Source organism: Scyliorhinus torazame, chromosome 12 (genome assembly GCF_047496885.1).
Source record: "Scyliorhinus torazame isolate Kashiwa2021f chromosome 12, sScyTor2.1, whole genome shotgun sequence".
Taxonomy (NCBI): domain Eukaryota; kingdom Metazoa; phylum Chordata; class Chondrichthyes; order Carcharhiniformes; family Scyliorhinidae; genus Scyliorhinus; species Scyliorhinus torazame.
Genome location: NC_092718.1, coordinates 86,353,677 through 86,497,855, shown reverse-complemented (window position 1 = coordinate 86,497,855; position 144,179 = coordinate 86,353,677). Strand labels below are relative to the sequence as shown.

At 50.5% G+C, this 144,179-nt stretch overlaps 2 protein-coding genes across 2 annotated transcripts; both read right to left on the bottom strand.

Annotated features, from left to right (window-relative positions):
• Positions 1-78,109: 78,109 nt before the first annotated feature.
• LOC140387073 (interferon-inducible GTPase 5-like) lies at positions 78,110-79,279 on the bottom strand. Its single transcript, XM_072470083.1, has one exon. The coding sequence runs from the start codon at positions 79,277-79,279 to the stop codon at positions 78,110-78,112; it is 1,170 nt and encodes a 389-aa protein (XP_072326184.1).
• Positions 79,280-95,470: 16,191 nt separating this feature from the next.
• Positions 95,471-143,000, bottom strand: LOC140387072 (D(2) dopamine receptor-like). Its single transcript, XM_072470082.1, has 9 exons — positions 142,722-143,000; positions 135,866-135,975; positions 132,228-132,368; positions 129,652-129,844; positions 111,314-111,400; positions 105,294-105,502; positions 104,765-105,158; positions 98,136-98,466; positions 95,471-95,751 (listed from the first exon to the last, which is right to left on the bottom strand). The coding sequence occupies exons 1-9, from the start codon at positions 142,998-143,000 to the stop codon at positions 95,555-95,557; spliced, it is 1,941 nt and encodes a 646-aa protein (XP_072326183.1). The 3' UTR covers positions 95,471-95,554.
• Positions 143,001-144,179: the final 1,179 nt, after the last annotated feature.

Sequence of the window (144,179 nt, the reverse complement as noted above, 5' to 3'; positions counted from 1 at the left end):
GCATCAGTGTCAAAAGTTTTCCTCAGCTCATTCAGGCCCTTTTGCAATGCTTTCTCCAGTCTCCAAATCTGGGGCGTCATTCTCCACTGGCGGGAGTCTCCGTTTTGCCGGCGCCGGGGGGGTTTCCCAACGGCGATGGGCTGCCCCACAATGGGAAACCCCATTGACCGGCCGGTGTTACGGAGACTCCCGCCGGCCGGTCGGTGCAGAAATGTGGTGGGACGGGTAGGAGAATTTCGCCCCTTGTTTGGAAACAGGGGGCTGGATTCTCCACCCCGCCGCACCACATTTCTGCCCCGACCCGCCGACGGGATTCTCCGTTACGGTCAATGGGGTTTCCCATTGTGGGGCGGCCCCATGCCGTCGGGAAACCCCCGGGCGCCAGCAAAACTGAGAATCACGCCGGCAGAGAATCTAGGCAGGGTCCCTATTGGTGTACCACAAAGCTAAGATCATTTGAATATGTACAGCCAGCTCCTGGTGTGAGGGGACACCCTTTGGATGCTCGCTGCGTTAGGACAGCTTTGTGGAGGTAGTGGCGCAGCGGTATTACCGCTGGGATAGTAATCCAGAGACTCGGCTTCAAATTCCACCGTGGCAGCTGGTGAAACTTGAATTCAATAAAAATCTGGAATTAATTCATGGACGACCTTGTCGCTAAAAACCCATCTGCTCATTCACAGAAGGAAATGTGGCATCCTTACATGGTCTCATGGACTTATGTCTCCAGAAACACTTCCAAATATGGTTAACTCTTATACGCTCCCAATGAGGGACGAGTAATAAATGCTGGCCTTGCCAGCAATGCCCACATCACATACACGAAGGAAAGCAAAGTGTACCGGGATGTTGCTGCAGCAATGTAAAGGGTGCTGCGGCGGTGGAAGATAGCAGTGATGCGGAATACTATGCAATGGCATTTATTATTGAGATGAGCGACCATCGGCACCCAAGAGACATCTGTGCAGATGGCGTGGGAGCATGACATGCTGCTGCATTTTAGCATCATCTTAGCCGGTGCAGGCAAGGGTAGAGGTCAGAGGTCATGCCTACCTGACCGCCAAGCATGGGGAGGCAGGAGCCGGTCAAGCATGCCTGCCTGGTAGCATTCAGCGGGTGCTGGTGTGCGCATGGAGTGAAGCACTGATCTCAGTGTCTACAGGAGGAGGCCATTCAACCCCTCATGCAGAGAGAAGCTGGCTCTTTGAAAGAGCTCAAACACCGGCATGGCCCTGAGTGGCCTGTTTCTCCACAGGGATGAATTTGTGACAAATGTCCCCTCCCAAACCTTACCTTCATCTGCTTTTGACAAGACTGACACGCAGACATCAGGGCTTTCGCAGTCGACATCCTCACATCTGGGGTTAGCCAGGGACAGACACTTCTTGCATTTGAATGCAAACACTAGAATAGGAGGAGAAGCGAGGAGCAGTTAGGATGAAGTGGGTCAGAAAAGACCATTCAGAAACAGCCCAGTAAGCCAGCTCACAGAGCACCGAATCGCCCCAGTCATCTCATCGACCAAATGTATGACCCAACATCGTCTTGATCTGCAGGGGCTGGATTATCCGGTCCTCCCGGCTGCGTGTTTCCCGGCAGCGCACCATTCGCTGGCGGCGTGATTCTCTGCTCCCGCCGCTTGTCAATGGGATTTCCCATTGAAGCCATCCCACACTGCCGGAAATCTGCGGGGCAGGGGTGCACTACCAACGGGAACAGAGAATCCCATTGCAAGCGAACACGGGAGAATTCCGTCCCGAATCACTTTTCCTGTCAAACGTTCATAATTAAAGGAAAGTCATGCATTTCTACTGCACTTTCAGAAGGCTGGGATTTCCAAAGGCGCTTCACAGCAACTGATTACATAGATTACATAGATTACATAGAACATACAGTGCAGAAGGAGGCCATTCGGCCCATCGAGTCTGCACCGACCCACATTAATCCCTCACTTCCACCTTATCCCCGCAACCCAATAACCCCTCCCAACCCTTATGGACACTACGGGTAATTTAGCATGGCCAATCCACCTAACCTGCACGTCTTTGGACTGTGGGAGGAAACCGGAGCACCCGGAGGAAACCCACGCGGACACGGGGAGAACGTGCAAACTCCGCACAGACAGTGACCCAGCGGGGAATCGAACCTGGGACCCTGGCGCTGTGAAGCCACAGTGCTAATCACTTGTGCTACCGCGCTGCCCTTTTGATGTACCTTTTGAGGCTTAATTATGAAAAATACTACAGCCAATTTGCTTACACGAAGCTCCTACAAACAGCGGTATGCTAAGAATCTGGGAGGTTTGCTAGAGTCACTCGGGAGGATTAAAACTAGGATGGCAGGGGGGTGGGAACCAGAATGTTAGCTTAAAAGGTGTCATAATTGAAGGGAAAATAGAGAACAAAAATAAGAGAACAATATCACCCACAGGCAGAGCAAAAAAGGTGACAAGTGTGAGAAGGGAAGTGTTCAATGCAGGACTGAGGGTGTTGTACCTAAATGCGTGCAGTATACGGAACAAGGTAAATGAGCTTGTTGCGCACATTGAAATTGGCTGGTACGATGTTGTGGGAATCACAGAGACGTGGCTGCAAGGAGATCAGGGCTGGAATCTAGTATACAAGGATATGTGTCCTATCGAAAGGACAGGCAGATGGGCAAAGGGGGCGGGGTTGCATTGTTAGTAAGGAATGAAGTTAAATCGATAGCAAGGAGTGATATAGGATCAGAAGGCATAGAATCTCTGTGGGTAGAGTTGAGGAATCACAAAGGTAAAAAGACCCTGGTGGGAGTGTGGTGAACGTATTATAGTAACTATTCACCACTGTACTACATTGTATCACGCTGTTGCCCATGTGGGCTCCACCTATGGACCATTGTACTGCACCACACTGATTGTATCATGTTGGTGCCCTGGTGGGCTCCGCCCCCTTGAGGGGAGGTATAAAGAGCAGCTGCCCTGTAGGCGGCTCTCATTGCAGAGCAGTCGCAGGCAGGCACTGTTCTAGTTGATTAAAGCCACAGTTCACTTCAACTCTGTCTCGTGTGAATTAATGGTCGCATCAATTTAATCAACTACAACATCGCGATGGAAGAAGCCCTCAAACCTGACCGACTGGAACTCAACCCACAGGCCGCGGAAGCCAAAGGGATTTTTTCACACTGGCTCCGATGTTTCGAGGCCTACCTCGCCGCCTCTTCCTCGCCCTCCGTCATGAAGAACAGAAGCTGAGCCTCCTCCATCGGGTCAGCCATCGAATCTCCGTACAACTCGAGGAAGCGACCACATACGCAGACGCCCTCGCGATGCTGAAGCGCCTATACATGAGGCCGGTGAACGAAGTGTACGCGCGGCATCTCCTCACCACTCGCCGCCAACGCTGGAGGAGTACCTACGCAACCTCAAGGTCCTCGCACAAAGCTGCATCTACAAGGCCGTCACGGCCTCCGAAAACAGGGAACTCGCCGTCCGGGACATCTATGTGGCTGGGGTCCAGTCCAACTACATCAGACAGCGCCTGCTCGAGAAGGGCGCCCTCAACCTAGAAGAAACAGTACAACTAGCCACCTCCCTAGAAGTAGCGTTTCAAAGCCTAAACGCTTTCCCTTCTGATCACGCGACCCCCTCGTGGACTCCCGACCAGAGTACCCCAGGCCTGTGCCGCGCGGCTGCCCGCCCAACCCGGGGGACTACCCTGCTATTTCTGCGGCCAGCACCAAAGCGTTGCCCGGCTCAAAACGCGAACTGTAGCGACTGCGGCAAGCAAGGACACTATGCCAAAGTTTGCCTGGCCAGGTCCAAGTCCTCCAAACCACAGGCCCGACTCTCAGACTCACGGGCCCACAGACCCTGCAGTGTGGCTGCGTGCCTGCCGGCTCCGCCCCCTCCGGTCGCGTCACCCGCCTCGTGTTGTCTGTGGGGGCAGCCATCTTCGACTCCGCACAACACATGCGACTCACGGGGGCCGCCATCTTGGCCACCGTCTCCCACGTGGTCCGCCATGTGCAACTCATGGGGGCCGCCATCTTCGCCGCCATCTTCCTCGCCGCCCGACAGGTGCGACCGACGGGGGCCGCCATCTGCAACACCGCCCGACACGTGCGACCGACGGGGGCCGCCATCTTGGGACCACACCACCACCTCTGATCACGCCGGCTACCCGCAACTCGGCGCGGTCACCCTCGACCAGTCACGCCCAAAGCACCTCCGGAACTCCATGATGACCGTCCAGGTCAATGGACACAAAAAGCCTTGCCTGTTTGACTCCGGGAGCACAGAGAGCTTCATTCACCCAGACAGGGCAAGGCGCTGTTCGCTCCTAATCTCCCCCACACTTCAAACAATCTCCCTCGCTTCTGGATCGCATTCAGTGCAGATCCAGGCGTCGAATACGCAAACTTTAAGCTACATGTGCTCCCCGATCTGTGCGCTCCTCTTCTGTTGGGACTGGACTTCCAGTGCAACCTCAGGAGCCTGACCCTGAAGTTCGGCGGGCCCCTGCCCCCTCTCACCGTATGGAGCCTCGCGACCCTGAAGGTCGACCCTCCTCCACTCTTCGCAAATCTCACCGCCGACTATAAACCGACTGTCGGTAGCCTTCATGTTTGACAATACACAGTGGGGCAAGATCAAGAACGATAAGATCTTGAGGTGGAGGATCAAACTCTCCACCTATAATTATGATATAGTGTATCGTCCTGGGAACTCAATGAGCTCCCAGATGCCCTGTCCCGTGGCACATGCGCCAGCGCGCAAGATGACCGACTCCAGGCCATCCACGATGACCTCTGCCACCGGGAGTCACCCGGCTTCTCCACTACATCAAGGCCCGCAACCTGTCCTACTCCACCGAGGAGGTCAGGACCATGACCAGGGACTGCCAAATCTGCACGGAGTGTAAGCCGCACTTCTATCGACCGGATAAGGCCCACCTGGTGAAGGCATCCCGGCCCTTTGAGCGCCTCAGTATCGACTTCAAAGGGCCCCTCCCCTCTGCCAACCGCAACACGTATTTCCTCAACATCGTTGACGAGTTCTCCCGCTTCCCCTTTGCAATCCCTTGCCCCGACATGACCGCAGCCACGTCATTAAGGCCCTAGATAGTATCTTCACCTTGTTCGGTTTCCCCACTTACGTCCAGTGACCGGGGCTCCTCGTTTATGAGCGACGAACTGCATCAGCACCTGCTCGGGAAGGGCATCGCCTCGAGCAGGACTACCAGTTACAACTCCCGGGGAAACGGATAGGTGGAGAGGGAGAACACGACGGTATGGAAGGCCATCCTCCTGGCCCTACGGTCTAGGAATCTCCCAATTTCCCACTGGCAGGAAGTCCTCCCCGACGCGCTCCACTCCCATTAGGCCACTCCTTTGCACAGCCACGAACGAGACCCCTCATGACCGCCTGTTTGTTTTCCCTAGGAAATCCTCCTCCGGGGTGTCGCTTCCGTCCTGGCTGACGGCACCGGGGCCCATCCTACTCCGCAAACACGCAAGGAGCCATAAATCCGACCCCCTGGTCGAGAGGGTCCAGCTCCTTCACACCAACCCCCAGTACGCATACATAGAGCACCCCAACAGCCGAAAGGATACGGTCTCCCTCCGGGGCCTGGCACCCGCAGGACCCCCCACAACCTACACCGAACAGCGCCCCGCCCCTACATGGCCTCCACACCCCCTCCTATACCCCATCCCCCCTTCGCCGCCCTACAGGAATGAAGCTCCTGAAGACACGCTCCCAGAGTCCACACCTGTGCCCGCATCGACGAGTTCACCACCCATGCCCGCACTGCCGAGTTCGACACCCGTGCCCGCTGCGAAACCAGAGCTCCAGCGATCGCAGCGCACGATCAGGGCGCCGGACAGACTGAACCTGTGAGCCCCTCACCCCCGCCGGCCTTCAATTTTTTTAACAGGGGATGAATGTGGTGAACGTATTATTGTAACCATTCACCACTGCACTACATTGTACCACGCTGTTGCCCATGCGGGCTCCACCTCTGGACCATTGTACTGTACTACATTGATTGTATCATGTTGGTGCCCTTGTGGGCTCCGCCCCGGCTCTGCCCCCTTGAGTGGAGGTATAAAGAGCAGCTGGCCTGTAGGCAGCTCTCATTGCAGAGCAGTCGCAGGCAGGCACTGTTCTAGTTGATGAAAGCCACTGTTCACTTCAACTCTCTGTCTCGTGTGAATTGATGGTTGCATCAGGGAGTTACGTTTAGGCCCCCTAGCAGTAGCCAGAATGTGGGGCAGAAAATAAATCAGGAGATAGAAACGGCATGTTAAAAAGGCAACATTACAATAATCACGGGAGACTTCAATATGCAGTTAGACTAGGAAAAGCAGGTTGGTAGTGGATCCCAAGAAAAGGAATTTGTGGAATGTCCAAGAGATTTTTTTTGGAGCAGTTTGTGACAGAGGGGACAGGCAATTCTGGATTTGGTGGTGTGTCAGGCAGACTTGATTAGGGAACTTAAGGTGAAGGAACCCTTAGGGAGCAGTGACCACAATATGATAGAATTTACACTGCAGTTTGAGAGGGAGAAGATGGAATAAGATGTAACGGTATTACAATTAAATAAAGGTAACTACAAAGACATGAGGGAGGAGCTGGCCAGAGTTGATTGGAAAAGGATCCTAGCAGGGAAAACAGTGGAGCAGTAATGGTACGAGTGTTTGGCGGTTATTCGGGAGGCTCAACAGAAATTCATCCCAAGGAGGAGGAAACATGCTAAGGGGAGGACAAGGCATCCATGGCTAATGAGGGAAATCAGGGACAACATAAATGCAGAACAAAAAGCATACAAAGTGGCGAGGATTAGTGGGAAGCCAGAGGATTGGGAAGGCAGAGGATTGGGAAGCCTTTAAAAGTGAGCAGAGGACAATTAAAAAAACAATAAATGGGGAGAAGATGAAATATGAGTTCAAGCTAGCTAGATAGGAAGAGTTTTTTTTCAATATATAAAAGGTAAGAGAGAGACAAAAATAGATATTGGACCACTGGAAAATGTGGCTAGAGATGCAATAATAGGAAACAAATAAATGGCAGAGGAACTGAATAGTTACTTCGCATCAGTCTTCACCGTGGAAGACACCAGTGGGGTTTCACAGCTCCAGGAGAATCAGGGGGCAGAGGTGAGTGTCGTGGCCATCACTAAAGAGAAGGTTCTGGGAAACGGAAAGGTCTGAAGGTGAATATATCACCTGGACTGGATGGACTACAGCCCAGATTTTAAAAGAGATAGCTAAGGAGATTGTGGAGGCATTGGTAGTGATCTTTGAGGAATCACTGTAGGCAGGGAGGGTCCAGAGGGCTGGAAAGTGGCTAATGTACACTGCTGTTTAAGGGAGGGAGGCAGAAAAAGGGAAATTATAGGCCGGTTAGCCTGACTTTGTTCATTGGTAAGATTTTAGAGTCCATTATTAAAGATGAGATCGCAGAGTACTTGCAAGTGCATGATAAAATAGGACTGAGTCAGCACAGCTTCGTCAAGATGAGGTCATGTCTGACAAATCCATTAAGAGTTTCTAGAGGAGATAACAAGGAAGTTAGACAAAGGAGAACCAGTGGATGTGATTTGTTTAGATTTTGAAAAGGCCTTTGACAAGGTGCGGCTAAGGAGACATTTAAATAGATTAAGAGTCCAAGGTGTTAAGGGTAAGATCCTGGCATAGATAGAGGATTGGCTGACTGGCAGAAGGCAGAGAGTGGAGAAAAAGGAGCCTTTTTCAGGATGGCAGCCGGTGACTAATTGTGTGCCTCCAGGGTATGTGCTGGGACCACAACTTTTCACAATTTGCATTAATGATCTGGAAGAAGGAACTGAAGGCACTGTTGCTAAGTTTGCAGATGATACAAAGATCTGTAGAGGGACAGGTAGTATTAAGGAAGCAGGGGAGCTGCAGAAGGACTTGGACAGGCTAGGAGAGTGGGCAAAGAAGTGGCAGATGGAATACAATGTGGAAAAGTGTGAGGCTGTGCACTTTGGAAGGAGGAATGGTGGCATAGACTAGAAATCAGAAGCACAAACGAACTTAGAAGTCCTTGTTCAAGATTCTCTTAAGGTTAACGTGCAGGTTCAGTCGGCAGTTAGGAAGGCAAATGCAATGTTAGCATTCATGTCAAGAAGGCTTGAATACAAGACCAGGGATGTACTTCTGAGGCTATATATGGCTCTGGTCAGGCCCCATTTGGAGTATTGTGAGCAATTTTGGGCCCCGTATCTAAGGAAGGATGTGCTGGCCTTGGAAAGGGTCCAGAGGAGTTTCACAAGAATGATCCCTGGAATGAAGAGCTTGTCGCATGAGGAACGGTTGAGGACTCTGGGTTTAGAAGAATGAGGGGGGGTCTTATTGAAACTTACAGGATACTGAGAGGCCTAGATAGAGTGGACATGGAGAGGATGTTTCCACTTGTAGGAAAAACTACAACCAGAGGACACAATCTCAGACAAAAAGGCCAATCCTTCAAAACAGAGATGAGGAGGAATTTCTTCAGCCAGAGGCTGGTGAATCTGTGGAACTCTTTGCCGCAAGGCTGTGGAGGCCAAATCACTGGGTATCTTTAAAACAGAGATAGATAGGTTCTTGGTTAATAAGGGGATCAGGGGTTCTGGGCAGAAGGCAGGAGAATGGGGATGAGGAAAATATCAGCCATGATTGAATGGCGGAGCAGACTTAATGGGCCGAGTGGCCCAATTTTGCTCTATGTCTTATGGTCTTAAAAATCCGATCATCGCTTTTTCTAAGTGATGCTGTTGCAGGCTAAATGCTGGCTTCAGGGATTCTGACACCACTCCTGCTCTTCTTTCAAGTAAAAGCCAGGTAGAAACTTCAACCCCCCAGCCCAGAGGGCAGGCAGAGGCCTCAATGCAATTACCTCATCCGAAAGACAAAACCACTGACAGAAATAGGAAGAGGCCCTTCAGCCCCCTCGAGCCTGTTACACAAGAACAGGGGACCTCATTCAGCCTCCGCGAGCCTGTTGCACAGAACAGGAGAAGGCCCCATTCAGCCCCCTCGTGTCTGTTACACAGGATCAGAAGGCCCCATTCAATCCTCTCGAGCCTGTTACACAGAACAGGTGATCTCATTCAGCCCCCTCGAGACTGGTACACAGGAACAGGAGACCTCACTCAGCCTCCTCGACCCTGTGACACAAACAGGAGGAGGTCCATTCAGCCTCTCGAGACTGTTACACAGGAACAGGAGGAGGCCCCATTCAGTCCCTCGTGCCTGTTACACAGAAGCAGGAGGGAAAACCCAGGGGGGTGCACGGTAGGGAGATTACTCCTTCTTCTCACAAGTGTATACACTGTACCCGTGAATTGATTTCTTTGTGGTAAGCCAAGTGGTGCTGTTGAGGTGGTGGGGGCGGAGTTTGCGGGAATTGTGATATCCGATGACTCAATGCATTGGCTGAGGCGAGGTTCAGTGAGGGGCAGATCCAGAGGCCGGGGTGGAGGCTAGATTCGGGTTTGTTGGCAGACAAGGGGTTCTGTGAAAAGGTGAGGTCGGCGATTGGGGAGTATGTGGAAATAAATCAGAACAGTGAGATGTCGGCAGCCACATTCTGGAAGGCATTGAAGGTGGTGGTCCGAGGGAAAATTATCTCATGAAAAGCACACAGGAACAGGAGGCAGTGGGAGGAGTATGGACGGCTGTTGGATGAGATAGTTTTTTTTTCTTTTCTTTTATAAATTTAGAGTACCCAATTCATTTTTTCCAATTAAGGGGCAATTTTAGCGCGGCCAATCCACCTACCCTGCACATCTTTGTGTGCAGCACGGTAGCACAAGTGGGTAGCACTGTGGCTTCACAGCGCCAGGGTCCCAGGTTCAATTCCCCGCTGGGTCACTGTCTGTGCGGATTCTGCACATTCTCCCCGTGTCTGCGTGGGTTTCCACCGGGTGCTCCGGTTTCCTCCCACAGTCCAAAGACTTGCAGGTTAGATGGATTGGCCATGCTAAATTTCTCTTAGTGTCCAAAAGGGTTAGGATGGGGTTACTGAGTTACTGGGATAGGGTGGAAGTGAGGGCTTAAGTGGGTCGGTGCAGACTCAATGGACCAAATGGCCTCCTTCTGCACTGTATGTTCTATGTTCTGACAGTGACCCAGAGCCGGGATCGAACCTGGGACCTTGGTGCCGTGAGGCAGCAATGCTAACCACTGCGCCACCATGCTGCCCGTTGGATGAGATAGTTGAGGTGGACAGGAGATACATGGGGGCCCCCATTAAAGAGTTGTTGGCAGAGAGGAAGAGGTTGCAGGGTTGTTTGATAGGTTGACTGCGGGGAAGGCAATGGGGCAGTTGAGAGAGCTAGGGGGCTCAATACGAATATGGGGAGAAACGAGCCGCATGTTGGCCCATCAGCCGAGAAGGCAGGCTGCGTCCAGGGAAATTTTAACGGTGAGGACGGAGAGGGGGGAAATAGTGCCAGACTCGGAAGAGATAAAAGAGATGTTCCGGGAGTACAATGAGAAGTTATATAGGGTGTTGGAGGGCATTTTCTGATACTGGACTATGATATACATTATAGGTGGCCCTGTAACTACATTTGTGCTCCTATATTACTTTTGAATAGTTCTGATGAAACAAAAGGTACTCATTGGCTTAGATGTCTGTTTAGAAGAGGCAATTTGTAGAAATAGATAGTGTATACACAATGCTGTTAATATCAGAAAAGACACAAAATGGCTGTTAGCTATTTTGTGATATAAAATGGCTGATCAAGCCACATTCCCTGTAAACGGTCTCATGAAACCCAACCGTGGGTATGTATAGGGAGTATCCCAACAGCCGCTGATAACAGCTTCACAGAACACGACATGCAATGTATCCTTGATAAAGCTCAAGGTCTACAGCTGTAGACAGGACACATCATTATGTTAGTTTTGAATGACGTCTGTATGAAGTTAGGGGCGGGTAAGACAACATCCACTTTAACCATATATGTGATAACTGGGATGCTAGGAAAATTGATTGACTGCATGTAATAAGTGTGACGCGAATATAGTTGATTGATTGTATGTAAATGAGAATACAACTAATTCCGCCCCTTGAATCTGTATATTAACCTGTGTGAGCCTTAGCTCAAATGAGAAAAAGTGCTGTCAAAGGCTGCGGAGTCTCAGACCTTGTCTCCCAGAATTCTGACATAATAAACTGTTTTTTTTAAATTATACTCAGGCCTTCGTGTGAATATTAGAGTCACACGGCGAGACGGACGGCGAAGCAACATCCAACGAATCTGGTATCAAGGCCAAGTGAGTAAAAGACTCAGTTTAAAATTTATTTTCTTTGGTTTTGTTTTGTTGGTCCGCTATACCATTTTCTTCAGTACCAATTGGCTGCTCGAGGACCCATGCTGAGCCTGAATTAAGGGGGCATTTGAGCTTTCACATGACGGCCAGAGTTAGTTGGAGATCCGAGACGCACAGACTGTTGAGTGAATAATGGGTTGCAAAATTTATCGTGACACAGTGCCAAGCGACAGGACCTCCACTCTACGGGAGTGGACAATAGGTAAAGCCTCTGAGCACAGTCGCCTAGTCACACCGGATACGCAGGTGATAGAGGTGACACGGTTAACACATCATGGAAAAGAGAGGCACGAGGCTGCTTTTCTGGGGTCCCCGGGGACCCATGAGTCTGGCATTCGGATAAGAGCAAAATACTCTGGTACAAAAAAAAACAATTAACAAAGATGGGTGGGATCCTGACGCAGCCCCCTGTGGAACAGAGAAAATGGTGAGATACACAGAAGTGAGATAAGACAAATAAAGCAGGAGTCATCTTAGTTCACCAGTTAGAAGAACAAATGACGACTTCCGGGTGCGGCTATGCAGAGCTAGGTCGCATATTCGGTAGCTCCTGCTTGGAACGGACTTTTGGGCTCTTTTACAGGGCCCCCACGGCATTTGTTTGACATTTCCCGGTGTGGGAAGAAGACTGCAGAATTCCCCTGACCGTGTCCCCCAGGAATGTTATGTCTTTTGGCTACCAGACCCGGCAGAAACAGTAAAAGATTTGGCTGCAACAGGATAAACAGGGCCTCTTCCAGCATGCAGGCGGGGGAAGGGCAAGCTTAAAGCTGCAATCTGACTTGACTCTATCAAAGGTGAATTCTAGCAGCAGAGGGAACAACTGTGAAAAGATCTACCAAGGCCATTGAAGAAGCAGGGACGAGGCTTCCGGTGGCGGCCATGGAGGAGTAGGTCGCAAATTCGGCAGCTCCCGTCTGGAACGGACTCCCAGACCTTTTTCAGGAGTTTCCATAGACTTTTTGGGGCAGACTGGTGAAGCGAACACTGCCAAAAGGATTCCCCCTCGACTTCCGGTTGCGGCTATGCGGAGCTAAGCCGCACGATTGGCAGCTCCCGCATCCACGGACTTTCGGGCTCGTTAAGAGGAGCCCCAACGGAACTTTTTGACGCAGCACATGGGGAAGGGAAGAGAGAGGTCCCCCTCCAACTTCTATGAAACGGACCAGAAGTGTAACGGCCAAAGGAGCGGCACTGGAGCAACGGGAGAAGCGAGAGGAAGAAAACAAAATGGCGGCGGCCAGGGACAAAGGGGAGCTGCAGGAGTTCAGCAAGCGCTGCTTCGAGGAGCAGCGCGAGGAGATGCTGGCGCCTATGCTTTCGGCAATTGAAGGACTCGGGATAACCCAGAAGGCCCACGAAGTTAAGATCCAGGAGGTACAGAAAAGAGTCAGTCAGAACGAGGACGGGTTTGTGGGCCTGGCGGTGAGAGTGGAGCAGAACGAGGCGCTACACAAGAGGTGGGCGGGAAGACTCGAAGACCTGGAGAACAGGTCGAGGAGAAAGAATCTGCGAATCCTGGGTCTCCTTGAGGGAGTGGAGGGGGCTGATGCCGGGGCATACGCGAGCACGATGCTCGAGGCGATGATGGGCACGAAGGCCCCTTTGAGGTCGCTGGAGTTGGACGGGGCACATCGGGTGCTGGCGAAGAAGCCCCAGGCAAATGAGCCGCCAAGGGCGATGGTGGTGAGGTTCCACCGGTTCACGGACAGAGAGTGGGTCCTGAGATGGGCCAAGAAGGAGCGGAGCAGTAAGTGGGACAATGCAGAGATCCGAATATACCCGGACTGGAGCACGGAGGTTGCAAAGCGGAGAGCGGGTTTCAACCGGGCCAAAGCGGCGTTGTACCGGAAAGAAGTGAAATTCGGAATGCTGCAGCCAGCGCGACTGTGGGTCACATACAAGGGCCAACACTATTACTTCAAAACGCCTGAAGAGGCGTGGACCTTTGTACAAGCTGAAAAGTTGGACTCTAACTGAGGGTTTGATGTGTGATGGTTGTTGTATATAGGGGGTCAATCACGCGCAGGAAATGTTACATGGGCTGGGGGAGAGAGACAAGCCCGCGACAGGAGCTGCGCCAGAGGGGGCAGAGCGGGCTTTGGAAAGGCGGGAAGGGGAACGAAGGAATGCATATGGATTGGGAGACTCCCACGCGGGGAGGTCAATGGGACGGCGGGGGAAGCCGGGGTCAGCAGGCATCAGCTGACTTACGGGAGTGACATGGGGGGAGCAAAAAAGCTAGACAGGGGTCTAGCGGGGGGGAGGGGGGGGGGAAGGGGGGGGAAAAGGGTTGCTGCTGCACTGGCCGAAAGGGTATGGGACACAGAAGAGGTGGTCGGGACAGGGGTCCCCCCTCTGGAGGACTGGAGGGTGAGGGAGCCGTGGACACGGGACTGGCCTAGAAAAGGAGATGGCTAGTCGGCGGGGCGTGGGGGGGGTGAGAGCCCCTCCAATCCGGCTGATAACGTGCAATGTGAGGGGCCTGAATGGGCCGGTGAAGAGGGCTCGAGTGTTCGCGCACTTAAAGGGACTGAAGGCGGACGTGGCCATGCTCCAAGAGACACACCTGAAGGTGGCGGACCAGGTCAGGTTAAGAAAGGGATGAGTTGGGCAGGTATTCCACTCGGGACTGGACGCGAAGAATAGAGGGGTGGCAATATTGGTGGGAAAGCGGGTGTCATTTGAGGCCAAGACTATTGTAGCGGACAATGGAGGGCGATATGTAATGGTGAGCGGTAGGCTGCAAGGGACGTGGGTGGTGTTGGTAAACGTATACGCCCCGAACTGGGATGATGCAGGATTCATGAAGCGCATGTTGGGGTGCATTCCGGACCTGGAGATAGGAGGCCTGATAATGGGAGGGGACTTCAATACAGTGTTGGATCCAGCATTGGACCGCTCCAAATCAAGGACTGGAAAGAGGCCGGCGGCGGCCAAGGTAATTAGGGGGTTTATGGATCAGATGGGGGGAGTGGACCCATGGCGGTTTGCAAGGCCGCAGGCCAGGGAATTTTCTTTCTTCTCCCATGTACACAAAGCCTACTCCCGGATAGATTTCTTTGTTCTGGGTAGGGCGCTCATCCCGAGGGTGGAGGGGACGGAGTATTCGGCTATAGCCGTTTCGGACCATGCCCCGCACTGGGTGGAACTGGAGCTGGGAGAGGAGAGGGACCAACGCCCGTTGTGGCGGCTGGATGTGGGACTGCTGGCGGACGAGGTGGTGTGTGGGAAGGTGAGGGGGTGTATCGAAAGGTACTTGGAGGCCAACGACAACGGGGAGGTGCGAGTGGGGGTGGTATGGGAGGCGTTGAAGGCGGTGATCAGGGGAGAGCTCATTTCCATTAGGGCTCATAGGGAGAAGACAGAGGATATGGAAAGGGAGAGGTTAGTGGGGGAGATTTTGAGAGTGGACAGGAGATACGCAGAGGCCCCGGAGGAAAGATTACTTGGGGAAAGACGACGGCTCCAGACGGAGTTTGACCTGTTGACCACAGGGAAGGCGGAGGCACAGTGGAGGAAAGTGCAGGGGGCGACCTACGAGTATGGGGAAAAGGCTAGTCGGATGCTGGCACACCAGCTCCGTAAGAGGATGGCAGCGAGGGAAATAGAGGGAGTCAAAGATGGAAGGGGAGCCACGGTTCGGAGTGCGACGAAAATAAACGAGGTATTCAAGACTTTTTATGAAGAGCTGTACAGATCCCAGCCCCCAGTAGGTTTGGGTTCGGGGTAGGGTTTATCGATTGGGTTAAGCTCCTTTACAGAGCTCCGATGGCGAGTGTAGTGACGAACCGGCGGAGGTCGGAGTACTTTCGACTGTACCGAGGGACGAGGCAGGGGTGCCACCTGTCCCCCCTGTTGTTCGCATTGGCGATCGAACCATTGGCCATGTCATTGAGGGAGTCTAATAAATGGAGGGGGGTGGTCCGAGGGGGAGAAGAGCATCGGGTGTCGCTATATGCGGATGACCTGTTGCTGTACGTGGCGGATCCAATGGAGGGGATGGTGGAGGTCATGCAGACTCTAAGGGAGTTTGGGGAGTTTTCGGGCTATAAGCTCAATGTAGGGAAGAGTGAGCTCTTTGTATTACAGGCGGGGGACCAAGAAAGAGGGATTGGGGACCTACCGCTGAGGAGGGCGGAGGGGAGCTTTCGGTATCTGGGGATCCAGATAGCCAGGAGTTGGGGGACCCTACATAAACTGAATCTGACGAGGTTGGTGGAGCAAATGGAGGAGGATTTCAAAAGATGGGACATGTTATCGCTCTCGCTGGCGGGTAGAGTGCAGTCGGTCCAAATGGTGGTCCTTCCGAGGTTTCTGTTTGTGTTTCAGTGCCTTCCCATCGTGATCACTAAGGCCTTTTTTAAGAGGGTAGGCAGGTGTATTATGGGGTTTGTGTGGGCGAATAAGACCCCGAGAGTAAGGAGAGGGTTCCTGGAACACAGTAGGGACCGAGGAGGGTTGGCGCTGCCAAACATGGGGAGCTACTACTGGGCAGCAAATGTGGCGATGATCCGCAAGTGGGTTATGGAGGAAGAGGGGGCAGCATGGAAGAGGATGGAGATGGCGTCCTGTAAAGGAACGAGCCTGGGGGCGTTGGTGACTGCACCGCTGCCGCTCTCGCCGACAAAGTATACCACGAGCCCGGTGGTGGCGGCAACACTAAGGATCTGGTGCCAGTGGAGACGACACCGGGGTGCAATGGGAGCATCCACAGCTGGTATCGGGCGGGGATTGGAAGAATGGGGGACCTGTTCATCGACGGGACTTTTGCGAGCCGAGGGGCACTGGAGGAGAAGTTCGAGTTACCCCCGGGAAATGCCTTTAGATATATGCAGGTGAGGGCTTTTGTGAGGCGACAGGTGAGGGAATTCCCGTTGCTCCCGGCACAAGAATAGGGTGATCTCAGGTGTATGGGTCGGGGAGGGCAAGGTGTCAGAAATACACCAGGAGTTGAAAGAAGAGGGGGAAGCGCTGGTAGATGAGTTGAAGGGTAAATGGGAGGAGGAGCTGGGGGAGGAGATCGAGGAAGGTCTGTGGGCTGATACCCTAGGTAGGGTTAATAACTCCTCGTGTGCAAGGCTCAGCCTGATACAATTTAAGGTGGTCCACAGAGCGCACTTGACGGGGGCGAGGTTGAGTAGGTTCTTTGGGGTAGAGGACAGATGTGGAACGTGCTCAGGGAGCCCGGTGAACCATGTCCATATGTTTTGGTCATGCCCGGCACTGGAGGGGTTCTGGAGAGGAGTGGCGGGAGCAATATCTCAGGTGGTGAAAGTCCGGGTCAAGCCAAGCTGGGGGCTAGCAATATTTGGAGTAGTGGACGAACCGGGAGTGCAGGAGGTGAAAGAGGCCGGCATTCTGGCCTTTGCGTCCCTCGTAGCCCGGCGAAGTATCTTGCTAATGTGGAAGGAGGCAAAGCCCCCCAGCCTGGAGAAATGATATGGCTGGGTTCATAAAGTTGGAGAGGATTAAGTTCGCCTTGAGAGGGTCTGCGCAGGGGTTCTACAGGCGGTGGCAACCGTTCCTAGACTATCTCGCGGAGCGTTAGAGGAAGGCCGGTCAGCAGCAGCAGCAACCTTGGGTGGGGGGGTGAGGGGGTTGTGGAGGGGACGTCCTGGGGAGGAGGGGGGGGGGGGAGAGGGGGGACTGCCTGGGAGGGTGGATGAGCAAGAGATAACATGAAAGGTTGGGAAAACTGGCACGTACGGGTGAGGGCCAGTGTACAAAGCTGTGTAAATATATCATTTTGCCATGTATATATCTTGTCTGCGCGATTTCTCGTTTTTTTTTTGTTACGAGGGGGGGTCTTATTGTTTGGAAGGGAGAAAAATTGTATTAAAAAACTTCAATAAATATATATTTTTTTAAAAAGAACAAATGACAGAATTAAGCCTTCACGTCGTTTGAAAACAGGCTAGTTCAAAGGAATTGAGCTCTCACTCTCCCACATTCACAACAAATCATTTTAAACATAGCAATAAAGCGAGAAAAGATAGCAGCAGTACAGATTGTGCAAACTGGCAAAGAATCACAGAAAACTGCTACAATTACGGCTAAGGACTGTCCTGGAATGTCTCAAGAAGAGGGGAAAGAAACAGGCTCCCTGGAAATGGACATTTTAAATTAACTAAAAGTTTATACATGTCCAAAGGAAAAGAAAGAAAAATAAAATAAAATAAAGTAAAGTCCAGAAGATCAGAAAGGGGCTGAAACACTCAATCAGCTTTTTGTTCAGAAATATCGGAGGATGACAAATCCCCTCCCAAACGAATAAATTGGGGAGTAAAGTCAATACAAGATTAAGGTTAGAAACTTAACAATGGATTCTTGTCTAGAATAACTTCAGATCGTTTCAAGCCGTTCAGATAAACTCGGCAGTAATTCAATTCATTTGAATTTAAAAAAAAATAAACATCCAGTAATATCTTTCAAACACTGGTTAAATAGTGAACATTGATAATTGAATTTAGTTTAAAGAACAAGAAAGAAATTTGAGGAACATTAAAGGAAAGAATAAATAATGTTTGAGATCACGTAACAGACGCAAATGGCATCATTCCAAGTTTCGATTCTGTACAAAAATTGAACCATTTCAGCAAGCAGGTCATCTGCACAAAGAAATATACGTCTCTAAGAATAGCTAATGCCTATAAAATTAATCAGTGGAAATTGACTTAAATGGAATAACACAAATAAAGTTTTATGACGAAGGAGAATGGAAGATTTTGTTCAGTATTTTAATTAAGCGATTGTGAAATTGCTGTCTCTTTACTCCGATATTTGCGACCTGTGAGAATGTGTGTGTGTTTGGTCTGTGAATGTTAATATCTCTCTGCTAACATTTATCTTCTAAGAAGTAACCTTAGGTTTATAATCTGGAATTTTAGAATAGTCCAGAAGAATTTTTACCTAACTTATTTTGGTGTGTCGTCTGACATTGTGATTTAAAGATCAAAGTTTGAGTGTAGTTAACAAATTTGTTTTTTCAAAGGTTATCATTGACATTTCCAGGGTAATTTTGATACACAAGGAATTTTAATCAGGGCACAAAATTCCGTATGTAAGAATAAGAAAATATTAGTTTTATGGTGTTCATTGGAAGTTAGGATAGTTGAAATGCATATAACAGTTGAAATACATATGACATATGACCAAGCCGGTGTTTCATTAGTTCAGGGTTATAACTTTCCTGACACAACGCAGATGTATTAATTCTGAGATTGCAGAATTAAGTGTAAAGGACAGATGGGTAAATAAAATATGTCCATGATCATGTTTCTTGTTTAAACAAAAGGGTGGTGACAAAATGACATCTGGTAGAGAACTAAGATACAGCGCAAAATTGGTTCAGCCATATATTCAATACCTTATTGTGTTTGATATCTAAAAATAAATGTTTAAAATTAGCTTGGAAATTAAAACTTCAAAAGCTGGAAGCTGGTTTTTTTTTAAAAAAACACACAACTCTGATTAAAAGCAAATCTATATTCCAAAAAAAACACATCGTTCTAAGACACTTGATAATGGGAACTTGGCAGCAATCCAACTTTTACTCCACCCCCTTTTCAAACCAACAGAGAATTGACCCGTGCTGGGTTTTGCGCCTATCCACTCTTGAGCTCTGGCTTTGTAATTCTGATAAAGTAATAAAAACAAAACAGCTGAAGATGTATTTTTAATTGGAACTTAAAAGTTTTGAATTGTCAGATATATTCAGATTAGTTAACCCACTCTGTCCCATGCAGAATGGATCTTTGGTGTTAGAACATAGAACATACAGTGCAGAACTTTACAAGTAACTACAAGTGCCACGATACTTGCAGTAGCTTCAGGAATTTGAGACAGTTGAGTTATTGTAAATTGGCTAATTAACCAGGTAAAAGCACGTCAAGGTCGGGTTCAAACGCAACAGAATTAGGAAAATAGATATGAAGGGTTGTGATATATGGGAACTACTAACCCCTGAGTGACACGCGTGTTCGACCCATACAGGAAAAGCTTTATACGGACAACGTCTAACACCTGGTGACGACCAGGACACTTTTCCTTTAAATTTTTAGGTTAAACATTTAAGAAAGGCTGGAACGACAGCAGCAGCTGTGGGGACTCGTGATGGCTCTTGAGATCTCAGAACAACTACAAGCACTTCAAAGCGCAGGAACATCATTGACTTCACAATGTACACAGGATGAACGTAGTTATATGAACTATGGTGCTTTATATAATTTTGTTAACGGGATGTGCATCCCAGCAGCCAGAGACTGGTCCAATGATATAGCTTATTTTAATGCTTGGCTGCAGCTACATTCAGGGAAAGACATTGGATGCGTATACAATTTGTTTGTACTTCTCGCGTGTTCCGGTATTGTTTATAATATGAAATAAATATGTACAGTGTTTTAAGTACGGTTATGAAGTAGGCTGCCAATGACACGGGTGTCACTAGATTTTGAGGGTATGACAACCTACACAGGGTTAGAAGAGGCATAATCAATGATGCAGTGACATGACTTAACACAGAAACTTCTATGGCAAAGTCACTAGACATACAACGGTTAAATGCGAAGGTGGAACAACTTACAGGAATAAGGAACAGAATATTAGGGAAAGCAGAGAAAGGTCTAGCCAGCTTGGGGAAGAGGGCCTGGATATACAATTGAATAAGACAACAGTGTTAGGTACACACACTAAGACATTCAACATTAATTAACAAACTCATCGACCAAGAAGGGGAGACAGCCGGAAGGCTCTGGCAGGGGCATCTAAGACACAACCTTGATCTGATCTAAAGGGGGGAGGTTCCTGATTGATTAGACAGCCTGCAACTGGCTAAGCTAGCCAAATGACAAGGGACACTGGACAACCGTACTCTGAAGGGAGTAACCAGAGAATACTCAGCGATCCCCGACTGTAAAATGGTCGAGATAGCGGGAGTACAATGGTCCTGATGATCCCTATGATAACACCGGACTCAGGGCCATACCCTCACAACCAACTGGAGGGCACTGGAATCGTACAGGCTAACACCTCCCTCAGGTACTATCTCATCGAGACCTCTGCTATACGCAGGGATAATATATGGGATCTCACTCACGTTGCCCCCACCCGGTTGGACAGGGAGAGTTGGACGAATGTGGGTTAATCAGAACTCATGGTTGTGTCTTAGAGATTACACCTGTCCTCATGCATTTTAAGTTTACGGAAGAAAAGGAAAATACCGTAACCTCCTATCGCTATAACTTTTGTACCGCTTAGGACCACCACTACAGACCGAGCAAGGATCATTTGAGTTAGGATTATAAAGAGCCAGAGATGGTCCCACATCTTGCAGAAACTCTGAGGGAACGAGAACTCAAGATCAGTCAATCAGTTAAGCTTTACCACCAGTTAACGAAAAAAATCCACGACTTGAAAAATAAACACACAAAGGATCTACTTCAGAGTGACAGTTAGTGGCAGCGAGTATGGGACTGTTAGATGAGCTTACTTGAAAACTGCTATGAATAACATCATTTAATGACAGACAGCAGAGTTAGTCAGGGAGGCAGGAATGATTGATATCAAGACATTAAATGTGACATATATGGGTTTGTTTGAGGGGTGATCATTGAATCACATGCACGGTGTACGTACAGAACATCTGGGAGGTTACATGCCCCAAAGGCTGTATTAAACGCACCCTGCAGCCCTCATATCATTTCATTGTGGTCAGTTGGAGTTCTGTAAACATCTTCCATGACCATCAGAAGGGAATGTTGGAGGGCATTTTGTGACACTGGACTGTGATATAAATTATAGGTGGCCCTGTAACTACATTTGTGCTCCTATATTACTTTTGAATAGTTCTGATGAAACAAATGGTACTCATTGGCTTAGATGTCTGTTTAGAAGAGGCAATTTGTAGAAATAGTGTACACACAACGCTGTTAATATCAGAAAAGACACAAAATGGCTGTTAGCTATTTTGTGATATAAAATGGGTGAACAAGCCACATTCCCTGTAAACTGTCTCATGAAACCCAACCGTGGGTATGTATAGGGAGTATCCCAACAGCCGCTGATAACAGCTTCACAGAACAAAACATGCAATGTATCCTTGATAAAGCTCATGGTCTACAGCTGTAGACAGGACACATCATTATGTTAGTTTTGAATGACGTCTGTATGAAGTTAGGGGCGGGTAAGACAACATCCACTTTAACCATATATGTGATAACTGGGATGCTAGGAAAATTGATTGACTGCATGTAATAAGTGTGACGCGAATATCGTTGATTGATTGTATGTAAATGAGAATACAATTAATTCCGCCCCTTGAATCTGTATATTAACCCGTGTGAGCCTTAGCTCAAGTGAGAAAAGGTGCTGTCAAAGGCTGCGGAGTCTAAGACCTTGTCTTCCAGAATTCTGACATAGTAAACTTTTGTTTTTTTACTTATACTCAGGCCTTCGTGTGAATATTTTCACCTCTAACATAGGGCGAAGCCAGGTGGCGAAGAAGGGGATATGAGACGGTTCCTGAACGGATTGAAGTTTCCGAAGGTTGGAGGAAGAGAGGAGGCAGGCATCAGAGAAGCCGCTGGGTATAAGTTGAACGTCGGGAAGAGTGAGGTGTTTCTGGTGATTGTGGCAGGGCGGGGGGGGCCAACTTGGGGGCGTTGCCATTTAAGGTAGCTCGGGAAAGGTTTAGGTATTTGGGGAACCCGGTGATGAGGGAATGGGCTACGATGCACAAGTGGAATTTGACAATGTTGGTGGAGGAGGTCTGGGGCTGGGGGATTTCAAGAGATGGGAGAGATGGGATACACTACACCTGACAGGCAGGGTGCAGGTCGTTAAAATGAATGTGCTGCCAAGGTTCCTGTTTGTTTTCCAGACCCTCCCGATCTTTGTCCCCAAGGCCTTCTTTTGGAAATTGGAGACAGTGATCTCAGTTTGTATGGCGGGGAAGCTGCCGATGGTAACGAGGGTCCTGTTACAGAGGCAGAGGCAGAAAGGGGGGTTGAAAGTGGAGAAAGTTCCGGATTTTCTCTCCCTTTGTGTGAGGAAGCTCTTCAAGGTTCTGCCCCCTTATTCTAAACTCTCACCTGACCCACCAGAGTAAATAGTTTCTCTCATTCGACACTATCAAATTCTTTAATCATCTTCAACCCCCCTCAACTAGGTCACCCTTAATCTTCCAGACTGGAGGCATTACAAAAGCCTGGTCTTTGCAACCTGTCCTCAGAATTTACCTCTTTTAGCCCCAAGATCGTTCTGGTAGATCAGCGCTGCTGCCCCGGATGGCACATTATATCTTTCCCGAGGTACGGAGCCCAGAACTGAACACCAATACTCCAGATGAAGTCTCACCCCTTTATATTTCAGTCCACTTAGGTGAGAGCCAACATTTCAATAGCCTTTTTCATTACCTCAGCTGCAGACGGTAGGCAGATGTAATGTTTTCAGCCCACCTTTTCTGTCAACAATATCTCAAAAACTAATGCATGGATTTCAATAAAACTTGGTGCAGATAGGGTACAACCAAAGGAAGCATTGATTACGTTTTGGATAAGATGCTGGGATTTTTTTTTAAAGGATCCATTAGAAATAGATGAACTGACTATTTTTTGGGGGGATCGTCGTGTTTGGTTTAGAATGTTGTTCATTGATTTTGAATGTTGTGGACTGTATCAGCTGCTATGGGTGAATTGTCACAGCTGTCAAAACATGAGCAGAGTTTTCAGAACAGGTTGTTCGATGTGGACTGGCCTAAAGGCCTACCACCCCCCACCCCCAGTGAGATGAAAACGCGGAATAAAAATCTTTATTTTCTTCAGCTTTGCAGTTACTGAGCATCAATCAGGCAGAGAGAAAGCGTCAAGGAAGAGCTGCGTCATTGTAATAACTTCGAGTTAATGGGGGCATGCGCTACACTGAGGTGCCCTTTCCATACATTTTAAACTGTCGCTGCCCAATTCAGAATTTTCATCTCGCAGCTTTGACCAAGTAGATGATAATTTATAATCTTTAGATAACCTTTTTAAAATAGGCTTCATGCTCTGTTCCACCAGTGGCAATCATTTTGTGATTATTTTGGCTGTTGCTTTCCTTCTCTCCAATCCTACCAATTTACTCTTGTGTATCTCAACCCATCAGTCAATGATGTAGCGCAAGGCAAAGTCACTGTTGTAATGCGGGAAGCACGGCAGCCAATCTGCGCACAGCAAGCTTCCACTAGTTTAATGATTACACAACATGATTAATGATTCAGATCGTTTGCCTTTCAGTGATGCCGGTTGAAAGACACGGATTGGACGTCAGGACACAGGGGAGGGGTCAGCGGGGCGTGGGGTGGGGGGCTGCTAAGCAACCACTCCCCGTTCCCTCTTCTTCAAAAAGGTGGCCACGGGATCTTCTTTCCATTCCACCGGAGAGGGTGGGCATGGCCTAGGTTTTCAAGGCTGGCATCACCGGCACGCTCATGGAACGGGTTGCTGGTGCGGTAGCTAGGATTTTGGGTCACGTCACTGAGGCTGGTGCTCGACCCCCGCCTCCCCCTTTTCCCTCAGAGGCGAGGGTGAGCCAGAGCTGATGAACTACCGAGAGGCCGGGAACAATCACCCTTCTTCGGCCAATTATTCTCCGATGCCAAAAAGCATCGTAACACTCCCCACATTAATTTTTTAAAATAAATTTAGAATACCCAATTATAATTTTTTTCAATTAAGGGGCAATTTAGCATGGCCAATCCACTTAACCTGCACATCTTTTGGGTTGTGGGGGTGAAACCCACGCAGACATGGGGAGAATGTGCACTCCACACGAACAGTGACCCAGGGCCGGGATTCGAACCTGGGTCCTCAGCGCCGCAGTCCCACTACTATCCGCTGCTATGATCAGTAATTCTTACCTCGAAGATGGATATTGCAGAGAATGGAGGCTACCAATAAAATCTTCATTGTATTCCGTTTCCTTCTCGTCCCTGTCTGTTGCTGAATCCCTTATCCTTACTGAATATACAAAGGGGAGAGATCAGGTAACGTACCCTATAGAGAATTGACATTAAAGCGGATATTGTTAAATAGAATTAACGGTGCAAGGTGTCCGGACATGGCCAATTCATCAGTCTTAATTTATTTCCCAGTCCAGACTTGCCAGGTGGAGTAAACCTATTTGCTTCCTTTACAAGCTCGATTGAGCCGCTTTGCTCTGCTTACATAAGAAGGGATAGATTTGCATTGGATGAAAGGTTATCTGCTGAGGAAAGTTTGAGCAGGTTGGGCCGGTACCCATTGGAGTTTAGAAGAATCAGAGTTGATCTTATAGAAACATACAACATTCTGTTGGGGGCTTTACAGGGTGGACACGGAGGATGTTTCATCGAGACGTAGAAAATAGGAGGAGGTGGCCATTCAGCCTTTCGAGCCTGCTCCAACATTCAATATGATCATGGTTGATCCTCTATCTTAACACCACACTTCCGCGCTCTCCCCAAACACCACAACATCTGTCGGGTCTAGAAATTAATTTCCTATTTCAATAGTCAGGCCTCACCAGCCCGTAAAGAATGTCACAGGTTCACCATCCTCTGAATTAAAAGGTTCCTCCTCATCTCAGTCCAAAATGGCCAACACCGTACCCCAAGACTCTGATCCCTGTTCAGTGACAGACAACCTGGGCTAGTGAGTGGGCTGCACGAGTGATCCTCCTTCACCTCAGTAGGCCGCAAGATTGAAATTGAGCTTGTTCACTAACCGTGACCCATGAATAAGATTAAATACATTTAATACACGCTGAATATTTCATAGTAAGTAAAAGAAAATGCTCAAATCATTTGTACATTGATAGAACTGTCATCAACTTCAAATGGTAAAAATAAAATAAATATTTACACTTTGGAAACAGAGGGAGCGCGTGACTCTCACACTCAATGTTGTGAACACAGCTCTCACAGTCAATGTTGTGAACACGGCTCTCACAGTCAATGTTGTGAACACAGCTCTCACAGTCAATGTTGTGAACACGGCTCTCACAGTCAATGTTGTGAACATGGCTCTCACAGTCAATGTTGTGAACACGGCTCTCACAGTCAATGTTGTGAACACGGCTCTCACAGTCAATGTTGTGAACACGGCTCTCACAGCCAATGTTATGAACACGACTCTCACAGTCAATGTTGTGAACACAGCTCTCAGTCAATGTTGTGAACACAGCTCTTGCAGTCAATGTTGTGAACACGGCTCTCACAGTGAATGTTGTGAACATGGCTCTCACAGTCAATGTTATGTAATCAGCTCGTACCTCACTTCACTCCCCTCGCTTTACGTCCGAATCACTTCAGTAACACCAGTCAGAGCCCAGCCCCAGGTCACAGGCTGCCCACCGCACGTTTAGACGCAATTTAGCACTGTTGCTTCACAGCGCTAAGGTCCCAAGTTCAATTCCTGGTTTAGGTCATTGTTTGTGAGGAGACTGCACGGTCTCCCCGTGTCTGCGTGGGTTTCCTTCCTCTCACAAATCCTGAAAGACGTGCTGTTGGGTGATTTGGGCATTCTGAATTCCCCCTCACTGTATGGAACAGGCGTAGGAATGTGACGACTAGGGGACTTTCACAGTAACTTCATTGCAATGTTAATGTAAGCCTACTTGTGACACTAATAAAGATTATTATAAACTCGAATGAATAGACGCAGTCGACCCAATCTCTCCTCATACAACAATCCTGCCATCCCAAGAATCAGTCTGGTGAATTTCTGCTGCTCTCCCTCTGTGGCAAATATATATTTTCTTAAGGAGACTAAATATGCACACAACACTCCAGGTGCAGTACAGCTCTGTGGGGGAATCCAGTATTGAAGGAATCAGTTTCAGAGTAAGGGGGCCTCCCACTGAAGACGGAGATGGGGAAGAATTTCTTCTTGCAGAGGGTGGTTAGTCTGTGGAATTCTCTCCCCTCAGAGAATAGTGGAGGCTGCTACTCATTAAATATGTTCAAGACCAAGTTAGAATTTTGATCAGCAAGGGAGTGGAGAGTTATGAGGCGACAGGCAGGAATGTAGAGTTGAGGACGGCACAGTGGCATATTTGTTAGCACTGCTGCTTCATGGCTGAGGAGCTGGGTTCGATCCCGGCCCCAGGTGCTAACCAGTGTGCTGCCCATCCAGGTACTTTTTAAAGGATGTGAGGCAACCTGCTTCTTCCACGCCACCCTCCCAGGCAGTGCATTCCAGACCGTGACCACTCGCTGGGCAAAAATGTTTTTCCTCAAATTCCTCCCAAAACCTCCTGCTCGTGACCTTGTGTCCCCTCATAACTGACCCTGCTCCCTATCCACCCTGTCCATGCCCCTCATAATCTTGTACACCTCAATCAGGTCGGCCCTCAGTCTTCTCTACTCTCGCGAAAACAACCCAAGCTTATCCAACCTCTCTTCATAACTTTATTGTTCCATCCCAGGCAACATCCTGGTGAATCTCCTCTGCACCCACTCCAGTGCAATCACATCCTTCCTATAATGTGGTGACCAGGATTACACACAGTACTCTAGCTGTGGCCTCAGCAAAGTTCTATACAATTCCAACATGACCTCCCTGCTTTTGTAATCTCTGTGTTGATTGATAAAGGCAAGTGACCCATATGCCTTTTTCACCCTATTAACCTACCCTTCTGCATTCAGAGGTCTATAGACAAACAAGCCAAGGTCCCTTTGCTACTCAGAACTTCCCAGTGTCATGTCATTCATTGAATACTTCCTTGTCACATTACTCCTTCTAAAGGAGTGTTTCACCTCACACTTTTCAGAGTTAAATTCCATCTGCCCATTTGTATTCCATCTTCCTGTACCCAAGACACTCAACCTTAGTTAACCATCCGCAAACTTAGTATCATCCGTAAACTTACTGATCCTACCCCCCATATAGTCATCTACGTTATTTATATAAATGACAAACAATAGGGGACCCAGCACAAATCCCGGTGGTAAGCCACTGGACACTGGCTTCCAGACACTAAAGCAGCCGTCTGTCATCACCCTCTGTCTCCTACAGCTAAGCCAATTTTTAATCCACCTTATCAAGTTACCTTGTATCCCACGTGCATTTGCCTCCTTTGTATGTCTCCCATGTGGGACCTTGTCAAAGGCCTTTATGAAATCCATGTAAACTACATCAACTGCACTACCCTCATCTACACACCTGGTCACATGTTCAAAAAATTCAATCAAATTTGTTTGGCATGACCTCCCTCTGACTAAGCCATGCTGACGATTCCTGATCAAACCTTGCCTCTCCAAGTGGAGATAGATTCTCTCCTTCAGAATCTTCTCCAATAGTTTCCCTACCATTGGCGTGATAGTCTGTAGTTCCCTGGCTTATTTTCTTAAATAGTGGGACCACATTAGCTGTTCTCCAGTCCACAGGCACCTTCCCCGAGGCCAGAGAGGAATTAAATATTTGAGCATGGCAAAGCGATGGCGCAGTGGTTAGCACTGCTCCCTCATGGTGCCGAGGATCTGGGTTCGATCCCGGCCCTGGGTCACTGTCCGGGTGCAATTTGCACATTCTCCCCGTGTCTGCGTAGGTCTCACCCCCACAACCCAAAAAGATATGCAGGGTAGGTGAACTGGCCACGCTAAATTGCCCCTTAGTTTGAAAAACATAATTGGATTTTTAAAAAGGGCACGGTGGGTGAATATCACTGAAATGATGCCCGATCGTAGTACATCCTGAGCTAGGGCTTATGAAAGGTTGTCGATCTCAGAACAGACATACCAAACCTAGCTCATCCTTCAGTTCCGCTACTTGGGGCAAGGAAGAGTCAACATGTAACATTGGCAAAAATGTCCAAGATTTTGGAAGAACTCACTCAAACTCTTTTAAAATGGGTGAGAATGCAGTTCCTATGGGGAGTGGGGAAAATGTGGGAAACGTTCCCGCGGCGAGTGAAGAGAATGCAAAGTGGGGAGAATGCGGACTCGCTGCCACGGGGAGTAGGGAGAACGTGGGACTCGTTCCCACAGGGAGTGGGGAGAACGCAGGACTCATTCCCACAGGGAGTGGGGAGAACGCAGGACTCGTTCCCACAGGGAGTGGGGAGAATGCAGGACTCGTTCCCACAGGGAGTGGGGAGAACGCAGGACTCGTTCCCACAGGGAGTGGGGAAGAACACAGGACTCGTTCCCACAGGGAGTGGGGATAACGCAGGACTCGTTCCCACGTGGAGTGGGGAGAATGTAGGACTCGTTTCCACGGGGAGTAGGGAGAAAGCAGGACTTGCCCCCACAGGGAGTGGGGAGAATGTGGACTCGTTCCCATGGGAAGTAGGGAGCATGCGGCCCACTCCCATGGGGAACATGTGCGACTCACCCCGCCCACCCGCCAGGGAATGGGGAGAATGAGCGACGCACTCCCACGGAGAGTGGGACTCCCTCCCATACGGAATGGTTGAGCTGAATAGTATTGATGTATTTAAGGGGAAGCTGGATAAACACATGAGGGAGAGAGGAATAAAAGGAGATGGGCATGAGATGGAAAGGGTGGGAGTGGTGAGGATGAGGCTGGTGCAAGGCAGGAACACCGGCCCAGAGCAGATGGGCTAAATAGCCTCTTTTGCACTGTGCATCCTATGTAGGTTCCAACAATATTCCACCTCTGTATTCTAAAAGCTTTCATGTGCAAAACCATTTGAAATGGGAAGTGGAGTTTTAAACAGAAGTGAATAAAGATGGAGCAGATGAAAGAACGCGGGTGTGACTTCGATCCATCCGCAATCATGTACACAGGGGCAAGTGGTTTAAGGAATTAAAAACCTCCACACTACACTACCACTCGACTCACCGTCTACCGTCTAAAGTTTCTAGAACACAGTCTGCACAATTTTCTTTTCTATTGCACAATAGAACCCGTGCCCTTTTTTGGGGAACGCTATCTGTCTGGCAAGCTTTCCTATAACATGGTCTGGGCAGTTTTTCTAGAACCCAAACTGGGCCATTTTCTAAAACATGGTCTGGCCCATTATCCTCGAGCAGCATCTGTCTGGGCAGCTTTCCTAGAACACGGTCTGCACCATTTTCTAGAACACGGTCTGTCCAGGCAGTCGTCTTTAACACTGTCTGCCTGCGCCGTTTTCCTAGAACTCTTATCTGTCTGGGCTGTTTTCCCAGAACACTATCCGTCTGGGCCGTTTTCCTAGAATGCCGTCTATATGGGCCTTTTTCCTAGAACACGGCGTGCCTGGGACGTTTTCCGAGAACTCTATCTGTCTGGGTAGTTTTCCCAGAACACAGTCTATACGAGCTATTCCCCGAAAACACTAACGGCCTGGGCAATTTTCCTGGATTGTCTGTCTGTCTGGAACATTTTCCTAGAACGCCGTCTGGGTAGTTTTCCTGGAATGCTGGGCTGGATTTACCGCGGTTTTTAAATTCTCTCCCCCCCCCCCCGAAAATTGGCGTATTCGTGGAGTATGCTGCGCCGAGTATCCACCGCCTCAGGCCATTGCCTGAGGCCTGCCCCACGATGCTCCTTCCCCGACCATCTGAATTCACAACGGCGTGGGACTCGCGTGGTCCCACTGTCCGGATCCTCGTGTGACGGCGGCGGACACAGTCCGGGGCCGCCAGTCAGGAGGGGGGGGGCTTCATTCTGGGTTGGGGGCAATGTGTGCGAGCGGTCCAGGGCGCGCAAGCGGCCGATGCGGGGCACTACTTTGCCGGTCCAGATCCACGGGCTGAGTCTGCCGTGGAGCACGGCATGGCCGCTGCAGGCCGCCGCTGTGCGTTTGGGCGGCCTTTGACCCGGAAGTGCGGGGGCCCGTATCGGCAGCTAGAGCTGCGAGCTCGACAGCGGCTGCCCGCTAGCCCCCAGCAGAACGAGGAATCTGTGGCCTTTTGACGGCAGTATTCCTGCGTAAAAGACCAGTTTTCCCGATGGCGTGGGGATTTAGTTCCAAAAATAGTGAATCCAGCCCACTGTCTCTCTGTACAGTTTTTCTAGAACATTACGTTTTTGACCTGGCTTGGGAGCAGGCCAGGAGATTGAGAGAGAAGTAACGTCCTGGGATCTGTGAATCATCAAACAGTTAGTGACTGCCTCGCAAATGGTGACTATAATGGGAACCGATGCAGGAAGTTGGAAGGTAGTAAAACAGGGACAGCAACAAAAGGCAGTAAGGGGGAAAGTGTAAGGCAGAGAAGTCAATAGTCAAAAATCAAAAAGGGCGACAGTACACAAGGTACAGTGACTGAGGGGAGCTCAGTGAATAGGACCAGTAATACTAAAAGGAATAAAACAGGAAGTAAAAACATTAATGGTAAGCAACGCAGCAGGTTGTTACATGAAGATATGGGTTCAACGACAAGGAAAATTAGGAGAAAAGTTAAGAGGAAATATAACTTAGGAGAGGTTACTGATCGAGGTGTTAAGATTCAAAACAGAGGTGGACTTCCGGGTGCGGCGATGACCAGCTGAGTCGCACGTTTCGGCAGCTCCCTGTGAAACGGACTTTTGGGCTCTTGATAGGAGCCCCAACGGCAATTTTAACGGCTGAAAACACCGTGCGGTAAACCAGAAGGGTGTTCCCCCTGGACACGGATGGAAAAAGGAGAGGAAAGTGGCCGGATTGCAGCGGATCCTTTGGAGCAGCGGCAAGGAAGGCAAGCAGAAACCAAGATGGCGTCGGAAGGTGGCAGTTTCATATGGGGCCCTGAACAACAAGAGTTTTTGAAACGCTGCGTGGAGGAGATAAAAAAGGAAATGAAGAAAGAGTTGTTGGCCCCGATATTACAGGCGATTGAAGGGCTGAAAGAGGAACAAAAGACCCAGGAGCAGGAGCTTTGGGTCGTGAAGGCGAAAGCAGCAGAGAATGAAAACGATATACAGGGCCTGGTGGTGAAGTCGGAGATACAGGAGGCACACCAGAAACGATCTGTGGAGAGGTTGGAGGCACTGGAAAATAACGCAAGGAGGAACAACTTGAGGATTCTTGGCCTTCCTGAAGGTGTGGAGGGGGCGGACGTCGGGGCATATGTGAGCACGATGCTGCACTCGTTAATGGGAGTGGAGGCCCCGACGGGTCCGTTGGAGGTGGAGGGAGCATACCGAGTTATGGTGCGAGGATCGAGAGCAGGAGAAGCTCCCAGAGCCATAGTGGTGAGATTTCTCCGTTTTAAGGATAGAGAAATGGTCCTTAGATGGGCGAAGAAAACTCGGTGTAGTAAATGGGAGAACGCGGTGATCCGCGTCTATCAAGATTGGAGTGCGGAGGTGGCGAGAAGGAGGGCGAGCTTTAATCGGGCCAAAGCGGTACTTCACAAAAAAAAGATAAAGTTTGGAATGCTGCAACCGGCAAGACTGTGGGTCACATATCAAGGGAGGCACCACTACTTTGAGACGGCGGATGAAGCGTGGACTTTTATTGTAGAAGAAAAATTGGAATGATTGGACTACGAAAATGAACGTTTGGACAAAGTGGTGGGACGAGTGGGGGGGGGGGGCAAAGAGGGATTGTATGATTAATCCTGCGGTATGGTAACTTTTCTTTCTCCCACAGGTGGTGATGGGGGGAGGTGGGGAGGGAGAGGAGATGGGGCGTTGGCCATGGGAGGCGGGGCCGAGGGAGAGGCGCGGGCTTGGTTCCCGCGCTATGATAATTATGGCGGGAATAGAGAAGCAGGAAGGAGGGGGCGCCGCACGGGGCGAGCCGTGATCACGGGGGGAAGCCGAGGTCAGCCAGAGTTTGCTGACTTCTGGGAGCAACATGGGGGGAGTAATTACGCTAGCGGGGGGTCTAGCGGGGGGGGGGGAGGGGGGAATTACTGGGTTGCTGCTGCTGGGGAAAGGGGGGAGTGGGTACGGGAAAGGATGGGCGGGGGGGCACCGTCTGGGAGAAATACAGCTGCGTGGGAACTGGGCGAGAAGCTGGAAAAAGATGATGGCTAACCGGCAAGGGGGGGGGGTGGGAAGCCCCCCAACTCGGCTGATCACGTGGAACGTGAGGGGGCTTAACGGGCCGATAAAGAGGGCACGAGTACTCGCACACCTTAAGAAACTTAAAGCAGATGTGGCCATGTTACAGGAAACGCACCTGAAACTGATAGATCAGGTTAGGTTGCGCAAAGGATGGGTAGGGCAGGTGTTCCATTCGGGGCTGGATGCGAAAAACAGGGGGGTGGCTATATTAGTGGGGAAGCGGGTAATGTTCGAGGCAAAGACTATAGTGGCGGATAACGGGGGCAGATACGTGATGGTGAGTGGCAAATTACAGGGAGAGATGGTGGTGTTGGTAAACGTGTATGCCCCGAATTGGGACGATGCCAATTTTATGAGGCGAATGCTAGGACGCATCCCAGACCTAGAGACCGGAAAGCTGATAATGGGGGGAGACTTTAACACGGTGTTGGAACCAAGGCTGGATAGGTCGAAGTCCAGGACTGGTAGGAGGCCGGCAGCAGCCAAGGTGCTTAAGGATTTTATGGAGCAGATGGGAGGGGTGGACCCGTGGAGATTCAGTAGACCTAGGAGTAAGGAGTTCTCGTTTTTCTCCTATGTCCATAAAGTCTATTCACGCATAGACTTTTTTGTGTTGGGTAGGGCATTGATCCCGAGGGTGAGGGGAACGGAATATACGGCTATAGCCATTTCGGATCATGCCCCACACTGGGTAGACTTGGAGAAAGGGGAGGAAACAAGAGGGCGTCCACCATGGAGAATGGACATGGGACTAATGGCGGATGAGGGGGTGTGCTTAAGGGTGAGGGGATGCATTGAAAAGTACTTGGAACTCAATGACAATGGGGAGGTTCAGGTGGGAGTGGTCTGGGAGGCGTTGAAGGCGGTGGTTAGGGGGGAGCTGATATCAATAAGGACACATAAAGGGAAGCAGGAAAGTAAGGAACAGGAGCGGTTGTTGCAAGAACTTTTGAGGGTGGACAGACAGTATGCGGAAGCACCGGAGGAGGGACTGTATAGGGAAAGGCAAAGGCTGCATGTGGAATTTGACTTGCTGACCACAGGCACTGCAGAGGCACAATGGAGGAAGGCGCAGGGTGTACAGTATGAATATGGAGAGAAGGCGAGCAGATTGCTGGCACACCAATTGAGGAAAAGGGGAGCAGCGAAGGAAATAGGGGGGGTGAGAGACGAAGATGGAGAGACGGAGCGGGGAGCGGAGAGAGTGAATGAAGTGTTTAAGACATTTTATAAAAAATTGTATGAAGCTCAACCCCCGGATGGGAGGGAGAGAATGATGGAGTTTTTGGATCGGCTGGAAATTCCCAAGGTGGAAGAGCAGGAAAGGATGGGATTGGGAGCACAGATCACGGTAGAAGAAGTGGTGAAAGGAATTAGGAACATTCGGACGGGAAAGGCCCCGGGACCGGACGGATTCCCAGTTGAATTTTACAGAAAATATTTGGACTTGCTCGCCCCGCTACTGACGAGGACCTTTAATGAGGCAAAGGAAAGGGGACAACTGCCCCCGACTATGTCAGAAGCAACAATATCGCTTCTTTTAAAGAAGGAAAAGGATCCGCTACAATGCGGGTCCTACAGACCAATCTCCCTCCTCAATGTAGATGCCAAGGTCTTGGCCAAGGTAATGGCAATGAGAATAGAGGAATGTGTCCCGGGGGTGGTTCATGAGGACCAAACTGGGTTTGTGAAGGGGAGACAGCTGAACACGAACATACGGAGGTTGTTAGGGGTAATGATGATGGCCCCACCAGAGGGTGAAACGGAGATAGTAGTGGCGATGGATGCCGAGAAAGCATTTGATAGAGTGGAGTGGGATTATCTGTGGGAGGTGTTGAGGAGATTTGGGTTCGGAGAGGGGTATGTTAGATGGGTGCAGCTGTTGTATAGGGCCCCAGTGGCGAGTGTGGTCACGAATGGACGGGGATCGGCATATTTTCGGCTCCATAGAGGGACAAGGCAGGGATGTCCTCTGTCCCCATTACTGTTTGCACTGGCGATTGAGCCCCTGGCGATAGCGCTGAGAGGTTCCAAGGGATGGAGGGGAATACTTAGGGGAGGAGAAGAACACCGGGTATCTTTATATGCGGATGATCTGCTACTATATGTGGCGGATCCAGCGGAGGGGATGCCAGAAATAATGCGGATACTTGGGGAGTTTGGGGATTTTTCAGGGTATAAATTGAACATGGGGAAGAGTGAGCTGTTTGTGGTGCATCCAGGGGAGCAGAGTAGAGAAATAGAAGACCTACCGTTGAGGAAGGTAACAAGAGACTTTCGTTACCTGGGGATCCAGATAGCTAAGAATTGGGGCACATTGCACAGGCTAAATTTGACGCGGTTGGTGGAACAGATGGAGGAAGATTTCAAGAGATGGGATATGGTAGCATTGTCAATGGCAGGGAGGGTGCAGGCGGTTAAGATGGTGGTCCTCCCGAGATTCCTCTTTGTGTTTCAGTGTCTCCCGGTGGTGATCACGAAGGCTTTTTTCAAAAGGATAGAAAAGAGTATCATGGGTTTTGTTTGGGCCGGGAAGACTCCGAGAGTGAGGAAGGGATTCTTACAGCGTAGTAGGGATAGGGGGGGCTGGCACTACCGAGCCTAAGTGAGTATTATTGGGCCGCTAATATTTCAATGGTGAGTAAGTGGATGGGAGAGGAGGAAGGAGCGGCGTGGAAGAGATTAGAGAGGGCATCCTGTAGGGGGACCAGCCTGCAGGCTATGGTGACAGCCCCATTGCCGTTCTCACCAAGGAACTATACCACGAGTCCGGTGGTGGTAGCTACACTGAAGATTTGGGGACAGTGGAGACGACATAGGGGAAAGACCGGAGCACTGGGGGGGTCCCCGATAAGAAACAACCATAGGTTTGCCCCGGGGGGAATGGATGGGGGATATGGAATGTGGCAAAGAGCAGGTATAACGCAATTGAAAGATCTATTTGTGGATGGGAAGTTGGCGAGTCTGGGAGCGCTGACCGAGAAATATGGGTTGCCCCAAGGGAATGCATTCAGGTACATGCAATTGAGGGCTTTTGCGAGGCAACAGGTGAGGGAATTCCCGCAGCTCCCGACACAAGAGGTGCCGGACAGAGTCATCTCAAAGAAATGGGTGGGGGACGGTAAGGTGTCGGATATATATAGGGAAATGAGAGACGAAGGGGAGACTATGATGGACGAACTAAAAGGGAAATGGGAAGAAGAGCTAGGGGAGGAGATTGAGGAGGGGATGTGGGCAGATGCCCTAAACAGGGTAAACTCGTCGTCCTCGTGCGCCAGGCTAAGCCTGATTCAGTTTAAGGTATTACACAGGGCACATATGACTGGAACACGGCTCAGTAAATTTTTTGGGGTGGAGGATAGGTGTGCGAGGTGCTCGAGAATCCCAGCGAATCATACCCATATGTTTTGGTCATGCCCGGCACTACAGGGGTTTTGGATGGGGGTGACAAAGGTGCTTTCGAAAGTAGTAGGAGTCCGGGTCGAACCAAGCTGGGGGTTGGCTATATTTGGGGTTGCACAAGAGCCGGGAGTGCAGGAGGCGAAAGAGGCCGATGTTTTGGCCTTTGCGTCCCTAGTAGCCCGGCGCAGAATATTGCTAATGTGGAAAGAAGCCAAGCCCCCGGGGGTGGAGACCTGGATAAATGATATGGCGGGGTTCATAAAGTTAGAGCGGATTAAGTTCGTCCTAAGGGGGTCGGCTCAAGGGTTTACTAGGCGGTGGCAACCGTTCGTCGAATATCTTGCGGAAAGATAGATAGGGGAGAACAAAGAAGGCAGCAGCAGCGGCCCAGGACTTGGGGGGGGGGGGGGGGGGGGGATGGGGGGGGATTGGGGGGGGGGGGTGGCCTGAGACAAGGCAGTTGCCAATTAGGGCTAGTTTTTATTTTTTGTTATTTAATATTTATTTATTTGTTGTTGTTTTTGTTTAAATTTAAAAAGGTCATTATTATCTGTATTGTTACAATGTTGTGTAAAGGATGCACAATGTACTGTGTTGGTTGACCAAAAATTTTCAATAAAATATTATTTTAAAAAAAAGATTCAAAACAGAGGTAAAAAAGCCAACATAAGTGTACTTTACCTGAATGCTTGTAGTATTCAGAATAAGGTAAATGAGTTGATGGCGCAAATCATCGTGAATAACTATGATTTAATGGCCATTCCTGAAACATGGTTAAAGGACGGTCACGACTGCGAGTTAAATATCCAAGGGTATCAAACTATTCGGAAGGACAGAGTGGATGGTAAGGGAGGTGGTGTAGCTCTGTTATTTAAGGATAACATCCGGGCAATAGTAAGGGATGACATTGGTGCTATGGAGGATAAGGTGGAATCCATTTGGGTGGAAATCAGGAATAGTAAGGCGCAAAAGTCACTGATAGGAGTAGTCTATAGGCCACCAAATAGTAACATTATGGTGGGGCAGGCAATAAACAAGGAAATAACGGATGCATGTAGAAATGGTACAGCAGTTATCATGGGAGATTTTAATCTACATGTCCATTGGTTTAACCAAGTCGGTCAAGGCAGCCTCGAGGAGGAGTTTATAGAATGTATCCGCAATAGTTTTCTAGAACAGTATGTAATGGAACCTACGAGGGAACAAGCGGTCCTAGATCTGGTCCTGTGTAATGAGACAGGATTGATTCATGATCTCATAGTTAGGGATCCTCTCGGAAGGAGCGATCACAATATGGTGGAATTTAAAATACAGATGGAGGGTGAGAAGGTAAAATCAAACACTAGTGTTTTGTGCTTAAACAAAGGAGATTACAATGGGATGAGAGAAGAACTAGTTAAGGTAGACTGGGAGCAAAGATTTTATGATGAAACAGTTGAGGAACAGTGGAGAACCTTCCAAGCGATTTTTCACAGTGCTCAGCAAAGGTTTATACCAACAAAAAGGACGTAGAGAGAGGGAATATAGACCGTGGATATAGAACATTACAGCGCAGTACAGGCCCTTCGGCCCTCGATGTTGCGCCGACCTGTGAAACCACTCTAAAGTCCATCTACACTATTCCCTTATCGTCCATATGTCTATCCAATGACCATTTGAATACCCTTAGTGTTGGCGAGTCCACTACTGTTACAGGCAGGGCATTCCACACCTTTACTACTCTCTGAGTAAAGAACCTACCTCTGACATCTGTCTTATATCTATCTCCCCTCAATTTAAAGCTATGTCTCCTCGTGCTCGACATCACCATCCGAGGAAAAAGGCTCTCACTGTCCACCCTATACAATCCTCCGATCATCTTGTATGCCTCAATTAAGTGATCTCTTAACCTTCTTCTCTCTAACGAAAACAGCCTCAAGTCCCTCAGACTTTCCTCATAAGATCTTCCCTCCATACCAGGCAGGAAATAAGGGAGAGTATCAAATTGAAGGAAAAGGCATACAAAGTGGCAAAGATCAGTGGGAGACTAGAGGACTGGGAAATCTTTAGGGGGCAACAGAAAGCTACTAAAAAAGCTATAAAGAGTAAGATAGATTATGAGAGTAAACCTGCTCAGAATATAAGAACAGATAGTAAACGTTTCTACAAATATATAAAACATAAAAGAGTGGCTAAGGTAAATATTGGTCCTTTAGAGGATGAAAAGGGAGATTTAATAATGGGAGATGAGGAAATGGCTGAGGAACTGAACAGGTTTTTTGGGTCGGTCTTCACAGTGGAAGACACAAATAACATGCCAGTGACTGATAGAAATGAGGCTATGACAGGTGAGGACCGCGAGAGGATTGTTATCACTAAGGAGGTAGTGATGGGCAAGCTAATGGGGCTAACGGTAGATAAGTCTCCTGGCCCTGATGGAATGCATCCCAGAGTGCTAAAAGAGATGGCTAGGGAAATTGCAAATGCACTAGTGATAATTTACCAAAATTCACCAGACTCTGGGGTGGTCCCGGCAGATTGGAAATTAGCAAACGTGACACCACTGTTTAAAAAAGGAGGTAGGCAGAAAGCAGTTAGGCCAGTGAGCTTAACTTCGGTAGTAGGGAAGATGCTGGAATCTATCATCAAGGAAGAAATAGCGAGGCATCTGGATGGAAATTGTCCCATTGGGCAGACGCAGCATGGGTTCATAAAGGGCAGGTCGTGCCTAACTAATTCAGTGGAATTTTTTGAGGACATTACCAGTGTGGTAGATAACAGGGAGCCGATTGATGTGGTGTATCTGGATTTCCAGAAAGCCTTTGACAAGGTGCCACACAAAAGGTTGCTGCATAAGATAAAGATGCATGGCATTAAGGGGAAAGTAGTAGCATGGATAGAGGATTGGTTAATTAATAGAAAGCAAAGAGGAGGGATTAATGGGTGTTTCTCTGGTTGGCAATCAGTAGCTAGTGGTGTCCCTCAGGGATCAGTGTTGGGCCCACAATTGTTCACAATTTACAGAGATGATTTGGAGATGGGGACCAACAGCAATGTGTCCAAGTTTGCAGACGACACTAAGATGAGTGGTAAAGCAAAAAGTGCAGAGGATACTGGAAGTCTGCAGAGGGATTTGGATAGGCTAAGTGAATGGGCTTGGTTCTGGCAGATGGAATACAAATGTGAGGTTATCCATTTTGGTCGGAATAACAGCAAAAGGGATTATTATTTAAATGATAAAATATTAAAACATGCTGCTGTGCAGAGAGACCTGGGTGTGCTAGTGCATGAGTCGCATAAAGTTGGTTTACAGGTGCAACAGGTGATTAAGAATGCAAATGGAATGTTGTCCTTCATTGCTAGAGGGATGGAGTTTAAGACTAGAACATAGAACATTACAGCGCAGTACAGGCCCTTCGGCCCTCGATGATGCGCCGACCTGTGAAACCACTCTAAAGCCCATCTACACTATTCCCTTATCGTCCATATGTCTATCCAATGACCATTTGAATGCCCTTAGTGTTGGCGAGTTCACTACTGTTGCAGGCAGGGCATTCCACGCCCTTACTACTCTCTGAGTAAAGAACCTATCTCTGACATCTGTCTTATATCTATCTCCCCTCATTTTAAAGCTATGTCCCCTAGTGCCAGACATCACCATCCGTGGAAGAAGGCTCTCACTGTCCATCCTATCCAATCCTCTGATCATCTTGTATGCCTCAATTAAGTCACCTCTTGATCTTCTCTCTAACGAAAAGAGCCTCAGGTCCCTCAGCCTTTCCTCATACGATCTTCCCTCCATACCAGGCAACATTCTGGTAAATCTCCTCTGCATCCTTTCCAATGCTTCCACATCCTTCCTATAATGCGGCGACCAGAATTGCACGCAATACTCCAAATGCGGCCGCACCAGAGTTTTGTACAGCTCCAACATGACCTCAAGGCTCCGAACCTCAATCCCACTACCAATAAAAGCTAACACACCGTACGCCTTCTTAACAACCCTCTCAACCTGGGTGGCAACTTTCAGGGATCTATGTACATGGACACCGAGATCTCTCTGCTCATCCACACTGCCAAGAATCTGACCATTAGCCCAGTACTCTTGTCTTCCTGTTATTCCTTCCAAAATGAATCACCTCACACTTTTCTGCATTAAACTCCATTTGCCACCTCTCAGCCCAGCGCTGCAGCTTATCTATGTCCCTCTGTAACTTGTTACATCCGTCCGCACTGTCCACAACTCCACCGACTTTAGTGTCATCTCCAAATTTACTCACCCATCCTTCTACGCCCTCCTCCAGGTCATTTATAAAAATGACAAACAGCAGTGGCCCTAAAACAGATCCTTGTGGTACACCACTAGTAACGGGACTCCAGTCTGAACATTTTCCATCAACCACCACCCTCTGTCTTCTTCCAATTAGCCAATTTCTGATCCAAACTGCTAAATCACCCTGAATCCCATGCCTCCGTATTTTCTTCAGTAGCCTACCATGGGGAACCTTATCAAATGCTTTACTGAAATCCATATACACATCAACTGCTTTACCCTCATCCACATGTTTGGTCACCTTCTGAAAGAACTCAATAAGGTTTGTGAGGCAAGACCTACCCTTCACAAAACCGTGTTGACTATCTCTAATCAAATTATTCCTTTCCAGGTGATTATACATCCTATCTCTTATAAACCTTTCCAAGATTTTGCCCACAACAGAAGTAAGGCTCACTGGTCTATAGTTACCGGGGTTGTCTCTACTCCTCTTCTTGAACAAGGGGACAACATTTGCTATCCTCCAGTCTTCTGGCACTATTCCTGTAGATAAAGATGACTGAAAGATCAAAGCCAAAGGCTCAGCAATCTCCTCCCTAGCTTCCCAGAGAATCCTCGGATAAATCCCATCCGGCCCAGGGGACTTATCTATTTTCACACTTTCCAGAATTGCTAACACCTCCTCCTTATGAACCTCAAGCCCTTCTAGTCTAGTAGCCTGAATCTCAGTATTCTCCTCGACAATATTGTCTTTTTCCTGTGTGAATACTGACAAAAAATATTCATTTTGCACCTCTCCCATCTCCTCAGACTCCAAGCACAACTTCCCACTACTGTCCTTGACTGGCCCTACTCTTACCCTAGTCATTTGTTTATTCCTGACATATCTATAGAAAGCTTTAGGGTTATCCTTGATCCTACCTGCCAAAGACTTCTCATGTCCCCTCCTGGCTCTTCTTAGCTCTCTCTTTAGGTCCTTCCTAGCTAACTTGTAACTCTCGAGCGCCCTAACTGAACCTTCATGTCTCATCTTTACATAAGCCTCCTTCTTCCTCTTGACAAGTGTTTCGACTGCTTTAGTAAACCACGGTTCCCTTGCTCGACCACTTCCTCCCTGCCTGACAGGTACATACTTATCAAGGACACACAGTAGCTGTTCCTTGAACAAGCTCCACATTTCCATTGTGCCCATCCCCTGCAGTTTTCCTGTCCATCCGATGCATCCTAAATTATGCCTCATTGCATCATAATTGCCTTTCCCCCAGATATAACTCTTGCCCTGCGGTATATACCTATCCCTTTCCATCACTAAAATAAATGTAATCGAATTGTGGTCACTATCACCAAAGTGCTCACCTACCTCCAAATCTAACACCTGTCCTGGTTCATTACCCAGTACCAACTCCAATATGGCCTCGCCTCTCGTTGGCCTACCTACATACTGTGTCAGGAAACCCTCCTGCACACAGTGGACAAAAACGGACCCATCTAAAGTACTCGAACTATAGCGTTTCCAGTCAATATTTGGAAAGTTAATGTCCCCCATAATAACTACCCTGTTGCTTTCGCTCCTATCCAGAATCATCTTTGCAATCCTTTCCTCTACATCTCTGGAACTTTTCGGAGGCCTATAGAAAACCCCTAACAGGGTGACCTCTCCTTTCCTGGTTCTAACCTCAGCCCATACTACCTCAGTAGACGAGTCCTCATCAAACATCCTTTCTGCCACCGTAATACTGTCCTTGACTAACAATGCCACCCCTCCCCCTCTTTTACCACCTTCCCTGAGCGTACTGAAATACCTAAACCCCGGCACCTGCAACAACCATTCCTGTGCCTGCTCTATCCATGTCTCCGAAATGGCCACAACATCGAAGTCGCAGGTACCAACCCATGCCGCAAGTTCACCCACCTTATTCCGGATGCTCCTGGCATTGAAGACACACTTTAAACCACCTTCCTGCCTGCCGGTACACTCCTGCAACTTTGAAACCTTACTCATGACCTCACTACTCTCAACCTCCTGTATACTGGAGCTACAATTCAGATTCCCAAGCCCCTGCTGAACTAGGGAGGTTATGCTGCAATTGTATGCGGTGTTAGTGAGGCCACACCTGGATTATTGGATTATTTTGGTCTCCTTATTTGAGAAAGGACATCCTGGCACTGGAGGGTGTGCAGAGGAGTTCACTCGGTTAATCCCAGAGCTGAAGGGGTTGGATTACGAGGAGAGGTTGAGTAGACTGGGACTGTACTCGTTGGAATTTAGAAGGATGAGGGGGGATCTTATAGAAACATAGGTACGTACCGGTCAGGCAGGGAGGAAAGCGTCGAGCGAGGGAACCGTGCTTTACCAAAGAAGTGGAATCTCTTGTTAAGAGGAAGAAGGAGGCCTATGTGAAGATGAGGTGTGAAGTTTCAGTTGGGGCGCTTGATAGTTACAATGTAGCGAGGAAGGATCTAAAGAGAGAGCTAAAACGAGCAAGGAGGGGACATGAGATGTATTTGGCAGGTAGGATCAAGGAAAACCCAAAAGCTTTTTATAGGTATGTCAGGAATAAAAGAATGACTAGGGTAAGAGTAGGGCCAGTCAAGGACAGGGATGGGAAGTTGTGTGTGGAGTCTGAAGAGATAGGCGAGATACTAAACGAATATTTTTCGTCAGTATTCACTCAGGAAAAAGATAATGTTGTGGAGGAGAATGCTGAGACCCAGGCTATTAGAATAGATGGCATTGAGGTACGTAGGGAAGAGGTGTTGGCAATTCTGGACAGGCTGAAAATAGATAAGTCCCCGGGGCCTGATGGGATTTATCCTAGGATTCTCTAGGAAGCCAGGGAAGAGATTCCTGGGCCTTTGGCTTTGATTTTTATGTCATCATTGGCTACAGGAATAGTGCCAGAGGACTGGAGGATAGCAAATGTGGTTCAAGAAGGGGAGTAGAGACAACCCCGGCAACTATAGACCGGTGAGCCTCACGTCTGTTGTGGGTAAAGTCTTGGAGGAGATTATAAGAGACAAGATTTATAATCATCTAGATAGGAATAATATGATTAGGGATAGTCAGCATGGCTTTGTGAAGGGTAGGTCATGCCTCACAAACCTTATCAAGTTCTTTGAGAAGGTGACTGAACAGGTAGACGAGGGTAGAGCAGTTGATGTGGTGTATATGGATTTCAGTAAAGCGTTTGATAAGGTTCCCCACGGTAGGCTATTGCAGAAAATACGGAGGCTGAGGATTGAGGGTGATTTAGAGATGTGGATCAGAAATTGGCTAGCTGAAAGAAGACAGAGGGTGGTGGTTGATGGGAAATGTTCAGAATGGAGTTCAGTTACAAGTGGCGTACCACAGGGATCTGTTCTGGGGCCGTTGCTGTTTGTCATTTTTATCAATGGCCTAGAGGATGGCGCAGAAGGGTGGGTGAGTAAATTTGCAGACGACACTAAAGTCGGTGGTGTTGTCGACAGTGCGGAAGGATGTAGCAGGTTACAGAGGGACATAGATAAGCTGCAGAGCTGGGCTGAGAGGTGGCAAATGGAGTTTAATGTAGAGAAGTGTGAGGTGATTCACTTTGGAAGGAATAACAGGAATGCGGAATATTTGGCTAATGGTAAAGTTCTTGGAAGTGTGGATGAGCAGAGGAATCTAGGTGTCCATGTACATAGATCCCTGAAAGTTGCCACCCAGGTTGATAGGGTTGTGAAGGCCTATGGTGTGTTGGCCTTTATTGGTAGAGGGATTGAGTTCCGGAGTCATGAGGTCATGTTGCAGCTGCACAAAACTCTGGTACGGCCGCATTTGGAGTATTGCGTACAGTTCTGGTCACCGCTTTATAGGAAGGACGTGGAAGCTTTGGAGCGGATGCAGAGGAGCTTTACCAGGATGTTGCCTGGTATGGAGGGAAAATCTTATGAGGAAAGGCTGATGGACTTGAGGTTGTTTTCGTTAGAGAGAAGGTTAAGAGGAGACTTAATAGAGGCATACAAAATGATCAGGGGGTTAGATAGGGTGGACAGTGAGAGCCTTCTCCCGCGGATGGAAATGGCTAGCACGAGGGGACATAGCCTTAAACTGAGGGGTAATAGATATAGGACAGAGGTCAGAGGTAGGTTCTTTACGCAAAGAGTGGTGAGGCCGTGGAATGCCCTACCTGCAACAGTAGTGAACTCGCCAACATTGAGGGCATTTAAAAGTTTATTGGATAAGCATATGGATGATAATGGCATAGTGTAGGTTAGATGGCTTTTGTTTTTTGACTTCCCATGTCGGTGCAACATTGTGGGCCGAAGGGCCTGTACTGCGCTGTATCATTCTATGTTCTATATAAAATTATGAAGGGAATAGATAGGAGAGATGCGGGCAGGTTATTTCCACTGGCGGGTGAAAGCAGAACTAGGGGGGCATAGCCTCAAATTAAGGGGAAGTAGATTTAGGACTGAGTTTAGGAGAAACTTCTTCACCCAAAGGGTTGTGAATCTATGGAATTCCTTGCCCAGTGAAGCAGTAGAGGCTCCTTCATTAAGTGTTTTTAAGATAAAGATAGATAGCTTTTTGAAGAATAAAGGGATTATGGTGCTCGGGCCGTAAAGTGGAGCCGAGTCCACAAAAGATCAGCCATGGACTTCCGGTTGCGGCTATGCGGACCTACGTCGCACATTCGGCAGCTCCCGCAAAGCACTGACTTTTGGCCTCTTTTCAGGGCCCCCAACGGCATTTTTTTGACGTTTCCCGTTGTGGGAAGGAGAGTACAATAGTTCCCCGACAGTATATGGCTTTTACCAGGAGCGGGGCGACTAAAATAGTGGTGGTGGACCCAAAGAAGGTGCGAGGGAAGAAGAACAAAATGGCGGCAGGTGGGGACCAGGCAGCGTGGATGCAGTGGGCGCAGGAGCAACAGGAGGTTATCCAGCGCTGCTTCAGGGAGATTAAAGCGGGCCTGCTTGACCGATGAAGGCTTCTATCGATAAGCTGCTGGAGACACAGACGGCCCAGGGGGTGGCGATCCGCGAGGCCCGACAAAACATCTCCGACAACGAGGACGAGATCTTAGACCTGGCGGTAAAGGTAGAGGCGCTCCACAAGAAATGGCAGGAGAGGTTCGAGGAGATGGAGAATCGGTCAAGGCAGAAGAACTTGCAAATTCTGGGCCTCCCGGAGGGGCTGGACGGGGGGGCCTATGTGGTCACCATGTTGAACTCGCTGATGGGAGCAGGGTCCTTCCAGGGGCCCTTGGAGCTGGAAGGAGCCCATAGAGTGCTGGTGAGGAGGCCCAAGGCTATCGAGCCTCCGCGTGCGGTGCTGGCACGGTTTCATTGGTTCGCTGATCGGGAGTGTGTGCTCAGGTGGGCCAAGAAGGAGAGGAGCAGTAGGTGGGAGAACGCGGAGGTTCGAATATACCAGGACTGGAGTGCGGAGGTGGCGAAGAGGAGGGCCGGGTACAATCGAACGAAGGCGGTGCTGCACAGGAAGGGGGTGAAGTTTGGCATGTTGGAACCGGCGCGACTGTGGGTCACCTACAAGGACCGGCACCATTATTTTGAGTCCCCGGAGGAGGCGTGGGCCTTTGTTCAGGCCGAGAAGTTGGACACAGATTGAGGGACGGGATGGGCGTTTGGGGATTGCGGTTGATATGTTACTTTTTGAAGGGGGGTTCTTTGCTCTTGTTTTTTTCTTTCTGGTTCGGTGAGGGTGGTTAGGGCGGGTTGGGCACTGTTTTGGTTGGGTTCGTCGGGGGGGCTCTTGGAGGGGGGTACGCAAATGGAACAGGGGTGGATGGCTGGCAGTGAGATGGGGCCCTGCAGGAAGAGAGGGTGATATTGGTCAATGTGTATGCCCCGAACTGGAACGATGCGGGTTTTATGCGGCACATGTTGGGTCAGATCCCAGACTTGGAAGTGGGGGGCCTGATAATGGGGGGAGACTTTAACACGGTGTTGGATCCGGCACTGGATCGCTCCAGGTCTAGGACGGGTAGGAAGCCGGCGGCGGCTAAGGTGCTGAGGGGGTTTATGGACCAGATGGGAGGGGTGGACCTTTGGAGATTTGCAAGGGAAATGCAGGCGGGGAATTTTCATTCTTCTCACATGTCCATAAGGCTTATTCCCGATTCGACTTTTTTATTTTGAGCAGGGCGCTGATAGCGAGAGTAGAGGATAACGAGTACTCGGCGATAGCCATTTCGGATCACGCCCCGCATTGGGTGGACTTAGAGCTGGGAGAGGAGAGGGGCCAGCGTCGGTTGTGGCGCTTGGAGGTGGGGCTGTTGGCGGATGAGGTGGTGAGTGAGTGGGTCCGAGGAAACATTGAGAGGTACCTGGAGGCTAACGATAACGGGGAGGTACGAGTGGGGATGGTATGGGAGGCGCTGAAGGCAGTGGTTAGGGGAGAGCTGATCTCCATTAGGGCCTACAAGGAGAGGAGGGAGCAGAGGGAGAGGCTGGTGGGGAAGATGGTGAGGGTAGACAGGAGGTATGCGGAGGTGCCTGAGGAACGACTGTTGAGGAAGAGACGCAGCCTCCAGGCCGGATTCGACCTAGTGACCACCAATTTAGGAGTATGGGGAAAAGCAAGCCGGATGCTGGCGCATCAGCTTCGGAAGCGGGACACAGCTAGGGAGATCGGGGGAGTTAAGGATAGGGGAGGGAGTGTGGTGGGGAGTGGGGTTGGCATGAATGGGGTCTTCAGGGACTTCTATGAGGAATTGTATCGTTCCGAGCCCCCACTGCAGGAGGGAGGGGTGGACCACTTTCTGGACCAATTGAGGTTTCCGAAGGTGGAGGAGGGACTGGTGGCGGGATTGGGGGCCCCGATTGGGCTAGAGGAGCTGACCAAAGGGACAGGGAGCATGCAGGCAGGGAAGGCACCGGGGCCGGACGGTTTCCCGGTCGAATTTTATAAAAAATATATGGACCTGTTGGGCCCGTTGCTAGTTAGGACCTTCAATGAGGCAAGGGAGGGGGGGCTTTGCCCCTGACGATGTCCCGGGCACTGATCTCCTTGATCCTGAAGCGGGACAAGGATCCCCTGCAGTGTGGATCTTACAGGCCGATTTTGTTGCTAAACGTAGATGCCAAGGTGCTGACGAAGGTCTTAGCCACAAGGATTGAGTGCCGCAGATCATCCACGAAGACCAGACGGGGACCGTGAAGGGGAGGCAGTTGAACGCGAATGTGCGGCGGCTTCTGAACGTTATCATGATGCCGGCGAGGGAGGTGGAGATAGTGGTGGCGATGGACGCTGAGAAAGCCTTTGATAGGGTAGAGTGGGGGTACCTGTGGGAGGTGCTGAAGAGGTTTGGGTTTGGGGAGGGGTTTGTCAGGTGGGTTAGGTTGTTATATGAGGTCCCGATGGAGAATGTGGCCATGAACAGGAGGAGGTCTGAGTACTTTCGGTTGCACCGAGGGACGAGGCAGGGGTGTCCCCTGTCTCCCCTGCTCTTCGCACTGGCGATTGAACCCCCGGCTATGGCACTGAGGGAGTCGGGGAACTGGAGGGGGTTGGTGCGGGGTGGGGAGGAGTATAGGGGGTTGCTCTATGCGGACGACTTGCTGCTATATGTGGTGGACCTGGTGGGGGGAATGCCGGAGGTAATGAGGATCCTCAGGGAATTCGGGGATTTCTCGGGGTACAAGCTCAACATGGGGAGGAGCGAGCTGTTCGTGGTTCACCCAGGGAACCAGGAGAGGGGGATTGGCGAGCTCCCACTAAAAAGGGCGGAGAGGAGCTTCAGGTATTTGGGGGTCCAGGTGGCCAGGGGCTGGGGGGCCCTGCATCGGCTTAATTTCACAAGGCTGGTGGGGCAAATGGAGGAGGAGTTCAAGCGGGTAGGGTGCAGTCAGTCAAAATGACGGTGCTCCCAAGGTTTTTGTTCCTGGTCCAGTGCCTCCCCGTGTTTATCCCGAAGGCCTTTTTTCGGAGGGTCAACAGGAGCATAATGGAGTTTGTGTGGGCGTGAGGGACTCCAAGGGTGAGAAGGGTGTTCCTGGAGCGGAGTCGAGATAGGGGTGGGCTGGCGCTGCCCAACCTCTGTGGGTACTACTGGGCCGCCAATGCGACGATGGTGCACAAGTGGGTGATGGAGGAGGAAGAGGCTGCATGGAAGAGGCTGGAGACAGCGTCTTGTGTGGGTACGAGTCTGGGGGCGCTGGCAACGGCACCGCTCCCTCCAAGGAGGTATACCACGAGCCCGGTAGTGGCGGCTGCCCTCAAATTCTTGGGGGCAATGGAGGCGACACGGAGGGAAGTTGGGGCCTCGGTGTGGACCCCAATACGGGGGAACCACTGGTCCGTCCCAGGGAGAACAGATGGAGGGTTTTTGGGGTGGCACAGGGCAGGGATACGAAGGTTGGGAGACTGGTTTGTGGACGGGACGTTCGCGAGCCTGGGTGAGCTGGAGGAGAAGTATGGGCTCCCCCGGGGAACAGCTTCAGGTACTTACAGGTAAGGGCGTTTGGCAGGCGGCAGGTGCTGGAATTCCTGCGGCTGCTGCCACGCTCAGTACAGGACTGAGCAGGGGGTGGGTGGGAGTGGCGAAGATCTCGGAAACTTACCAGGTGATGCAGGAGGAGGAGGATGCCTCGGTGGTGGAGGTGAAAGGTAAGTGGAAGCAGGAGTTGGGAGAGATCATCGAGGAAGGTGCTCTCGGGGGGTTGGGGGGTGAATGACAAAGATCTCGGAAACTTACCAGGTGATGCAGGAGGATGCCTCGGTGGTGGAGGTGAAAGGTAAGTGGAAGCAGGAGTTGGGAGAGGAGATCGAGGAAGGGATGTGGGCAGATGCCCTAGGCAGGGTGAACTCTTCCTCTTCGTGCGCGAGGCTCAGCCTCATACAGTTTAAGGTGCTGCACAGGGCACACATGACCGGGACAAGGATGAGCCGGTTCTTTGGGGGCGAGGACAGGTGTGTTAGGTGCTTGGGGAGCCCAGCGAATCATACCATGTTCTGGGCATGCCCAGCGCTGGAGGAATTTGGGAGGGGTGTAGCGAGGACGGTGTCGAGGGTGGTAGGATCCAGGGTCAAACCAGGCTGGGGGCTCGCAATATTTGGGGTGGCAGAGGAGCAGGGAGTGCAGGAGGCGAAAGAGGCCGGAATTCTGGCCTTTGCGCCCCTGGTAGCCCGGCGGAGGATTCTTCTTCAGTGGAAGGATGCGAGGCCCGCAAGCGTGGAATCCTGGATCAACGATATGGCGGAGTTTATTAAGTTGGAGAGGGTGAAATTCGCCCTGAGAGGGTCGGTACAAGGATTCTTTAGGCGGTGGCAACCATTCTTAAGACTTCCTGGCAGAATGGTAGACATTGGTCAATGGCAGCAGCAACTCGGGGGGGTGTTTACTTTATTTACACTGGGGGGTCTATATATTTGCTGTTTGCTTTGTGTTAAGTCAGGGTGTTAATTTATTATTTATGTACATGGGGGAGGGGGGTATGGAGGGTTGCTTTTTTGGGACTGTGTTTTGTACTTAACCCTGTTGGGTTCCTTTTTCATTTTGTTACTGGTATTCTGTGAAAAGCGTAATACAAATTATTTTTAAAAAAACAAAAGATCAGCCATGATCTCATTGAATGGCGGAGCAGGCTCGAGGGGCCAGATGGCCTACTCCTGCTCCTAGTTCTTATGTTCTTATAATGCCACCGATTTGAGCTCCAGTTTGGGAGGGAGAGTCAGTGGGTACATTGAGGTTGAGAGAAAGACAATACGATTTGTAAATGGAAAGGGTGTGGTGCTGGGGGGGCTTGCCTTACTGTAGCATGGGGAGAGGTCATTCTTCCCAGGCTTGCGAACTTCCCGTCCACAAATAGGTCTCCCAACCTTCGTATCCCTGCCCTGTGCCACGCCAAAAACCCATCTGTTCTCCCTGGGACGAACCAGTGGATCCCCCGTATTGGGGTCCACACCGAGGCCCCAATTTCCCCCCGTGTCGCCTCCATTGCCCCCAGATTCTGAGGGCAGCCGCCACTACCGGGCTCGTGGTATACCTCCTTGGAGGGAGCAGCAGCGGCGCCAGCGCCCCCAGACTCGTACCCACACAAGACGCCGTCTCCAGCCTCTTGTTTCTGCCTCGCTCCACTTTCCCACCCTATCCCTTAGTACCCAATAGTCCATCAATCTCTAGATCTTGAATGTACTCAATGACAGAGCACCCACCCTTGTCATCCGGAGACTGGGACAGTCCCCACCCAAACGTTCCAGATTCTCCAGCCAGGGGGCGGGGGAAACAGCCCCTCAGCCTCGACCCTGTCAAACCCTCCAGAAATGTTTATACATTCCAAAAAGGATCGCCTCTCATTCTTCCAAACGCCAGAGAATACAGACTCTCCTGCTCAAATTCTCCTCGTGGGAGACCCCCTCCCCCCCTCCTGGGAGACTGACGGGGGCCCCGTTTTGCCTTTGGCGTCCCTTGCCGACATGCCAGTGACCAGTCTCGCTAATCGTCACCTCCGTTGCAGGGGGGTTCCAAAGCTGGTACCCCGGGCTTGGTCTCACCAAGGGTTTGTACAAAGGGAGCCGAGTTTCCTTACTCCACCCCCCCCCCCCCCCCCCGTTAGCAATGGAGGATGATGCTGCACTTGTCGCCCTGTTCCCTGCAGTTCCTGGGTGACCCGGTGCTGCCCCGGGAAGGGGGGGGGGGGGGGGGTTGGCATGTAATTCCTGCCCTTTCCTCTTACCTGGCTAGCTCGACGCTCAGAGACCGTTCGCGGTCCCCGCTTCAACTTGACAGCATGCCGTGGCCCCCTTTGAACCTGGCACGCCTCCCTGACTTGCGCTACAACTTCATCTCAATTTCTCCTGACCCTCAAGTCTCCTCTTAGGGGCGGCAAATTACTCTTTAAAGTCCAACGGTTCTGAGAGCCACATTAGTTGTTCTGCCTTGACCAATTTTTTGTTGACCTTTGACCCCACATGAAACTGGCATCCGGATGGAACCTTGGGGTTGCCGTTTATTTTGGGTGCGCTCTCTTAAAAAAAATAAACCATCCCTCTCCTAATCAGAGTAAGTTCATGCTTAGAAAGAGTGCGCCTTCTTCGCGTTTTACTTCTTGCCACGCAAGCCCCTTCCTTTGCCTCTTCCTCGCACCTCCGAATGGCGTCTGTCCCTGAACCCACTTTGGTCCCCACGCCTTAAATAGCCGGGGTGGCCGTAAGAGGGGGGGCGAGGGCGCATGTCCCCACGCCCCCCCCCCCCCCCCCCCCGGCCGATCACGACGCGGCTTTCCGCCTCGCCCCACGCGCGAGGCAGGCCCGTCCTCCAATCAGTTACCCCCAACATTCCCGCCCCTCACATCCTGTGCGCAGCGCGCGCGGCGGGACTCGGCCAACTGCCAAAATTCAAATGGCGAACGTGTTCTGGACGGTTATTTGGCCCCTCCCACCATGACCAAAACCCTTGCCCCCAAAATTTGCTTCTCAAAAAGCTTTGAACAGGGCTAAGGGGGAGGACTGCTTCTTAAAGGACATGAGATGAGTCCGTGAGATGACTAAAAAGAAAGGATATATTTTCTCAAAAGGCATTAAAGACTAAATAGATCACGTCTTAAAATCATTAAGATAACCTGGAAAGTCATTCTTTTTTTAAAACCCCAACGGAAAGAGCCCACCATGTCCGTGCCAACCATCAAGCGCCTATACTAATCCCATTTTCCAGCACTCAGCCTTGTATGCTCGTGTTTCACGTGCTCATATAAATGCTTAAATGGCTACGGTGCTGAGGGGGTTTGTGGACCAGATGGGAGGGGTGGACCCTTGGAGATTTGCAAGGCCGGGGGCTAGGGAATTCTCATTCTTCTCACATATCCATAAGGCTTACTTCCGGATTGACTTTTTTATTTTGAGCAGGGCGCTGATAGCGAGAGTAGAGGATACTGAGTACTCGGCGATAGCCATTTTGGATCACGCCCCGCACTGGGTGGACTTAGAGCTGGGGAGGGGGGGGGAAGAGGGACCAGCGCCCGTTGTGGCGCTTGGAGGTGGGGCTGCTGGCAGACGAGGAGGTGAGTGAGCGGGTCCGAGGAAGCATAGAGAGGTACCTGGAGGCCAGCGATAACAGGGAGGTCCGAGTGGGGATGGTATGGGAGGCGCTGAAGGCGGTGGTTAGGGGAGAGCTGACCTCCATTCAGGCCCACAAGGAGAGGAGAGAGCAGAGGGAGAGGGAGAGGCTGGTGGGGGAGATGGTGAGGGTAGACAGGAGGTATGCTGAGGTGCCTGAGGAAAGACAGTTGAGGAAGAGGCGCAGCCTCCAGGCCGAATTCGACCTGGTGACCACCAGGAAGGCGGAAGTGCAGTGGAGGAAGGCCCAGGGGGCGATTTATGAGTATGGGAAAATGGCTAGCCGGATGCGGGACGCAGCTAGGGAGATCGAGTGAGTTAAGGACAGGGGAGGGAGTATGGTGCGGAGTGGGGTTGGCATCAATGGGGTCTTCAGGGGCTTTTACGAGGAATTGTACCGATCCGAGCCCCCACGGGAGGAGGGAGGGATGGGCCGCTTTCTGGACCAATTGAGGTTTCCGAAGGTGGAGGAGGTACTGGTGGCGGGATTGGGGACCCCAATTGGGCTGGAGGAGCTGACCAAAGGGATAGGGAGCATGCAGGCGGGGAAGGCACCGGGGCCAGACGGTTTCCCGGTCGAATTTTATAAAAAATATATGGACCTGTTGGGCCCGTTGCTAGTTAGGACCTTTAATGAGGCAAGGGAGGGGGGTGGGCTTTGACCCCGACCATGTCCCGGACACTGATCTCTTTGATCCTGAAGCGGGACAAGGATCCCCTGCAGTGTGGGTCTTACAGGCCGATTTCGCTGCTGAACGTAGATGCCAAGGTGCTGGCGAAGGTCTTAGCCACGAGGATTGAGGATTGTGTGTCGCAGATCATCCATGAAGACCAGACGGGGTTCGTGAAGGGGAGGCAGTTGAACGCGAATGTGCGGAGGCTTCTGAACGTTATCACGATGCCGGCGAGGGAGGGGGAGGCGGAGATAGTGGTGGCAATGGACGCTGAGAAAGCCTTCGATAGGGTAGAGTGAGGGTACCTGTGGGAGTGCTGAAGATGTTTGGGTTTGGGGAGGGGTTTGTCAGGTGGGTCAGGCTGTTGTATGAGGTCCCGATGGCGAGTGTGGCCACGAGCAGGAGGAGGTCTGAGTACTTTCGGTTGCACCGAGGGACGAGGCAGGGGTGTCCCCTGTCCCCCCTGCTCTTCGCACTGGCGATTAAACCCCTGGAATTTGGGGTTTCTCGGGGTACAAGCTTAACATGGGGAAGATCGAGCTGTTCGTGGTTCACCCAGGGGACCAGGAGAGGGGGATTGGCGAGCTCCCACTAAAAAGGGCGGAGAGGAGCTTCAGGTATTTGGGGGTCCAGGTGGCCAGGAGCTGGGGGGCCCTGCATAGGTTTAATTTCACAAGGCTGGTGGAGCAAATGGAGGAGGAGTTCAAGAGGTGGGACGCGTTGCCGCTGTCCTTGGCGGATAGGGTGCAGTCAGTCAAAATGACGGTGCACCCAAGGTTTTTGTTCCCATTCCAGTGCCTCCCCGTGTTTATCCCGAAGGCTTTTTTTAGGCGGGTCAACAGGAGCATAATGGGGTTTATGTGGGTGCGAGGGACTCCGAGGGTGTTCCTGGAGTGGAGTAGAGATAGGGGGGGGGCTGGCGCTGCCCAACCTCTGTGGGTACTACTGGGCCGCCAATGTGACGATGGTGCACAAGTGAGAGATGGAGGGGGAGGGGGCTGCATGGAAGAGGCTGGAGACGGCTTCTTGTGTGGGTACGAGTCTGGGGGCGCTGGCAACGCGCCGCTGCCGCTCCCTCCAAGGAGGTATACCACGAGCCCGGTAGTGGCGGCTGCCCTCAAAATCTTGGGGCAGTGGAGGCGGCACAAGGGGGGAAATTGGGGCCTCGGTGTGGACCCCAATACGGGGGAACCACCGGTTCATCCCAGGGAGAACAGATGGAGGATTTTCAGGGTGGCACAGGGCAGGGATACGAAGGTTAGGAGACCTGTTTGTGGACGGGAAGTTCGCGAGCCTGGGTGAGCTGGAGGAGAAGTATGGGCTCCCCCCCCGGGGAACACCTTCAGGTACTTACAGGTAAGGGCGTTTGCCAGGCGGCAGGTGGTGGAATTCCCGCGGCTGCTGCCACGCACAGTACAGGACAGGGTGCTCTCGGGGGGGGGGGGTTTGGGAGTGGGGAAGATCTCGGAAACTTACCAAGTGATGCAGGAGGAGGAGGAGGCCTCGGTGGTGGAGGTGAAAGGTAAGTGGGAGGAGGAGTTGGGAGAGGAGATCGAGGAAGGGACGTGGGCAGATGCCCTAGGGAGGGTGAACTCTTCATCTTCGTGCGCGAGGCTCAGCCTCATACAGTTTAAGGTGCTGCACAGGGCACACATGACCGGGACAAGGATGAGCCGGTTTTTTGGGGGTGAGGACAGGTGTGTTAGGTGCTCAGGGAGCCCAGCAAACCACATCCATATGTTCTGGGCATGCCCAGCGCTGGAGGAATTTTGGAAGGGCGTAACGAGGACGGTGTCGAGGGTGGTAGGATCCAGGGTCAAACCAGGCTGGGGGCTCGCAATATTTGGGGTGGCAGAGGAGCAGGGAGTGCAGGAGGCGAAAGAGGCCGGGATTCTGGCCTTTGCGCCCCTGGTAGCCCGGCGGAGGATTCTTCTTCAGTGGAAAGACGCGAGGCCCCCAAGCGTGGAATCCTGGATGAACGATATGGCGGGGTTTATTAAGTTGGAGGGGTGAAATTCGCCTTGAGAGAGTCGGTACAAGGGTTCTTCAGGCGGTGGCAACCGTTCTTAGACTTCCTGGCAGAACGGTAGACATTGGTCAATGGCAGCAGCAACTCGGGGGTGGGGGGGGGGGGTTTACTTTATTTATGTTTAAATACACTGGGGGATCTGAGGGGGTGTATGTATTTGCTATGTTGGCTCTGTGTTAAGTTGGGGTGTTAATTTATTATTTTTGTACAGGGGGGAGGGGGATATGGAGGATTGTTTTTTGACTGTGTTTTGTATTTAACCCTGTTGGGTTCCTTTTTCATTTTGTTATTGATATTCTGTGAAAACCTTAATAAGAATTATTTTTTAAAAAATAAATAAATGCTTAAATGTTGTGAGGGTTCCCGCCTCCAGCATCCTTTAAGGCACTGAGTTCCAGATTCCAACCACCCTCTGGGAAAAAACATTTTCCTCAAATCCCATCTGAAAAATCCTGCCCCTTGCCTTATGTCTATGCCCGCTGGTTATTGAGTCCTCCGCAAAGGGGAAAAGTTCCTTCCTATCCACCCTATCTATGCCCCTCAGAAACTTGTACACCTCAATCGGGTTCACTCCAGAGTCTTCTCTGCTCCAGGGAAAACAACCCCAGCCTCCCATATTAGCTGAAATGCTCCAGCCCAGGCAACATCCTGTTGAATCTCCTCTGCACTCTCTTCAGGACAATTAGAACATAGAAAACATAGAAAATACAGCACAGAACAGGCCCTTCGGCCCACAATGTTGTGCCGAACAATTACGTCCTTTCTGTAGTATGGTGACCAGAACTGCACACAGTACTCTAGCTGTTGCCTAACCAGTGTTTTATACAGCTCCATCATAACCTCCCTGCTCCTATACTGTATGTCTCAGCTAATAAAGGCAAGTATCCCACATACCTACTTAATCATCTTATCTACTTATCCTGCTGTCTTCAGGAATCTATGGACATGCATACCAAAGTCCCTCTAATCCACTATATTTCCTAGGGTCCTACCGTTCAGTGAAAACCCGGCCCACATCTTGAAAGACACTAAGATGACTCAAATAGAGAACATTGGCGAGGTTCCCCCCCACCCCCCCGTATAGGGCCTGGCGCCGATTTGGGCATGCCAGGAACATCACGGGATTGGGCCAAACTGCCGTGACCTGGATCATGGGTCTCGCTGATATTTTTAAAAATATTTTATTCAGGCATTTTCATATAAACAAACTGAAGCAGAAGCAAAATTATACAACATTTTAAATAACCAATCCCCACTTTCGCCCCCTTCTCCCATCCTGCCTTCCCTATTTATTTGAATCCCCTTACCACTCCCTTTCCACCCACTTTTACTGACTCCTCAATCCTCATTTCGAAGTCAATAAATGGCTTCAACCTCCGAACGAACCCATCAACTGACCCCCTCAGGACGAACGTGACCTTCTCCAGCCTCAGGAATTCTGCCAGGTCGCTCACCAACACTCCCGCTTTGGGCGGCTCCGAGTCCCTCCATCCAAGTAAGATATGTCTCAGGGCTATCAGGGAGGCAGAGGCCTGAACATCAACCTCACTCGCCCCCTGGATTCCCGGGTCTTCCAAAACCCCGAATAACCACTTCCACCCCCAGCACCTCGGACATTACATCCGCAAACCCCTGCCAGAACCCCTTTAGCTTCGGACATGCCCAGAACTTGTGCGCGTGATCCTGCGCACCACCCACACCTGTCCTCTATCCCCTCAAAGAACCTACTTGTTCTTGCTACCATCATATAGAATCATAAAATTTATAGCGCAGAAGGTGACCATTCAGCCCATCGAGTCTGCACAGGCCCTTGGAAAGATTACCCAACGTACGCCCACGCCTATCCCCATAACGCAGTAACCCCACCTAACCTTTTTGAACACTAAGGGGCAAATTAGCATAGTTCTGTGAAGTACTTTGAACTGACTGAGGCTTAGCCTCGCACACGACAAGGACCCATTTACCCTCCGCAGGGCCTCAGCCTACATCCCGGCATCCGCCTCCCCACCCAGCTCCTCCTCCCACTTTATATCCCTACCGGGGCTCCCTCCCTATCCACCAGCTCCTTGTAGACCTCAGACACCTTCCTCTCCCCTATCTACTCTTTCCACAGCACCTTGTCTTGCAACTCAAAGGGTGGTAACCCAGGAAAAGATGGCACCTTTCTTTTCACAAAATCCCAAACCTGCAGGTACTTGAAAACCATTCCTCTGGGCAGCTCATACTCTTCCTCTGGGACATCCAATTTCTCAAAACCGCCCCCATAAACAGGTCACTGAATTGTTCAATTCCTGTCTGAAGCCACCCCCCGAAACATCGCATACAGCACCCGCCCGATGCAAACTTATGGTTATCATCAATCAGTGCCCAAACCGAGGCACCCTCCAGTCTCTAGTGCTGCCTCCACTGCCCCCAAAACTTCAAGGCCGAATACACCACTGGGCTCACGGTGTGTCTGGCCAGCGAGAATGGTAGAGGCGCTGTTAACTCGTTCCCCTACAAGAAGCCACCTCCATCTGCCCCCCAATCCGACCCCTCCACCACTACCCATTTCCTAACCATGGCAATGTTCGCCACCACGTAGTAGTTCATTATATTCGGCAACGCCAGCCCCCCTTTCCTCACCCTCGCTCCAAAAAAGCCCTTTTGACCCACAGCGTCTTCCCCATCCACACAAACCCAGAGATCAGCGCATTAACCTTTTTAAAAAAACAACTTCGGGAGAAAGATCGGGAGGTTCTGAAATACTGTGGTGAATGTATTATACCAATAATCCACCATTGTATCAGTACCATGCTTTGCCTTTGTATTTGCATCTATGCTATGCTGTTGCCCTTGTGGGCTCCACCTATGGGCCATTGTATGGCATCATCCATAGGGGAACATGTTGGGACATGTATGGGCTCCGCCCATGGCTCCTCCCCTTGAGGGGGGTATAAAGAGCAGTCGACCTGTAGGCGGCGCACAGTATTGTATCAGTCACAGGCAGGCACTGTTCCAAGTTGATTAAAGCCACGGTTTACTTTTACTCGTCTCGAATGAATTGATGGGCGCATCAAATACGAACAGGAACCTTGGCAGCACCGTCATCTTTACTGTCTGCACCTGCCCCACCAGCGACAATGGCAGCACATCCCACCTCTGAAAATCCCCCTTCATCTGCTCCACCAACCAAGTCAAATTCAACTTGTGCAGCTGCAGCCAACCCCATGTCACCTGAATGCCCACGTATCTAAAACTCACCCTCTGGGGCTGTTTAGCACAGGGCTAAATCGCTGGCTTTGAAAGCAGACCAAGGCAAGCCAGCAGCACGGTTCAATTCCCGTACCAGCCTCCTCAAACAGGCGCCGGAATGTGGCAACTAGGAGCTTTTCACAGTAACTTCATTTGAAGCCTACTTGTGACAATAAGCGATTTTCATTTCATTTCATACCTTGAACGGCAACTTCCCAAACCTCATCTCTTGCCCTCTGATCTCAATCGGAAACACCTCACTGTTTCCCATGTTCAATTTGTACCCAGAAAACCAGCCAAAGTCCTCCAAAATCCCCATTATGCCCCAATTGCCACCCAGTGGGTCCGAAATATATAACAACAGGTCATCCGTGTACAGCGAAACCCTGTTCTCGACACCTCCCCGCACAACCCCTCTCCAATCCCTTGATGCTCTAAGAGCCATTGCCAGTGTCCCTATAGCCAAGGCAAAGAGCAACAGGGAGAGCGGCAGTCCATCTCGTCCCGCGGTGCAGCCCAAAATATCCCGAGCTCACAGGTTTTCCGTACAATTGCGAGCGGTGCCTTGTACAGCAACAACCCAGTACACAAACCCCTTCCCGAACCGAAGCCGCCCCAGCATCTCCCACAGATATTTCCACTCCACCCAGTTGAAAACCTTCTTCACTTCCATCGCTTCTGCCACCTCCACCTCCTGCCTCTCCGGAGGCATCATAATTACATTGCGCAGCCTCCTCGCATTCACCGACAACAGTTTCCCTTTCACAAACCCCGTTTGGTCCTTGCCTATCACCCCTGGGACGCAGTCCTCAATTCGCGAAGTCAACACCTTCTCCAGAAACCTGGCGTCTACATTTAATAGCGATATTGTGTGGTACGACTCACATTGCTCCGGATCCTTGTCCTTTTTCAATATCAAAGAGATGGATGCATGCAATAGTGTAGGGAGAGTCCCGTCCGTCCCCCCCCCCCCCCCCCCCAGTCGCCCTAGCCTGATTATATGCCCTCACCAGCAGGTCCACCCAAAAAATATTTTATAAAATTCCATCTGAAGCCTCTGCCTCTCCTTCAACAACCCTGCCTCCGAGGCCTCCGACTACCTACTGTCCAAGCTCAGGATCTCCTCCACCATTTCAGCCCGTTCCACCTTCTCCCTCTGTGAAATAAAATCTCCCCTGACGACCGCCTTGAGAGCCTCTCACAGCATGGCGGTCATGACCTCCCCCATGTCATTGAGCTCCACGTACCCCTGAATGGCAGCCCTCACCAGCTCGCACACCTCATCTGCCAACAACCCCACATCCAGTTTCCATTGCAGGTGCTGTGCACCCCCCCCCCCCACCCCCCGATCTACCCGCAAATTCACCCAGTGTGGCAGGTGTAGCCATGTAAAATGGCTGCGTTCCGATTAATCTGGCCAAAACCCAGTTTAAAACGGCTAACCCGAAAGACTGCTGGGAAAAGCAGCCAAAAAGACACAAGCAGGCAGCTGCAGACAGTTTTGCATATTCGGCTCTGGGAAGGTAGCCCAGATCGATACTCAGGGCTATCAACAGCCCATCAACCCAGGTATCCGCAGTTGCATTCAGGACTGTTTACACCTAATCTACTCAGACATCCACAGTTAAATCGGCTATCCCCGGGAACAATGCAACATATTAGCAATTGAATACCGGGCCAGACCTGTCGGCGCCTGCAGTGGCCGAAACAAAGACAGGTGAGCGACCACCCCCAGATCGAGGAATCGCCTCACCATTGGACACATCGACCCCAGAGACTGGGGACAGAATCCAATCACTTGGGACTCAGGGTCAAGGGCCGCCCCGGGAGGCGGGAAGCCCCTGGGTCCTATAAAAGTAAAGGTCCAAGTTCCGATCGCTCTGTCTCTCATCTTCGCCTGCTCGAGACCTTTGCATGACCAGCCACCGGTACCGTAAGTTTGAATCCAACGATCGCTATCCGAGCAGTAACCTGACCCAGTCAATAAAGCCCCGCCCGAATCCGAACCATCCCAGTACCTCCCACAGATAATCCCATTCTACCCGATCAAAATCCTTTTCTGCATCCATTGCGATCACTACCTCCACCTCCCTACCTTCCAGGGGCATCATGATCACGTTTAACAACCTTCTTACATTGGCCACCAACTGCCTACCCTTAACAAACCCATATGGTCCTCCACAATAACGTCCAGAACACAATCCTCAATCCTGGAGGACAAAACTTTGGCCAGCAGTTTGGCGTCTGCATTCAACAGGGATATCGGCCTGTAGGACCCACACCGCTCCGGGTTCTTGTCCCGCTTAAGAATCAGTGAAATCATGGCCTCTTTCCCTTGCCTCATTGAACATCCTCATCAACACCGGCCCCAATATCCCAGAGAACGTTTTCTAAAACTCCACTGGGTACCCGTCCGGCCCCGGGGCTTTACCCGCCTGCATGTCCTTCAGACCCTCCAATATCTCTTCCAACCCGATTGGGGCCCCAGCACTTCTACCAGCACCCCGTCCATCTTTGGGAAATTCAGTCCCCCCAAGAAGTGCCTCATCCCCTCCGGCCCCTTAGGGGGTTCCTACCTATAAAGCCTACTGTAGAAATCCTTAAACACCTTATACACCCCTGCTGAATCTCCAGCCAGATTCCCATCTCCGTCATTTACTTTCCCTATCTCCCTGGCTGCCTCCCTCTTTCTAAGCTGCTGTGCAAGCATTCTGCTGGCCTTCTCTCCATACTCATAGATCGCCTCCCTCGCCTTTCTCAGCTGCTCCACCGCCCTCCCTGTGGTTAACAAGCCGAACTCCGCCTGTAGCCTCCGCCGTTCCCTTAAAAGTCCTGCCTCTGGAGTCTCCGCATACCTCCTATCGATCTGTAGTATCTCTTTTACCAGTCGGTCCGTCTCTGCCCCGTCCACCTTCTCCCTAAGCACCAGTATCGGACCACCGCCTTCAGTGCTTCCCAGACCATCGCTGCTGAAATTTCCCCCGTGTCTTTGATCTGCAGGTAGTTCTGAATACATTTCCTCAGTCGCTCGCACACCCCTTCGTCAGCCAAAAGTCCCACATCTAACCTCCAGTGTGGGCACTGGTTACTGTCTTTACTAACCTGCAGGTCAACCCAGTGCGGAGCATGGTCTAAGACTGTAATCGCCGAGTACCCCGTGTCCACCACCCCTGCTAGTAAGGCCCTGCTCAAAATGAAGAAATCGATCCGGGAGTCCTCAGCCAGAGTTGACTTGCCAACCAACAGCACCCCTTTCATCATGCAGTATGAATTGTTGCTCCCTTGTGTCTATCTTGATGAGTGCGAGACGCAAAGCTTCAACAGCATGTTTCCTCAGCAATACGCAACTCTTATAGAATCGCTACAGTGCAGAAAGAGGCAATTCGGCCCATTGGGACAGCACCAACCTTCTCCCAAAGAACACCTAACTAGGCCCACAACCCACTCTATCCCCATAACCCACTAACCCCACCTAACCTTTTTGCACACTAAAGGGTAATTTATCACGGCCAATCCACCTAACCTCACATCTTTGGACTGTGGGAGGAAACCGGAGCACCCGGAGGAAATCCATGCAGACATGGGGAGAACGTACAGACCCCACACAGACAGTGACCCAAGGTGGGAATTGAACCTGGGTCCCTGACACTGTGAGGAAGCAGTGCTAAATGTGCCACCCCCTGATATAATCAATTTGTTAGATACCTTCACAAGCACCTTTCCTGGCATCTCTAAAGCACTTTCCAGTCAATGAAGTACTTCTGAAGAGTAGTCACTGTTGCATTAGAGGAAGCACGGCAGCCAATCCATGCGCAGCATGCTCCCACAAATACCACAGGAAAACCAATGTGATTATTTGCTATTAATTTGAAGTCATCGGTTGAGTGATAATTGCTCATGGCACAGTGGGGGAGGGGGGGTGGGGAAGAATTCTCCTGCTTTTCTTCAGAAACGAACCCTTGCGATCTGTTACTTCCGTCCGAGGAAGCAGATGGGCGCCCCATGGTTTTAATTCTCATCCAGCAGTGCAGCAACCTCTCAGGGGTCAACACCATTGGGAGTGTCAGCCTAGCTTATGGACTTCAGTTTTACTGGAGTGGGTCTTGAACCTACAACCTTTGACACCAGAGTCAAAGTTTCCTACCGAAAATAGTGTGTGAACATCTCAACCATACTGTAACTACTGGGATAGGATGCCCAGTGTGACAGAAACACCAAGTGGCATGCTGTGCTAAGATGTCTTACAAGTGTGTGAACATCCTTGAGCGGGTGCGGAGGGAGATTTTACCAGAATGGGTCCAGGAATGTGGGAATTTTAGCCCCCAAGGTTCAAGTTGGAGAAGCTGGGGATTGTCCTCCATTGGAGAAAGGAGATTGAGGGGGTGACCCTGGCGAGAAGGACAGGATGGTGACAAGGTTTCAATCAGGCAGACAAAGCTGTTCCCGTTAGCAGGGATGCGAGGGGTGGGGGATGGGGAGGATCATGGTTTGAAGGTTCTGGGCTGGTGTGGAGGGTGGAGTTTGGGATGGGAGGAAGAATTTTCTTCACTCTACAAGTGGGCCTGGAATTCGCACACCCCTCCCATCCCCCACCCCACAAATCAAAGGGAGGATAGGAGCGAAGAAGGTGAATGATTTGAAAAGGAAATTGGATGGGATCTTGAGGGAAATAAATTTATAGGATTCCGGGGATAAGAGCGGAAAGGGGAATAATGAGGGCTGGCTGGGTCGGTGGAAAGAGCGAGAGCCAGCATGGATTCAATGGGCTGAATGGCCTCCCTTCTGTGCAATCACCACTGGTTGACCATTTGTGGTGTTATACCGACTCTTGAACAACACGTCAAAGGCTTGTTTCCTACACATCAAAATCTTTCCGCACAAATTTCCATTTGCTTTATTAACTCAATAAAATTAGGAACAGATTTTTTTTTTTTTTTTTAATTCCTTTTTCAGAGATACTGAGCCAAAGCTCAGAGTGAACAGGGGCCAACCCTATTCCAGCTCCTTGCCTGTTCCAAAAACCAATTCAAATTAAATCCAATACATGGTCCCCACAAGTGAGACATACCAAATCCAGGCATTACACTGGCCTCACGCTCAATCTTAGCAAAAAGGCCAAGAAGTAAGGGCGGCATGTGGCGCAGTGGATAGCACGGAGACTGCAGCGCTGAGGATCCGGGTTTGAATCCCGCCCTGGGTCACTGTCCATGTTGTTATGGGCGGGGCTTTTCAGAACCCCAAAATGTATCATGGAGTTCAACCAACCTCTCCCTTTCATGGATTTGTTGCTTTTCCAAGCACGTGGCTTTTTCCCTAGGTGTGGGATTACAATTATGGACACGTGGGTTTGTGAACACAAAACACTGTTTATTCCATGAACTCAACTTAACATCTTAAATAAACATTGGATCTCTTAACACCCCTTACTTCAAAGATAACTCAGAAAATATTGCAACAGTAAATAATTCCTCAAAATGTTCCTTCAAACTTCCAAGAGACTTAACACCTTTAATCAGTATCACATCAGGTTAAAGCATATATATTTTTTCTGTAGAATGGCAGAGACTGTCACAAACTGGCTTTCTACTTTTAAACTGCTCTCAGCAAAACCAGCCAGGCACTTCTTAGCTGCTCTCAGCAAAACCAAACTGCAAAACTTGCAGCTCTCTGGAAACACACAGACACTGCTTTAAAACTGAAACTAAAAACCTGCAAAATGGCTGACCTAAAGCCCAGCCCCACCCACTCTCTGACATCACTGGTTTCTTAAAAGTACATTGCTTACACATCCATTTCTTAAAGGCACTCTTGCATGACAATGTGCAGTTTGCACATTCTCCCCGTGTCTGCATGGATTTCACCCCCACAACGCAAAAGATATGCAGGTTAGGTGGATTGGCCACGCTAAATTAGGGCAGCACGATGGCACAGTGGGTTAGCCCTGCTGCCTCTCGGCGCCGAGGTCCCAAGTTCGATCCCGGCTCTGGGTCACTGTCCATGTGGAGTTTGCACATTCTCCCTGTGTTTGCGTGGGTTTCGCCCCCACAACCCAAAGATGTGCAGGGTAGGTGGATTGGCCACGCTAAATTGCCCCTTAATTGGAAAAAATGAATTGGGTACTCTAAATTTATCGGGCAGCACGGTAGCCTTGTGGATAGCACAATTGCTTCACAGCTCCAGGGTCCCAGGTTCGATTCTGGCTTGGGTCACTGTCTGTGCGGAGTCTGCACATCCTCCCCGTGTGTGCGTGGGTTTCCTCCGGGTGCTCCGGTTTCCTCCCACAGTCCAAAGATGTGCGGGTTAGGTGGATTGGCCATGATAAATTGCCCTTAGTGTCCAAAATTGCCCGTGGGGTTACTGGGTTGTGGGGATGGGGTGGCGGTGTTGACCTTGGGTGGGGTGCTCTTTCCAAGGACCGGTGCAGACTCGATGGGCTGAATGGCCTCCTTCTGCTCTGTAAATTCTATGATAATGATCTATGATAAATTTCCCCTCGAAAAGAAATAATTAGATTCTCCAAATTTATTTTTAAAAAGGCCAAGAAGCGACAACTCATTAAAATTTCCAACATCCAAACCAGATGTTTTGAACAAGTTTTCAAACAATTACACCTCCGGTGAGATTAAATTGGCCCATTAGGTGTTTTTCTTTGAAAGGACTGAGTTTTTTTACACTGACTCCAAAACACAAATAGACCGTTCAGCCCGTCTCCTCCATGTCAGGTTTCTGCTCCATACCACCGTCCCCGCTTTTCAATCGCTCCTCTCAACACCATCCACTTCCAATCCTTTCGCCCACACATGATCATCCAGCTTTCCCCTCCCCCCCCCCCTCTTGCTGGTTAATGAAGATCCATCAAATTTCCCATTGGAGTTTCCATTCTAAAGGCCTCACTCTACTAGCAGTTTAGATTTACCATCCTTTTTTGAATAGTTGTGTTTACCCTGCAGGAAAACATACATCGAAGGCTCCATTGTAGCCTCCTTCTGTACTGTAAATTCTATGAACTCTATGAGACGGAAGAGCCACTGAACATTCTGGATCAACCTTCTTGGCAAGTGTGGTGTGAGGCTTTTCAAAACTATTGAAATGAAATGCTGAAGGTGGGGGGGGGGGGACATTTAGAAATGTTTGTTCGGATAACATTGCTATTCGATAATTTAAAAAGGAGAGGATTATTCTGCAACTGATTTACCATCTCCAATTTAGACAGCCCCCTCAGGAGCAAGGGGTGACTTGCTTCCATTCTGGCTCAGCGGGATCGAAGATGGTCGACGGGTCCAACGTGTGTGAGCCGCAGACTCCTCTGCAGCTTTGCTCACTCTCAGACTTCCGAAACGGGTCTCTCGCTGCTTTCGGTACCTTCCTGCGCGAAGTTATCCCTCTTCAGAGATACTTAACTGGGCGTTTACACTGTCCTTGTGGGAGTCTCCTGCCTTGGCCAAATACCAAGCAGCAGAGGAACAGGAACAGGCCATTCAGCCCTTCAAGCCTATCCTGCCCTTTAAATGAGATCAAGGCTGATCTGTGGCCTAACTCCATATACCTGCCTTTGGCTCATATCCCTTAATATGTCAAATTTAACATAAATCTATCGATCTCAGATTTAAAAAGAACGACTGTTCTCGCATCAAGTAGAGCAGTTGGCGTCACACATCACACATACAAACGGGATATCTGGCTGGTTTGGAGCGATTAGCTCCTCACCACTGGGAATAGGAAGCAGATGGTGGAGATGCCTTTGTCTTTAAAAAAAAAAGCATTTTCACTGGAATGATGAAGTGTAATTATGCTTTTGAGGGAACATGCATAGAATTTTCAGAATTTTCCCCCAAAAAGATAACAATCTTACAACCTTAAGGCTATTGATTGCAACACGATGTTGATTCCTCCCTTTTTGGGAAGTCAAGATGTCAATGTGCTGCTGGTGTTGTATATTAAAACATTCTGCAGGCACACAGACAGCCCAGAGGAACTCATTAACTTGGCAATAACACTGTTGGAAAACAAGCAAAATAATTTGAGGTTTAGTCATCAGAAACCTCCAGACCCATTTCAAAACCTGCAGGCTTCCCATCCAAACTACAGGCCACAATCTCACACTAAATCTCACCCTTCAAAAAGGGATTTCCCTAAAAGGATCCCCCCCGCCCTCCCATTGTATTTGACACAGGTTGAGGCGCAGATTTAAGTGAGGTGTACAAAATTAGGCACTTTATGTATAATGGGAGGGGAGAGTGGAAGTTCTGTATTTAAGAGGACTCCCATAGTTAACACTCTTGGGTAGAGAGGGGAAGGAGGGAGGGCACACCCACAGAATGGAAGAGGGTCACATACCCAAGGACCTTCTGTATGGTGAAGTAGATGCCCAAGACTCTGCATTAACGATAATGACGCTAGAGAGTAAAACGGTAAAGAAGGCTTTAATAGGCTAAGAACTAGCCTGGTACCGAGACGGGTGCTTACTGGGTGCCGCCTGCAAGGCGGCCCCTTGTATACGATTCCCAGGTGGGCAGAGGCGGAGTCCCCCAGGGTTCCCCCATTGATAATCTATGATTAATCTAGGACAAAGGTTCGGCACAACATCGTGGGCCGAAGGGCCTGTTCTGTGCTGTATTTTCTATGTTCTATGTTCCAAGCCCAGTTTTAAAGGGGACATCACCTTACATGACGTTTGGGTACAGTAATACAATAGCCATTCATCATATCCACCCCGTTTTAAAAAATGAAGTCCGGCGGGGGTGAAGTGGAATCATAAGTCCATTCGTTTCAGATGCCTGATCGTCCTCATCGACCTCCTCAGCTCAGGCGGTGATGCGGCAGACACAGACGTCTTAGTGGAGGGTACGTCCGGGAGCATGGTGGTAAGAGCCTTGGTCCGGGTAGAGGATCGGGGCGCAGGGGAAATAGCTGGGTCTGGGGGTAGCGGCGCCGGTGCCGGCGGAGGGGTGTGGGGTGTGGGGGGGTGCTAGAGGCGCATGCGGTCGGTGTCCACCGACGGGGAGTGGGACTGGGGGGGGGGGGGTGGGGGGTGAAGGGAGCGTAGTGGGTGCCGGATCCTGCAGGGGAGCCGTGAGGGAGGGGGCATCTGTAGTGGGGGGGACCAGCGGGTGCAGATCCTGGAGGGAAACCGTATCTTGCCTGCCGTCGGGGTACTCAAAGTAGGTGTATCGGTGGTTCGCGTGTAGTAATCGGACCCTCTCAACCAGGGGGTCCGTTTTAAGGCTCCTCACGTGCCTCCAGAGAAGAACAGGTCCCGGAGCCGTCAGCCAAGGTGGAAGCGAGACCCCGGAGGTGGACTTCCTGGAAAGACAAAAGCGGTTGTGAGGGGTCTCATTCGTGGCCGTGCAGAGGAGCAACCTAACGGAGTGTAGGCGTCGGGCAGGACCTCCTGCCAGCGGGTGGTTGGGAGACTTCTCGACCATAGGGCCAGAAGCACAGCCTTCCACACTGTCGCGTTCTCCCTCTCCACCTGCCTGTTTCCCTGCGGGTTATAACTGATCGTTCTGCTCGAGGCGATGCCTTTGCTGAGCAGATACTGATGCAGTTCATCGCTCATGAACGATGTACCCCGGTCGCTGTGGATACAAGTGGGGGAACCAAACAGGGTGAAGATGCTGTGCAGTACCTTTATCACGGTGGCCGAGGTCATGTCGGGACAGGGGACGGCGAATGGGAAGCGGGAGAACTCGTCGATGATGGTTAGGAAGTAGGCATTGCAGTTGGTGGACGGGAGGGGGCCCTTTAAGTCCACACGCAGGCGCTCAAAGGGCACCGAAGCCTTCACGAGACGAGCCTTGTCTGGCCGGTAGAAGTGCGGTTTGCACTCCGCGAGATTTGCAGATCTGGCAGGCCCTGACCATGGCCTTGACCTCCTTGGTTGAGTAAGGTAGGTTGTGGGACTTGATAAAGTGGACGAGCCGGGTAACCCCTGGGTGACAGAGGTTATTGTGGATGGCTTGCAGGCGGTCCTCCTGCGCGTTGGCGCATGTGCCGCGGGACAGGGCATCTGGGGGTTCGTTGAGCTCCCCTGAACGATACTTGATATCGTACGTGTAGGTGGAGAGTGCGATTCTCCACCTCAAAATTATCATTTTTAATTTTGCCCCGTTGTTTACAATTGGTTAAGGCACTTGATTAAGGCATTTGATAAAGTTCCCCATGGTAGGTTTCTGCACAAAGTAAGGAGGCATGGGATAGTGGGAAATTTGGCCAGTTGGATAACGAACTGGCTAACCGATAGAAGTCAGAGAGTGGTGGTGGATGGCAAATATTCAGCCTGGATCCCCGTTACCAGTGGTGTACCGCAGGGATCAGTTCTGGGTCCTCTGCTGTTTGTGATTTTCATTAATGACTTGGATGAGGGAGTTGAAGGGTGGGTCAGTAAATTTGCAGACGATACGAAGATTGGTGGAGTTGTGGCTAGTAAGGAGGGCTGTTGTCGGCTGCAAAGAGACATAGATAGGATGCAGAGCTGGGCTGAGAAGTGGCAGATGGAGTTTAACCCTGAAAAGTGTGAGGTTGTCCATTTTGGAAGGACAAATATGAATGCGGAATACAGGGTTAACGGTAGAGTTCTTGGCATTGTGGAGGAGCAGAGAGACCTTGGGGTCTATGTTCATACATCTTTGAAAGTTGCCACTCAAGTGGATAGAGCTGTGAAGAAGGCCTATGGTGTGCTCGCGTTCATTAACAGAGGGATTGAATTTAAGAGCCGTGAGGTGATGATGCAGCTGTACAAAACTTTGGTAAGGCCACATTTGGAGTACTGTGTACAGTTCTGGTCGCCTCATTTTAGGAAGGATGTGGAAGCTCTGGAAAAGGTGCAAAGAAGATTTACCAGGATGTTGCCTGGAATGGAGAGTAGTCTTACGAGGAAAGGTTGAGGGTGCTAGGCCTTTTCTCATTCGAGCGGAGAAGGATGAGGGGCGACTTGATAGAGGTTTATAAGATGATCAGGGGAATAGATAGAGTAGACAGTCAGAGACTTTTTCCCCAGGTGGAACACACCATTACAAGGGGACATAAATTTAAGGTGAAAGGTGGAAGATATAGGAGGGATATCAGAGGTAGGTTCTTTACCCAGAGAGTAGTGGGGGCATGGAATGCACTGCCTGTGGAAGTAGTTGAGTTGGAAACATTAGGGACCTTCAAGCAGCTGTTGGATAGGTACATGGATTACGGCAAAATGATATAGTGTAGATTTATTTGTTCTTAAGGGCAGCACGGTAGCATTGTGGATAGCACAATTGCTTCACAGATCCATGGTCCCAGGTTCGATTCCGGCTTGGGTCATTGTCTGTGCGGAGTCTGCACGTCCTCCCCGTGTCTGCGTGGGTTTCCTCCGGGTGCTCCGGTTTCCTCCCACAGTCCAAAGATGTGCGGGTTAGGTGAATTGGCCAATGATAAATTGCCCTTAATGTCCAAATTGCCCTTGGTGTTGGGTGGAGGTGTTGAGTTTGGGTAGGGTGCTCTTTCCAAGAGCTGGTGCAGACTCAATGGGCCGAATGGCCTCCTTCTGCACTGTAAATTCAATGATAATCTATGATTACTCTAGGACAAAGGTTCGGCACAACATCGTGGGCCGAAGGGCCTGTTCTGTGCTGTATTTTCTATGTTCTATGTTCTATGTTGTGCGTTATCGAACATAATGGAGACCGACCGTTGGTCGGTGACAAGGGTGAACCTCCTACCGGCGAGGTAGTGCCTCCAGTGCCGCACAGCCGCCACAATGGCTTGTACCCCTTTCTCGACTGCAGAGTGCCGAGTCTCGGAGGCGGTGAGGGTCCGGGAGAAGAACGCTACTGGTCTGCCTGCCTGGTTGAGGGTAGCAGCCAGGGCGATGTCTGACGCATCGTTCTCTACCTGGAAAGGGATAGTTTCGTCCACCGCGTGCATAGCGGCCTTGATGCGGCTGAAGGCCGATCGGGCCTCAGCCGACAGGGGAAATATCGTGGTCTTTATGAGTGGGCGGGCTTTGTCCGCATATTTGGGGACCCACTGGTCGTAATAGGAGAAAAGCCCAAAGCACCGTTTGAGGGCCTTGAGGCTGCGGGGGAGGGGAAGTTCCTTAAGGGGGCGCATGCGGTTGGGGTCGGGACCTAGGACCCTGTTTTCCACGACATAGCCGAGGATGGTTGGAAAATGCATTTTTCCTTGTTATAGGTCAGGTTGAGGGCTCGGGCGGACTGGAGGAACTTTGAGGTTCGCGTCATGGTCCTGCTGATCATGGCCGCAGATGGTGACATTGTCCAAGTACGGGTATGTAGGTTGAGCGGATGCCGGACACGAAAGCGTCTCGGATGTGCAGCTTCATATGGATTTCCCCAGTCACATCCTGATGGTCACAGTCCTTGGTGAGCGCGGTGAGTTTTTCTATGAATTCGTCTAGCGTTTCCCCAGAGCGCTGCCGGCAGTTAGAGAGCAGATGCCGGGCATGTACCTCGTTGATGGGTTTGACAAACCGCTTGCGTGGTATCTCGACCGCCTCTTCGTAGGTAGTCGCCTTTTCGAGCATGGCAGAGATTCTGTGACTCACCCGGGCGTGGAGTAGGCGCAGCTTGCGTGGCCCCAGGATGGGAGTCTCCAGGGAGTCCAGGTAGGCCTCAAAGCATCGGAGCCAGAATTTAAAAATTTCCTTTGCCTCTGGTGTCCGTGCTTCCAGATTGAGCTTCTCTGGTTTTAGGTCTGCGTGCATCCGGATGTAGTTTAGCTTATTAAATTGTTGTACCCTCAATAACGATGCTAGAGAGTAAAACGGTAAAGAAGGCTTTAATAAGCTAAGAACTTACATGATGATAAGGGTACAGTAATACAATAGCCGTTCATCACAGATGCGTTTGCAGGCAAAACATGAAGGCCCTATAAACCAATCGACTGTTATGCCTGGGAGGCAATGTTGGAGGCCAGTTTAGCTCAGTTGGCTGGATGGCTGATGCGTGATGCGGAGCGAGGCCAACAGCGCGATTTCAGTTTGCACACCGACTGAGGTTATTAATGAAGGCCTTTACCAGATGGGTACAGTCGCTGTATAGGGCCCCGATGGCGAACGTGGTCACGAATGGACGGGGGTCTGATTATTTTTGGCTCCATAGAGGGACGAGGCAGGGATGTCCTCTGTCCCCGTTACTGTTTGCACTGGCGATTGAGCCCCTGGCCATAGCATTGAGGGGTTCCAGGAAGTGGAGGGGAGTACTCAGGGGAGGAGAAGAACACCGGGTATCTCTGTATGCGGATGATTTGTTGCTATATGTGGCGGACCCGACGGAGGGGATGCCAGAGATAATGCGGATACTTGGGGATTTTTCAGGGTATAAACTGAACATGGGGAAAAGTGAGTTGTTTGTGGTGCATCCAGGGGAGCAGAGCAGAGAAATAGAGGATTTACCGTTGAGGAAGGTAACAAGGGACTTTCGGTTCTTGGGGATCCAGATAGCCAAGAATTGGGGTACATTATATAGGCTTAATTTAACGCGGTTAGTGGAACAGATGGAGGAGGACTTTAAGAGATGGGACATGGTGTCCCGGTCACTGGCAGGTAGGGTGCAGGCGGTTAAAATGGTGGTCCTCCCGAGATTCCTTTTTGTGTTTCAGTGCCTCCCAGTGGTGGTTACGAAGGCTTTTTTCAAAAGAATCGAGAAGCGTATTATGAGTTGTGTGTGGGCCGGGAAGACCCCGAGAGTGAGGAGGGGATTTTTGCAGCGCAGTAGGGACAGGGGGGGGGGGGCTGGCACTACCGAGCCTAAGTGAGTACTAATGGGCCGCCAATATTTCAATGGTGTGTAAGTGGATGGGAGAAGAGGAGGGAGCGGCGTGGAAGAGATTGGAGAGGGCGTCCTGCAGGGGGACTAGCCTACAAGCTATGGTGACGGCACCGTTGCCGTTCTCACCAAAGAAATACACCACAAGCCCGGTGGTGGTGGCTACATTGAAAATTTGGGGGCAGTGGAGACGGCATAGGGGAAGGACGGGAGCCTCGGTGCGGTCCCCGATAAGAAATAACCATAGGTTTGTTCCGGGGAGAATGGATGGGGGATTTGGAACATGGCAAAGAGCTGGGGTAGTACAATTGAGAGATCTGTTCGTAGATGGGGCGTTTGCGAGTCTGGGAGCGCTGACGGAAAAATATGGGTTGCCCCAAGGGAATGCATTTCGGTATATGCAACTGAGGGCTTTCGGAAGGCAACAGGTGAGGGAATTCCCGCAGCTCCCGACGCAGGAGGTGCAGGATAGAGTGATCTCGGAGACATGGGTGGGGGATGGTAAGGTGTCGGATATATACAGGGAAATGAGGGACGAGGGGGAGATCATGGTAGATGAGCTGAAAGGGAAATGGGAAGAAGAGCTGGGGGAGGAGATTGAGGAGGGGCTGTGGGCTGATGCCCTACGTAGGGTAAACTCATCGTCCTCGTGTGCCTGATACAATTTAAGGTGTTACACAGGGCGCATATGACTGGAGCACGGCTCAGTAAATTTTTTGGGATAGAGGATAGGTGTGCGAGATGCTCGAGAAGCCCAGCGAATCACACCCACATGTTCTGGTCATGCCCGGCACTACAGGGGTTCTGGGTGGGGGTGGCAAAGGTGCTTTCGAAGGTGGTGGGGATCTAGGTCGAACCAAGCTGGGGGTTGGCTATATTTGGGGTTGCAGAGGAGCCGGGAGTGCAAGGGGCGAGAGAGGTTGATGTTTTGGCCTTTGCGTCCCTAGTAGCCCGGCGCAGGGTATTGTTAATGTGGAAAGAAGCCAAATCCCCGGGTGTGGAGACCTGGTTAAACGACATGGCAGGGTTTATAAAGTTAGAACGGATTAAGTTCGTACTAAGGGGTTCGGCTCAAGGGTTCACCAGGCGGTGGCAACCGTTCATCGACTACCTCACAGAAAGATAGAGGGAATGGAAAAGAAGAAGACAACAGCAGCAACCCGGGGGGGGGGGGGGGGGGGGGGAGGAATCGGACGGACTCTCAGGGATGTTATTGTATATGTATAGGCACTTGTTTTAGGTAACGGAAATTGGACTGTTAGATTGTATCTTTGGAGAGTATTTATTTTTGACAAGGCAGTTGCCATTTAGTTTGGTTTTTGTTTCTGTTCATATATTATTTATTTATTTGTTTAAAACTGGCCACTGTTATTTATATTGCTTTATTGGTGTTTAAAAGAAACACTGTGTACTGTTATGTTTGGCCAAAAAATCTTGAATAAAATATATTTTAAAAAATAAAAAATTAATGAAGGCCCTGACTTCTCAACCTAGTCTGAGGTGTGGTGACCCTTAGGTCAAATCACGACCAGTCAGCTCCTCCTCAAAATGGGGAAAGCAGCCTACCATCACCTGGGGACTATGGTGACTTTATTTTACTAGCTGGTGGAAGAGGGGAATAGCAACACCCTTTGCCGGCTGGTGTGCACCACCACAGGCACCACGGTTTTAAAACAAAATCAAGCAATCCACAATGTCACTTGTCAAATTCATGGGGGTGGGGCGGGTGGCAGAATCGGTCTCTCAAGTCCATGAGCAAAGGCGTATTGAGTGACACCTGTTTGACACCCCATTGTGAGTGGATCTGTTGCCACCTGCCCATCATCTCCCATAGACGGATATCAACAACATTGTTGATGCCCTGAACGAGGTCAAGAACCAGGAGACATAGGGCATGATTCTCCCAAAGGAGAACAAAATCCCCTGGTGAGCGCATTTAGCATGTTTTCCGGCTCTCGGTGCCAAGAAACACATGACTATTCAACGCAACTCACGTTGAATAAGGAGCCTGAAAATGGAATACGCAGCCGAGGCCGCACATAGCTCCGTTTTGTACATTGGGGAGCTCCCATTGTAGCGTCCCGATCTCAAGAGGCCCCTGAAACACTCTCTGACCTCTCCCCAGCCCAAACGCAATATGGGAGGGTCCCTGCCCCCCCCACCCCCAACACCAGGCAAAGCCCATCCGATCACACATGTGCAGAAAATGCCAGCTTGGTGTCTTGGCAGTGCCAACCTGGTGCCCTGGCTGTGCCCTTGTGAGCTGGCAGTGCCACCCGGGAACCTTGCCAGGTTGATTTGCAGCTAGCATGCCAAGGTGCCAGGCTGGCAATGCCAAGGTACCACCCTGCCCAAAGGGAATGCAGATGGAGGCCTCTAATCCCAGGAGACCCTCACAAGTGCCATTCCGTCTGGTCCCTGTTTGTAGGACCAGTGCTAAACGGCACACGCCCAAGCCCCTGAGGCGAAGGGGTTGAATCCCAAAGCCTCAGGTGCCTCGGAAATCTGCACATTAGAATGAGACTTACTACCTCGCTAGGAGATGCAGATTTTCTAAAAAGTGATCCCGCCCATTGTGAGTGGGATTCACATCACAATGTCTCGCGAGATTGCGTTGGATCTCGTGAGGCATTGTGAGCCGGGTAGATCCTGGGAGCGGGGTTTCCCGGCTTTCAATGGCCATGCTGCACCGCGGAGAGCTGCTTTTCCGATGCAGCGAGTTCATAGGATTGCACCCATTGATTTAATGTGAAGGCCGGTGTGCATGAGAAATTGTTATGCTGTGATGTTTTGTTGGGGGAGGGGGGATAACTCAGTGCCTGCAAGGGTAGTCGAGGCAAAAAACACCAAATTGCCTTTTTTTTGAAAAACGAAAAAGTCTCGAATACGCACTAATCACATTCTACCGACAACCCAAAGTCAACTCCGCTGGGCCATGTACTTAGGATGTCAGAGTCCGGACCGCCAAAGCAAATCTTCTTTGTGCAGATCAAGGACAAGACAAGAGGACGACAAAGGAAGCTCTTCAAAGACACCTTGTCGGCTTACCTCAAGAAATGCAACATCGACACCAGCACCTGGGAGACCCTTGCCAGAAGGGACCTACTTGGAGGAACCTCCTGATTGAAGGGACACAAGGACACCTAACGGCAAGAGTAGGCTGGGAAAAGGAGTCTGAGAAAGGAATACCTGTGACCTAATGTCCAAGTACCGATCCCAACTCCCAGGAGCACCTGCCGCATTTGCAGTCAAAAATGTGGCTCCAGGATCGAGCTGATCAGCCACGCAAGGACCCATAGAACCCATGGCCAGTAACACGGAGTATCAAAGGTCTGGAAGGCGTTCCCTAGATTGCCGGGATACACCCTGCTGGAGCGACTGCTGCTTCCGGATGTGGAAGGGGAGGTAAGAATTGGGGATATATATAAGTGGCTGGGGGAGCAGGGAGGTGGAGATCAAGGAGAAACGGGAAGCGGAGTTGGGAATGGAGATCAATTGGGGAGTATGGAGTGAGGCACTGAAAAAGGGTAAACGGGACCACCTCTTGTGCAAGAATGAGCATGATACAGTTTAAAGTGGTGCACAAGGTGCATATGACTCGGGCGAGAATGAGTGGGTTCTTTCAGGGGGTAGCAGATGAGTGTGAGAGGTGTGGATGGGGGCCAGTGAATCACGCGCACATGTTTTGGGATTGTGAAAAATTGGGAAGATTCTGGGCGGGAGTGTTCGCGGTCTTAGCCAGGACAGTGGAGGAGGAGGTGGAGTCGGACCCTTTGGTGGCGATATTTGGGGTTTCAGGGAAGCCGGAACTCATAGAGAGGTGGAAGGCCGATGTCATGGCCTTCGCCTCTCTGATTGCACGGCGACAAATTTTGCTGGAGTGGTGGTTGGCATCGCCACCGGGGGTTGGCATCGCCACCGGGGGTAGCGGGTTGGTTGGGTGACCTGTACGACTTCCTGCGGTTAGAGAAGATAAAGTATGAGTTAACGGGCTGAGCAGGGGACTTTGAGAAAAGGTGGGGGATGTTTGTGACCGTGTTTGAGGAGCTGTTCGTCGTGTGTGTGTGTGTGGGTGGGGGGGATGGGGGGGGGGGGGGGGGAAGGAGGAAAATCTGTACAATAGTTGATTGTCGGGAAGAATGTTTCCCGGGGTGTTTATTTGCTATAACTACTTTGGATACAAGATTGAATAAAATGCGTTTTTCTTTTTAAAAGTAAGACGGAGTATCTTAGGTGGAAAATCATACTCATTAACGAGTGATCTGATTGAGATTATGAAATTACAAGGAGCATAGATAGAGTAGACAGGAAGAAGCTTTTCCCATTGGTGGAGCGATCAATAGATGTAGGCGGCATAGTGGTTAGCTTTGCTGCCTCACGGTGCCAGGGACCTGGGTTCAATTCTGGCCTCAGATGTGTGTCTGTGAGGAGTTTGCGCTTTCTCCCCGTGTCTGCATGCTCTGGGTTCATCCCACAGTCCAAAGATGTGCAGGTTAGGTGGATTGGCCACGCTAAATTGCCCCTTTAGTGTCCAAAAGATTAGGGTGGGGACCTAGGTTTGGTGCAAATCTGATGGGCCAAATGGCCTCCTTCTGCGCTGTAGGGATTCTATTATTTAAGGTAAGGGCAGGAGGTTTAGAGGGGATGCGAGGAATAGGGTGGTGGGAGTTTGGAATTCACTGCCTGAAAGGGTGGTGGAGGCAGAGACCCTCATAACATTTAAGAAGCATTTAGATGTGCATTTACAATGCCGCTGTGGGACAAGTGCTGGAAACGGAGATTAGAATAATTAGGTGGTTGCTTTTGACCAGCACAGATGTGATGGGCCGAATGACCGTTTCTGTGCCGCACACCTCTATGATCTCTGAAGAAGGCGACGAACAAAGGTCAGAACCTCAGCCAGTACAGACAGGAAAGCCACCTTCTGCACTGCAAATTGGTTTCAAGTTACCCAGCGGTGGGGAAACGTGTACCTAATGCTGTTTTACTGCACAGTTAACAGAACAATACAGGTCAGAAAAAATAATCAATGACAACCAGCACCATGAGATGATGCATAACAAATGATTCCATTTTAATAAAGGAACACCAATACAAAACAGCCTTTGATGACCCACATACAAGGCATTTGTGGAAACAATAGTTACAGGAGACTTTTGAACAGGACAAAGTGAAAAGCTGATAACTGCTGGATAGAAAACTTGTAATTGTCCACCGAATGTTGAAACCATTTTTTAAAATAGGCAGTCAACGAAACTGCTTCACACAAAAGCCAGAGGAAAGTCTGACAACAGTCCCCGTATATAAATCATTTAAATTCTGAAGATTATATAATAAATAACCGTGGAGAATTCAGTTACCAATTGGGCATGGTCTCTGCCATGTGGATCTGAACATCCCTTTGGGGAAAATACTCAAAATAAAGTGGCAACTCAGCCATAACTTGAACAAGAAATAGTCCCCTGCGTTGGTGTGAAGTCACCACTTTGTCCACCCTCAGGATTCCCGTTTCGAATCTAATTTTGCTGGTGTCTTCACCCACCAACTCCCTCTGCCCACATACATGTGACAATTTTCCAATACCCCCCTCTCTCTTTGGGAGGAAAGCTAAGACAAGTCCAAAGCAGTGCCATTCTCCCCAAATATTGGGCTCCAGGAGTATCTCGACGCACTTTAGATAAAAAGGGTTTAATTCGACACAAAAAACAAAACAAAAATTGAAGAGACATCTCCAACCACAGGTTTATGCCAAAATCTCACATTCACTCATTTAAAGAGAGTTAGCCATTCTCAAATCAGTTCATACTGGGGTTTCCAAAGGTGGCCATTGGCCAATTTTAAGAATGGTCTTTGCCGTTACATTGTCTACCAGTAAGAGCTATACTACCTTTAATGAATTGGGGAAGGATGTTGAAATGCTGGACATAAAGCAGGGGTATAACCACAAAACAAAACCCTACTTCTGGATCATGTTACACATTCAAACAATGGAGGGTCATTTGCTATGTTGCATTGAGGTTACAGTTACATGTCTCGACAAAACCACACATATCCAGCCAGCACAGTAGCCCAGTTGCAGTGAAATAGGAATCTTGCATATAAGAATTCACTTTTGGTTCTGTGCCCATGCTTGACTACCAAGTCGAATTTAATCTCCAAACCAATCACATTTTCGTATTTATCTCAACGAGCAAGGTTCTTGGAATGAAACGGATACACTTTTCGACTTTTTCTCCATTGTACATGAGCATTCTGGACTGGCAGAGCACGGAATGTCTCTGCAATGAGGTTACATCATAGACGATGATGGGAAAGGCTAGGGAATTAAGTCCTTGGGACAGGACACCAATGTTGGAGTTTGATACTGCAGTTGAGGCAGGCTTCCCCTCCCTTCTCCATTTGTACTGATGTTGTTAGATTGTTGGGCTTCCAGGGAACATTAGTCATCCCTCACTACGTCCACCATCTTCCTCTGAATCCGGTAGGCATCATCCATGAACTGCTCCAGCATGGCATCCAACAAGCGGATGGTGGAAGCTCCGGACAGCTTCCCACCTGGCAGGGTCTCAAGCAGGGGTATCCACTTTGCATTGTTGGGGGAAACCAGCACGTTCTTCTCTGTCCATCTCAGCAGTTCCTCCGAGACGGCCTTCTCAGTCAGCTCCTTCGCCATCCTGGTCTGGATCTCATCCGAGAGGATGAAGGTAGGCTGGCCAATGGACCTGGCGCTCCTGCTCAAGGCTTGGTAGTCCAGCCCGAGCATGGTTCGGTAAAATCGGATCTCATTGCACAGAAAGTTGAGGTTCGCCCCGTAAGGCAACCGTTCGACCGGGACCGGGTCGATGACGCAGCTGTAGACTGCCGACAGCGGAATCAACTCCTTTAGGGAGCTCTTCAGCTCCAGCTTGTTGGCTAGATGGTGAAGGGATAGCAACAGGGCATGTTTCTGGAGCGGGGGTGAGGAATTCTTCTGCAGAGCCTGAATGCACGCCATAAAGTCAAACCTCCCAGCATCATGGCAGGCGACGTAGAAGAAACGCGCAGTGGCGTATTCAATGTCCAAGTGGGCAAAGCGGTCCGCAGTGACCACGTGCAGGACATCCTCGGCAAATTCTTTGTTCTTGTAACCATGGGTGTCCAAGTCAATCTTGGTGCGGACAAAGTAGAGCTGCTTACCCCTCCGCCGGAGCTCATTGGCAAGGCCTGCAGCCTCCTGCGAAAAGCAGCCCGATGACAGGACGAAGAAGCCAACGTACCTGTCGACCTCCAGAACCCTCAGGTAGCCCCCTGGCGAGAATCCGGCCACCTCGATATTCGGCAGCTCCCAGAATACGCAGCTAGGGTCTCCCGGGCGGCCATAAGATACTGGCTTCTCCACCTGCTGGGCCGGGCCGGTTGGGGCAGCACGGTCTTCGCCATTTTTGAAACCCAGCGCTGAATTAATGAACGCAGACTTCCCCACCCTCGAAGTCCCAATGATTGCCACGTGAACTGCCACGCATTCAATGCGCCTCCTCTCAGCTTTCACCAATGGTGCCATTTCGGATAGCCCGCCACAACTCATGGCGTCTGAAAATCTTCCCAGAATTCCTTCAACTTCCAATTCCATGCTCATAAGCTGAGAGGGGGGGGGGGAGAAAAAAAAACACAGGATAGTCAAAACCTGATGGAGAGCAAAGTGAATATAGTCACTGATTAACTCCGTTCCATTCCCAGACCCACAAAGCCCGACAGAAAAATACGGTGGAAAAAGGGACAAGCCTAAACGGCCAACTGGTTACTTCACCAGGTGACTGCAATCACCTCCCAAAAGGACAGGATACTCAAGTGAGTCGAGTTAGAAGTCAACTTGGTACAGCTGAAGCATGATTTTATCCTTTTGTTTCCATGCCTACTTGATGGAAGACAACAATTTCAGAAATCTCTGCAGGACAAAGGAGGCCATTCAACCAGTCCCTCCAGGCAATTCAACTGGTTTCTTTCCCCGGCCTTTTCCCCTTCGCCCAACATCTTCCTCCTTTTTTCCCTCTCAAATGCCTCAGAATTTGATTGGCTTTTGATTTCCCTGCACCGCGGCTCATGTTTATGTCAATCCCAAGACTCCATGGTTTCTAGCTGTTCATTCTTTGGAGGTCCAAAGTGGACAATCCCACGCAACTCCACTGCATTCCTGCTGAAGGTGCAAACAAATGGCTCGAGATGACCTTTCATTAGACGATGCTCTTGGATTGGGCTGCACCCAATTCCTATCTCAACAAAGTTCCCTCCATGGAATAGTGACAGGGACCTCTTTACGAGTTGACCTTCCCACCAATCATGAAGTCATGAGTCACAATACTGGGAGCCACATTCTCCCCTCCACCCAAACAGCAGGAGCTAGTCCCACACTCTATCCACCCCCACCCACCCCACCTAAATAGTGGAATGGGTCCCATAGTCTCCCTCTTCCACCACCCAAACAGTGGGAGCGAGTCTCAGATTCCACAGCCCCCACCCCCACAGCCCCCGCCCCGTAACCAACCAAACAACACCGGGAGCGGGTCCCACATTCTCCTACTCACCAAAACAGCAGAAGCGAGTCCCACATACTCCCTCCCATTAACCCAAACAGTGGAAGCGAGTCCCACATTGCACCTCCGAACCCATCCAAACAGCAGGAGCGAATCCCATATTCTCTTTACCCCCCATGCCACCCCCACCCAAACAGTGGAAACAGGTCCCATATTCTCTCCCTCCCCCCGCCCACCCAGTGTGAGCAGGTCCCACATACTACCCACCCAAACAGCCGGAGCAGGTCCCACATTCAGTCCCCGTGGTGATATGCCTGTGGGCAACATCATAGATGGATGGTGTGCAACCTCCAACCCGCAGGTGATGGTGCAGACACACCATGCGGTCTCAAGACCGTGGTCATGTGACCAGCGAGTCCCATACAAGTGGAGACACATCCGGCCATCATTAGTTGATTGCAGATGGTGGTAACTCATACAGGTGAATGATCGGTGCTGGGTGTAGTTCCAGAGGAGTAAGAAGCAGACTCCATGATAACGTGCTCCGTAAAAGATAGCTATCTTACCACACAAGACTAAATAAAGATCCTGCTTTAGACAAGTCAATGTGTTTGGTGGATTCCGTTGAAAGGTATAGAAAACCAAACACAACATCTCCCACCCACGCAAACAGCAGGAGCGGGTCCCACATTCTCCCACCCACGCAAACAGCAGGAGCGGGTCCCACATTCTCCCACCCACCCAAACAGCGGGAGCGGGTCCCACATTCTCCCACCCACCCAAACAGCGGGAGCGGGTACCACATTCTCCCACCCACCCAAACAGCGGGAGCGATTCCCACATTCTCCCTCCCACCGAAACAGCGGGGGCGGGTCCCACATTCTCCCCCCTACCCACACAAACAGCGGGAGCGGGTCCCACATTCTCCTCCCACCCAAACAGCGGGAGCAGGTCCCACATTCTCCCCCCTACCCACCCAAACAGCGGGAGCGATTCCCACATTCTCCCTCCCACCTAAACAGCAGGAGCGAGTCCCACATTTTCCCACCAACAACAAAAGCGTGAGCGGGTCCCACATTCTCCTCCCACCCAAACAGCGGGAGTGAGTCCCACATTCTCCCACCCACCCAAACAGCGAAAGCGGGTCCCACATTCTCCCACCCACCCAAACATCGGGAGCAAGTCCCACATTCACCCACCCACCCAAACAGCGGGAGCGAGTCCCACATTCTCCCCCCCACCCAAACAGCGGGAGCGGGTCCCACATTCTCCCACTCACCCAAACAGCCGGAGCGGGTCCCACATTCTCCCACCCACCCAAACAGCAGGAGCGGGTCCCACATTCTCCCACCAACTCAAAAAGCAGGAGCGGGTCCCACATTCTCCCACCCACCCAAACAGCGGGAGCGGATCTCACATTCTCCCACCACCCAAACAGCGGGAGCGAGTCCCACATTCTCCCCTCCCACCCACCCAAACAGCAGGAGCGAGTCCCACATTCCCCCTCCCACCCACCCAAACAGCGGGAGCGAGTCCCACGTTCCCCCTCCCACCCACCCAAACAGCGGGAGCGGGTCCCACATTATCCTCCCACCCAAACAGCAGGAGCGGGTCCCACATTCTCTCCCCCCACCCAAACAGCGGGAGCGAGTCCCACATTCTCCCCCTCCCACCCAAACAGCAGGAGCGAGTCCCACATTTTCCCCCCACCCAAACAGCGGGAGCGAGTCCCACATTCCCTACCCACTCACCCAAACAGCAGGAGCAGGTCCCACATTCTCCCACCCACCCACCCAAACAATGGGGTCGAGACCCACATTCTTCCCCCACTACCCACCCACCCAAACAGCACGAGCGGGTCCCAAATTCTCCCCCCCACCCAAACAGAGGGAGCGGGTTAGACTTTCTCCCCCCACCCAAACAGCAGGAGCGGGTCCCACATTCTCCCACCAACCCAAACAGCGGGAGCGGGTCCCACATTATCCCACCCACCCAAACAGCAGGAGTGAGTCCCACATTCTCCCACCCACCCAAACAGCGGGAGCGAGTCCCACATTCTCCCACCCACCTAAACAACGGGAGCGGGCCCCACATTCTTCTCCCCCCCCCCCCCCACCCACCCACCCAAACAGCGGGAGCGAGTCCCACATTCTCCCACCCACCCAAACAGCGGGAGCGGGTCCCACATTCTCCCCCTCCCACCCAAACAGCGGGAGCGAGTCCCACATTCCCTACCCACTCAGCCAAACAGCAGGTGCGCGTCCCACATTCTCCCACCCAAACAATGGGGGCGAGACCCACATTCTTCCCCCACTACCCACCCACCCAAACAGCACGAGCGAGTCCCACATTCTCCCACCCACCCAAACAGCGGGAGCTGGTCCCACATTCTCCCACTCACCCAAACAGCGGGAGCGGGTCCCACATTCTCCCCCCACCCAAACAGCGGGAGCGAGTCCCACCTTCTCCCACCCACCCAAACAGCGCGAGCGGGTCTACATTCCCCCCCCCCCCACCTAAACAGCAGGAGCGAGTCCCACATTCTCCCACCCACCCAAACAGCGGGAGCGGGTCCCACATTCTCCCACCACCCAAACAGCGGGAGCGAGTCCCACATTCCCCCTCCCACCCACCCAAACAGCGGGAGCGAGTCCCACATTCTCCCCTCCCACCCACCCAAACAGCAGGAGCGAGTCCCACATTCCCCCTCCCACCCACCCAAACAGCGGGAGCGAGTCCCACGTTCTCCCTCCCACCCACCCAAACAGCGGGAGCGGGTCCCACATTATCCTCCCACCCAAACAGCAGGAGCGGGTCCCACATTCTCTCCCCCCACCCAAACAGAGGGAGCGGGTCCCACATTTTCCCACCCACCCAAACAGTAGGAGCCGGCCCCATATTTTTTCCTTGCTCCCCCCCACGTAAAAAATGTGTATGAGTTCCTCATTTCCAACCCCCCCTCCAACCCCCACCCAAACAGCAGGGTGAGCCCCACATTGTTCCCACTCAACAATCTCGATTACTTGATTCAGAAGAGTGAGCTTTTCTCCACTGAAGAATTATACTCGCAGTCAAACCATTAACCTGAATGATTGAACAGAGCGTGTCCGACAATCAATAACAAATACCAGTCCTAAATTAATTGTGTAAAGCTGCTCAATAGCCTGATTAATATATCAATACAGTGCTTTGCAAAGTTAATTGGATCTCTCGATTTAATATACAGAGGCACCCAATGTCACCAGCACGCCGCCGCCCCCCCGCCCCCCACCACCACCACCACCCCCTCCTTTGATTTCAATCCCTTTTCTGGGTAAGGTTCCAGTTCCAACTAACATGAACCATATTGCACATCGAAGGATCAACACAGCACCATCAGCGAGGATTTCAGGGAGGGTTTACAGGGCTGTTGGGGAAGAGCAAGGAGTTGGGGAGTGGGACTAGAAACTGAAACAGGGAGAGGCCATTTGGCCCTTCAAACAAAGAAAAGTACAGCATAGGAACAAGCCCTTCAGCCTTCCCAGCATGTGCTGATCATGCTGCCCGGGGTCCATGTCCCTCTATTCCCATATTTGTCAAGAAGCCCCTTAAGCGCCACTATTGTACCTACTTCCATCACCTCCTCTGGCAGCGAGTTCCAGGCACCCACTACCCTCTGTGTAAAAATTGTCCCTCGCACAACTTCTCTAAACTTTGTCCCTCACATCTTAAACCTATGCCCCCTAGTAATTGTCTCTTCCACTCTGTCCGCATCCCTCATAACTTTGCAGACTTCTATCACGTCAACCCTCAACTTCCTTCATTCCAGTGAAAACAATCCGGGTTCATCCACCCCTCATAGCTAATGCCCTCCAGACTAAGCAACAGCGTGGTAACCCGCTTTCTGTACCCTCTTCAAAGCTTCCACATCCTTCTGGTAATGTGGCGACCAGAATTGAACACTATATATCAATGTGGCGACCAGAATTGAACACTATATATCAAGTGTGGCATAACTGAGGTTCTGTACAGCAGCAGCAGCTGGACAATTTAAAAAATATATATTTTTGGTAAGGCATTTGGATAAACATTGAACACAAACCAACACAAGAGTAAGAACAAACAGAAACCTTACAATAAATAAATAACTACCCAAACCTCCCTGCCGTCCCCCTCCTCACGTCCCGAGGGAGCGGGAGAGGGTAGGGAACGTGCCCAACATCGCCATAGTTTGCTAACAGTCATGCTGCTGGCCGAGGGGCTTCTGCAAAGGCCGGGGACTGGGGGTGTGGCCAGAAGGTGGACTGTGGGGTCAGGATGGATGGGCACGGAACACCATTGCCACTGCCTACAAGGCAGCCATGCAGCTGCTCTTGCCGCTGACTGCCAACGGTGAACATAGGGCCATAGGTCAGATAGGTGTCCCCCCAGGCCACTCCCCAGGTGCCCTCTGTCCCCAGCCAACCCATCAGCAGGATAGGCGTGCTCCAGTGCCATCTTGTTGGCTGGGATGGTGTGCTCGGGGAGTTTACTAACGGGTCAACAATCTAAGCTAACCATCCAATCATACAACCCTGCCAATTGTCTGCTCCCAGTGTATATGTGGCTGCAGCTTGTCAGCATACCAAATGTCAATCACAGACCCGGCAAATCCTGCACCGTTTCTCATTGGAATCGATTGTGCTCTACGTGGCACCGGTGCTAGCCCCTTAACAGTCGCTGAATTGGTCCAGGTGTGCAACCAGGTTTGCTGTTGTGGAAGTCCATGAATCCTGCCCCGGCGTCAACACTTAGTCTCAGGAACAGAGAATTCCTCTGATAATGTTTAGCCTCAACCTCTTCCTGCAGTGACAGATTCCACAGGCCTACCACTCTGGGGTGAAGACATTTTTCTTTATCTCAGTGCTAAACGGTCTACCCCGTATTGTCAGACTGTGACTCCTGGGGCAAAATTCTCCCCCAACGGTGCGATGTCCGCCGACTGGCGCCAAAAACGGCGTCAATCAGACGGGCATCGCGCCGGCCCAAAGGTGCGGAATGCTCCGCTACGTTGGGGACCGAGCCCCAACATTGAGGGGCTAGGCCGACGCCGGAGGGATTTCCGCCCTGGCAGCTGGCGGAAATGGCGTTTGATGCCCCGCCAGCTGGCAGAAATGGCGTTTGTTGCCCCGCCAGCTGGCGCGGAAATGCAGCGCATGCGCGGGAGCGTCAGCCGCCGCCGACAGTTTCCCGCGCATGCGCAGTGGGGAGAGTCACTTCCTCCTCCACCACAGTCTCCACCATGGCTGGCGCAGCATCCCCGGGCGGCGCATGCGCGGGAGCGTAAGCGGCCGCTGACAGTTTCCCGGCGCATGCGCAGTGGAGGGAGTCTCTTCCGCCTCCGCCATGGTGGAGACAGTGGCGGAGGCGGAAGGGAAAGAGTGCGCCCACGGCACAGGCCCGCCCGCGGATCGGTGGGCCCCGATCGCGGGCCAGGCCACCGTGAGGGCACCCCCGGGGTCAGATCGCCCCGCGCCCCCCCCAGGTCCCCGGAGCCCGCCCACGCCGCCTGGTCCCGCCGGTAAATACCAGCTTTGATTTACGCTGGCGGGACAGGCAATTTCTGGGCGGGACTTCGGCCCATCCGGGCCAGAGAATTGAGCAGGGGGGTCCCGCCAACCGGCGCGGCCCGATTCCCGCCCCCGCCCAATCTCCGGTACCGGAGACTTCGGCGGGGGCGGGATTCACGGCGGCCAACGGCCATTCTCCGACCCGACGGCGGGGGGGGGGTCGGAGAATGACGCCCCTGATTCTGGACACCCCTGCCATTGGGATCATCCTTCCTGCATCCACCTAATCGACTAATCAAATAGTTATTTCAAAACAAGCCCGCATGGGGGCAAAGGGTGCAAATGGCCTCCTCCCTCTGGCCCAGGTTATCCCAATGAAACATTCACAATGAGTTTGGCCCAGTATTCCAAGCCTCTCGGAGCTTTCGTCATTCAGAGTCCCTCAGTGATCTCTTTCATGGAAGTAAGGAAGGAAGGACAAGGGGTTGCCTATCATAACAAATCAAAAATCCCAAAACACAAAGGAAACATTGCTTCAAGTGTGTTGGACTCCATACGCTCCACAAAAGCAACAAAAATACTAAATGAGGGGGAGGGCTATGATGAAGGGACAAGGTGGATGAAGATTTTTTTCCAGCTCACAAAACTGTTGCCATTCCAAACAGCAATCACCCGCCATTTTAATTCTCTCTCTCACTAGGACCTCGGCCTATCACTCCAATGAAACAGAATCACAAGCTCAAGGAACCGAACAGTACTTCATATTTCAATCAGACACTTATCTATTTGCAGCCTTCTGGACTCAAATAAGTTCCAGGACTTGAGGGCGACCTGGAGCTTGTAACGTTACAAAGGAACAAATTTCAGACTAATCTCTAGCCCCTGTTTGGTCTTCTGAGACAGTTTCGCTTGCGGATACCCGTTAGTAAACTCTACCCTTCACCCCTCCCCTTGACTCATTTACTTACCCAACTATTTACTTACCCAAAGCCAAATCCCACGATCCCACACCCATGACACTTCTGTGTCCCTTAACCCCACCAATCACAAATCTTCCGTTTTTGTTCGTCTGCCGCCATTCCCTGCTCGCTCTCAAACTGTTCCATTTCTAACCTTTTTACCAGTCCTGATGAACGGGTCATCAAGCTGACACATTGACTCGATTTATTTTTCACTCGCTCACTTCCACCGTTTCTGCTCGATGTGGATACTATCTGACCTTTTGGGAGTTTCCACCATTTTCTATTCTGCAGTGAGGCCCTGTTGGCTAAAAAACCATTTCTGACCCAGGAAAAGCTTCCTCACATGATCCACTTACCCAGGTCAACAATCTAAACTAACCATCCAATCATACAACCCTGCCAATTGACTGCTCCCACAGCTTTAACGAGATGAACTCTTCTGACCAAATGATAGGAGCAAACATGTCAATTTGGAAAAGGTGCAGCCCAGTTTCTTCAAACTCATCGTCCTCCTCACAAGTAAATTGGCCCCTGACCCATCAAAGCAAAGCTGAGTGAATGTGGAGGAAAGGAGCAACCACTAGGGTGGGCAAGGCACACAAACCAGCCAACAAACGTTACATCCACATAAATGTTACGATGATCATTGGAGATGGTCACCCTCCCCTGCCATGATGGCTAAATGGCCATCAGGAAGGAAGGGGGGAGAATTCAGTCACCTGAGGAATGAGGCTGTGGATCCATAATCCTATTCCAGGTACTTGAGAACAGCACCAGGGTTCAGTAATGAGGAAGTGCTGCCCCGTCGAAGGGTCAGTACTGAGGGAGTGCTGCCCTGTTTGAGGGTCAGTACTGAGGGAGTGCCACACTGTCAGAGGGTCAGTATTAAGGGAGCGCTGCACTGTCAGAGGGTCAGTACTGAGGAAGCGCTGCACTGTCAGAGGGTCAGTATTAAGGGAGCGCTGCACTGTCAGAAGGTCAGTGCTGAGGGAGTGCTACCTTGTCGAAGGGTCAGTACTGAAGGAATGGGCAGCACGGCGGCACAGTGGTTAGCATTGCTGCCTCACTGCACCGAGGTCCCAGGTTCAATCCCGGCTCTGGGTCACTGACAGTGTGGAGTTTACACATTCTCCCCTGTGTCTGCGTGGGTTTCGCCCCCACAACCCAAAGATGTGCAGGTTAGGTGGATTGACCATGCTAAATTGCCCCTTAAATTGGAAAAAATGAATTCTTTACACTAAGTTTCTTTTAAAAATGTACTGAGGGAGTGCTGCACTGTCAGAGGGTCAGTACTGAGGGAGTGCCACACTGTCAGAGGGTCAATACTGAAGGAACGCTGCACTACCAGAGGGTCAGTGCTGAGGGAGCACTGCACTGTCAGAAGGTCAATACTGAGGGAGTGCTGCACTGTCAGAGGGTCAGTACCGAGGGAGTGCTGTACTGTCAGAGGGTCGGTACTGAGGGAGTGCTACACTGTCAGGGGTTCAGTACTGAGGGAGTGCTGTACTGTCAGAGGGTCAGTACTGAGGGAGTGCTGCAATGCAGAGGGTCAGTACTGAGGGAGCACTGCACTGTCAGAGGGCCAGTACTGAGGGAGTGCTGCAATGCAGAGGGTCAGTACTGAGGCAAAAAGACGATAACTGAGGCCTCTCTGGCCAAAAGGTCAAAGAGAAGTGATGGTGGCCTGAGGCCAATTAAAATGTCTTCCTCGATTGAAAGCGCTAGCAACAGTGCCGCTCCCGACGGCCACGGGGAAATTTTCATCGAGTCCGCTAGTAATAGCTTAGTTTCACCAGCACTTCGGGTTGGGGGCAGGGGCCAGGCCGATTCGGGGGAACCATAGATTTGAGCCAGGGAAGTGGGATGGTAATTTTCGGAGATGGGACGAGAAAGGAATTAGGACACTAAAAGATTTGTTTCTTGGGGGTCAGTTTGCAGAATTGAAGGAGCTGGGAGCGAAGTATGGCCTGGAGCAGGGGGAAATATTTAGATACATGCAGGTTTGAGACTTTGCCAGAAAGGAGATACAGAACTTCCCGGTAGAGCCAGTTTCCACATTGCTGGAGGAGATGCTGATGTCAGGGGACTGGAGAAGGGGGTAGTGTCGTCGGTTTACGGGGCTATTTTGGAAGAGGATAAGGGACCGCTGGAAGTTATCAAGGCAAAGTGGGAGGAAGAGTTGGGAGAGGGTATGTAGGAGGGGTTCTGGTGTGAGGTGCTCTAGAGAGTGAACGCCTCCACCCCGTGCGCAAGGCTGGGGCTGATACAGCTGAAGGTGGTATACAGAGCCCACCTCATGAGGGCAAGGACGAGCCGGCTCTTTGAGGGGGTAGAAGATGTATGTGAACGTTGAGGGGGGGCCCCCGCAAACCACATTCATATTTTTGGTCCTGTCCAAAGCTGGAAGATTACTGGAAGGAGGTTTTTAGAGTAATCTCTAAAGTGGTGCACGTGAAACTGGACCCGGGCTCTCAGGGGGCCATATTTGGGGTGTCGGACCAGCCTGGGTTGGAAACGGCGCAGAGACAGATGTTGTAGTCTTCGCCTCGTTGATCGCCCGAAGGCGGAGCCTGTTGGGATGGAAATCAACCTCTCTACCCTGTGGCCTGGCGTGGCTGGGGACCTGCTGGAATTCTTCACTCTTGAGAAGGTCAAATTTAAACTGAGGGGAAGGATGGAGGGGGTCTACAATTCATGGGCGTTATTCATTAAGCACTTTTGAGAATTGCATTACATTGAACATTAGAGGGCAGTGGTTGGGAGGGTTGGGGGGAGGGGACTGTATGTATTAATGGTGACTACGGGTGATCCCTGATTCCTTTTTGTTATTTGCTTATGTTAACATGCGGGCTAATGTTTGGGAGTTTGGTGGGAGGATGGGATTGTTGCTATTGATATGGGGATTGACTTTACATTCGTTACTGATTATTGTTGGGTGTAAATTTGGGAGAAAATGTGAAAAAGGAGAATAAAAATCTCTCCCTCATCATCAAAATAATAAATGATCTGCCTCAGAATCACATTGCTGTTTTTGGGATCTTGCATTGTGCATGGTGATCGGTGCAATTCCTGCAGTAGAACAGTGAATCCACTGATTCCAGTGCGACACGTACTTCACAGGCCTTGTGTCAATGCAAATTGTGATTGTCCTTTTGAACAAGTACTCCAATTGGATTAAGTATTTAATCCTTTTCAAGTCTAAGTTTTTTAACTTTAATGTGCTGCATACAACCTCCTTGATATGAAATGAAGCTATTCGCGTGGGTCAGTGATGACTGACCATCTTCTCTTGGTCTCTGTCACTATGTGACGTCATACCCCAATGTTGCAAATATATATTATAATATTTATACACAGAGGACTAAGAATTAGCATGGATACTTTTTTATACTTAAAGATTATCTTGTTGTAAAATTATTACTTGTCTATTCTTTCACTTGTTGCCCATCCCTAATTGCCCATTGAGAAGATGGTGGTGAGATTCCGTCTTGAACTGCTGCAGTCCCTGAGGTGTAGGTACTCCCACAGTGTTATTAGGGAGGGAATTCCAGGATTTTAACCCAGCGACAGTGAAGGAACGGCCAATATATTTCCAAGTCAGGATGGTGAGTGACTTGGAGGGGAACCTCATGGTGGTGGGGGTTCCCAGGTATCTGCTGCCCTTGTCCTTCTAGATGGTAGTGGTTGTGGGTTTGGAAGGTGCTGCCTAAGGAACCTCGGTGAGTTCCCGCAGTGCATCCTGTAGATGGTACACACGGCTGCCACTGTCCGTTGGTGGTGGAGGGAGTGAATGTTTTTGGAAGGGGTGCCAATCAAGCTTTGTCCTGGAAGGTCTTGAGCTTCTTGAGTGTTGTTGGAGCTGCACTCATCCAGGCAAGTGGAAAATATTCCGTTACAATCCTGACTTGTGCCTTGTAGATGGTGGCCAGGCTTTGTGGAGTCAGGAGGTGAGTTACTCACTGCAGGATTCCCAACCTCTGACCTGCTCTTGTAGCACAGCATTAATATGGCTAGTCCAGTTCAGTTTCTGGTCAATGGTAACCCCCAGGATGTTGATTGTGGAGCATTCAGCGGTGATAATGCCATTGAATGTCAAGTGGTAATGGTTAGATCCTCTCTTGTTGGAGATTTGGATTTGGATTTGTTTATTGTCATGTGTACCGAGGTACAGTGAAAAGTATTTTTCTGCGAGCAGCTCAAACAGATCATTTAGTACATGAGAAAGAAAATAAAATATAAAGAAAATATATAATAGGGCAACACAAGGTCCACAACTTAAATACATAGACACTGGCATCGGGGAAAGCATACAGGAGTGTAGTATTAATCAGGTCAGTCCATAAGAGGGTCATTTAGGAGTTATTGCCTGGCACGTAACGATTCACGAACATTACTCAATGAAGCAGTTCAAATTGTTCCCTCTCCAAGAGGCTTTTGAGTTTAATTTGAATAAAATTTAATTGACTGTTCCTTTCAGTTTCTGTTGAATGTGTCTGAATAAACTTCGCCACTGTATAATTAGAAAAAAAGAGCCCAGTATAAGAAATTGGATCTTGAGGAGGCCATTTAGCCCTTTGACCCTGCTTCCCCCATTCAATACCATCATGGCTGATCTTCCAACTCACTCCACTTTCCTGCCCTATCCCTCAGCTTCTGAGAATCGCACAATCTTGGTCTTGAATATACTCAGTGATGGAGCACCCGCAGTTCCAAAGATTCACCACCCTCCGAGTGAAGAGACCTCCCCTCATCTTGGCCCAAAATGGCTGACCTCTTGTCCAGTGCCTCTTGGTTAGGCCCGAATGAATCATCTGCCACAGTGTGCATGACCAAATGAGCTTTCCATCGAACTCTTGGTGAACAGAGGTCAACGTCTAGCCTCAGTGGGGATTTGGGATAATTGTGCATATTTCTCTGCTGCCAGCCATTGTGCTTGCCAAAGAGCGGAAGAAGGAGAGGTTCACACTCTCATCAAACTAGAACACTGAAAACGGTTGTTCTTCCCTTTTGTGTCCATACTAGCTCTTTAAAAGAGCAATTGTGCGCCTTCTCATACAACCATTTTGCTTTTTATATTCTCTGCCTCCTTTTATAAACCCATGTGCTGTAGTGGCTGTCTTATCAATGTCATGGAGTTGAACAGTAGCCTCATGGTCATGTTACAGGAGTGGTCATCTGGAGACATGAGTTCAAATCTCACTGTGGCAGGAGGCAATTTAAATTCAACTTATTCAATAAATCTGGAATTAGTAATAGTCTTAGTAATAGAGACCATGAGCAGTTGCATAAGCTGAATCTGGGTCGGTTGGTAGAACAGATGAGGGGGACTTTCGGAGGTGGGATGCGCTCCTGTTGTGTTGGCGGGGCGGGTACAGACAGTGAAATTTATTATTTCTTAAAAATCTTTATTGTCACAGGTAGGGTTACATTAACATTGCACTGAAGTTACTGTGAAAAGCCCCTAGTCACCACATTCTGGCGCCTGTTCGGGTACACAGAGGGAGAATTCAGAATGTCGAATTCACCTAACAGCACATCTTTCGGGACTTCTGGGAGGAAACCGGAGCACCCGGAGGAAACCCACGCAGACACGGGGAGAATGTGCAGACTCCACACAGACAGTGACCCAAGCCGGGAATCAAACCTGGGACCCTGGAGCTGTGAAGCAACAGTGCTACCCACTGTGCTACCCTGCTGCCCAAAATGACGGTCCTCCCCAGGTTTTTGTTCGTCTTTCAGAGCCTTCCAATTTTTATCCCCAAGGCATTCTTTAAAAAAGTAAATGCGGTGATCTCGGGATTTGTTTTGGCGGGTAAAACCCCGCGGGTGAAGAAGGTGCTGCTGGAGCAGGGGCATGGAGGGGGGGCTGGCTCTTCCGAATTTTATAAATTATTATTGGGCGGCGACTATTGCGATGGTCAGGAAGCGGGTAGGGGGGGAGGGGTCGGTGTGGGAGCAGGTGGGGGCGCCGTCATGGAAAGACACAAGTTTGGGGGCACTGTTAACGGCACTTCTGCCGTTCCCGCTGACCAGGTACTCCACAAGCCTGGTAGTAGTGGCAGCCCTGAGGACGTGGGGACAGTGGAGGCAGCATATAGGGTTGGAGGGGGCGTCGTTGTGGGCACCGATATGTGGTATTCAACGGTTCGCTTGGGGGAGGCTGGATGGGAGGTTCTGGAGGTGGCAGCGGGCGTGGATCGAGAGATTTGGAGATTTTTTTATTGATGAGTGCTTGGAGGAGGTTGAGTTGCCAGGTGGGAATGGGTTCAGTATCTGCAAGTGAGGGATTTTGTGCGGAGACAGGTTTCAACCTTCCCGCACCTACTGCCCCAGGGGCTACGGGATGAGGTGGTGTCGGGAGCAGGGGTGGGAGGGTTTCGGGGATCTGCGGCGAGTTGGTGGAGTGGGTGAGAGCCCCAATGGGGGAGGTGGGGAGAGGGTGGGAGGGGAAGTTGGGTGGGGAGTTGGAGGCCGGATTGTGGGGGGGGGGGTGCACTGGGGCGAGTTGATGCATCCTTGTCGCATGCCAGGCTCAGCCTGATATGGTTTGGGGTGGTCTGCAGGGTGCGTGTGGCAGTGGCTCGGATGGGCAGGTTCTTTGAGGAGGTGGAGGGTGGGTGTGGGCACTGTGCGGGAGTTCCTGTGAGCCACGTCCACAAGTTTGGGGCATATCTGTGGCTGAGAGCTATCTGGCAGGGATTTGCTGACGTCATGTCAGAGGTATTAAAAGTGAGGGTGGCACCAAGTCCAGAGGTGGCGATCTTTGGTGTGTCGGAAGACCTGGGAGCCCAGGGAGTGAGAGAGGCCCATGTCCTGGCTTTTGCCTCCCTGGTGGCCCAGAGAAGCCATTCATCGACTTATTGAGAAAAATTAAGCTGTCAGCAGGGGGGGGGGGGAATCACGCCGCGCCGGTTGGCGGGCCGCCCCGCTCGATTCTCCAGCCCGGATGGGCCGAAGTCCTGCCAATAAATTGCCTGTCCCGCCGGCGTGGATTAAACCACCTTTTGAACGTCAGGACAAGGCGGCGTGGGCGGGCTCCGGGGTCCTGGGGGGGGTGCGGGGCGATCTGGCCCCGGGGGGTGCCCCCATGGTGGCCTGGCCCGCGATCGGGGCCCACCAATCCGCGGGCGGGCCTGTGCCATGGGGGCACTCTTTCCCTTCCGCCTCCGCCACGGTCTCCACCATGGCGGAGGCGGAAGAGACTCCCTCCACTGCCCATGCGCGGGAAACTGTCAGCGGCCGCTGACGCTCCCGCGCATGCGCCGCCCGGGGATGCCGCGCCAGCTGGCGGGGCATCAAAGGCCGTTTCCGCCAGCTGGCAGGGCGGAAATCCCTCCGGTGTCGGCCTAGTCCCTCAATGTTGGGGCTCGGCTCCTTTGGGGCGGCCGATGCCCGTCTGATTGGCGCCGTTTTGGGCGCCAGTCGGCAGACATCGCGCCGTTTCCGGAGAATTTCGCCCAAGGCTTTTTAAATTGTTAAAATTATAAATGCTTTCATAAAATATTTTCTAAACATAAATGTTATCGAGACCATGGAATGATCATTTTGTTGTAAAAATAAAACCATCCAGTTCACCAGCATTCCTTGGGCAGCACGGTGACAGTGTTTAGCACCTCTGCCTCACAGCGCCAAAAACCAGGTTCAATTCCCACCTCGGGTGACTGTGTGGAATTTGCACATTTTCCCTTTGGCTGCGTGGGTTTCCTCCGGGTGCTCCGGTTTCCTCCCACAGTCCAGGATGTGCAGGTTAGGTGAATTGGCCATGATAAATTGCCCCCTAGTACCCAGGGATGTACAGGTTAAGTGGATTGGCCATGATAAATTGTCCCCTAGTACCCACAAAAAACAGATGTGGAGGTTACAGAGATAGGGTGGGGGAGTGGGCCTGGATAGGGTGCTCTTTCGAGGGGTGTGAGCAGACTTGATGGGTTGAATGTCTCCTTCTGCACTGTAGGGATTCTATGAATTCTAAGAATAGGGAGGGAAATTGGCCATCCTTTTCTGGTGTGGCTTAACTCAAAACCTACATTAACCGCCCTTCTGTGATGGCCGAGTGAGACACCAGTTGTATTCACCTTCTCAAGGGGACAGTTAGGGACGGGCAATTAATTTTTAAATATAAATTTAGAGTACCCAATTATTTTCTTTTCCCCAATTAAGGGGCTATTTAGTGTGGCAAATCCACCTAACCTGCACATCTTTGTGTTGTGGAGGTGAGACCCATGCAGACATGGGAAGAATGTGCAAACTCCACACGGACAATGACACAGGGCCAGGATTGAACCCGAATCCTCAGCTCTGTAGGCAGCCGTGCTAACCACTGCGCCACCGTGCTGCCCAAGGGATGGGCAATGAATGTCAGCAATGCTCATGTCACATGAACACACACAATAAACTGGACCTGCCGCCTTTAGATTGGTGATGAGGTCTCTCTGCTCATCTCCACATGACTCGTATGTCATGTTTCCTGGAGGCAGGGGAATCAAGAACAGAATTTAATTATTCAGCTTGGATGCCAGGAGATGGGAACCTTACTGAGGGACACAACAACTAAACCCGGGAGTAGGTGACGATGGAAGGCTTATCGGTGTCGAGAGACTTTGTATGTTAACTACACAATGTTGAGGTGTGAACACTCATCCTTTATTGTCACATTCTGAAGGTGCCAGTGTGCACCGCCCTCGTGTATCTCCAGCTCTGGGAGCAGGTCGTAATTCAGGCTTCCTGTTATGGCATTGTGAGGAGAGCAGAGACAAGATATTGATAGTCTGGGATTCCTGAAAGCCGGTGTCCCTCGTGCAGGGGCGTGACATTGCAGATTTCGTGATCTGGGTCCACTTGGCTCTCCATTGCTGATGATTCTGTAATGGTCCCTGCTCCGGTGTCAGCAATGCAAGATCTTCAGGAAAGCTTTGCGGAACTCCACGTTGAAGGTGGTGTAGATGATGGGGTTGACGGCGCTGTTGAGGTACCCCAGCCAGGTGCAGGCGCTATAGAGCGCTGGCGGAATGTAACACCTCTGGCAGTGGACATTCAGGATGTGGGTGATGAAGAATGGCAGCCAGCAGATGATGAAGACGCCTGCCAATCAGACGAAGAGAGAGGAAAAGAGTTGTCAGCGCATGAGTCGCCACTTGTCATCTCCAAGCTCCTCGACCATGTGGCCACAGGATATTCACTAATCACATACAGTTTCTAGTGCTTTACTGAAATTCACATTACAACCTTAGCACACAATCTTAGACTCTGGTATCACCATTATAGAATCCAGTGCTAGAACATTGTGATTCCATACAACATAGTCTACATCTTTATATGATTCTAGCACTGCTGCAACATAGCCTATTGTTCTAGATCATTGCAACACTGCTGCAACTTAGCCTATTGTTCTAGATAACTGACTGAAAAACCATTGTAGCTTAACCTATCATTCAAGGTCATTACAGCACTGCTGCAACTTAGCCTATTGTTCCAGATCATTGCAACACTGTTGCAACTTTGTCTATTGTTTTAAATCATTGCAACACTGTTGCAATGTAGCCTGTTCTCGATCATTGCAATGCCGCTGTAACTTAGCCTATTGTTCCAGATCATTACAACACCATTGCAAGTTAACCTATTGTTTCAGATCATTGCAACTTTGTCAATTGTTCTAGATCACCAGACCAATTCTGCAACGTAGCCTATTGATCTCGATAATTGCAAAACCATGATAACTTAGCCTGTTGTTCTCGGTCATTGCAACACAGTTGCAACTTAGTCTGTTGTTCTAGATCATTGCAACATTGCTAAAACATAGTCCATTGCTCCAGATCATGGCAACACTGCTGACATTTAGTCTAATGCTTTAAATAACTCCAAAAATGTTGCAACGTTGCCTATTGCTCTGGATCATTGAAACAGCATTCCAATGTAACCATTGCAACACTGCTGCAATATTATCTATTATTCTAGTCATTATAACACTGTTGCAATGTGGCTTATTGTTCTATATCATTGTAACACTGCTGCAATATAGCCTATTGTTCTAGATACTTCAAACCCATTTCAACAGTATTCCAACTTAGCCTACTGTCTCAAACCATTGCAACACAGCTGCAACGTATCCTATTGTTCTAGCTCATGGCAACACTGCAGCAGCTTGACCTATTGTTCTAGGTAACTGAAGCACCATTGCAACGTAGCCTATTGTTCTAGATCATTGCAACACTGTCGCAACTTGCATATCATTCTAGATCATCGCAACACTGTTTCAACTTAGCCTATTGCTCTAGAACATTGCAACACTGCCACAACTTAGCCTATTGTTCCAGATTATTGCACTCAGCCGATTGCTCTAGATCATCACAACACTGCTGCAACTTAGCTAATTGTTCTAGATCATTGCAACACTGCTGCAGCTTCGACGATTGTTCTAGATCATCGCAACACCGCTGACACTTAGCCTAATGTTCTAAATAACTCAAACTGTTGCAACTTAGCCTATTTTTCTGGATCATTGAAACACTGTTCCAACGTAGCCTATTATAAACCATTGCAACACTGCTGCAACTTTGCCTATTGTTCTAGATCATTGCAACACTGTTGCAATGTTGCTTCTTATTCTAGTAATTGCAATACTGTTGCAATGTAGCTTATTGTTCTAGATAACCTCAAAACCATTGCAGCTCAGCATTTTGTCCGTGTTCATTGCAACGACATCCCAATTTAACTTAGCCTATTGTTCCAATCCATTGAAACACTACGCAACTTATCCTATTGTTCTAGGTAACTGAAACACCATTGCAACTTAGTCTATTGTTCTAGATCATTGCAACACTGCTGCAATGTTGCCTATTGTTTTAGTCATTGCAACACTGTTGCAAATTAACCTACTGTTCAGAACGATTGCAACACTGCTGCAAGTTATCCTATTGTTCTAGGTAACTGAAGCACCATTGCAACTTAGCCTAATTTTTCTAGATCAGTGCAACACCGTTCCAACTTTAGCCTATAGTTCCAGATCATTGTAATATTACGCTTCACCTATTGTTCTAGATCATTGCAACACTGCTGCAAGTTAGCCTATTGTTCTAGATCATTGCAACACTGCTGCAACTTTGCCTATTGTTCTAGATCATTGCAACGCTGTTGAAATGTAGCCTGTTGTTTTTGATCATTGTAACACTGTTGCAACTTAGCCTATTATTCCGGATCATGGCAACACTTTTGAAATGTAGCCTATTGTTCTAGACCGTTACAACACTGCTGTGCTATAGTCTATTGTTCTAGATCATTGCAACACTGCTGCAATGTAGCCTATTATTCTAGATTGATGCAACACTGCTAAAACCTGGCCGTTTAACCTAGATCACTGTGACTCAATGGTCCCTAACAATTTTCTTGATCAATGTGAATCTGTATTGTTCCAGAAAATTATAAATCAGTGGCTCCCCGTCCATTGTTCTAGATCTTTCTAGACTAACCTAGGACAATTGCCAACATCTGTGTTGCTTTTTTCTCCTTCTGGTGGGACAGTTTGCCTTTGGCTGCTGATTTGACAGCCGGAGCCGGTTTCTCGTCCTGCACCTCAAAGGCAGTCCTCCTAAAAAACCTGGTTTGTCCATTGGCCTCCCGGTCCGCGGGCACCTCGATGGAGGCAGAGGCCTTCCGTTTCCCAGCTATCGGGCAGGAGCTGGAAGTGTTGCCGAGCTGGAAGCTCGGTGCAGTTCCTGTTGGCCTTGACATCTCGGGCGGCCCCACAAAGCAGACTCTCTCCGATTCCTCGGAACAAACGATTGCTTCTTGTACCAGCGTCTAGGACACCAAAAGAAGAGAAAATGGGTGATAACAACACCCCATATCACGGACCTGGAACACACACCCAAATCCCAGGAGAGGACCAGGAAGACATTGGAACAAGAAGTAATCCATTTCTCCAAATCAACATTTTGCATGGGAGGTGTAGGCATTTAACCTGTTCAGCATAAAACACTGCACAAGAAGAGAATATTCAGCCCACCTTCTCTGAGATAGCTCTTTGAAAGATCTCTCCATTTAGTCCCCACATCCCAATCCCCTGCTTTCCCCCAGGACCCTGCAAATATTTCTCCTTCCAGTATTTATCCGATTCCCCCCTTTTGAAAGTTCCTGTTGAATCTGCTTTCACCGCCCTTTCAGGCAGCACCTTCCAGATCACAACAACTCGCTGTGTTTTCTTTTTTAATTCTCTTCGACTTAAGGTGGGTGCCATGGAGTGAGTAGTCACACATTTGGTGCCTCCCGCTCAAGTTTTTTTTTTTTGGTCTTTTCCTGCCTGAAGGGCAAACTATTTGAGGGCAAAACGTACAGGAGTACCTGGGGAAGGTGCTACTCCTCCGGTGTGGCTGGTGGATGGATCCGCAGGCAAGGAGTGATGCAAAACAATAAAGAGCAGCCGGAACAGGAGAGTCTTCGTGGTGCACCACAGGAAAGGATGGTGGAGGACAAGGGAGGTGTGCTGCCTGTCCAGTGGTCGATGAAGCCGAGGAAAGAGGCCCTAGAATCCAAGGTGGTGGAACTGCTGAGATCTGGGATTGAGCGAGTTGAGCCGAGGCTGGGGTCCAAGAGCCTGACAATCCAGAAAGTGGAGGAGGCGGGTGGGGGAGCACGAGGAGCAGTTGACCTCATTGGTGGCGGAGGTGGGAATGATGCTGGAGAACCAGAAGAGGCTGAGGAGAAGGTGGAGGATCTGGAGAATCATTCCAGAAGGCAAAATTTAAGGATTGCCGGGATGCCTGAAGGCATTGAAGGCGCGGAAGCCGCTGTGTATGTGGCAAAGGTGCTGGAGCAATTGATGGGAGAGGGGGCCTTCAATCAGCCTCTGGAAGTGGACTGAGTGCACCGGGCGCTGAGGAGGAGGCCGCAGGCGGGCGAGCCGCCAAGGGCGATGGTGATGCAATTTCACTGCTTTCAGGACAAGGAGAACATCTTGCGATGGGCGAGGCAGACCAAGAGATGTACCTGGGAAGGGACTGAGCTGCGGGTGTATCAGGACTTGGGTGCGGTGCTGGTGAAGAAGAGGGCCGGGTTTAACTGGAATAAGGCTGCCCATTTAAAAAGAAGGTGAAGTTCAAGGTATTGTACCCGTCCCGCCTGTGGATGACTTTCCAGAAGTGAGAGCTTTATTTCGACATGCCAGAGGAGGTGAGTGTGCCTTTTGTTACTCTTTCAAGGCTGACGGTTGGGTTTGTTGGGTGGTGGGGTGAGGGGAACTAGAGGGAGCAAGGGTGGTTGGAAGCCTTGGGCGGGGGCCACCATGCCAGCTAGGTGGGCTAGTTAACCGGAGTGAAGTTGGTGGAGGATCACATGATGCGGGCTGGTAGCTATCCCCCAAAAAGAAATGGCTGATCAGCAGAGGTAGGGGACGGAAAGCCCCCTGACCAGGCTGGTCACGTGCAACATGCGGGGGTTGAATAGGCCAGTTAAACAGTCGCGCATGTGCACGCATCTGAGGAGTTTGAAGGCGGACAAGGCTTTTTTGCAGAAGACGCATCTGAAGCTGGGTCATCAGATGAGGTTGAGAAAGGGAGGGTGGGGCAAGTGTTTCATTCAGGGTTGGATATTAAGATGAAGGGGGTGGCGGTGTTGGTTAATAAGTGGGTTGCATTCGAAGTGGGGAGCATTGTGGCCGATCGGGGGAGGGAGAGATATGTGATGGATAGTGGGAAGTTGGAGGGGAGTGCGGTGGTTCTGGTAAACATTTATGCCCCGAATTGGGATGACATGGAATTTATGTGGCGGGTGCTGGGTAGGATTCCGGACTTGGACTTGCATCGGTTGACTATGGGGGTGGATTTTAATACCGTCAGTCAGTGAGGGTGTCGGCAGTGGCGAAGGAGCTGAGGGGGTTTATGGAGCGCATTGGGGGGGGGACCCGTGGAAGTTTGGGAGGCCGAGGATGAAGGAGTTTTCATACTGCCCCCATGTGCACTGGGTGTACTCCCGGATTGATTTTTTTGTGTTGAACAAGACGTTGCTGACGGAGGTGGCTGACTCCGGTATTCCATGATTGTGGTTTCCGACCACCTGTCGCACTGGGTGGATTTGCAGGTGGCCCTGAATTGGGGGGGGGGTGGGGGGTGGGCAGGCCCGTGCCTGCAGTGGAGGCTGGATGTGGGGCTGCTAGTGGATGAGGAGGTGTGAGTTACGTTCTGGTGCTTGGCCGGTTGGAATAAGTGCATGAGAGAACGTCTAGTCCTTGACTTGTTAAAGTTTTATTGTTCAACAATAGCGTGGGTAAGTAAGAAAACCATAAGAATATTATCAAAACTGCTAACTATTATAAATAATAGAGAGCTACTACAAATTGTGACTATCCACGATGAAGACTAGCCCCAGACTCCTTGAGGTAGCAGTGTCATGTGGTTGTTCTCTACTGCCACCTGCTAGTTGGAGGTCTTGTCTGTCACTATATACATGATTACTTATGCATATCATCATATTAGGGCTAGTTTAGCTCAGTGGGCTAGACAGCTGGTTTGTGATGCAGAACAAGGCCAGCAGTGTGGGTTCAGTTCCTGTACCAGCTGAGAATTCTGAATTCTCCCTCTGTGTACCCAAACAGGTGCCGGAATGTGGCGACTGGGGGCTTTTCACTTCATTGCAGTGTTAATGTAAGCCTACTTGTGACAATAAAGATTATTTATTTATATCCCCTTTCCTTTGGAAATGTATAGTTGTTCCATACATTATTTCAATTTGCTACAAATTTACATGATATGTATAATGTGTTCATTATTTACATGTTTACAGTTCATCGCTAGCTCAATCTGTCCAGTTTTCTTCTGTGTCTGTGTCTTCGAAGATGTCTTGTCGACCTTCTAAGCACTGGTTGAACCTGTGAGTTTGCTTGATTATATACTTACACATCAAACACAACCATAAAACAAAACAAGGCTTTTCACTTGTTGAAGATGGTTCTTGCTGTTTTTCTTGGCTTAGTACATTTTCAGCTTGTTTGGTTTTTGTGTGCTGAGGTGGCGTTTGTTCAGTTGTTCTTAGATTGCTTTCTATATCATCCTGTGGTTCTGAAACAAAGGGTTGCTGAACCTTCAGCAAGATTCCCCTGTTTCTTCTTAGAACTTGCCCGTCATCGGTGATGATGATCTATGACTGCGGACCTGATGGTTATATTACCTTTGCACACTTCAACCATCCGTTTCCATCAGGATCTTCTACCCTGACTGTGTCATCCTTTGCTAATGGTTGCAGACTTCTTGTTGTTTAGTCATAACACCTCTTCTGCCTCCTTTTTGAAATGTGAGATTCTTCACAAGTTTTCAATCTGTTTGTTCCAGTGGAATATTTGGTCAGGTTGTTCCGAGTTGTCGATTCGCCAACAACTGCAAAGGAGATAATTAATCAATGGTGCTGCTCTCTAGCTAAGTAACGTGAGATATGGATCTTCCTGGCTGTCCATAGCTTTTTTGAGTAGCTGCTTCACAATGTGAACATCTTTCTCAGCCTTCCCATTGGATTGCGGATAAGGAGGATTAGAAGTAATATGGCGATAATCATAGCTCTGTGCGAACTCTGTCCACCATGACTGCTGAAACATGGACCATTGTGCTCAGGACAATTTGAGGTATTCCATGGCAAGCAAAAATGTCTTTGGTATGTTTGATTTGAATATCTTGATTGATGCCTGGCCAGTATACTGTCTCTCTGGCTCGTCATTTTGCATTTTTCTATGCCCAAGTACCCCTCATGAATCTTTTTCAGAATCATGGATCGTAACGAGTTTGGAATGACTATTCTATTTTGCCTTAGCAAAAAACCATTGGCTGCAATGAGCTCTGCCCTAATGTTATAATATTTGGAGCAGGATCCTTTTGGCCAACCTCAAGTCAGATATTTTATTATCTTCTGTAAGATTTCATCTTTATTGGTTTCGACTCTGATTAGTTTTGATTTCTCATCTGAGACTGGAAGGGATTCCGTCACAAGATTCATATGTGCTTGCACATCCTCATCCAAGTGTTGTTCTTCCTTCATGTCCGTAGCTCGAGAGAGAGAGAGAGAGAGAGAGAGAGAGTGCATTAGCTACTACGATATGTTTACCTGGCATGTAGATGAGATTGAAATTCTATCTTTGTAACTTTATCGTCATACATTGTATCCTTGGTGACATCTCATTTAGATTTTTCTTTACTATCATCACAAGTGGTCTATGGACAGTTTGCACTAAGAATGCCGGTAGGCCATAGTTATGGAATTTGTTTAATCCATTTATCAAGCCTCAGCATTCCTTTTCTATTTGAGCATATCTACGCTCTGTGTCAGTCATTGACTTTGAAGCATAGGCAATTGGAAGTCAATTTTCATTATTGTCTTGCTGCAATAATACTGCTCCCATTGGCGCAGTGGTTAGCACTGCTGCCTCTGGGCGCCGAGGTCCTAGGTTCGATCCCGGCTCTGGGTCACTGTCCGTATGGAGTTTGCACATTCTCCCCGTGTTTGCGTGGGTTTCGCCCCCACAACCCAAAAGATGTGCAGGCTAGGTGGATTGGCCATGCTAAATTGCCCCTGAATTGGTAAAAATTAATTGGGTACTCTAAATTTATTTTAAAAAAATAAAATAATAATACTGCTCCCAACCCATCTTTCGACGCATCTATTGATATCTTTGTCTTCTTCTTCGGGATTAAAAAATGTCAGCACTGGAGCTGTTGTCAATGCTTCCTGTAACATTCGCCACTCATGCTCATGTCTGTCAGACCATTGGAAAAATCACCTTTGTGATTGTTTCCCTCAAGCACGTTGTCTTCACTGAAAGATTAGGAATAAATTTTCCGATGAAATTTATCATACCCAGCATCCTGAGGACTCATTTTTTGTCTGTTGGACGTAGCACGTTTAAAATCACTTTTATCTACTCTTGGTCAGGTTGTATACCTCTAGCAGAAAGTTTGTCTCCCAAGAATGTGATTTTGTCGCCACCAAACTGGCATTTGGCTTTATTTAACCTCAGACCATGCTTTTTGATGCTTCTCAGCACTTTGATAAGCCTTTCATCGTGCTCTTCATTGATCCCCAAACAATAATGTTGTCTCCGTATACTCTGACACCTGGCGTCCTTCTACGACGTGTTCCATTGCTCTATGGAAAATTTCTGATGCTGAAATAATACCAAATGGCATTCTGAGAAAACTGTAACCCCTGAATGGAGTGTTAAAGGTGATCGACTTTGTGCTCTCCTCATCCAACTTGAGTTGCCAAAAACCCTGCGATGCATCTAGTTTGCTAAAGAATGTTGCTCCCGACATCTCACATGTGATTTCTTCTCTTTTTGGAATAGGATGGTGCTCCTTTTTTTAATGTTTAAATTGCGATCTTTGGGATCCATACAGATTCTTCTGTCATTATCCCATTTCTTCACACAAACCATGGAGTTCACCCAATCTGTTGGTTCTTCAATTTGTTTTATCACCCCCAGATTTGTCATTCTCTCCAGTTCATTCTTATGTTGTTCCCTTAATGGAGCTGGTACTCGCCTTGCTGCGTGTATGACTGGATGTGCATTTTCACTTAACTGTATACAATAGGTGAATGGTAACACTCCGAATCCTTGAAAATTTCAGGAAATTCTTCAGGATTGCATTCACTGATGTACTTTGCGTCGTAACAGAACAGTCTGCACTGTGAACTCTTTTAACTAGTTCGAGTGCTTCACATGCTTCCACTCCCAGTAATGATTCATGCTCAGCCTCTACAATGGAAAACTTCACTTTATGCACTTTATTCTTTACACGAACCTCTAGTTCGCATACTTTCAGTGTATTCATTCTTTTGCCATTGTAATCCTTTAAAAGTACCCTTGTATTTAAAATGTACGGTATAATTTTAATTTCTTGCAAATCGGATAAACTTATAAGATTGACTCTCGCTCCTGTGTCGAGTTTGACATTGATTAATGTTTTATTAATCATTAGAGGAACTGTCCATTATCTCTTTGAACACTTGCATTTGCATTGCTGTTACTGCAAATTTGCTTGGAACCCTGTTTAAATTGCATGGCTTTACAATGCATATCTTCACTAGATATATCTATGAAAAATGTGTCTTCGAGATTTACCTCATCAATCACGTTGATTGATTTTGATATTCCGATTTTTTTATTTGAGAAACATTGTTTTGCAAAGTGATTCTTGCCTTTGCACTTAGAACAGATTTTTCCACGTGCTGGACATTGCCTTTGCAAATGCTTGTTGCCACATCGCTTGCATAAAATTGTGGTTGCGCCTACTCGCTTAAAATGGCCACCACTGCTGGGACCACATTTTGTCTCCGGGTGTGTTGCAACACTAATGGCGTCGGCTGCATCGCCGATCTTCGCGCCAAAATTCTTCAGGTTTAGAATGCGAATCTGCTGCGCAGCTAGCTCGCTGGCATGGCAGATTTTAATGGCATCGTCGAGCTGGAGTTCATTCTCCCTCAACAATCTCTCCCGAACCTTGTCATTGCTAATCCTGAACACAATTTGATTGCAGATCATCGATGCTTGCAAGTTTGTAAAGTTACATGTCTGAGCCTTTAACCTCAAGTCCGTTCAAAACCTATGGAACGATTCACCAGCCGGCTGTTTATGCGTGCGAAAAACATACCGCTCGAATGTCTCGTTTTTCTTTGGTGTGCAATTATGATCAAATCTTTTCACTACTTCATCAAAGTTATTTTTATCAGCTTTGTTATCGAACATGAAGGTGTCAAAGATTTCTATCGCCTGTGGACCTGCTACAGTGTGCAGCAATGCTATTTCCTGTTCATCAGGCTGTGCCTGTAGACCTTGAGCTGCTACGTAGAGTGTGAATTGCTGTTTAAAAGCACCCAATTCGCATCTACAATACCAGTGACCCGAAGCTGGTGTGGTGTCTTCAGACCTTCCATAACGGACTTCGATGCCTTGCAGTGCATTGAGTGATATTCGTCAGAACTCTATGTGGTTAGTAGAAATTATTTTCTGTTTTTTTCTTCTCTGGTTACCTTGTCTTTTAGATCTTCAAAACAATTCCTGATATAGTGTTAGATCCTAAATCCTGGTACCATGTTACGTTCTGGTGCTTGGCTGGTTGAAATAAGTGCACGAGAGAACGTCTAGTTCTTGAATTGTTAAAGTTTTATTGCTCAACAACTATGTGGGTTAGATACCCACAGTAGCATAGTGGTTAGCACTATGGCTTCACAGCGCCAGGGTTCCAGGTTCAATACCCGGCTTGTGTCCCTGTCTGTGCGGAGTCTGCAGGTTCTCCCCATGTCTGCGTGGTTTTCCTCTGGGTGCTCCAGTTTCCTCCCACATGTCCCGAAAGACTTGCTATTAGGTAATTTAGACATTCTGAATTCTCCCTCAGTGTATCCGAACAGGCACCGGGATATGGTGACTAGGGGCTTTTCACAGTAACTTCATTGCAGTGTTAATGTATGCCTACTTGTGACAATAAAGATTATTATTATAACCATAAGAATATTATCAAAAACTACTAACTATTATAAATAACCCAAGGGCTGCTCTTTCTGGAGCGGAGCAGGTGGTTAACGATGTCAGCTCATCTCCAATGGCTGATGGTCCGCAACTGCTCCAGCTTCTTAATCAAAAGGAACAAACAGGTCTATAGCACTGAGCCTAACAATCCAAAGTGCACTTGTGCTACCAGGAGTGCATAAACTTGTAAAAGACTTGATGTGATTCATAATAAAAGGAAGTTTTAAGTAGCTTGTCCTGTGTAGTTGTTAAATGAGTTGTTTGTGCTTTGGACCAGTCCCATCTTCATGGGAACTTGTTAAATTGCTGGAAAGACCGGCATTTTTTGCTCATCCCAAATTAAAAAGATGGTGTTGAGCGATTGTCTTGAACTGCTGTAATACTTGTGCTGAATGTGCACTCCCATAGTGACTCCTGTAGCGGTTTGGTACAATTGAGTGGCCTGCCAGGTCAGGTAAGAATCAATCACCTTGCAGTTGGCCTGGGGGGTCACAAACTGGATGAAGACTGTAGATCTACTTCCCTGAAGGACGTTAGTGAATTGGGTGAGTTTTTATGACAATCCAGCAGTTTCATGGTCACCATAGTTTTATTCCAGAGTGTTTTTAACTAACTGTTGCCTTGCTGGGATTTGAACGTCTCCAGACCATTAGCCTAGGCCTCTGAATTAATAAACCAGTAATATGACTGCTTTGCCGCATGACTGATCATCTAGATAGTGCGAGAGGAATGCCAGTACTTAACTGGGGGAAAATTCCCTCGGTAAAGGTAATCTCTCTCTATTAGTGCCTATTAAACGGCTACACCTGAATGATGACGATGTGGGATCATATCTTTATAGGTCTTCAGATCCTGCTTAAGCATTCAATTCCGTTAGAACATTTGGACAAGATTACTTATAGTTGCTTGAGTATTGCTGAAAAAGGATGTATTCATCAGGGCAGGTTTGGTCAAGTGTAAGTGAACCACATTAGGCTTCAAAGGTTCCAATAATTGGAAGGGAAACATCTAAAAGCACATTCTTCTCGTGAGTGATTTTAAAGGAAGGAACCACATTTGATCGCTTGTGATTGCACAAAGCTGTGCCTATATATATATCATAATACATGCCCCTACAAGCAGAGAGAACATGACCAGACATTGTGCCATCTTTGAATTAAAAGAATGGGGGACAATGGTCCTCTGGCACAATCCCCATGGCAACACCTCAATTTGATTCCACTTGCAAACCAATTAGCACCCTTTTACCATGCCATGCCATATAAATTGTTGCTCCCTTTGAAATTTGGTATTCTTGCATCTGCCCTGGTATAAATAGCTGGCTTTGAAAGCGGACCAAGGCAGGCCAGCAGCACGGTTCAATTCCCGTACCAGCCTCCCCGAACAAGCGCCGGAATGTGGCGACTCGGGGCTTTTCACAGTAACTTCATTTGAAGCCTACTTGTGACAATAAGCAATTTTCATTTCATTTCATTTTCATATCTCAGCAATATGCCATTATTAGTTCTGATTTTCATGAGGTGACTGTAAAATGTAAATGTTTTTGATCTGGTGGGGAAGGCTAAATATAAGTTGATTTTACATACTCGTGTGATTTCTATTTAAGCTTGTTAATCCATGTTTTCATAAAATATTGCAGTGGTGCACTTGGAAAAACAAAATAACCTAAGAGCTACTACAAATTGCGACTCTCCACTACGAAGACTATCCTCAGATTCCCTGAGGTAACAGTATCATGTGGTTGTTCTCTACTGCCACCTGCTGGTTGGAGGTCCTGTCTGTCATTACATACATGTATGAAGACTGTTCCCAGACTCCCTGAGGTAACAGCATCACGTGGTTGTTCTCTACTGCAACCTGCTGGTTGGAGGTCTTTTCTGTCACTACATAAATGGTTGTTTATGCATGTCATAACTGTGTGAGAGGGTTAGGGTTAAGGTTAGGCCATTCAGGGCTATGTGGAGCTGAACGGCATGGAGGAGGTCACAGTCGCCACCATGTGGGAGGCATGCAAGGCTGTAATCAGGGGGAGTTTTATCAATTCGGCCGTATAGGGAGAAAACAAAGTGGGAGGAGAGAGCAAGACTGGTGGACGAGATTTTGAGTGTGGACAGGAGATACTCGGAAGCATCGGAGGCAGGGTTGTTGAAGGAGAGGCAGAGGTTCCAGATGGAATTTGGGCTAGTTTCTATGGGGAAGGCGGTGGGACAGCTGTGGAGGGGCAGTGTATGAATATGAGGAAAAGGTGAGCAGGATATTGGCCCATCAGTTGAGAAAGCAGGAGGCAGCGAGGGAGATTGGTGGAGTTCGGGACGATCAGGGTGGTGATGGACCCGGAGAGGGTGAATGGGGTGTTCGAGGCATTCTATAGGAGGTTCTACAAGTCGGAGCCCCCAACCAGGGAGGAGGGGATGCGGCAGTTCCTGGATGGGTTAGAGTTTCCCAAAGTGGAGGAGGGGCCACTTTGGGCTAAGGGAGGTGATGTGTGGTTATGGGGACAATGCAGGCAGGGAAGGCTCTGGGGCCGGCCGGATTTCCCAGAGACTTTTATAAAACGTTTGGAGTGGACCGGGGGCCACTGCTGGTGAGTACGTATAATGAAGCAAGGGAGAGGGGGGAACTCCCCCCTACGTTGTTGCAGGCTTCCATCTCCCTGATTTTAAAGAAGGATAAGGACCCGGAGCAGTGCGGGTCGTACCACCCAATATCACTATTGAACATGGACGCCAAGTGTTTGGCGAAGGTGCTGGCATCGCAAATTGAGGACTGTGTGCCAGGGGTGACAGGTGAGGATCAGATGGATTTTGTGAAGGGGGGCAGTTGTCGGCGAATTTGAGGAGGCTACTCAATGTAATTCTGATGTCTTCGGAGGGGCAGGAGGTGGAGGTAGTGGTGGTGATAGATGCGGAGAAGGCTTTCGTTTGGGCGGAGTGGGGGCGGTTTGGGTTCGGGCAGGAGTTTATAGATTGTAGTTTGTAGATACAAATTGAATATGGGAAATAGTGAGGTGTTCCTGATTCAGGCCAGAGGGCAGGAAAGGAGACTAGGAGAGTTGCCGTTGAGGGTGGTGGGGGCAAGTTTCAGGTATTTGGGTATCCAGGTGGTGCGGAGATGGGCGCAGTTGCACAAGCTAAACCTGGTTCGGTTGGTGGAGCAGATGAGGGCGGACCTTAAGATGTGGGATGTGCTGTCACTGTCACTGGCAGGGTGGGTGCAGACAGTGGAAATGACGGTGCTGCTGAGGTTTCTGTTTGTATTTCAGAACCTCCCAATCTTTGTTCCCAAGTCGCATTTTAGGAAGGTCAATGGGCTGATCTCCGGTTTGTGGGGGAGGGGAGGACCCTGTGGATGCGGCGGAATTTCTTGGAGCGAGGGCGAGGAGTGGGGTTGGGGGTGCCTTGCATTGCTGAACATGATGAACTATTATTCAGCGGCGAACATTGCGGCAGGCAGGCATTGAGCATTTTGGTGATTTGTTTATAAGGAGCAAATTGCGGGGTTGGAGGATCTGGATGAAGTGTATGAGTTGCCCAAGGGAATGGCTTTAGGTACCTGCAGGAGAGAGGTGCCATCCTTGCCTGGGCTGTCGCCCCTGGGGTTGCAGGACAAGGTGCTGCCGAAGGATGAAATAGGGGAGGGGAAGCTGCCGGATGACTATAAGTGGGATGGAGTGGGAGAGAACCCTGGCGAGGACTATCAAATGTAAATGGGAGGAGGAGCTGGGAGGTGAAGTGGTTGCTGAGACATGGGTAGAGGCCTTGTGGAGGGTGAACATCAGCTCATCGTGTGTGAGAGTGTGGGAGCCCAGGGGGTGAGAGAGGCCAATGTTTTGGCCTTTGCCTCCCTGAAAGCCTGGAAACGGATTTTGCTTCAGTGGCGGGGCTCAGAGTTTAGGGGGTCGGCAGAGGGGTTCATCCGTAGGTGGAAGCCGTTTATTGATTTCTTTAAGGTTTGAGGGGACAACAAGGGGGTGGGGGGAGGGGGGTATTGTTGGGGGGGGGGGTTAGGGGGTTAAAATGGGGTAGGCGGGATGGGAGCAGGTGGGGTGTGGTTGTTTATTGAATTGTTGTTCTGATTCTTTTCGTGTGTCTGAAAATGCCTTGAATAAAAATATATTTATGTTTTTTAATTCTCCTCATCACCCCCCTCAGGTTCTTTTCACAATTCCCTTCAATCTCTGTCCCTCTGGTTACTGAGCCTCCTGCCGCTGGAAACTCTTTCTCCTTATTTACTCTATCCAAACCCCAACTAATTTTAAACAACTCTTTTTAATTTCCCCCCTAATCTTCTCTGCTCAGTGGTGAACAATCCCAGCTTCTCCCAGTCTCACCATGGAAGTGAAGGGAATTGGGGTCTCTCCAATGGGAGTGAATGATCCATTGGGATTGTGTACAATGGAAGTGATTGAGAAGGGGTTTGATCAATGACCTTTGTAATGGGATGTGGGGCGGGATTCTCCCCAATCGGCGTGATGTCCGCGATCACCTTGAGGGGCTAGGTTCGCGCCGGACTGATTTCTGCCCCGCCAGCTGGCGGGAAAGGCCTTTGGTGCCCCGCCAGCTGGCGTGGAAATTACTTTGCCCTGTGGCGCATGCACGGGAGCATCAGCGGCCGCTCACGGCATCCCCGCGCATGCGCCTCCGCCATAGTGGAGACCATGGCGAGGGCGGAAGGAAAAGAGTGCCCCCATGGCACAGGCCCGCCCGCGGATCGGTGAGCTCCGATCGCGGGCCAGGCCACCTTGGGGGCACCCCCTGGGGCCAGATCGCCCCGTGCCCCCCCCCCCCCCCCCCCCCCCAGGACCCCAGAGCCCGCCCGCACCACCTTGTCCCGCCGGTAAGAGAGGTGGTTTGATTCTCGCCGGCGGGACAGGCATTCCAGCAGCGGGACTTCGGCCCATCGCGGGCCGGAGAATCGCCGTGGGGGTGCCCGCCAACCGGCGCAGCGCGATTCCCACCCCTGTCGAATATCCGGTGCCGGAGAATTCGGCAACCGGCGGGGGCGGGATTCACGCCAGTCCCCGGCGATTCTCTGACCCGGCGGGGGGTCGGAGAATCCCGCCCGTGATCTTAGTTATGATTCAGATTGCAGTGGGAATGTGTCCATTTGCCTGGAGTATTCCGATGTCACCCAGTCCGTTCTTACCAGTTTCTTCTTGTTTACAGTGGTGCTCCTGGTTGATTGGACCACTAAAGTGCAAAGTTTGACATCTTCGGGATGTGTGCACTTATTCTGAAATAAAATAAAATAATGGAATGATTTACCCAGGCAACAGTTTAGGCACAAATATTCCATGTTGTAGGATAGAAAATCCATTGTTACAATTCCAGTGGTGTCATTATCCATTAAATACAGCAGTAAAATGCTTTCAAAATTACTAACTTCAGGGTTACATTTGTTGAATATTCGTTCAGAGATAATGGTCATCACTGGCTACGCCTGCAGTTATTACCCATCCCCAATTGTCCCTTCAAAGGTGGTGGTGAGCAGACTTTTTGAACCATTGAAGTCCATGGGGTGTTGATACAGCCACAGTGCTGTTAGGGAGGGAATTCCAGGATTTCGACCCAGCGACAGTGAAGGAATGGCCGATATATTTCAATGTGGCGAATGACTTGGAGTGGAACATCCAGGTACAGAATAAGGTTCCCTCTACTCTGTACCCATCAAACACTCCCAAGGCAGGTACAGGACAGGGTTAGATGCAGAGTAAAGCTCCCTCTGCACTGTCCCCAGCAAACACTCTCAGGACAGGTACAGCACGGGGTTAGATACAGAGTAAAGCTCCCAGAGTCCCCATCAAACACTCCCAGGACAGAACGGCATGGGGTTAGATACAGAATAAAGCTCCCTCTACATTTTCCCCATCAAACACTCCCATGACAGGGACAGCATGAGATACGATACAGAATAATGCTCCCTCTACACTTTCCCCATCAAACACTCCCAGGACAGGTACAGCATGGGATTAGATACAGGGTAAAGCTCCCTCGACACTGTCCCCATCAAACACTCCCAGGACAGGTACAGCACAGGGTTAGATACAGAGTAAAGTTGCTTCTGTACTGTCAAAATTAAACACTCCCATGACAGATATAGCAGGGGTTAGATACAGAATAAAGTTCCATCTACACTGTCCCCATCAAACACTCCCAGGCCAGGTACAACACGGGGTTGATACAGAGTAAAGCTCCCTCTACACTGTCCCCATCAAACACTCCCATGACAGGTACAGCACAGGGTTAGATGCAGAGTAAAGCTCCCTCTACACTGTCCCCATCAAACACTCCCATGACAGGGACAGCATGAGGTATGATACAGAATAATGCTCCCTCTACACTTTCCCCATCAAACATTCCCAGGACAGGTACAGCACAGGATTAGATACAGGGTAAAGCTCCCTCTACACTTACCCCATCAAATATTCCCAGGACAGGTACAGCACAGGGTTAGATACAGAGTAAAGTTGCTTCTGTACTGTCAAAATTAGATGGGGACAGCATGAGGTACAATACAGAATAAAGCTCCATCTACACTGTCCCCATCAAACACACCCAGGACAGGTACAGAACGGGGTTAGATACAGAGTAAAGCTCCCTCTACACTGTCCCCATTGGCATAATGTACACCAGTATATCATGGTGCAGACACACACTGATGGACACACAGTGGGACCAATCAACATGCACAGCACCGCAGCCAATCACCAGTGAGAGCATACGCACTATAAAGACAGGGGACATCAGAGTTCCCGCTCATTCGAATAGCAGCTAGCTAGGAGCACAGAACTCACAGCCTACAACACAGACATTCACCTTGTGCTGAGTGCATCAACTGGTTAGGACAAGGCAAAGGTCTTTAGTTAAAGCTGGTATCATATTTACCCACAGTTCAAGTATGTTTAAATAGTTAACCTTTTAATAAAATAGTGTTGCACTACTTCAAGTGTTGGTGACCTGTATGTGATCCAGAACACCCAACACATCATGAAACCAGGTGTGGTTGCATACTAGCACTTCTTAGACCTACCTGCAAGTGATCTGCCTTCCGCCAACATTCCGTCATCCTGTAACATGGACAACATCAGCCCACCGCCGCCGCTCTGCATCGCCGGCAACCTCGGGGCCAACTGGAAGATTTTCAAACAGCGCTTCCAGCTCTACCTCGAAGCCACGGTCAGGACACCAGAAAGATTGCTCTTCTCCTCTCCACGGCCGGGACCATGCCATCCATATTTTCAACTCTCTCACCTTTGCAGATGACGAAGATGAGACGAAGTTCAAGCCAGTTCGCCTCAAATTTGATACTCACTGCAGCGTAGAGGTGAATGAAAGCTTCGAACGCTACGTGTTCCAGCAGCGTTTGCAGGGTAAGGACGAACCTTTCCATTCCTTTCTCACGCACCTCCGCATCCTTGCGCAGTCTTGCAGCTACGGGCCCACCTCCGACTCCATGAGACGCGACCAGATCATTTTCGGTGTTCAGTCGGACCCCCTACGTCAGCAGCTCCTCAAAGTTAAGCAACTCACCCTAGCGACCACCATCGAGACCTGTGTCCTACATGAAATGCCACCATATTCTCCCATATTCAAGCGGCTGAAACGGCGCAGCAAGGTCCCCACAAGGCGGAACGGGTCCAAGTGATTGAGCACCTCCAGGGCCTCAGCCTGGATGAGGGTGGCCATTTCGCGCGCTTTTCGCGGACTCCCGCGCTTGTATGCAACAAATGAGGGGGCGGTGACATGGAGGAACGTAATGCACAGGCACGCAGGACCGCACCGCGCATGCGCGGTGGCGCAGCAAACGTGCTGACGTCACGACGTGCGGCAACTGTGTGTCCGCCCATTTAAAGCGGCAATGCCCTGCAAAATCTCGACAATGCCTACGATGTGGAAGACTTGGCCACTATGCTGCCTTCTGTCGAGCAGCTTAGCCTGCCAATTCATATCGCTTCAGCCAGCCTCGCAGGACTGTTCGGGCAATTCAACCCACGGTCACTGAGTCCGATGCGGACCTCCCAAACAGCAGTGACACCGAGGACCCAAAGGCACCTTTTCGAGTCGGTGTCGTAACGAAAAACAGGCTGTCCCCGAAGCAAAGACACCAGTCGCTGTCGGTATACAGCATCAATCCAGACAAAAGAACAAAGAACAAAGAAATGTACAGCACAGGAACAGGCCCTCCAAGCCCGTGCCGACCATGCTGCCCGACTAAACTACAATCTTCTACACTTCCTGGGTCCATATCCCTCTATTCCCATCCTATTCATGTATTTGTCAAGATGCCCCTTAATGGTCACTATCGTCCCTGCTTCCACCACCTCCTCCGGCAGCGGGTTCCAGGCACCCACTACCCTCTGTGTAAAAAGGTTGCCTCATACATCTCCTCTAAACCTTGCCCCTCTCACCTTAAACCTATGCCCCCTAGTAATTGACCCCTCTACCCTGGGGAAAAGCCTCTGACTATCCATTCTGTCTATGCCCCTCATAATTTTGTAGACCTCTATCAGGTCGCCCCTCAACCTCCGTCGTTCCAGTGAGAACAAACCGAGTTTATTCAACCGCTCCTCATAGCTAATGCCCTCCATACCAGGCAACATTCTGGTAAATCTCTTCTGCACCCTCTCTAAAGCCTCCACATCCTTCTGGTAGTGTGGCGACCAGAATTGAACACTATACTCCAAGTGTGGCCTAACTAAGGTTCGAGACAGCTGCAACATGACTTGCCAATTCTTATACTCAATGCCCCGGCCAATGAAGGCAAGCATGCCGTATGCCTTCTTGACTACCTTCTCCACCTGTGTTGCCCCTTTCAGTGACCTGTGGACCTGTACACCTAGATCTCTCTGACTTTCAATACTCTTGAGGGTTCTACCATTCACAGTATATTCCCTACCTGCATTAGACCTTCCAAAATGCATTACCTCACATTTGTCCGATTAAACTCCATCTGCCATCTCTCCGCCCAAGTCTCCAAACAATCTAAATCCTGCTGTATCCTCTGACAGTCCTCATCGCTATCCGCAATTCCACTAACCTTTGTGTCGTCTGCAAACTTACTAATCAGACCAGTTACATTTTCCTCCAAATCATTTATATATACTACCAACAGCAAAGGTCCCAGCACTGATCCCTGCGGAACACCACTGGTCACAGCCCTCCAATTAGAAAAGCATCCTTCCATTGCTACTCTCTGCCTTCTATGACCTAGCCAGTTCTGTATCCACCTTGCCAGCTCACCCCTGATCCCGTGTGACTTCACCTTTTGTACTAGTCTACCATGAGGGACCTTGTCAAAGGCCTTACTGAAGTCCATATGGACAACATCCACTGCCCTACCTGCATCAATCATCTTTGTGACCTCCTTGAAAAACTCTATCAAGTTAGTGAGACACGACCTCCCCTTCACAAAACCATGCTGCCTCTCACTAATACGTCCATTTGCTTCCAAATGGGAGTAGATCCTGTCTCGAAGAATTCTCTCCAGTAATTTCCCTACCACTGAAGTAAGGCTCACCGGCCTGTAGTTCCCTGGATTATCCTTGCTACCCTTCTTAAACAGAGGAACAACATTGGCTATTCCCCAGTCCTCCGGGACATCACCTGAAGACAGTGAGGATCCAAAGATTTCTGTCAAGGCCTCAGCAATTTCCTCTCCAGCCTCCTTCAGTATTCTGGGGTAGATCCCATCAGGCCCTGGGGACTTATCTACCTTAATATTTTTTAAGATGCCCAACACCTCGTCTTTTTGGATCTCAATGTGACCCAGGCTATCTACACACCCTTCTCCAGACTCAACATCTACCAATTCCTTCTCTTTGGTGAATACTGATGCAAAGTATTCATTTAGTACCTCGCCCATTTCCTCTGGCTCCACACATAGATTCCCTTGCCTATCCTTCAGTGGGCCAACCCTTTCCCTGGCTACCCTCTTGCTTTTTATGTACGTGTAAAAAGCCTTGGGATTTTCCTTAACCCCTATTTGCCAATGACTTTTTGTGACCCCCTCTAGCCCTCCTGACTCCTTGCTTAAGTTCCTTCCTACTTTCCTTATATTCCACACAGGCTTCGTCTGTTCCCAGCCTTTTAGCCCTGACAAATGCCTCCTTTTTCTTTTTGACGAGGCCTACAATATCTCTCGTTATCCAAGGTTCCCGAAAATTGCAGTATTTATCCTTCTTCCTCACAGGAACATACCGGTCCTGAATTCCTTTCAACTGACACTTGAAAGCCTCCCACATGTCAGAGGTTGATTTGCACTCAAACATCCGCCCCCAATCAATAGGCGTCATTCTCCGACCCCCCAGCGGGTCGGAGAATGGCCGTTGGCTCCCGTGAATCCCGCCCCCGCCGGTTGCCGAAGTCTCCGGTACCGGATATTCGGTGGGGGCGGGAATCGGGCCGCGCCGGTTGGCGGGCCCCCCCCCCCACCCCCCGCTCGATTCTCCGGCCCGGATGGGCCGAAGTCCCGCCGATAAATTGCCTGTCCCGCCGGCGTAAATTAAAATACCTATTTACCGGCGGGACAAGGCGGCGTGGGCGGGCTCCGGGGTCCTGGGGAGGGCGCGGGGCGATCTGACCCCGGGGGGTGCCCCCACGGTGGCCTGGCCCGCGATTGGGGCCCACCGATCCGCGGGCGGGCCTGTGCTGTGGGGGCACTCTTTCCCTTCTGCCTCCGCCATGGTCTCCACCATGGCGGAGGCGGAATAGATTCTCCCCACTGCGCATGCGCGGGAACTGTCAGCGGCCGCTGACGCTCCCGCGCATGCGCCGCCCCGACATGTCATTTCCGCGCCAGCTGGCAGGGCAACAAAGGCCGTTTCCGCCAGCTGGCGGGGCGGAAATCCCTCCGGCGCTGGCCTAGCCCCTCAATGTTGGGGCTCAGCCCCCAAAGATGCGGAGCATTCCGCACCTTTGGGGCGGCGCGATGCCCGTCTGATTGGCGCCGTTATGGGCGCCAGTCGGCGGACATCGCGCCGTTTGGGGAGAATTTCGCCCTAGGTTCTTCAGTTCCCACCTAATATTGTTATAATTAGCCTTCCCCCAATTTAGCACATTCATCCTAGGACCACTCTTATCCTTGTCCATCAGCACTTTAAAACTTACTGAATTATGGTCACTGGTCCCGAAATGCTCCCCTACTGAAACTTTTACCACCTGGCCGGGCTCATTCCCCAATACCAGGTCCAGTACCGCCCCTTCCCTGGTTGGACTGTCTACATATTGTTTTAAGAAGCCCTCCTGGATGCTCCTTACAAACTCTGCCGCGTCTAAGCCCCTGGCACTAAGTGAGTCCCAGTCAATATTGGGGAAGTTGAAGTCTCCCATCACCACAACCCTGTTGTTTTTACTCTTTTCCAGAATCTGTCTACCTATCTTCTCCTCTATCTCCCGCTGGCTGTTGGGAGGCCTGTAGTAAACCCCCAACATTGTGACTGCACCCTTCTTATTCCTGATCTCTACCCATATAGCCTCACTGCCCTCTGAGGTGTCCCCCCGTAGTACAGCTGTGATATCTTCCCTAACCAGTAGCGCAACTACGCCACCCCTTTTACATCCCCCTCTATCCCGCCTGAAACATCTAAATGCTGGAACGTTTAGCTGCCAATCCTGCCCTTCCCTCAACCAGGTATCTGTAATGGCAACAACATCATAGTTCCAAGTACTAATCCAAGCTCTAAGTTCATCTGCTTTACCCGTAATACTTCTTGTATTAAAACATATGCACTTCAGGCCACCAGATCCGCTGTGTTCAGCAACTTCTCCCTGTCTGCTCTGCCTCAGAGCCACACTGTCCCTATTCCCTAGTTCTCCCTCAATGCTCTCGCCTTCTGACCTGTTGCTCCCGTGCCCACCCCCCTGCCACACTAGTTTAAACCCTCCCGTGTGACACTAGTAAACCTCGCAGCCAGGATATTTATGCCTCTCCAGTTTAGATGCAACCCATCCTTCTTATATAGGTCACACCTGCCCCGGAAGAGCTCCCAGTGGTCCAGATAACGGAAACCCTCCCTCCTACACCAGCTGTTTAGCCACGTGTTTAGCTGCTCTAGCTTCCTATTTCTAGCCTCACTGGCACGTGGCACAGGGAGTAATCCCGAGATTACAACCCTAGAGGTCCTGTCTTTTAACTTTCTGCCTAGCTCCCTGAACTCCTGCTGCAGGACCTCATGCCCCTTCCTGCCTATGTCGTTAGTACCAATATGTACAACGATCTCTGCCTGTTTGCCCTCCCCCTTCAGGATGCCCTCTACCTGTTCGGAGACATCCTGGACCCTGGCACCGGGAGGCAACATACCATCCTGGAGGAGTCTCTTTCACGTCCACAGAAGCGCCTATCTGTGCCCCTGACTATAGAGTCCCCTATTACTATTGCACTTCTGTGCTTTGACCCTCCCTTCTGAACATCAGAGCCAGCCGTGGTGCCACTGCTCTGGCTGCTGCTGTTTTCCCCTGATAGGCTATCCCCCCGACAGTATCCAAAGGGGTATACCTGTTCGAGAGGGGGACAACCACAGAGGATTCCTGCACTGACTGCCTGCTCCTTCTGGTGGTCACCCATTTCTCTTGCACCTTGGGTGTGATCACATTTATATAACTGCTATCTATGACGCTTTCCGCCACCTGCATGCTCCTAAGTGCATCCAATTGCTGCTCCAACCGAACCATGCGTCTGTGAGGAGCTCCAGTTGGGAGCACTTTCTGCAGATGAAGCCATCCAGGACGCTGGAAGCCTCCCGGACCTGCCACATCTCACAGTCAGAGCACTGCACCCCTCTCACTGACATTGCATCAATTAATTAGTAAATTAAAGTTAAAAGTTAAAAATTTTTTTTAAAGTTACTGTTAACTATCTGTTTCCTAGCACTAGATTTCGACTATAAATGGGAAAGCTAAATATAGTACTCTCCGATCTCTGGCTTAGATACCCCTCTGAATTATAATTGAGTAATTATGTTTAATTAGTTACCAATACTTAATATTTTTAATTTAGTGTAGATTCCCACCCAGCCACTCAGGTCACAGCTTTTCTGTGATGTCACTTTTGTCCCCCCCCCCCCCCCCCCACCCCCACACACACACACAATTTGAAAAGGTAATAAAAGTAAAAATGAGTAAAAATCACTTACCTTCTGAGGGTCTCAGATGTGGTGTGCCACCCTGACGGTCAACCGGTCCCAAATACGATTCCACCTGGACACTGGTGCCTCTGCCAATCTCATGGCGTGGTCTGCTTTCCAAAGCCTTTGTGTCAAACCAACTATTCTCCCATCGGCCTGCCAGCTATTGCACTACAATGGCAACATTATTCCTGCTACCGGCTCATGCCGACTCGAAGAGACGCACAAGTCACGAAAAGCCATCCTTCCTTTCGAGATCGTGGGCTCCTCGAAGGGCTCTCTGCTTGGCGCACAGGCGTGCAAATTGCTAAACCTTGTTCAAAGTGTTCACTCTCTCTCTCCTGAATACATGTCTGCCTTCCAGGATGCTGACTTCAGGGCGCAACTCAAAGCCATCATCGACCAGCACCGCGACGTCTTCGAAGGCATGGGCATGCTCCCATATGCTTACAAGATCATACTCAAACAGAACGCCATGCCTGTGGTGCATGCACCTCGCAGAGTCCCAGCACTCCTCAAGGATTGCCTCAAGCAGTAGCTGCAGGACCTCCAAGACCAAGGAGTGATCTCCAGGGTTATGGAACCAACCGACTGGGTCAGTTCCATGGTCTGCGTAAAGAAGCCTTCTGGCAGCTCAGAATCTGCATTGATCCAAAGGATCTGAATCGCAACATAATGAGGGAGCATTACCCAATCCCCAAGCGCAAAGAGATCACATGCGAAATGGCTCGCGCCAAGCTCTTCACCAAACTTGACGCCTCGAAAGGATTCTGGCAAATTCAACTAGAGAGATCCAGCAGGAAACTGTGTACCTTTAACACCCCTTTTGGCAGATATTGTTACAACTGGATGCCGTTTGGGATCATATCGGCGTCAGAAGTATTCCACAGGATCATGGAACAAATGATGGAAGGCATTGAACGTGTTCGCGTCGATGTTGACGACATAATCATTTGGCCCACCACCCCACAGGAACATATCAGTTGCCTCCAGCACGTGTTCAAACGCATACGGGAGCAGGGCCTACGCCTCAACAGAGCCAAATGCTCCTTCGGCCAGATGGAACACAAGTTCCTAGGGGACCACATCTCCCAGTTGGGTGTGCGGCCGGATGCGGACAAGGTGGCTGCCATCACAGCCATGAAAAAGCCAGAGGACAAGAAGGCGGTCCTCCGATTTCTGGGCATGGTCAACTTCCTAGGGAAGTTCATCCCTAACCTCGCCTCTCATACCACAGCTCTCAGGAACTTGGTCAGGAAGACAACAGACTTCCAACGGCTTCCTGCCCATGAGCGCGAACGGAGAGAACTTAAAACCAAACTTACCACGGCCCCGGTATTGGCCTTTTTTGATCCAGCGAAAGAGACAAAAATTTTGACCGATGCCAGCCAATCTGGCATTGAGCCGGGGCTCCTGCAACGCGATGAGGCCTCATCATGGGCCCCCGTTGCATATGCGTCACATGCCATGACCCCCACGGAACAGCGGTACGCGCAGATTGAAAAGGAGTGCCTGGGCCTGTTGACCGGTGTCGTCAAATTTCATGATTATGTGTACAGCCTTCCCCACTTCACCGTCTAGACCGACCATTGCCCGCTGGTCAATATAATACAAAAAGACTTGAACGACATGACGTGCATTCTGCTCAAATTTCAGCTCGTATACACTCCGGGCAAAGACCTGATCATAGCCGACGCTCTGTCCAGGGCAGTCAACACCCCATGTGACCCAGCGGGATTCGTCTGCCAGGTTGACGCCCATGTGGCCTGCGTGGCCTCCAATCTACCGGCCACGGATGAACGCCTTGACCAAATTCGCCGCGAGATTGCGGCTGACCCCCTGCTACAGCGTGTCATGCGCCACCTAACAGATGGGTGGCTCAAGGGCCAATGTCCGCAGTTCTACAACATCAGAGACGATCTGGCGGTAGTCGACGGTGTCCTCCTGAAGCTGGACCGCATTGTTATCCCACACAGCATGCGCCAGCTTGTCTTGGAACAGCTACACGAGGGCCATCGTGGCGTGGAGAAGTGCCGCCGACGGACCCGAGAGACAGTGTACTGGCCCGGCATTAATGAGGACATCGCCAACACAGTGCTCAACTGCCCCACATGTCACCGATTCCAGCCGGCCCAACCACGTGAGACCCTACAGCCCCATGAGTTGGTCACGTCCCCTTGGTCCAAGGTCGGCATCGACCTGTTCCACGCGCTGGGCAGGGACTATGTTCTGATTGTAGACTATTTTTCAAACTTCCCGGAAGTGGTACATTTACACGACATCACATCGTCTGCAGTCATCCATGCCTGTAAGGACACCTTTGCTCGTCACGGCATCCCACTCACTGTGATGTCGGACAATGGCCCCTGCTTCGCAAGCCAGTAATGGTCCAACTTTGCCAGGAGGTACAACTTTGTGCATGTGACATCCAGTCCCCTGTACCCCCAATCCAATGGCAAAGCGGAGAAGGGCGTCCACATAGTCAAACGGCTCCTCTTCAAGGCTGCCGATGCTGGGTCCGATTTCTACCTCGCCCTGCTGGCCTATCACTCGGCCCCCACTGTCCACTGGCCTGTCGCCAGCCCAGCTGCTCATGGGTCATACCCTGAGGACGACGGTGACGTCCATTCACATCCCAGACCTCGACCACGTTCCGGTCCTTCAACGAATGCAACTGTCTCGTGCACAGCACAAGGCGGCTCATGACACCCGTGCAGCTGATCTCCCTGCTCTGGCTCCAGATGACAATGTCTGCATCCATCTTCCGGATGGTGGCTGGTCTGCAACTGCTGTGGTTCTTCGGCAGGTGGCTCCCCGCTCGTTCCTGGTTCGTCTACTGGATGGTTCCATTCTGCGCCGTAATCGACGTGCCCTTCGTCTCGTTCCGCGCTCGCTTCGAGATCCTCCGCTAGTGCCACGCCCTCCTGTTCTCCCTGACCTGGACTATGCGGAGATTCCGGTTACTCTGCATCCTCCTCACTCTGACGCAGTCCAGCCCACTCCTCAGCCGCTGGCTCCTGACCCACCCTTGAGGCGGTCAACCAGAATTCGTCGCCCACCTCAGAGACTTAATTTGTGAACTTTGTACTAATGGACTCTCTGGTCTGTTCTGTTCTTCCGTTTAATCGTTCAAGTGGTTTGTATATAGTGTTCATCTCGTTATTTGTGTGACACACTGTTTTTTCTGCACCAGGCACCTTCCCATGTAAATAGCTTAGTTTTATGTTCATAGTCCTGTAAATATTTCGCACACACGTAGTCAGGAACATTCACCACACACTATTTATCGTCACGCAGGCACATTTTTTAATATAAAAGGGGGGATGTCATAATATACACCAGTATATCATGGTGCAGACACACAATGATGGACACACAGTGGGACCAATCAACATACACACCACTGCAGCCAATCACCAGTGAGAGCACATGCACTATAAAGACGGGGGACATCAGAGTTCCCGCTCATTCAAGTAGCAGCTAGCTAGGAGCACAGAGCTCACAGCCTGCAACACAGACATTCACCATGTGCTGAGTGCATCAACTGGTTAGGACAAGGCAAAGGTCCTTAGTTAAAACTGGTATCGTATTTACCCACAGTTCAAGTATGTTTAAATAGTTAACCTTTTAAGAAATAGTTTTGCACTACTTTAAGTGTTGGTGACCTGTATGTGATCCAGAACACCCAACACATCAAACACCCAACACATCACCCATCAAACACTCCCAGGACAGGTGCAGCACGGGGTTAGATACAGAGTAAAGCTCCCTCTACACTGTCCCCATTAAACACTCCTGATGTGTTGGGTATGCCGGGTCTGCGAGGACTGCGTTTGCTGCAGCAGAGAGAGAGAGACAGGCTTCCAACACTTGAAGAAGTGCAACTTGATTTTATTGAACTCTTAACTATCATACATACTTTAACTGTGGGTTGACACTATGCTGAGTTGACTGGAGACCTGAGGCTAACCTGACCAGACTATCTTACTACCACATGGTGTATCTTCTTTTTTTTTTTATAAATGTTTTATTGAAATTTTTTTCCCAAACAACAATTTTTCCCCTCTTACAAAGCAAACGCAACAATAACAATACAGAAATTTTAAACAATACACAAGTAACAAAACCCCTTTATCTTTGACCTAAACTAAAAAAAAACCCTCCCCCCCCCCCCCTCCCCCTGGGTTGCTGCTGCTGGTCATCTGTCTTCCCTCTAACGTTCCCCTAGGTAGTCGAGAAATGGCTGCCACCGCCTGGTGAACCCTTGAGCCGATCCTCTCAGGGCAAACTTTATCTGCTCCAGTTTAATGAACCCCGCCATATCATTTACCCAGGCCTCCAGTCCGGGGGGTTTCGCCTCCTTCCACATGAGTAGGATCCTGCGCCGGGCTACTAGGGACGCAAAGGCCACAACGTCGGCCTCTTTCGCCTCCTGCACTCCCGGCTCTTCCGCAACTCCAAATAGAGCTAACCCCCAGCCTGGTTTGACCCGGGCCTTCACCACCCGCGAAATCACTCCCGTCACTCCCTTCCAATACCCTTCCAGTGCCGGGCATGCCCAAAACATATGTGCGTGGTTTGCCGGGCTCCCGCCACACCTCCCACATTTGTCCTCCACTCCAAAGAACCTGCTCAATCTTGCTCCCGTTATGTGTGCTCTATGTAGCACCTTAAATTGAATCAGGCTAAGCCTGGCGCATGAGGAAGAGGAATTTACCCTGCTTAGGGCATCAGCCCACATACCCTCCTCTATCTCCTCCCCTAGTTCTTCTTCCCACTTTCCTTTTAGTTCGCCCACCGACTCCTCCCCCTCTTCCCTCATCTCTCGGTAAATCTCTGACACCTTGCCCTCTCCGACCCACACCCCTGAAAGCACCCTATCCTGTATCCCCTGTGTCGGGAGCAACGGAAATTCCCTCACCTGTTGTCTAGTAAATGCCCTCACCTGCATATATCTCAAGAAATTTCCCCGGGGCAACTTATACTTTTCCTCCAATGCTCCCAAGCTTGCAAAAGTCCCATCTATAAATAAATCTCCCACCCTCCTAATTCCCAACTGGAACCAGCTCTGAAATCCTCCATCCATTCTTCCTGGGGCGAACCTATGGTTGTTCCTGATTGGGGACCCCACCAGGGCTCCCCGCACCCCTCTCTGTCGCCTCCACTGTCCCCAGATATTCAATGTTGCCGCCACCACCGGGTTCGTGGTAAACTTTTTAGGTGAGATCGGTAGCGGCGCCGTCACCAGCGCCTCTAAACTCGTCCCTTTACAGGACTTTCTCTCCAGTCTTTCCCACGCCGCTCCCTCACCCTCCATCATCCATTTACGTATCATTGCCACATTGGTGGCCCAATAGTAATCGCCCAAGTTCGGTAGTGCCAATCCTCCTCTGTCCCTACTACGCTGAAGGAACCCCCTCCTTACTCTCGGAACTTTCCCTGCCCACACGAAGCTCGTGATGCTCCTGTCTATTTTATTAAAAAAGGTCTTAGTGATTAGTATAGGGAGACATTGAAATACAAATAAGAACCTCGGGAGGACCATCATCTTAATTGCTTGCACCCTGCCCGCCAGCGATAGAGGCTGCATGTCCCACCTCTTGAAGTCCTCCTCCATTTGTTCTACCAACCGTGTCAGATTAAGTCTGTGCAAGGTTCCCCAGCTCCTAGCGATCTGAATCCCCAGGTATTGGAAGTTTCTTTCCACTTTCCTTAGAGGCAAGCCTTCTATCTCTCTACTCTGGTCCCCTGGATGTATCACAAATAATTCACTCTTCCCCATGTTTAGCCTATACCCCGAGAAATCCCCGAACCCCCTCAAAATTCGCATAACCTCTATCATTCCCCCCGCTGGGTCCGACACGTATAGCAATAGGTCATCCGCATATAACGAGACTCGGTGTTCTTCTCCCCCTCTAATCACCCCTCTCCATTTCCTGGAGTCTCTCAACGCCATGGCCAGAGGTTCAATTGCCAACGCGAACAACAATGGAGACAGCGGGCATCCCTGTCTTGTTCCCCTACATAGTCGGAAATACTCCGATCTATGTCGACCTGTAACTACGCTTGCCGTTGGAGCCCCATAAAGAAGTCTAACCCAGCTAATAAACCCGTTCCCAAACCCAAACCTCCTTAACACTTCCCATAAATACTCCCACTCCACCCTATCAAATGCCTTCTCTGCGTCCATTGCCGCCACTATCTCTGCCTCCCCCTCCACTGGGGGCATCATTATCACCCCTAATAGTCGTCGCACGTTAACATTCAGTTGTCTCCCTTTTACGAACCCTGTCTGGTCTTCGTGCACCTCCCCCGGGACACAGTCCTCTATCCTCGATGCCAGTACCTTCGCCAACAATTTGGCGTCCACGTTCAACAATGAAATGGGTCTATAGGACCCGCACTGCAACGGATCTTTATCCCTCTTCAAAATTAACGATATCGTCGCCTCCGACATCGTCGGGGGTAGAGTCCCCCCTTTCCTGGCCTCATTGAACGTCCTCACCATCAACGGGGCCAACAAGTCCACATATTTTCTGTAATACTCCACCGGGAACCCGTCTGGTCCTGGGGCCTTCCCTGCTTGCATGCTTCCCAGTCCCTTAATAACCTCGTCCACCCCAATCGGTGCCTCCAGGCCTACCACCCCCCGCTCCTCCACTTTCGGGAACCTCAATTGGTCCAGGAACTGCCGCATCCCCTCCTCTCCCTCTGGGGGTTGAGACCTATACAGTTCCTCATAGAAGGTCTTGAACACCTCATTTATCTTTCCTGCCCTTCGCACCGTGTCTCCCCTTTCGTCTCTAATTCCTCCTATCTCCCTCGCTGCTGCCCTCTTTCGCAATTGATGAGCCAACAGGCGACTCGCCTTTTCCCCATATTCATACCTCCTCCCCTGTGCCTTCCTCCACAGTACCTCCGCCTTTCTGGTGGTCAGAAGGTCAAATTCCGTCTGGAGTCGTCTCCTCTCCCTGTACAATTCCTCCTCCGGGGTCTCTGCAAATTCCCTATCCACCCTTAAAATCTCCCCCAGTAATCTTTCCCTTTCCTTGGCCTCTGTTTTCCTTTTGTGGGCCCCAATGGAGATCAGCTCTCCTCTGACCACCGCTTTTAGTGCTTCCCATACCACTCCCACAGGGACCTCGCCGTCGTCATTGACCTCCAGATATCTCTCAATACACCCCCGCACTCTTGCACACACTCCCTCATCCGCCATCAGTCCCACATCTAATCGCCAGAGTGTTCTCTGCTCCCTTTCCTCTCCTAATTCCAGGTCCACCCAATGTGGGGCATGATCCGAAACCGCTATGGCTGAGTACTCAGCTTCTTCCACCCTAGAGATCAACGACCTTCCCAAAACAAAAAAATCTATCCGGGAGTACACTTTATGGACATGGGAGAAGAAGGAAAACTCCCTAGCCCTAGGTCTAAGAAATCGCCATGGATCCACTCCCCCCATTTGGTCCATAAACCCCTTAAGTACCTTGGCCGCTGCCGGCCTTCTTCCGGTCCTTGAGCTGGATCTATCTAGCCCCGGGTCCAGCACCGTATTAAAGTCCCCTCCTAAAATCAAGTTTCCTACCTCCAGGTCCGGTATACGCCCCAGCATCCGTCTCATAAATCCCGCATCGTCCCAGTTTGGGGCATACACGTTAACCAACACGACCTCCATTCCCTCCAGCCTGCCACTCACCATTACATATCTACCTCCGCTATCTGCTACGATGTTCTTTGCTTCAAATGCGACCTATTTCCCCACCAAAATAGCCACCCCTCTATTCTTTGCGTCCAGTCCTGAGTGGAACACCTGTCCCACCCATCCTTTCCTTAGCCTAACTTGGTCCGCCACCTTTAGGTGCGTCTCTTGGAGCATAACCACGTCTGCCCTTAGTCCTTTCAAATGCGCGAGCACTCTGGCCCTTTTTATCGGTCCGTTCAGGCCTCTCACGTTCCACGTGATCAGCCTCACTAGGGGGCTACCTGCCCCCCTCCCGTGTCGACTAGCCATTACCTTCTCTAGGCCAGTCCCATATCCCGCCTCCGCGCTCTCGCTCGCTCCCCCAGCGTCGCACACCATCCCCGCCCACCCACTCTTTAGCCGTTTCCTTTTGGATTTCCGCAGCAGCAACCCAGTTGTCCCCCCCCCCCTCCCCCTCCCCGCTAGATCTCTTTCTAGCATGATTGCTCCCCCATATTACTTCCGTAAGTCAGCTGACTTCAACTGACCCCGGCTACTCCTGCTCACTCCTCGACCCCCCCCCATGTGGGGAACTCCCATCCGCCTTGCGCCTGTCTTCCCGCCTTATTCTTTCTGGTGCAGGAACATCCCTTTACCTGACCCGCCTCTTATGGCGCAGCTCCCTTTCCCCTCCCCCTCCCCTTCCCCATTCTCCAACTATGTCCCGTCTTTCCCCCCTCACCGGCGCCCACATTTCCCCAATGTCTCCCCCCTTCCCTGTTTACTTCTCAATTAACTTCCACCGTAACATTAACAATAACATTTCCTGCAGCATCAGTCCCTCAGTTCCGATCCAATTTCTCTTCTTTGATGAAGGTCCATGCTTCCTCCGCCGTCTCGAAATAATGGTGTCTCTCCTGATACGTGACCCATAGTCTTGCCGACTGCAGCATCCCGAACTTCACCTTCCTTTTATGCAACACCTCTTTGGCTCGGTTGAAGCTCGCCCTCCTTCTCGCCACCTCCGCACTCCAATCCTGGTACACCCGTACCACTGCATTCTCCCATCTGCTACTCCGCACCTTTTTAGCCCATCTCAGGACCTCTTCTCTATCCTTAAGGCGGTAAAATCGCACGATTATCGCCCTGGGTGGTTCTCCCGCTTTTGGTCTTCTCGGCGGAATCCGATTTGCCCACTCCACCTCCAAGGGGCCCGTAGGGGCCTCAGCACCCATCAGTGAGCTCAGCATCGTACTTGCGTACGCTCCACAGTCCACTCCTTCCACACCCTCAGGGAGACCCAGTATCCGAAGGTTCTTCCTTCGCGCTCCGTTTTCTAGGGCTTCGATCCTTTCAGTACACTTTTTATGAAGTGCCTCGTGCGTCTGTGTCTTAACCGCCAGGCCCAGGATCTCGTCCTCAATATCTGTTACCTTCTGCTCCACCACACGGAGCTCTGTCTCCTGGGTCTTTAATGTCTCCTTGAGCCCCTCAATTGCCTGCAGCAACGGGGTCAGCACCTCCCTCTTCAGCAGCTCCACGCACCGTCTCACAATTTCATGCTCAGGCCCCCATGTCGCCTGCGCTTTCTCCGCCGCCATCTTGTACTTCTCCCTTTCTGACCCTTTGGTCGACGATTCCTCGCGCTGCAGCCGCCGCCGCCGGTTTTTTCCTCCTTCGTTTGGGGGGGACTCCCTTCTCACACGCCCCACACCGGGTTGCGTCGTCGAAAAATTCCCCGTTGGGGCTCTTAAAAGAGCCCGAAGGTCCGTCGGAGCTGGAGCCGCCGAAGAGTGCGGCTAGCTAGGCATCACCGCAACCGGAAGTCCCTTCAGTGGCCTTGATGAGGTCTTTTCACAGTTGTTCCCTCTGCTGCTAGAATTCACTTTTGATACAGGCCCTCAGGTCAGCTTGCAGCTTTAAGCTTGCCCTTCCCCCGCCTGCATGCTGGAAGAGGCCCTGTTTATCCTGCAGTTGCAGCCAAATCTTTTACTGTTTCTGCGTGTGTCTGGCAACCAAGAGACATACCCTTCCTGGGGGACACTGTCGGGGGAATATTGCAGCCTTCTTCCCACACCGGGAAATGTCAAACAAATGCCGTGGGGGCCCTGTAAAAGAGCCCAAAAGTCCGTTCCAAGCAGGAGCTGCCGAATATGCGACCTAGCTCTGCATAGCCGCACCCGGAAGATCCATGGTGTATCTTCTAGTTGCTGCTCACGGGCTCTGACTGTCTCAGAGGCTGGATCCCAAGACCGCGGGAAAACTAGTGCCCTCTGGCTTTATAGTGGTCGTGTCTTGTCTGGTGATTGGCTGCTGTGTTGTGTGTGTTCACTGGTCATCCTGTGTGTCAATCACTGCCTGTCTGTGCACCATCATATACCTGTGTATATATTATGACAACTCCCAGGACATGTATAGCACGGTGTTAGATACAGAGTAAAGCTCCCTCTGCACTGTCCCCAATAAACACTCCCAGGACAGGTACAGCACGGGGTTAGATACAGAGTAAAGCTTCCTCTACACTGTCCCCATCAAACACTCCCAGGACAGGTACAGCATAATAATAATAATAATAATAATCGCTTCTTGTCACAAGCAGGCTTCAATGAAGTTACTGTGAAAAGGCACAAGGTTAGATACAGAGTAAAGCTCCCTTACACTGTGCCTGTTAGTTAGTTTTCTCACCTTTATGGGCGGCAGGGTTTCCTGCTCCAAGGCAACGTTGATCCTCTTGATGGCCACGCGCTTCCTCCTCCGTCTTAACACCGCATAGATCTTGACATAAACTAACAGCGTCACGATGAAGGGAACGTAGAAGGAGACAATAGAGGAGTATAGGACAAAAGAAGGGTTCACGATGGCACAGATGGTCTCATCCCTTTTATCTGGAACAGGACAGAGCACATTTATAATCTCCATAAAGACATAGAATTGTATTGGGTCTCTGGAGGAGCTTGCACGCATACCTGCCGCCATGGTCGGGTGCCCTAGCCACCAGCTACCCATCCCCATGGGCTTCATGTGTCGGACTGTCTAACACTGTGTTTTCTGTGTGTCCCCGGGAGATGGTTGCTGACAATCACCGTCAGAGGGAGCAGACTGGAGGGAGACCGCGTTTCCTCACTGCACCCGAACAGAGAGCACTGGGCATGTTCGGTGGGCCAAAGAAAGGGCAGTTAACGGGGCAGACGTCGGCATCAGGCGAGGAGGTGAGACCCCTCGGAGTTGCGGTTCCCCATGGCACATAGTGCCACCCCACTACCACCCCTCCACTCACACCTCCCCCACACCACCACCACAACCATCCATGGTCACGGTCCAATAATGCGCCTTGTCTTGTGTCTAGCAGGAGCTCCTGGCGATGAAGCGGGCCCTTCTGTGCCCCCGGCCCCCACCACAACCACAAGTGGAGAGCAGCACCAATGGGGACACAGAGAGCAACGGGAGCCCTCGACCCGCACCCCGTGACACCCCGGAGCTCGAGTCCATTGAAGACACTGACTTTCCGCAACAGCTGTCTCCAACACTCTCCACCATCCCAGAGACACTCGCCTCGGCTGGGCATCTAGGGCACTATCTGGTGCGCACCACACACATGCTGCGGTATAACAGGTGAAGGGGGGGCGGATGGTTGGAGGGCGGGCCGACCCCAGGGACTTGCTGCTGTCTAGACAGGTTTTGGGCTTCTGTAACGGACAGTCCCTCAATTGTGGAGATGCAGTCACTGATCAGGGACTACATGAGAGGTTGTCAGCGAGCATCCAGCAGCTGTAGGTGCAGTTGGAGGATTCAATCGCATGCAGGAGCAGGAGGTGGTGCCACGGGTGGCGTCTGTGGTGGACGCCTTTGAGCCGAAGGTTTCATCCATGGGTCAAGATGTCCAAGGCCTAGGGCGATCTGTGCGGGCAGTGGCCGATTCCCAGGACGGGGCTGCCCTGTCACAGGCTGCCATGTACCAGGGCCACCTGGACACTGCAGCAGTGCTCCAGAGCCTGGCCCAGTCACAGCAGGCCATGGCAGAGGGCGTCGGCAGCATTGCCTGGGCACTGACCTGCATTGCGCAGACAGAGGGAGGTGGTGCAGTCACTGGCTGATGTGGCACAGACTCAGAAGGTGGTGGCACAGTCACAGCGTGATGTGATCCACTCCCTGTGCTCCATGGCCGTGAGCATGGAGACCCTAGACGAGACGACAGCAGGCCTCCAGGACTGGCAGCGCCAGGTGGCGGGGGAGCCTCAAGGGATAGCTCTGCCCGCACCCCTGCCCCGCCCCATGGAATAGCCCAGGGCCCATCGGGCACCCCAAGGGAGGAGGAGGTGGTGGGCCCATGCCAGTGACTCTCACAGCGGAGGTGCCAGAACACCACAGTGCCACGTACCCTCCCTCGTCCTGTCCCTGGCGCATCACATGGGCAGTCGGCAGCACTGGGACACCCGAGCAGCAGCCGAACCCACCCAGGCTTGGTTGTCAGAAGACAGCCTCCAAAAGGGATCTAAGTCACAGGGCGGAAATCACAGCAGGCTACCTCCATTCCTGATGTACCGCCTGGGGATCTACCTAGGGCCCGTAAGGCCAGAAAGGTACACACCAGTTAAGTTGGCATGGGTGCAGCACACAGCAAAGCAATAGGGACTCGAGCACAAACCTGCTCACCATCCCCATCCCCCACAACCACCCTCCAGGGGTTCGGTGGGACTTTGTGAAGGAATGGCCAGCGTGCATTCAGGGAATCCCCAGGCGGACGGAGGGAGAGTGCTACCATCGGCAGGAGTCAGACATTGTCATCGCAGAGCAGGTCGTCATCACCCTCCATCCCCATGTACCAAACCCGCTGTTACTGCCAACCCAGGGCCCGCACCCTGTAGTGTGGCAGATATGAATCGGGGTGGGGGGGTGAGAGGGTGCAAAGGGGGTGCTCATGGGAGGGGATGGTCGGCAGGTGAGGGGGTGGGGGGGGGGGGGTAGGATGGTATGTCCACCGCCGCTGTCCAGGCCCCCTAGTCAGTAAACCTGGAAGCAATTAGACCGTTGTGTGGCCTCCCCCCCCCCCCCCCCCCCCCCCCCCCCCCCCCAACTCTGGCTCTTTTCTCCTTATTGACTCTATTCAAAACCCCCCCTCATGATTTTGAATGCCTCTATTCAATCTCCCCCAGAACAATCCCAGCTTCTCCCAGTCTCTCCAACATTCACTGAAGTCCCCGGTGGCTGGGAATGCAGCGAGAATTCTCATGTCCCCTTCACCCCACTGGTCCTCCACTTACCCGGGTGGGTTCTTCATCCCGAAGAGCAGCGGGCAGGAGATTGCAAAGGACAGCACGCAGACCGTGGTTATCATCAGCGTGACTCTGCGCCTTGAGCTGTAACGGGTGTTGTAGAGCATCGGCATGGCAACCGCTGTGTATCTGCAAGGGGAGGTTGGCGAAGGAAGAAACCAGTTAGAGCCGGGCAGGTGAAGCGAAACACTCTTCAACAAGCTAGGCGAGGAGTGAAGCCAAGGGAAGCAAGTTCAATGGGCCAAATATCCTTCTCCAGCCTCAAAGTTCCTGTGCTATGGCAGCCAATGATCTTGAATATAGTCAGCGACGAAGCACCACGGCTCTCTGGGCTCAGGAATTCTCAAGATTCACCACCCTCTGAGTGAAAAGAGTTCTCCTCATCTCAATCCAAAATGGTTGACACCTTATACTGAGAGTGTGACCCTCCCCCACCGAGGTCTGGACTCTCTGGCCTGTGGAGCGGGAACAGGCTTTCACTGCTGACCCCGTAAACCCTCTCAGAATTCTACATGTTTCAATAACATCATCTCTCATTCCCCTGAACTCCAGAGCACGTGGGTTAATTCCACTTCAACTCTCCTAATAGGGCAACCACCACATCCCTGAAATCAGTCCAGTTAGGGAATTAGGCATAGGGAGTTAGGGGTTGGGATAGGGAGTTAGGGAGTTGGGGATTGGGGGTAAGGGATTGGGGTAGGGGATTGGGGTGTAGGGATTGGGGGGACGGGATTGGGGGCGAGGGAATTGGGGAGGAGGGAATTGGGAGGAGGGGATTGGGGAGGAGGGAATTGGGGAGGAGGGGATTGGGGAGGAGGGGATTGGGGAGGAGGGGATTGGGGAGGAGGGGATTGGGGAGGAAGGGATTGGGGGTAGGGAATTGGGGGTAGGGGATTGGGGGTAGGGGATTGGGGGTAGGGGATTGGGGGTAGGGAGTTAGGGGGTAGGGTGTTAAGAATAGGAAGATGGGGATGTAGCCATCTGGGATGGTAACTTCCAACTAAGTACAGAGCAACTTGCAAAGACTGATGGGTAAAATGGACACGCAACAGAGTCAGGCAGGTTCCGAGCCTGAAGTGCATATTTGTCAGCAAAGTCCAGACGTATCGAAATTCCGTCCCATTAGCATGTTAATCAGGCCGATTAGCAGGTGATGACCCATCTCCCCCAACACAAAGGACTGGTACTTCAGCAACCGGGACAGTCCACGACATTTCGGCGCCACTCCCTGCCCAAGGGAAACGCAAAACAACGGGGTCAGTGACCGCTTGGGACACGCCCAGCCATCCAGATCCCGCCCACTTATTGGTTAAGGAATCAAACAGAGTGATCAGGGATCACCCAATTAGTACGGCCCAAATCGAAGGACCGCCCAAAAGAGTGCGAAAACCCCCGAGTATAAGAAGACGAGTTTGCCATATGTTCGCTCTCTCTTGGTCTTGGTACCCCGGTCACGGTCATCGCCAACTGCAGCAACACCAGAAGCAAGTTCGAGTTCAACGCCCGCTACCAGACGGATGAGCCCAGCTGAGCAGCAGTTACCACTATCGAACCCGAGAGATCCAGAATTGAACAGCGGCCACTGTTTCCTGACCTAAACCGGGTGCCCGAAGTTAAGTACAGGTTGTCTTAGTTGATAGGTGTAGTTAACTAGTAGTGTTTATGTTGCATGGCTGATTGTGTGTAAATAAAGTACCCTGGACTTGAACTAACTGACTGGTGTTTGGCTCTTTGATCGATAGCCGGTTGAAACTTGTGGTGGGATCATTTGATACCTGGCGACTCTAAGCATTCGGACATAGACAATATAGAAAGAAGGGCAAATTCACTGATTGCCATAATTGGAACTGAGCCACAGAAAAGACCAAGAAGTAGAGACAAACGCATAACGGATAAGCAGTTAGAAGTAGGGAGTTAGGGGTAGGGAGCTAGGGGTTCGGGAGTGGGGTTCGGGAGTGGGGTTCGGGAGTGGGGGTTTAGGGTTACAAAGTTTTGTTTAGGGTTAAGGAGTTGGGCTTAGGGTTAAGGAACTGCCCCTGGACTAATCGCACAGGCGGCTCTTCGAGAGTAACCATGGTACAACTATGCACACATTTGGCAAAGGGGGAAGGGTGGGCTGGTGTGTTTCAGAGAGTAGCCATGATGTGGAGATGCCGGCGTTGGACTGGGGTGACCACAGTAAGAAGTCTTACCTGAGGAAGGAGCAGTGCTCCGAAAGCTAGTGATTTGAAACAAACCTGTTAGTCTTTACACCTGGTGTTGTAAGACTTCTTACTGTGTTTCAGAGAGGGTGGGAGGTCCCTAAATCTGCCCAAATGGTGAGTTATCCCTCGCCTAGGACCGATATTTATCTCTCATCCAGACGATCTAGGTAATTTTGATGTTGCTGCTTGTGGGTTCCTGGTGTGCACAAACTGGCTTCTGCATTTCCTAGGAATGCTAGAAGCTGAGAGGAAAGGGGGTTTCGATAGATCGGGACATAGAGAAGATGTTTCCACTTGTAGGGATTGGGGAGGTGAGACCAAGAACTAGAGGACCATCAAAATGAGATGGTCACTAAATGGGGGAGACAATGGCAGCATGGTAACCTCAGGCCTGGTAACCCCAGAGGCCCAGGCTATTTCCCTGGGGGACACAGGTTTGAATCCGACCCACGGCAACTGGTTCAATTTAAATGCAACCAATTAAATCTGGAATGAAAAGCGGGTCTCAGTAATGGTGCATAAAAACTCCAATTGTTTTACTGATGGGCCTTCAGAAGAGAAAACTCTTTTACAGGCCCACAGACAATGAGGTCAACCCTAAATCGAACCCAAAAAGGCCACTCAGTTCATACGAACAAGGATGAGGATTGGCCATTCAGCCCCTCATCTTGCTCCCCCATTTAATAAGATCATGGCTGATCTGATAGTGACCTCAAACCTGCATCCTACTGACCTGATAACCATTCACCCTCCCCTTGTTAAAAATATACCCAGCTCTGCCTAAAAAATATTCTAAGATTCTGCTTCCACTGCCTTTTGGGGAAAGAGACCCTCAATCCTCTGAGTCAAAGAATGAACCTCATCTCTATGTTAAATGGGCAACTCCTTATTATTAAACAGTGACTCCAGGTTCAAGGCCAAAGCTGACATGGCCAGCAACACCCACATCCCTAAAAAAACAAAATCCGGTGGGAATTCAGGAGAACCTTCTTTACCCAGAGAGTGGGGGGAATGTGGAACTGTTCCAACGCGGAGTGGGGAGAATGTGGGACATGCTCCCACGGGAAGTGGGGGGAATGTAGGATTCGCTCCCATCGGGAGTACGGAGAATGTGAGACTTGCTCCCGCAGGGAGTGGCAGGAATCTGGGACTCATTCCCATGGGGAGTGGGGAAAATGTGGACTCATTCCCATAGGGAGTAGGAAGAATGTGGGACTCGTTCCCACAGGAAGTGGTTGAGGTGAATAGTGTTGATGTACTTAAGGGGGAAGCTGGATAAACAATGAGGGAGAGAGGAATAGGAGATGGTGATGGGGATGAGATGGAGAGAGGGCTGGGAAAGGAGATTGGTGTGGAGCAGGAACACCGGCATGGAGCAGATGGGCTGAATGGCCTGAATACGACTGAACGGTCACCGGTTACCTGTCGATGCTGATGGCACACAGGTTGAGGATGCTAGCTGTACACAACATCACATCCAGTGTCACAAAGATGTCGCAGTGAATCCAGCTGAACTGCCACTCACCGACCACCTACAATAACAGCACAAAGAACATCAGGAGCAGCAGCTCATGGCCAGAGCGGCCTCCCTTCAAACCCAACCAGGTCCAAGATGGCAGAGTCCGCGATAGCCATCCTGACGTTCCAGAGCTCGAGGGGTTTGGACAATGCCTTCCACATGGGTTCGGAGCTGTAAGTAATCTCACATGGATGCGAGAATTTTCACCATTTTCTGTGATTATTTCAGATCGCCAGCATCCACGCTATTTGCTTCCTTGACTTTCTGTGAGTTCTGTGGGAAGGGAAGTCACTTTGCCCACTAGACAGTTCAAAGCAGTGGGTTTGAAGATGGGTGGTGTTGGAGTAGGTTGTTGCTGGTGAGAACAGACCCCAAAGACCACCAAGTAATCCTACCCCACCCACTTAAACTTGCCACGACCAATTAGGTTAATGTGAATTAATGGGGAGAAATTCGAGCCGCTGTGATTGTCCCAACCTCAATTTTATAATTCTCATCCCTGTTTTCAAATCTCTCTTTGTGCCTAACCTCCTCTAACCACAACAACCCTCTCTATCTCTGTAACTCCCAACAGTCCCTACAACTTTCCCTATCTCTGTAATCTCCTTCAGTCCTTACAACCCTCCCTATCTCTGTAACTTGCAACAGTCCATACAACTTTCCCTATCTCTGTAATCTTCTCTAGTCCCAACAAACCTCCCTATCGTTGGAACCTCTTTCAGCCCCTGCAACCCTCCCTATCTCTGTACCCTCCTCCAGCCTCTACTCCCCTCCCTATATCCTCTTCCAGCCCCTGCAACCCTCCCTATCTCTGTACCCTCCTCCAGTCCCTACAATCCTCCCTATCTCTGTATCCTCTTCCAGCCCCTGCAACCCTCCCTATCTCTGTACCCTCCTCCAGCCTCTACTCCCCTCCCTATCTCTGTAACCTCCTCCAGCCCCTACACACATCCCTATCTATGTAACCTTCTCAGCTTTTTAGCCTTCCCTATCTCTGTAACCTCCATCAGCCCATACAACTCTCCCTCTCTCTGTACCTGCCGACAGCCCGTACAATCCTCCCTACCTCTGTAACATCCTCTGTCCCCACAAGCCTCCCTACCTTGTAACCTCCACCAGCCCCTACAACCCTCCCTATCTTTGTAACCCCCTCCAACCACTACAACCCTCTTATCTCTGTAACCCCCCTCCAGCTCGTACAACCCTCCCTATCTCTGCAGCTTCCTGCAGACCTTACAACCCTCCCTATCTCTGTAACCTTCTCCAGCCTCCTCAGCCCTCCCTATCTCTGTAACCTTCTCCAGCCTCCTCAGCCCTACCTTCTCCAGCCCCTACAACCCTCCCTATCTCTGTAACCTTCTCCAGCCTCCTCAGCCCTCCCTTCTCCAGCCCCTACAACCCTCCCTATCTCTGTAACCTTTTCCAGCCTCCTCAGCCCTCCCTTCTCCAGCCCCTACAACCCTCCCTATCTCTGTAACCTTCTCCAGCCTCCTCAGCCCTCCCTTCTCCAGACCCTACAACCTTCCCTATCTCTGTAACCTCCTCCAGTCCCTACAACCCTCCCTATCTCTGTAACCTTCTCCAGCCTCCTCAGTCCTCCCTTCTCCAGCCCCTACAACCCTCCCTATCTCTGTAACCTTCTCCAGCCTCCTCAGCCCTCCCTACTCCAGCCCCTACAACCTTCCCTATCTCTGTAACCTCCTCCGGTCCCTACAACTCTCCCTATCTCTGTAACCTTCTCCATGCCCTACAACCCTCCCTATCTCTGTAACCTTTTCCAGCCTCCTCAGCCCTCCCTATCTCTGTAACCTTCTCCAGCCACCTCAGCCCTCCTTCTCCAGCCCCTACAACCCTCCCTATCTCTGTAACCTCCTCCAGCCCCTACAACCCTCCCTATCTCTGTAACCTTCTCCAGCCTCCTCAGCCCTCCCTTCTCCAGTCCCTACAACCTTCCCTATCTCTGTAACCTCCTCCAGTCCCTACAACTCTCCCTATCTCTGTAACCTTCTCCAGGCCCTACAACCCTCCCTATCTCTGTAACCTTCTCCAGCCCCTACAACCCTCCCTATCTCTGTAACCTCCTCCAGCCCCTACAACCCTCCCTATCTCTGTAACCTTCTCCAGCCTCCTCAGCCCTCCCTTCTCCAGCCCCTACAACCCTCCCTATCTCTGTAACCTTCTCCAGCCCCTACAACCCTCTGAGATCTCTGCGCTCTTCCAATTCCGACCTCTTGAGCACACCCCAATTCCCATCGCCCCACCATTGGCGTCCGTGCCTTCAGCTGCCTGGGAGCCCTGAGCTCTGGAATCCCCTCCTTAAACTCTCCACCCATCTCTCTCTCTGTCTCTCTCCCTCCCTCTCTCTGTCTCTCCCCTTCCCTCCCTCGCTCTGTCCCCTCATTTAAGACATTCCTTAAAAACTGACTTCTTTCACTGAGCTTTTGATCACCTCTCCTCAATAGCTCCTCATATCTCCAGATTCCGATTATGGCCCGGAATTCTGCAACCATTGGGATTCTCTGCTCCCACTGGCAGTGCACTCCCTCACCGTGGGTTCCCCGGCACCGTGGGGTGGCTTCAATGGGAAATCCCTTTGACAAGCGGCGGAAAGAGAGAATCGCTCCGCCAGCACGGCCGAGAACCAGGGGGCCTGGGAGACTGGAGAATTCTCCTCCCTGCTTTCTAACTCGTTCCATTGAACAGAGCTGGGACATTTCATTATACTGAAGGCACCGTGGCAAAATAAGTTGCTGAAATTCTAAACTTTTGGCTGTTAGCAGCAGTAGCTACATTGATTTTTATTTGTCATGAGTAAATTATTAACTCCAGCTAGTAAAAAAAAAGCCTAGAAATGTTCACATTCTGAACATTCAAAATGCACTGAGAAAATGTGTTAATTTCACTCTTTCACATCTGTGTTATAAGATCATTGTCACAATCCTCTGCTTCCAGCAGCCACATTAATTAAACTTTGAGAACATTGCCCGAACACTTGGGTCGTTTTATGCGTTTGTCATTGCGGCACATCGAGACATTACATCTTTATTGGAAACAGTATAATGCGTGGAAATTGTAGCTCGGGTTAGTTTGGAGATGAGGAGTGTTCCAAGAGATTAAACACGCGTTGACAATCTAGATATAATGAAATATAAAGTAGTTTGACAAGGACTACAAGCAGGAATATTACAGTCATTCTAATTTTCCATAAAAACTAATTTTGCCCCAGATTTAATTGTGCGAGAAAAATGCGATTAGAGCTCCGGAGACGACATTGTACAAAATTAATTCCCTCGCGGTTGGATGATAATGAATGAATATTTTATCATTTGTGGGCCTTCGTTGCATTCTGCTGACAGAATGTTTGCTTTTTTATTTGAAGTACTAATGAAAGCAATTGAGAGGTGGGATTGCAAGATTCATACTTGGACAGACCACACGAGCCTCGGGAACAGGCCTCATGGCTGCATGAATATCCCCATCCGTGACGATCGTACAGAGGTTGAGGGTTCACGTGTTACAGAGCGGGGAAGCATCTTGCTGAGACTGTTAAATCTTCAGTGCAAGCCAGCTCCATCAGTAAAGCAAGTGAGGTGAGGAAGGACTTGTTTTTAATCACACACACAGCGAGTTGTGAGCTGGAAGGTACTGCCTGATTGGGCGGTGGGGGCAGATTCAATAGGAACCATCAAAAGGGAGGACACTGGATAAATAGTGGAATAGAATTTGGTTGCTTTGGGCGCACGATGATTCAGAGCAGAGGACTCAAATACATTTTTACCTGCTGACCACTTTGACAGTGGGATTGTTGCTGGGGAGAACACACCCCAAGGATCACCAACTGATTCTACCCCATCCACTCTTGCCTCTCACCGCCAAATAAGCTCATCAGAATTGACGGGGAGATTGGTTCGAGTCACTGTGATAATCCAAACTCAATTTTATAATGATCATCCTTGTTTCAAATGTCTCCTTGTGCCCCCTTTCTCCATAACATCCTCCTGCCTCTAAAATCCTCCCTATCTCTGTAACCTCCTCCAACCCCTACAACCCGCCCTAACTCTGTAACCTTCTCCAGCCCCTATAACCATCCCTATCTCTGTAACCTCCTCCAGCCCCTATAACCATCCCTATCTCTGTAACCTCCTCCAGCCCCTATAACAAACCCTATCTCTGTAACCTCCTCCACCCCTACATCCATCCCTATCTCTGTAACCTCCTCCACCCCTACATCCATCCCTATCTCTGTAACCTCCTCCAGCCCCTACAACCCTCCATATCTCTAACTTCCTCCAGTCCCTACAACCCTCCCTATCTATGTAACCTCCTCCACCTCCCTACAACCCTGCCTTTTAAAAAAATATTTATTTTTATTCTCCTCCTTTTTCACATTTTCTCCCGCATTTACACCCATCAACAATAAACAATAATCAGCAAGATTTGTCAATCCCCATAATAACAGCGATCCCATCCGCCCACCAACCCCCAAACATCAGCCCGCATGTTTACATAAACAAATGACAAAAAGGAATCAGGGATTACCCGTAGTCACCCTTAATCTACACAGCCCCCCTCCCTCCCAACCCCGCCCCCCCCCCTCCCCGCACCCCCACCCCCAACTAATGTCCGATATTATCCAGTTCTTGAAAGTGCATAATAAATAGTGCCCATGACTTGTAGAACCCCTCCGAGCTTCCCCTCAGTTCGAACTTAATCTTAACAGGTCCCCCCGCCACGCCAGGGCACTGGGTGGAGAGGCTGCTCTCCATCCAAGCAGGATCCGCCTTCGGGCGATCAACGAGGCGAAGGCGCTCCCGTCTGCCTCCGCTCCCGTTTCCAATCCTGGCTGGTCCGACACCCCGAATATGGCCTCCTGGGGACCCGGGTCCAGTTTCACACGCACCACCTTGGAAATTACCCTAAACACCTCCTTCCAGTACTCCCCTAGCTTTGGACAGGACCAAAACATATGAACATGATTCGCGCCCCCCCCCCCCCCCCCCCCCCACCGCCCCCCCAACGCTCATACACATCCTCTACTCCTTCAAAAAATCGGCTCATTCTCGCCCTCGTGAGGTGCGCTCTATATACCACCTTCAGCTGTATCAGCCCCAACCTCGCACATGAGGTGGAGGCATTCACTCTCCGGAGCCCCTCATACCAGACCCCCTCCTCTATAACCTCTCCTAGCTCTTCCTTCCACTTTGCTTTGATCCCTTCCAGTGGTTCCTTATCCCCTTCCAAAATAGCTCCGTACACCGCTGACACTGCCCCCTTCTCCAGTCCCCTTGTCGTCAACACCTCCTCCAGCAATGTGGAGGCCGGTTCCTCTGGGAAGCTCTGTATCTCCTTCCTGGCAAAATCCCGAACCTGCATGTACCTAAACCCTTCTCCCTGCTCTAGCCCATACTTCGCTTCCAGCTCCCTCAATCCTGCAAACCGACCCCCAAGAAACAAATCTTTTAGCGTCTTAATCCCCTTCTCTTCCCATTTCTGAAAACTTCCATCCCACCTCCCTGGCTCAAATCTGTGGTTCCCCCGAATCGGCATTTCCCTTGACCCTAAACCCAACCCGAAGTGTTGGCGAAACTGCCTCCAGATTTTCAATGAAGCTATTATTACCAGACTCCCTGAATATTTCCCCGGAGCTATCGGGAGCAGCGCTGTTGCAAGTGCCTTCAGCCCCGACCCCCTGCACAAACTCTTCTCCATTCTGACCCACTGAGAATCCACCCCTCTGTCCCAGCTCCGCACCTTCTCCACATTCGCCGCCCAGTAGTAGTACAACAGGTTCGGGAGACCCAAACCCCCTGCCTGCCTTCCCCTCTGTAGCAGCACCTTTCTCACTCTGGCCACCTTCCCTCCCCATATGAATGAGATAATCCTTCCCTCAATCTCCCTGAAAAAAGACTTTGGCAGGAAAATCGGTAGGCATTGAAAAATAAACACATTCATTTTAATCGCCTGTACCCGACCCACCAGTGACAGAGGAAGGCCATCCCACCTTGCCAGATCGGCTTTCACTCTCCCCACCAAACTAGTGATGTTGTACCTGCGAAGCCTCCCCCACTCCCGGGCAACCTGCACCCCCAGATACCTAAAATGAGTACCTGCTCTACGGAATGGCAGCCCCCCCGCCCCCGGCCGAGACACCACAAAATACTCACTCTTGTCCAGGTTCAACTTGTACCCCGAGAAAGACCCAAATACTCGCAGTAGCTCCAATATTCCTCCTATCGATGCACTCGGGTCCGACACATACAGCAGCAAGTCGTCGGCATATAAGGACACCCTATGCTCTATCCCCCCCCCGCACTATTCCTTTCCATTACAACCCTGTCTTTTAATTTAAATTCCACAGGTTGCCCCTGAGGGGTATGAGCCCATGGTTCCCAGAACATTAGACTTGGCCTCGGGATTACTAGCCCACTGGCATTATTACTACACCACTGACTTGCCATTTAATGGGCCGAATGGTCTCCTTCTGTGCTGGACTATCCCAAGATGACCCAAGTGAAAAGTGAGACAGGCCCGAGGGGCTGAATGGCCTTCCCCTGTCCCAAATGCATTTAGTGCTGCTGGGTTTTCTCTTGTGTTGGGCGCCAATAGGCAGACGTGACCAGGCATCGGAAGCGATGACTGCAGGAGGAGTCTTCTTCTGGCTCTGACTGGTTCCAGGTAGAGAAGTGGAACAGGGATTTGGGGCCCTTATTTGGACTACCCTTGGGCGCTTCGACAGGCGGACCCAGATGACGGTTTTACCTCCAGGTAGACGACCCATGGCATCACCAGCGTGGCCACCAGCAGGTCTGCCACAGCCAGGCTGACTATGAGATAGTTGGTGGTGGTCTGCAGGGCTCTCTCCCGGGACACCGCCATGCATACCAACACATTGCCAAACACCACCACGAGGATCAGGAGGCTGAGCAGGGCTGCGTAGTAATTATAACGGTGCTGCCATGGCTCGCTGGTCCCGTTGCTCCACGGTCCCAGCCCTCTCGTCTGCGAGTCATTCAGGGCCACCATACTGGGAGCAGCCATTGGCTGTGACCTCTGAATTCTAACCTCCTCGGTCACCTGCAGAGGAAAGACGGCAAAATATAATTCTAGAGAGTGGGGGTGGGGTGGGGGAAGGTGCAACACAGATGATGATCCAGGCACCGAAGGTAAAGGGGAAGCAATAAAAGCAAAAGCAACCAATTACATTGATCTCAAACCTTTAGTCTGACAGAATGTCCCACGGTGCTTCACAGCACCTTATGTATTTTGTTACAAACATATACACAGCATCTTAAAGGAGGAGAGAGAGCCAGAGTCAGAGAGAGACAGATGAAGCCATGGCCACCCATGGTGAAGCGATGGGAATCAGGGGATGCTCAAGAGGCCGGAATTGGTGGGTGGCTTAAATCAAACAATCTGCTTATTAACCTTCTTGCCGCTAATTGGCGAGATCATGCTGTGCTCAGTTCCTACCTCTGGTAATTTTGGAATCCATAGAATCCCGACAGTGCAGAAGGAGGCCATTTGGCCCTTCGAGTCTGCACTGACCCTCTAGACCCACTTCCCGCCCTATCCCCGTAAGCCCACTTAACCTGCACATCTTTGGACTGTGGGAGGAAACCGGAGCACCCGGAGGAAACCCACGCAGACACGGGGAGGACGTGCAAATTCCACACAGTCACCCGAGGCCGGAATTGAACCTGGGTCTCTGGTGCTTTTCGGCAGCAGTGCTAACCACTGTGCTAGCGTGCCGCCCGTTATAAGGGCTGCCCTTTGGCAGTCCAGTTATTTGCTGTCAAACGTTTTTGAACATGGTATAAACACTGCTTAAATGCCGCATCTTAATCCAATCTAGTTGGTTTTGTCCAATAATAAAAGTAATGGCTGCCAAAGGTGTCATAATCAGATGTCCGCTGGTAACTTATCCGATTCCATAATAAATGCCTCATAAAGATGTTTATTAAATCAATGAAGCTCCTCGTACATCAAGCATTGTGTACTGACTATGTATAATCACAAGAAGGATGAGTCTTGAGAAGATAATGATCTGAAATCTATCAGCCATGAGATGAACTGCACAATCTCAGTCCCCAAACTATTGTTAACTCGTTCGTTGTGCGTCTGCTGTTCTGTGCCCAGAATTCAATTACTCAATGGATAAGGGACCAAATCACATGGGTCTGCACAGTGCCATCCCAACCCCCTTCTCTCTAGAAACCA

Coding starts and splice junctions, on each gene's coding strand:
- LOC140387073 (XM_072470083.1), bottom strand. CDS start 79,279: ATGGAATTGGAAGTTGAAGGAATTCTGGGAAGATTTTCAGACGCCATG.
- LOC140387072 (XM_072470082.1), bottom strand. CDS start 143,000: ATGGCTGCTCCCAGTATGGTGGCCCTGAATGACTCGCAGACGAGAGGG. Junction 105,159..105,293: donor AAAAACGAGACATTCGAGCG/GTATGTTTTTCG, acceptor AATTGTGTTCAG/GATTAGCAATGACAAGGTTC. Junction 95,752..98,135: donor GATGTTGGCAATTGTCCTAG/GTTAGTCTAGAA, acceptor TCTGATTGGCAG/GCGTCTTCATCATCTGCTGG.